Below are 137,976 nucleotides of genomic sequence, written 5' to 3'. Positions count from 1 at the left end.
TGGAATTTCGATCTTGGTTGTGGCATGCAGGCTTTAGTTCTCTGAGCAGGGATCAAACCTGGGCCCCCTGCACTGTGGCTCAGAGTCTTGGCCACTGGATCACCAGGGAAGTCCCTAAATGGCATCTTAATAGGGAGGGCTTATATAGGCCTCTCAGGGGAGAGTAAATGACTTTTTTTTTTTTTTTGAGTAAATGACTTTTAAGGAAGGTAAACGGGCCCTTACGAGAAGAGATGGGAGATATGACAGTTTGTGACAAAGTTTGTCTGATACAACGTGGACTTCGAGCCTCCTTTTTGAAGAGAAATAAGTCTTCTCTGGTTGATGAAACTCCTGGGAAGGGAATCTATGACAATTCACCTAAAGGAGGATCTGTCTTTAGACAGAAGGGGGGGATTCAGAGAAACCCTTTCCCTGCACTTGCTGTTTTTCAAATGACGACAGCTCAAAATACCAAAGTGTCATATTTTGAAGTGGCACATTCTGCTGCCCTTCTGATGTCAGAGTCTGAAGAAGCCTGTTGAAACAAAGAGAGGAGGTGGGTGGGGAGCAGATCCTGTGAAATGTGGACTGGGGCACAGGGAGGAAGTGGGAGGGGCTTTGAAGCCCACAGCACTGGGGCCATCAGGTAGGAGTCAGAGGAAAGGGAGGGTCTCAAACGCCTGTCTGTTCCCTCCTCTGAGAAGCCTCCTTGGCTCGCCCCCAGACCTGGCTTGAAGCACCTCCTCCGGGACCCCACGGCCCTGCCCTGGCACTTCTCACTTGAGTCATCATCACTGCTTGGCACCTCCTCCTTTGCGTGGAAGCTCCTGGGGATAGAGAGACACTGACTTCCCAGTGTCTCCACCAGGCATCAGCAAAAGAGGAGGCCTGTGTGATGAGCAGAGCGGATCCAGTGGATTTGAAGTGGGGATTCGACATGGTGAAGACAGTGTTTTGTGAAGTGCGGTGATGGGATTGAGCGGGGTGGAACCCAAGGAAGGGCCACTAGCTAAAGCTGGAACATGGAGGATACACCCCGGGCCGTGGCAGTGGGACTGGGAAGGCAGAGATGGGGCGGTGAGGAGCAGAGATGCTCCAGGCGTGGTGCTGACTCAGGGCAGCCATGGGCCTGGGGGCCTCCCACAGACGAAGCTGTGTGCCTGGAGGGCCCTGGGCAGCAGGGAATAGGCATCTCCCATGGACAAAATCCTTCTGGGTCTCCCCCGATAGGCACCGAGGCCGAGAAAAATCCCATAGCATCACACAGTGTGGAAACTGGGTTTCTGATATTGTGATTTATAATAAGAAATACATTTTTGGTTTTTGTCCGTATTCCTGTCACTGAACACCTAAAACCCTTGACATTTCCTAAGTAGTATAAGGGCGATATACTAAGGTGCATTTTTTAAAAGTTGCATTTTGTTATTCATAACAAGGCCCTTTCAGCCACATCTGAGTTTATGTTAATCAGGTGACTTTTGGGAAGCCCCTACAGATGGGGGCAGGTTGCCAGGGGACCCAACCTTGATTGGAGAGTTGGAACTTTCAGCCCCATCCTCCCACTCTGGAGAAGGGGAGAGGGGTTGGAGGTTAAATTAGTCAAGTAGTCGTGTAATGAAGCTTCCATAAGAATTTCTGAGCCGTGAGGTTTGGGAAAGCTTCCTGGTTGGTGACCACCTGCCAGGAGGGTGGCACACCCCAAACTCCACGGGGACAGAAGCTCTTGTGCCCTGGACTTTTCTAGACCTGGCCCCAAGTATCTCTTCATCTGCTTGTTCACTTGAGTCTTTTATTTTTAAATATTTACTTCCTTGGCTGAGCCAGGACTTCTTTGCAGGAGGCGGGATCTTCTACCTTAGCTGCGGCATGTTAATGTTTAGTTGCAGCGTGTGGGATCCAGTTCCCTGACCAGGGATTGAAGCCAGACACCCTGCATTAGGAGTGTGGCATCTTAGCCACTGGACCACCAGGAAAGTCCCCATTTGTATCTTTTAATATCCTTTGTAATAAACTAGGAATCCATTTTTAAAAAATGAATTCTTTTTTAAAAAAGCATCATTTATTGGACTGCCCCAGGTCTTAGTTACTGCATATGGGATCTTTAGGTGAGACGTACGAATCCTTAGTTGTGGCATGCGGAATCTAGTTCCCTGGCCAGGGATTGAACCTGGGCCGCCTGCTTTGGGAGCCTGGTGTCTTAGCCACAGGACCACCACAGAAGTCCCTAAACTAATCTAGTAAGCAAGCTCTTCGCTGAACCATTCTAGCAAATGGATCAAACCAGAGAAAGGGGTTGTTGGAGCTTCTGATCTACAGCTGGTCTGTCAGAAGCATCTGAACTTGTGACTGGCCTTTGAGGTGGGGGTCAGAGTAGTCTTCAGGGGCTCAGCCCTTAACTTGTGGGATGCGATGCTTTCTCCAGGCAGACAAGTGCCAGATTTGAGTTAAACTGTAGGACACACAGCTTTGCCGGGGAAAGAGAAAACAAGGTCAATAAGAGAAGCAGCCACGCCCCCTGACCCTCACCTCATCAAGAGGAGGTGAGCCAGGCTGGCGGTAGCTGGTCCTGCTTTATAGTGCGCACTCCAGCCAAAGGGCTTCATGCCATCAGTCTGCCTTTGTACGGAGCTGGCATGGGAAAGCAGCCTTGTCGATGAAGGAACACCAGGCTGCTTGGCACCACACGCAATCTAGATTCAGGGAGCCAGCCCATTACAGGAATTGTCTGAGGATGCCGGTAACTGGATACCTCTGGCCTGTGAATATTACCATGTCCCTAACCAGCCAAGGAGGGGAGCACAGAATACTCTGATTAGCCCCCAGTCCAGTGGTCAGCTGAGCTTGGGTGTGGCTCCTGTCACTGGCAGAAGGAAGGAGGGGGTTAATTCAAGCCAGCTCCATTGTTCAGGCCAGCCAAGGTCATGTGAAAATAATCTTGTCCGTTACACTACACATCACAACCAGCGGACTCCCCCACCTCACCAGGATTGGATTTGGATTTAGCCTGCACTCAGCCCTTCTCGCACACAGCCTGCTAGCTGTGTTACTTAGGTTCCTGGAAATCTTCTTTTTCAGTAGACATGGGAACCCACCTCCCAGAGCCCAGCCCAGTGCTGCCTGTGCCCGGACTCCCAACATCCACAGTGCAGAGATGCTGGCCATGCCAGATTCAGCTGGTGGGGTCCCCCTGGGGATTAAACACGAAAACGTTCTCACTCCTGAGGAAGCCCAATGGTCTGCTAGAAATGATTTGGAGAAATTGCTCTCCGTAGGGTCAGAGGTCAGGTCAAAGAGGAGTCAAGCCAAAATATGAGAAGGCTGGTGAGCCCAGCTTCCGTGCAGCCAGTCATTACAAAAGCGCTGTGATGGAGCAGAAACCTTTGAAGAACTGTCTTCTTAGCCAGACTGCAGAAAACCTCAAGACACTGGGCACCAGGAATGACTCCAAGACTGCGAAGGAAGAGTTGGTTAAGTGGAGCTGAGTGGTATGTTCATTTCCATGCTGATTTCAACATGGATGCCCACTGCCGTGTTACCCCGCCCCCAAGCGCAGGAGCACACTCACATACTCATAGGCATCCACCGCTGCCTGCTTACATCCATTGCCAAATCCCACCCTCCTGGTGGAGGGGGATTCTGTGGCTTTCGTCTCTTCAGCTACTGACTTTTTCAGAAAAGTCCAATTTCTGCCCATCACTTGATCTTGGTCTTGTGAGGCTGCTCTTCTTTTGATTCATTTATACACTTTGCCAGGGATCTGCTTCCGGTCAGGGGCTCCACAGCCCAGACTGCTTCTTTTTGTTCCTAACACCTGGTGGACTGAACTCCTCATCTTCCCCCATGTTTATACCCCAGTAGTCCGGTGTTCACCTTTCTAATGTGTTTGGCAATTGGTGATCACATCCCATAACCTGGGTTTTGCTGATTTTTTGGTCCTGGACATTTAAAAACCTCCGGCAATCTCGCATAATGCCATTCTCTCTCTCTCTCTCACACACACACACATACACACACACACACAATCTGTTCTGCTTAGATTGAACTAAATCAGATTTACAAGTGTCTTTTATCTGGGCCTCTACATCCTTGGTGTGCACAACTGGAGCAGAATATGGTTGTTTTATTTATTTTAATTAACTAATGAATTAATTTTAATGCCATTCAGATGGTTGGGCTTCTCTGATGGCTCAGAGGGTAAAGAATCCTCCTGCAGTGCAGGAGACCTCAGTTCAGTCAGTTCAGTCACTCAGTCGTGTCCGACTCTTTGCGACCCCATGAAATGCAGCACGCCAGCCCTCCCTGTCCTTCATCAACTCCCGGAGTTTACCCAAACTCATGTCCATCGAGTCAGTCATGTCATCAATGTCCATCCAGCCATCTCATCCTCTGTCGTCCCCTTCTCCTCCTGCCCCCAATTCTCCCCATCATTAGGGTCTTTTCCAGTGAGTCAACTCTTTGCATGAGGTGGCCAAAGTATTGGAGTTTCGGCTTCAGCATCAGTCCTTCCAACGAACACCCAGGACTGATCTCCTTTAAGATGGATTGGTTGGATCTCCTTGCAGTCCAAGGGGCTCTCAAGAGTCTTCTCCAACACCACAGTTCAAAAGCATCAAATTCTTCGGTGCTCAGCTTTCTTCACAATCTAACTCTCACATCCATACATGACTACATCTATTCCTGGGTTGGGAAGATCCCCTGGAGGAGGGCATGGCAACCCACTCCAGTATTCTTGCATGGAGAATTCCATGGACAGAGGAGCCTGGTGGGCTGCAGTCCATGGGGTTGCAAAGAGTCCAACTCGACTGAGCAACTAGGTGCATGCCCGCACACACACACACACAGATGGTTAGGCCATAAAAAGTTGTTCAAACAACGTACCAAGTGATTTGGGCAAAGGAAGGATTTTCTCATTTGGATGGACCGCCAGTGACCTAAAATAAACCTTCTTTATTTAAAAAAAAATAAATTTATTTAATTGGAGGCTAATCACAGTATTGTAGTGGTTTTGCCATACATCGACATGAATCAGCCATTGGTGAAGGTAAATTAGCAAACTCATGAAGGTACGCTCAGGATGGGGGCGGGGTGGCGCTGGTGCAAGGCGGGGCAGGAATTTATCCTGACCCTGCACAACTGGGCAGGTGACAGTTTTTCCTTCCGTGGGCAGGCTCCACTGCCTCATCTCATTGGTACCACAGACCAAGGACTCTAGACCTCTCCGGAGGAGACGAAGCAACAGTTTCAGAAGAACCACAAATCTTGAGAAGAATTTAACTTCCCTTAATACCTACAAAGCCCAGCTGCTCCCTGTACCCCCAGAGCCCCCCTAAGAATGTTATTTATATTTCTTTTTTGGCATTTTCATCTTGAAAGAATATGCGGTGCCGTGGAAGCCTAAACACAGGCCAAATGACCTTTCCGGGCTGCGCTCCAGGCCTTTCAGGAGAGCGTCGAGACCACGCAGCGGCCGCCACCGCCCACCTTTATTCCAACTTTCCGCCGGGATTGGGTAGGCGGTGCGCTCCGAGGCGCCGCCCACTAGAGGGCACGCTTGCGCGCCTGAGGCGGCCGCGGCCATCTTTGATCCCGGCAGTCCGCACGCTTCCCGGAGTTCTCGCAGCGGTCGCGTGGTTCCCGCCTGCGCGGCAGATAAGGCTATCCCTGCCTCCCCAACTCGCCCCGTGGCTGACCTGTGCTCGAGACCAACGGCCCCGGCCCTTACCCCTCCGGGCTCCACGTGAAACCTCGAGGCAGTGTCCTGATGGCCAGTGCCAGCTCCCCGCCCTTTCTACCCGGTGACTCTGGGCAGGTACCTCAGTTTCCTTATCTGTAAAATGGGAGTTTAACAACCCTCCTCGCCATAGCTATACCTGCTGATTGTTGGGCACGTATGATAAATTCTCGGGATAAAGCTCCGCAGAGTGTGTTCCATAAAAACTGTCTACGAGCTTTTCCTGCAGGAAATTGCTAGGGGCCTTTTCGCCACCACGCTTCCAGCCACCACAGCTCGCAAGGGTCCCCTCTCAACGACTGCGGGCAGAACGTGGACTCTTTGAAGACCAAGTCGGAGGGCCCAGGGGATTGGCAAGATGCCCTCGGGGAAGTGAAAGAGAAGCCCGAGTCCTTTAGGACTTGCGTGTGACCACTTTTGGAAAGGTGTCAGAAAACAGACCAGGGTGCCCGGGACTGGAAAGACTTCCTCGGTTTTGGAACATTTAAACGCCTCCGTGCTTGTTACTTTTATCACCCCTGGCTGCCTCCCCATAGGGACTCCCATGCAGCAGAGAACTCCTAGAATGAAAAGCCTTGTGTGTGTGCGAGCTGTGGGGGACAGGCCGAAGAGGGCGCCGGGATGCTGCGTCCCAGCTGGAGCCAAGCGTGGGTGGTGGTCCCTGGAAGGGAGAGTTCAGACGAGGCCTGTGGGGGTCCCCAGGCAAGGGCAGCTGCTCCACCAGCTCTGCAGCCAGAGCCTAGTAGTTTGGGGACCCCTGACTTCTTGTGGGAATGGGAAACTCGCCTGGAACCCCAAGAAATGAGGAAAGTTCCTGGAGAAGGGGGTAGCAAGTGGGAAGGGGCCAAGGCCTTCTAGAGGGCTGGAGAAACACACCCAGCCCTCCACAGGGTTTTGGGGGTTCCAGAGGAGACCCGTCAGTAAAAACCAGGTGAAAGTCACTCATGCCCGGGTTCCCCCAGTCAGCCTGATGAAGAGAGGGGTAGTGGAGAAGACAGAAGGGATCAAGTCTGAGTGGGGGTTGCAGTTTATTTTCAGACACACTCAGAGGGTGGGAGGTGGCCAGGCAGCTCCCTCTGCATCCCCTCCCTGCATTTGGTTTAATCAAGAACTCCTTTCCCCTGACCTCTGAATCCCTCAGCTGTGCAAGATAGACAAGGCACTTGACCCCACCATCAGGAGGGGCTCAGGCAGGTGTGGGGTGCGGAGGGTAGAGGTTGGGGGTGGGGTTCAAGTATTCACAGTTCCCCTGTGCATACCCCCGGATTACACTGTGCCCAGGCCAGAAGGGAGGGCCCCAACCCTGGGGTTCCTAGTGGTGTTTCTAGCCCTTCTCTCACTCAAACTTCAAGATGCGCTCCCTACCCCTCCTTTCCCTGACAATGACAAGCCGCAGTCCTAAACCCTGTAGTCCAGGTGAGGTAGGGGCTGGGGCAGTGTGCTCAGCCGAGACCCCTCCCTTCCTTACCTGGAGTGGGGGTGTGTGGCGAGCTGCGCTTGTAGTGACGAGTGGGAGCAAGTGGTAACGTGGGGGGACAGAGGCCCTCAGGAGCTCTGGCCTGCATCCCACTCCACCCCACCCTGAATCCCTGAGAGTCCACCTGCAAAGTCAGTATGGGCCGGCCGGGGGTGGGGAAGAGGGTAGCAGGGACTGGGCGGGAGCTGAGCAGCACCTTGTCCCCCGCCCCACCACCCCAGTCCTGTTCCCGGGGAATGTGGTACTTAGGAAGGGCCAGGACTGGGCTCCAGGCCCAGCTTTCAAGCTCAACCTCCCAGAACTGCTGAATTCTGGGGAAGGGTAGAGCTACTAACCCCCACAGCCCAGATGTCCTGGCTTTGGGCAGAGTGGTGGGAAGGGGGAGTGCCCTCCTAAGGGTATTATAAAAAGCTAAAATCATTAACGGTGACTTGGGAGAAGTAGTTCCCAGCCTTTTGCTTCCCCAAGTTATCAGTCTCCCCAGCACCGAGCAGACAGGGCTGAGGGGGTCCCAGAGAGCTAAGGGAGAGGCCACTGCCCCCCTCTGAGAGGGGGCCCGTTAGCACCATGCAATGTTAGAGTACCCAACAGTCTGATGGATGCCCCTGGGCAGGGGCCCTCCAAAGCTGGAGTGCCCACTTACTAAAGCTTCTGTGCTCTTAATGGGGGGCAGAGGGACACCCCTGCTGGAGAGGAGGTGAGGGGAGAAGCCGGGGCCAAAGTCCACACAGGGGTCTCAGGACCTCAAAGGGCCCCTCCAGGAGTCATGACTTGAAGAATCTTCGTACCACAAACTGGCCCAACAAAACCACAGCCAGAACTATGGCTACGTTCTTGATGGGGGCGTTCCCCAAGTCCAGGGCTGCCACCTGCCAGGAGAGACGGAAGGGGCATGGGCGGAGGGTGCTGGTGGCTCCCGGGGCCTGGGGTGGGGCTGGGAGGGGCGGCTCCAGCGGCAGGGAGGGTTGACGGATGCTCAGGCACTCACCCAGCCACCCCTCTGCGCGATCCACCGGGCGATGGAGCGACGCAGCATGAAGTCGGCCACGAAGCGGGTCACCTGGCCCAGGAAGCCGGTCAGGCCGCGCTGGTAGACGTGGAGGGCCAGGCGGTAGCCGAAGCCCAGCAGAGCCACCACGCGGCCCCAGTTGATGCCGCTCTCAAACAGGCTGCAGGCAGGGGAGACACTGTTGCTGGAGACCCCTGGGGGGCTCTTTGACTTCCTTCCCCCTCCCATCCCTTTGGACTGCCTCACCCCAGCCCCTCCCTGCTGGAAAGCAAAAATGGCTTAGCTGTAAACTGGTGGGGCAGAGGCTGCCCCAGCCTGGCCTTGATCTGGGAAGAGCCCGCGTCCCTGTGAAAGGAGAAAGCTTGGAGGGCAGATGAGTGGGGCGCTGCTGTTGGGGCACAAAGGCAGAGCGTGGAGGGCAGAGCAGGCGGGTGGAAGCAGCGGGGAGATTACCTGTGGGCGCTGCTGCTGGCCTGGCAGCCCGGGACGGCAGAGAGAAAAGGACAGAAGAGGAGGTTAGGACAGTCTTGGAATCACAGCGGAGTGGGCAGTGGCCTCTAAGGACACAGGCAGGGTGTTCAGCTCTGAGCACTGATTCCATCTCCTGCTCCTGCCTTCACCCTCAGCCTCAAATCTACCCCGAGACTGACTCCCTTAATCCAGATGGTGACAACGGCTAACACCTCTAAGAGTGCACGCAATCCTAAGCATATTTCCCCTAGTTTACGGACCAGGAAACTGAAGGCTAGGATGTGTCACGAAGCCAGTAAATGGCGAAGCTAGGATTCGCCCAGGCTGCTGGTCTCTTGAGGCCAGATCTCAGCATCAGGAAGTCATTTTCAGGACCAGGTCCAACAATCATCTTTGGTGTGAAATGTGGCTCCAAATCAGAATGACAGCTGTGTCCCAGCAATGCTGGGGACGTCTGGGAACAACCCCACTGCGAGCCCCCCGCCCCCCACACAGTCCTGATCTTCCAGCTCATGTTGGTATCAGGGCTCATGAAGGCTGTGCCCTCGTGTACAAAGATGAGGAGCCTGGGCTTAGGAAGAGAAAGACAGGGGCCCAAGGCCACGCGTGAGTTAACAGCAGAGGCAGGGACAGAAAACACATCTCCCAGCACCAGCAGAGAAGCTGTCTCCCGTTTCACGGGGAGGGCCTGGCGTGGTGGGGACAGCGCCATGGAGGGGCGGTGGCCGGGGCTACCTGGACGCGATCTTGGTGAAGTACTCGTAGGCGTTGTCTGCCGTCGGCTGCAGGTGCTGCAGCATGGCCTGGAACTCCGTGTCGTAGCGCCGGTTGATGTCATCCCCGATGACGGCGAGCTGGCGGCCCACCTGCCCCATGGTGCTGGAGGATCAGGAGGCGGCCAGTGAGTTGGGGCTCGGGCTGGCAGCAAAGCGCTCCTGCCCGAGATGCCCTGGCCTCGGGCGCCCCTCCTGGGAAGTCCTGACTGTGTGCTCAGACATGAGGGCTGGGCCCGGGCACAAGGGGCAGGCTGTGCTGAAAAGGGTGCCGGTTCTGGGGTGGGAGCGGGAGAAGCCCCCAGGCTTGCTCAGCTGCCAGGACCAGCACGGTGACCCTGCATGAGTCTCTGCTTCTCTCAGCATGTCTAGGAGGCCGCAGCTCACCTGGTAGGCTCTGGGTGCAAGGTGACCATCTCTGGGTCAGTAGGAGCAGCTGCCCCCTCGGCCTCCTGCTCCTGCTGATGGCGGTAAAAGACGTAGCTGCGGAAGACCTCCTCGGTATCCCGGGCTACCTGCTCCTCTGGGGACCAAAGCCGGGAGTCAGGGAGGAAGTGCTCTGGGGAGGAGGGTTCCCTCTGCTGGGGGACACACCTGTCCCTCCTCTAGCCCTCGGGTGACACCTAGGGCTGTGCTGACTCTGAGTAGAGCTGTCTTCTCACAGCAGCCTCGTGGAGGCGACCACCCCGCTTACAGATGGGGAAACTGAGGCACGGTGTTTGCGTAACCTGTGCAAGGTCACATGGCTGGAGTGAACAGCGTGGCCAGGACAGATTCCCAGGCGTCTGGCTCTCTGGCTTTTTGTGTCCAAGGCACCCGGCCGTACGGCTTGGCTTAGGGAACGTGGGAACAGAGTTTGAAATTGCAGCTCAGGAAAGTCACATTGGGACATGGTGAGTGGCCTGAGACGGAACCCAAAGTCCAGGAAGCAGCCTGTGCTGGGTGGCAGAGCTGCCAGCCTTCCGGGTGGTCCCCTTGGATGAGGGCACTCTCTTCCTTCCTCCCCAGAGTCTAACAGCCCGTCTCCCCGTTGAGCAGCCCTGATCAGGTAATAAGCCGCCTCACTTCCTTATTGCTCCAGCTGGGATAAGACAGCCGCGCCCCATGCCTTCCCTCCTGCTCACCCATCCCGCCTGGCTGCCTGGGGAGGGCAGGGTGTCCTCCGTGGGCTCACCGCCCCCTCCCTCGGCCTCCATGCGTCCTTCCCCACGCTGCTCTTGGGGCTCGGTCTTGCCTGCACCCCAGCTGCTGAGCCGGTGGGCTGCCCGCACTGGGTGGGGAGGTGCTCTCTCCTTTGCGCAAGGCGGGTAAACTACGGTGGGCCCCTGGGGCTGTCCAGGTCTGCTCTCGCCAACCCCCCAGCTGGCCCCGGTGGTCATGAGGTGGGTGAGGGGGCAGACAGACCCTTACCCGATGCGGAAGAGGGGTCAGGCTCATCGCAGCCCTGCCTGGGGGGACCTGGACCTTGTCCCGAAGCCATTCCTCAGGTCCTGGGGAGAAAAGCAGCTTCAGACTGTGTTGGGGGCAGATGGGAAAGCAGAGATGGGGCCAGGGGCTCTGGCGGCCCATGGAGGAGGGGAGGGCCCCCTCCCGAAAGACCCACTGACCCAGGAACTTATCACTTCACTGGCGGCTCTTCAAGAAAGACTGGGGCTGAGAAAGGCCAGGCAGCCAAGACTGCCCCCGCCGGGGACCAGCGCAGGCCCCGGGGTGGGGAGGCCACAGTGGTGCTCAAGCGGCTGTCTAGTCACGTCTTACCCCGTTCCTGGGCCGGGGAGGTGAGTTTCAGAGGCGGAGTTTCCTTCCGCTGCCGCTGGGGCCCTCTGCACCCTATCTGGTCCACATCCACCACAGACTCGCTACCTTCCAGCCAGTGACCCGTGAAGGCCGTCCCCGAAGGCCCCACTTTCCCCCAGCTAGTCAGAGCACACCTGTTTTCCTACTCGGGCCTGTTAGCCGCACACATCCCGAGCGCCTGTGGTGTCCTCCTCACACATGCGGGAGGAGGTGTGGGACGCGGGGGTAGCATGGCAGGGCAGGCACCATCATGCCCACTGCACAGGTGGGGAAACTGAGGCTCAGGGAACGCCCCAGGCCACAGGGCTGGTCAAGCCGTCAGGGTGACTGGATTTCCACACGCGTCCATGCTCTCCTCAGCGCCCATGGCAGGCTTGCTTCCCAGTTGCCGGCGGAGGTCTCTGCCCTTGCCCCACCTGCCTAGCAGGCGGCTGAGGAAACCACGTGCACCCCTCGCCCTCCTGTCTCCGGCCCCCGTTTTCTTCCTTTGCTGGGTTCTGGCCACAACCCCCGGCGGCTCAGTGAGCCCTGGGCAGAGTGAGTATTTCCTGGACGTAAGCTGTTTCACTTTCAGTTTGCACCCTCCTCATTTCCCCGCACCCCAAAGCTGCCTCCATCACCCAGGCGGAAGCCCCTCTCCTCCCCCTCGGGAGGGCCCAGCCTGGGCCCCAACACACACCCAGAGGGCCTGTGTTCCGCCTCCTTCCTGGGAGGGCCTGTATACCCCACCTCTCCCAGGCCTGGGGCCATTTTCCAAAGGGCCTCAGGAGAAGGGTGGGGAGGGCCCACCTGTCTGCCCCACCCCTTCCCTGTCGAGGGGGCAGGGACAGGGAGAAGGGACTCGCCCCTCCTGCAGCCCGTGGTCCCCCGCCTGCTTAAGACAGACCTTAGCCTGGCACCCCGCATCCTAGAAGGTGCTTCCCAAACAAGGCGCCTTTCTCCCTCCCTTGGTACCCAAACGCGGTGCCCCCCAGAACATCAGGGCTGAAGGATGCTAACTGCACCTCAGCTCCCTCTCCCACTACCCCTGGGGCTCACAGCTGGGGATGAGGTGGAGCCTTGGAACCCGCCCCAGAGCCAGAGGCCTGAACTGACCTGGGACTTCCTCTGCCCCCATCCAAGTGGCCTGACTTCCTGGTGGGGAGAGTCCGCTGTGCCCACCTTTTGGGTTTGCCAGGCCCAGGATGCTGCTGGAGTTGGGGAGGGGAGGGGGCCGATCCTGACCTGGTCTTAGGACTCCTGGGGCAGCAGGAAGCACTGTAAATGGTCTCCTGCTGCCCTTGACCTTGACTCTGACCTCCACTCCCATTCCCCAGACTGCTAAAGAACCTGGCTCTTTGGCACGCGATTCTCGGGCAGCCAGGGCCAGGGCAAGAGGGGACGCCGCCTCAGGGGCAGCCTGAGGGAGCCCCGGCTGGATCGGCCCACCATCGAGTGTTGGTGGAGCCGCCCAGGCAAGCTTCGCAGTGGTGTCCCCCTCCCCAGCGGGCTCCCCAGGGGCTCCCTGCCTCACCCTGGGCCTGGGGCTGCCCAGGGAGGGGGGCATGGGCAAGACTCTCCCGGCTTACCTCCCCGGACCCTGGCCCAGGCCCGGGATGGCCCAGCGGGGCGGAGGCCAGAGATCCTGAGGGGTCAGGGGCTGCTCCCAGGGTTGCGTCCCCACGCCTGGCTTCCAGGAAGGGGAGTCAGTGGATCCCTGATGTCTGGAGTGCAGCCTCTGCCGGTCCCAGCGCGGCCCTGGGGGACCCACGGGGCCGCGGCGATCATAGAGGCGCCGGCGGCTCCCGGCTCCCACCAGCTCCCTCTAGAGGAAGTCGCTCGGTGGCCGCCGGATGCGAAGCCGCAGCCCGTGGCCTGAGGCGGGTCTGGGCTCTGCAAGAGAAAGTGGCTTCCCTCCTCCTGCCCCACGGCTTTTCCCCCGCCCTGGTTCCCAGCCCTAATTCTTGATCTGTCCCCTGCTCCCTTCCGTCAGTGCCAGCAAAACAGCCAGGATGGGGCGGTTCCTTGAGCCCCACTCTGTGCCAGGCACTTTAAAAGCCCTTTGGACGGACTTCCTTGGTGGTCCAGTGGCTAAGACTCTGTCCTCCCAACACAGGGAGGTCTGGGTTCGATCCCTGGTCAGGGAACTAGAGCCCACACGTAGCGACTAAGAGTTCACTTGCTGCAACTCAGACACAGTGCAGATAAATAAAAAATATTTAAAAAAATAAGCGCGCTTTGGAACAACCCTGGGAAGTTGGTGCAGTGGGCCACACCCATCTTTCAGGGGATCAAACTGAGACTCAGCTGGTTTAAGGAACCTCTCCCAAGGTCACTGAGATGGGTTTATAATCAGGTCTCCAGGAATAATACTAAATTGAGATTCAGCGTGCACACCAGGCACCTATCTTGGTTGTTTCCACAGAGGAAATGTGACGTCCCCCTGAATCTGCCGGGCAGGTACGCAGAAAGGGGGGCACAGTGGGCCCGTGCCAGCTGGACGCTGAGAAGGGAGGGAAGGGGGAGGGCAGCCGCCGGGGAATGAGTTGCTTCCCAAGGACAGCAGCGGCTGCAGGGGAAGGACAGGCAGGGAGGAGAGAGCCCTGGGCCACCACCCCATCCTCAGAGCTGGGGTTCCTCTGGACTTCGCTGCCTGCCCCCCTACTGTCTCCTGGGGCCTCCCCAAACCCTCAAGCCCTCCCACCCCAGCTGGCTCCCTAGGCCTTGTCAAACCCCTGCCCTCTCTGCGCCCAGCGAATCCCCCCTCCCCCCTTCTGCCTTCTAGAACTCCTGGAAGTTTCCAACTGGAGGTTTTCCTCCTTCTGTTCTTCAGCAGTTGGTCCTGCGGTGGCTGCTGCGGCCCCTCCCTCTGAGTCAGGGACCCTCTCAGGATGGAGGCCCCTGCTTCAAGCCCTCGGCCCCGAATTTTGGGCCGCTCCCCCATGTTCTGCTTTTTCTGGAGCTTGGTAGGCAGCAAGTGCAGCCCGGAGAGCTCAGACAAGGCCTTGCGGAGGGGCTGGTCGTGGCCCCTGAGGGGGCAGGACGCCGTCCCCGTGATGGCCGACCGTCAGGGACAAGCTGGGAGGAGGGAGTCCAGGCCTCCCGCCACGCTGCCCTTCGCCCGCCCTGGGGCCCTGCCGCGGCCCAGCCCCTCGGGGCTGGAGATGGGGGACCCGGGGGCCCAGACTTGCCCCCCCGAGGAGGTCCTGAAGGTCATGGCTCAGGGCGTTAGAGGTGAAGCCAGTCCTGCCCAGAGGAAGCCAGGAGGTGCTGGGCCACTTGTCTGAGCTGGAGGAGAGGGAAGAGGCGGCCACAGGGGAGGCCTCAGGGAATACGGGGACCTCAGAAAGGTGAGGGGCTGGGCCGAGGATGGAGGAGCTGGGGGAAGCCAGGGTGTCAGGAGGGGGACGTGGGCCTGAGCTTTGAGGACCCGAACTGGGGAGGGACCAGGGGCTTCCCTGGTAGCTCAGCTGCTAAAGAACCCACCTGCAAGGCAGGAGACCCCAGTCTGATTCCTGGGTCCGGAAAGATTCGCTGGAGAAGGGATAGGCTACCCACTCCAGTATTCTTGGGCTTCCCTGGTGGCTCAGCCGGTAAAGAATCCACCTGCAGTGCGGGAGACCTGGGTTAGATCCCTGTGTTGGGAAGATCCCCTGGAGAAGGGAACAGCTACCCACTCCGGTATTCTGGCCTGGAGAATTCCATAGACTGTAAAGTCCATGGGGTTGTAAAGAGTCGGACACAACTGAGCGACTTTCACTATCAGGAACGGACTCCTCGGGTGGGCAGAGGACTGGGTGGGCATGGTCGTTCACATCAAGGGTGGAGAGGAACCTGGAGAGGCAGAGGGAGGCAGAGACAGGGCTCCTCCTCAAGTGAGGGGTAGTGCATAGGGGCACCAAAAGGCCAAGGGCACAGGCCAGGGACTAGGAAGGGTGCATGTGGGGTGAGCTGGGCCTCCCATCACTTGCCAGCTCCTTGCTGGGCCCCTCCCCTCCTCACGCCCCTCACCCTACTTTTGGGGGGATCATCCCCCTCTGTGATGCAGACCCCAGAGGGCAGAGCAGGGAGCAATGGGGAGCAGGGGGGGTGGAGGAGCTGAGCAGAGCCTCGGCAGGGGTTTGGGACCTTCACCACCTCTCGGGCCCCACCTGCCGCCCCCATCTGACTGTGCTCTGGGGTCAGGGGCCACTCTGCCCAGGCCTCGGCGGCGGTGGAGCCAGGATGCGCGCGGAGGGCCCTGGGGCCACTGGAGTTCAGCCCCGAGGCCTTCACGAGGGAAGAGGAATGTCTGCTCGATGGTGAGTGCGGTGGCCACAGGCCCCAGGGGACAGCCAGGGCATCGGGCCAGGGATGGGGGGTGGGGGCAGGGGACGAAGGGCAGTCTGAGCAGAGCTGGATCCCAGCTCCACTCGGGGCAGGCGGTGTGAGGGCGGCAAGTCACTCAGCCTTTGTGCATCTCAGTTTCATCATCTGTAGAACGGGAGCATGATAGCATCTCTGTCAGAGGGCATTAGCAAGGATTAAGTGAGACGATCTCTCCACCTTTTGCTGTGGGCTCCCAGTGACCACTGCCCTCCACAGGTGACCCAAGACTGGCCTCCTCCAAGGTGGGGGCAGCTCCCTGGAACCGCCTCCTCGGCTTGTACAAGCGGCTCCAGAAAGGGGCCATGGCCAAGGTCCTGGGGCCCCGGCCGGAGGCGGGCGGAGGCGGGGCGGGGCCCGGGAGAGCGCGCCCGTCTCACCCGCTCCTGCTTTCTGCTCGGGGGCCGGGCTCAGCTGCCCCCTCACCTGCGGGGTGGCTGTCCAGCCTCAGTCCCCTCTCAAGGAAGGCCTGCCCCGAGAAGAGCCAGGCGAGGAAGAGGAGGCGGCAGCGGAGGAAGACAGCGCCCTCAAGCTCTGCGTCCCGGGCATCGTCACCCTCCAGTCCCCGCTGCATAAGGCCTTCAGGTCAACGGACACAGTTGGTGGGTGTGCCGCCCGTACCCCCTCACCCCATCCCCAGCCCCGCTTTGATGGAGCCGCTCTCGGATGCGACACCAGTTAACACCGCCAGGGGGAACCACAGGACCTAAAATGATCGCCCAGGCCGGCTGACCCGCGGGCGCCAGTCCGCAGAAGGAGCTGGGTGTGCGCCTGGGAGGCGGGGGAGGCTTGAGGGGTGGGGGGCGGCTTACGACCGGGACCGTGGCTCCTCGAGCAGCACCCTTTCCCAGCCCAGGATTCTAACTCCTTCAGTGGCGCCCCCCTGCACCCCCAGTTTTCCCGTCAGGTGTGCACTTGCTGTGACGGTGCCCAGAGGACCCCCCTCTCCCATTGCAGCCACCTCACTACGCTGGTGGGGCGAGCAGACGGTAATGAATGACAGCCTCCAGTAAAGTCTCCGTTGACATTTTCCTTACCACGGGCCAAACCCTCTCCTAAGCACTTTTCATGAAATACTGCATTCTGACTCTGGGGTCGGTCCTGTTATACCGTCTCCGCTTCCCTGTGAGATCACTGGGGCCCAGAGGGGTTAAGTAATTTGTCCACGATCACCTCACTGGTCAGTGGCAGAGCTGGGGCTTGAACCCCCATGGTTTGGGTTACTCCGGATTGGAACGCTGGAGTTGATGGCTGGAAGAGGCGGGGCAGGGTGGAGCAGATGTCTGCCCCTGGAATGAACACTGTCCCCCGAGAGGCAGGTAAAGAGATTCACACTCAGGGTGGGAGCAGGGAGCCCAGTGTGAGTCCTGGGACAGGCTGGGCGGTGGAGAGGTGGAGTCTGGCAGGCTCTAGGGGCCCGACTGGGGGTGACCAGGGGCCACGCAGCGCAGGGAGGGGTTTGGAGAGCTGGGGCCACTTCCTCTTCCTCAGATCCCCAGCAGGCTGCAGCTGCCCCCTCCTGACTGTCCCATGCCCTTCTCTCTGTCTGGCTCTCAGGTTTTGTGGAGGCGGAGCTAAAGAAGCTTCTGGTCGTTCAGCGGGAGTCTCGCCTCTGGAAGATGGGCGGCTAAGACAGCCAGGAGCTGCTGACCCAGCCAGAGATCACCCTGGAGGAGGCGGGCGTCGTGGATGGCCAGGTACACCCACCCACCCACCATCCCGCCCCGCCTGCGGGCGCTGGGAGTCTGGGGCTGGAGAACTCCCCTCTCTGTAGGCTGCGGGCCCAGGCACCAGCCACCCCTGCACCCTGCTGCGCAGGAAGGGCGCAAGTCCTTCTCCATGGTGGTCTCTCCGAGAGCAGGACCCCGACCTCCTAAGCACACGCTTCTCCATCTGGCTGGCTCTCACTTAGCCCAGGGCCCGTTGCTAAGGCGTCACTGCCGCGCACTTGCTGTGCGGTTCCGGGCAAGTCCCTCCCCCTCCCTGGAACTCAGTTTCCTCATCTCCAAGAGGAGGGAGTCTGTCTCCCATTCACATCCACACCTCCTCCCACAAACACACACAGGCGGCAGGGGAGTTGCCAGGGGTGACAATGGGGACCACCCCCAGCCCACCCTCTTTGACATTGGCCTTAAAGGTTAGGCCTGTCCAGGCTTCTGGGAGTGCACACTGATAGACCTGTTGATGACAAAAATGTGTCGATTTCCTTTCTGGGTTAATTTCCATTCATTCATCAGCTCACCCTTTCTTTCAGTGGACATCTGCCCCCTGCAGACTGTGCAGTTCACAGAAGGAAGGAGCAAAGTCTGTAGTCGGAGTCTCTGCTGCGGCCTGACTTGTTCTGTGACTTTGAATGTGGGCTTTGGTGTTTTCACCTGGAAAGGGGGCCACTGGAAGATGAGATGAACTGAAGAGTGTGTGGCAGCCAACTGCAAAGGGCACTCCAGTGTCAGGGATCATGCTCACCCCTCGAGGGTCATGAACACCAGGAACCCTTGCCTACCCCTCGTCCTGAGCCTTAGGCCATGCCACAGGTGCCCCTGGGTGCTCTGGGGAGCCTCACCCTACACCACACAAGTCCTGGCTCTGGTAGGGCTCCTGCTTTTTTGCCTTTTCCTGCTGAAGGGACCTCTCCTCCCCTGCGCCCTCCAGGGCCGCCCCATGAGCTGGCCTGCCCTGTCCCGGGCGGCGCAGTCCTACGGTGGCCTGAGCACACCGCAGGCCATCGGGGGGTTTCTGGATGGTGGCCCAGGCCGGCGCCTCACTGGGGGCTGGGCAGCCTGCTGGGGGCGTGTCGAGGGGCCTGTCCTCATCACCACCCCCCTCTCTTTGTCTGCCCTCAGGGACACCAGGCTGAGGGGGAAAGGAAGCCGAGCCCCAGCCCTTGGGGAATGCTGGGGCCCTGGGGGAGGGGTGCCGAGGCCGCAGAAGCAGCGCCCTGGGCTGGAGGGAGGGGTGCTGAGGCCCCTCGGCGTGGTGTCCAGGACAGAGGTGAGGGAGGGTTCGGGCCACCCGGGGCTGCTCCCCACCAGGCCGCAGGGAGGTCGGGCCCCTGGGGGTGGCTTAAGAAATGTGGCCTTGGGGTGCTCGTCTCTGGAGGCGCAGGTGGGACGTTCTGGGGGCACCGAGCAGGGAGAGGAGAGCCCAGAGACGCCAAGGCCTCCGCATTCACCCACTTGCGACCCCCAGCACCTGCTTCTGGAGGAGATGGACGAGATGGGAAACTGGCCTCCAGAGTGAAGCCAGCGCCGCCCGGGGTCCCTGCAGGCGCGGAGGGATGGAGCCCCGCATCTCAGGGCACCTCCAGGAGCCCCTGGGGCCAAGGAGCCTCAAGATAACCTGTGTCTGCACATCTGCAGGGTGGGCCTGCCTGGCAGACTGCTCCCACTCGTCAAAGTCAGGCCTGTCACATTACTAATAAAACTCAGTTTGGCATTGGGCTCCTTGGCTGTCTGTCTGCGGAGCCTGCCCCTCGTCCTGCACCGGGAACAAGCCCAGCATTCCCAGGGTCCCTGGGGTCTGGTCTCGTTCTCGTCGGGCCCCAGAAGCCCAGGCCACCCCAGCTGCAGAGCCCCGGGCCCCATCTGAGCTGGAAGACAGCGAGTCTGGTGCACCTGACCGCGGTAGGGAAGGACCTGGGGCCACAAGGCCTGCAGGCCCTGACCTCCCTTCCTCTTGAGTTCCCAGGCCCAGCGTGGGGCCTCCTGGGAGGATCCGGGAATTCTCCAGCAGGAAGTCCCTGCCCAGCCGGCCCAGGACAAAGCCAGGGAAGCAGACCGTGGGGACCGGCCCCAGGGGCCGGGCTGGGGGCGGGAGAGGGGCCCCTGGGTAAGTGGAGCTGTGCCACAGGGGTGCGGGGCCAGGCCCCACGCTGCTGCCCTGGTCTGGGCCCACTCTGCCAAGCGGAGTACTGGGTACCTCTGGGGACCCTGGGTGCAGGGAGGTCCAGATATCTAGAAGAAGACATTTCTCCAGCTCTACTGAATTCCAGAAGCAAAAGTGGAGTTGAGTTACTCGTGGGAAACACACCTTCATCCCTGGCTTCGTGGGCATCCAATGTGGGGGAGGGCTAGGTGCAGTTTGGACACCAGGAGATGCTGTTTGCCAGGAGGGCTGGCTGGTTGCCTGTGGGATGCTGGTTCATAGTCTCCCGTTGGGGTCCGGGGTCCGGGCTCTCAGCCTCCAGTGTTCACGTGAGAGCTCACACCGCCCCAACGCTTATCAACAACACTGCTATTTACAGACACACGTCTGGCCTTCTCCACGGGGCTCCCACTGGATCCAGCCCAAGGCCTGTGCAGAGCTAAAGACCAGTGTCAGAACACGGCCGCTGCTTGAGTAATTATTGTGATTGCTAACAGCAGCTGTCTGTCAGGTGGGAGTGCAGAGGGGGCCGGTGAGGGGCGGCCAGGAATCCGACCTCCTGCCCTGCCCCGCCCAGCAGCGAAGGTGAGCGCCCTGCCTCCCACCCCCAGCCGGGGCTCAGAGCGGGGCTTGGAGACAAGATGGCTAGTGATTCACAAGTGGGCCGGGGCTTCCCAGGCAGGCTGCCCACCCCCTGGAATCCTTGACTCAGGCCCTGAGCTGGGGCCGGTGGGAGGGGCCATGTGGACTGTCCCCCTGAGTCAGCTGGGAGGTGGCCTTGTGATCAGATGACTCACCTGGGCCCTGATTCCTTCCTCCAGGGTGTTGGCTGGTGGGAAGCGTGGGGCCTTGGAGGGCGGCCCGTGGGCTCCTCGGTGTCTCCTGCATGGACACAGCCCTCCTCACGGACCCCACGAAGAGGGTGCTTCTCTGCCTTCCCCCTTCCTGGGAGGCCCCCAAACCTGGTGCCAGCCATGCCCAGGCTGGAGGGGGACCCCGAGGCGCAGTGGAGTCCAGACGCCCCCGTGCCCCCTTCCCCGGTGTCTTTGGGCAGCAGCAGTGGCCCCTGGGCACAGGCGGGCACCATGGTGGGTCAGGGTAGGCTGGGCCCTGCGGGCAGCTCAGGCTCCTCGGCTGCTCGCCTGAGCCAAGTGGCGCTAAGTTTTGGGGAGCATCTCTGCCTTGGACCCCCGCTCCCTGCTCCTCTGTTTCCCACTCTGTCAAGTGAGGGTCCTGGTACCGTGTGGTCCACCCAGCTCCCTGGGTTCCTGTGAACCCCAGGGAGGAAGGTCAGTGAGGCTGGGAGCAGAAACGGGGTCTGAGTCAACGCAGGCTTGAAGGCCTCTCCCCGGGCCTAGACGGTCCTTGGCCAGCTTCTGTGGACGGGCCTGGCTTGACGCTCATGAGAGGGGAAGGCAGGGGTGACAAGCCCCAGGGACCTGCTGTGGGGGAAGGCCTGGGGTGCGCGTGCAGGGGGCCAGGCACAGGTCCACCCTGCAAGGGGCCAGGGGCCAGGAAGTTGTGTCCGAAAGGCTTTCGGGGAATGCTGCCGATGCATCTGTGGGTCTGACCCGAGGCCTGGGCAGCACTGAAAGCTGTCTTCCCAGGACTTGTGTAGAAGTCCAGTGTTTAGGACACCGCGCTTCCACTGCAGGGGGCACGGGTTTGATCCCTGGTCCGGGGATTAAGACCCAGCCTGCCGTCCCTGGTGTGCAGACAGCGAGGGGAGGGCGGCTGCGCACCACTTGCAGGTTGGGTCCTGTACCAGGGGCTTGGCTCGGGGTGAGGGGCTCTGAAACCCCGCGACCTGCCTCTTTCTCATATGCGCAAAGGGACCAGTCAGGCTGGCGGTGCCCTAGTCAGGTCCACGTCGAGCTGAGCGTCAGAACTTGCAGGCCGCTGCCCAGTGCCGACGTCCGTCTCCTTCACCCCTCATCTTCCGCCACCTCTCACTGCTGGTAGCTGCACATGGGCCTCTGTTTCTCTCTCTCTTACTGTATATCTGGGGGGGGGGCGGGGACAGAGGTGAGAAACAGCCCCTGGATCCATTCTGAGGGCACGTGGCGGGGTCGGGGGTTGGGGGGGCGGCGGTGGGGTGGGAGCCTTGAACAAGACACTCTGAACCTCCATTTTTTGAGCAATTAGGATTGCTAGCTGGATAAACTGAACAGAGACTGGATCCGGGCATGGCAGGTGCTGTAAGGAAGCTGCTGGGCGGCTGTCTCAGACGGTGGGACAGGGAGGACTCTCTCAGGAGGTCCTATGGACGCAGGGGCCACCAGGAAGGGAGGGCAGGGCCGTCAGGGAATGCCCCGGCCGGGAGCAGCAGGGGCAGACGCCCTGAGGCAGGAGCAGGCCTGGGGTGTGTGAGGCACCGGAAGCAGACCTGCGCGGCCAGAGCGGGAGTGAGATCAGAAAGGAAGGAGATCACATCCTTTGTTGATCCGGGTTTTGAGAGTTTATTTTTATTTATCTTAAAAGTTTGTCTTTATCTGTCTGTGGCAGGTCTTAGCTGCAGCAGGCAGGGTCTTTAACGGAAGTTTGCAGCATCTAATTCTCTGATCAGGGATCGAACCCCCGCCCCCTGAATTCGGAGTCTTAGCCACTTCCACCAGGGAAGTCCCTTGAGGGGTTTAAGCTTATCAGAGCGAGTGCCCAGTGGTTAACATTTTAAAAGGCCCCCTTGGCGGCTGCATAGGGACGAGACCGTAGGGGCGAGCGGGGGTGAGGCGGGGGGATGCCGCGCAGGAGGTTGCTGGGGTGGGGGGTGAGTTCCTCGCTGGCGGCTGCTGAGGGGGTGCAGTGGGGCGGCGTTGAAATGGGCCGTGAGGAGTACCGGAGGGGCTCCACCACCAGGGGGCGCCGCCGGTCCTCGGCGGTCAGCCGGCCCTCTCCGCGCGCAGTCTCTCAGCCGCACCCCCGCCGCCGCCTCCGGGTGGGCAGAGTCAGCCTCAGGGTGTGCAGTCGGAGGAGGGCCTGCAGGCCACCGTGGGCGACGGCGCCTCAGCAGGGCCTGTGCGCGCTCAGGCCCCGCCAATGCGTCCTGGCCTCGACGGCCCCTCCATCCGAGGGTGCCCCCGCCCGCGAAGGTATTTCCATGTCCCCCTCACCCCTCACCCCCGGATCCCCGGGTGGCGGAGGGCTGGGGCTGCCTCTGCTGAAGGCAGTTCGATTTCACCTGTCCAGGGACCAAGCAGAAACGACTGCCTCCCTGTACTCGTGAAATTCACAGTGGGCACGTGGGGTCAGGGCAACCTCGTAATGAAAATCAGAGCAAGATGTTGCTATAACACAGGTTTGGAAAGCAGAGGAAGGAGCTAGTGATTCCATCAGGGAGGAACCTAGAAGGCCTCAAAGAGGAGGAGGCACCGACTGTGACTTGGGCTTGCAGGAGCAGGAGGGAATTGACAGGTGAAGTAAGGGGAGAGGGCATGCCTGCCAGGGGGACCCGCCGGGGATGCGGGGAGTGTCCAGCCGGCACCGGGGCCCCGCTGTCTGCCTCTCTGACCCAGACGGAACCGCCCTGGTCTCCCCTCTCCCGGGTCTCCCTGTTCAGTCCGCTGGTGTGTGAACTCAGTCCTTGGCTCCCTGCCTGCCAACCGTCTCTCTGTACACGTGCGATCTCGTGCCTTGGCTGGGCCCGGATCACAGCCACTCGTCCCGAGCCCCTCACAGCCCCAGATCATCCCTGCTCCTTCTCACAGCCCTGCCCATCCTATACAGCCCGACTCTGGCACCTCCTCTTCTAGGGCCTTCACAGCTCCCTGGCTACGGAACTAATGGGATCCATGCATTTCCCTGCTCCCCCCTCCCCTGGACAGACACATCGTGATGGCAGGCCCCCGGGGGCTTTGTCCCCAGGTCTGCGTGCCCAGCACGGTGGCTGGCACAGAGCAGGTTCAGCGCAAGTTACCAGACTGGGTGAGGGAGGGAGGGCAGCAGCACGAGGGCCTCGGGGACAGAGCTGCAGCTGTAGGGGCGGGTTACACAGGGCCACGGTGCCAACCTCAGCAGCTTGCTGTGCATCCTCAGGGCGGTGGGAGCCGTCGAGGGCCATAGAGCGGGGAGCGGCTCTGTCGTGGCATCCAGGATGAGGCTTGCGGTGGAGGAGGCAGGGGCAGGTAGGGGCTGTTACACTTGTAGGGAGAGGTGCGGGGCTGAGCTGGGACAGAGGCAGGCGGGGCGGCCGGGAGACCCTCAGGCAGTGCTTCTCACCCGGGGCCATTCCGTCTGCCCAGGGACATTCGACATTCCCCGCCCCCCCCCCCCCCCCCCCCGTCTGTCACAGCATGGGGTGAGGCGCTGCCAGCATCTCGTGGTGGAGACCTCCCTGGTGTCAGTGTGTGCCCGTCTTTAATGAAGATTATTGGGAAGAGTAAATGGGCTAATACATGTTCACTGTTTTGAAGAGTGGCTGGTATGTATTAAGCACTAGGTAACATGAATTACTGTTGCTTTTTCCTTGTTAGCCACACTGTGCGGCTTGCAGAGTCTTATTTCCCGGATCAGGTCAGAGATTGAACCTGGGCCCCGGCAGTGAAAAGCGCTGAGTCCTAACTGCTGGACTTCCGGTGAATTCCTGAGCTACTGTTATTTTAAAACATAAATGCTTAAAAAAGACTTTAAAAAAATAAAGAGTTAAAAAGACAGCTAAACAGTTAATATTAATAATAAATAATTCCTCTGTTGAAAGCCCTACATTGCATCTCCATCTCCCAAGTGAGAGCCAAGTCCTCCCACGGCCGCTTGCCGCCTGGGCCCTGTCTCCAGCCTCACACGTCCCTCACCCGTCCGCCCTCCTGCTGTCTCTTGTGCTCAGGCCAGGCCGGCCCCTGCTGTCTCCTACACTCGCTCAGCCCACTCCTGCCTCAGGGCCTTTGCACTTGCTGTTCCCGCTGTGTTCCCCGGCTTTGCTCCTAGGAATTTACAGGACTCACTTCTTTACCTACTTGACGTCTTTCCTTTGCTGTCATCTCTCGCCTTCTTAATCACCCCGTGTAAAGAAAAAACATCTCTGTCCTCCAGCCCACTCCCTCTCTGTGCCCCTCCCCTGCTTCATTTTTCTTCAGAGCACTTCCATCATCTGACACATATATTTAGTTTGTTTATGTGCTTATGGCCTCTCAACTGGAACCTGAGCTTTACGAGGGCAGGCACTGTGGCCTGTTTCGTTTGCTGTTCTGTGCCCAGGGTCTAGAGCCTTACTAGTACCGTCCAAGTACCCTTACACATTGCTTAAATGAATGAATGGAGTGCATGCCAAGCCCCTGCAGAACTCAGAGAGGTGGGACGGGAATGGAGAGAAGGCAGGACTGTGAAGGGGAAGGGGCGCCCGAACGCGTTTCTGGAAGGGCCAAGGTCCTGGCACCGCCTGGAGTGTGGAGCCGGTGCATCCGCCCTCCCTAGACCTCCCGCCCCAGCCCGCTGGCTGGGACCCTCCCGCTGGCAGTGTGCTGCCCTACCCGCCAGGCCCCGAACACGCCACCCCCAGTCTGGGCGAGTGACCAGGCCTGAACAAAGTGTCCTTTCCCCTTTGATAAGCTGACTCCTTCCAGGGGCACTCAGGCCAGGATACGTCCTGCTGCTCAGGAAGTGCCTGAGGCCTGGGTGGGCCCCTGGAGTGGGCACTGGCTGCTGCAGCAGCCACCCTGCCCAGAGGCCCAGCAGAGGAGCGAGGGCAGTGGGCGGGGGGACCCCTGCCCACAGCCAGCCCCAGCACGCACCTGCGCCTCGTTCCTTCAGTGGAAGTCTCTTGAGAGCCTGTCGGGTGCACACCTGTGAGCAGGGGCCCTGGTGGGGATGGGCGAGGGAGGGCAGAGGCTGGTGACAGGCTGTCACACCTGGGGTGCTGGCCTGCCTGGGGCACTTTGCCCTGGGGACTGTGGGGCAGGTGGGGTGCTGGGGGGCATTTTACTTCTTGGCTCAGGGAGGAGCTGGAGATGATGTGTTTATCTGGCTTCCCTGGCCCCCCACGCCCCCTCCCCCTGTCTCTGCAGGTGTTTCCATGGTTGACTGTGCCGCCAGGAAGCTGTCCATGGTTTCTGATGATTGTCACCCTCCTCTTGAGAGCCCTGAACCCCAAGACCCCAGGATCTGACTCTCAGCCCCTCCCCCTGAAGCCCTGTCCTCCCGGTGGTGCTGCCTTGACTTCCCATCACCCCCCGCAGAGCCCGGGTCCTCAGGGAGGGATGGAGCAGTTTCTTCCAGGGAGGGGAGTGACCCTCCCCGCTCCAGCCTCGTGCACGTGTCCTTGCTGGCACACACACTCGCACTCAAACACCGCCGGGAACGTGCTCCACCACCCACACACACCCCTCCAGGTTGCTCACCCATCCTGGGGCTCAGGGCCCAAGGGCTCCTTGGCCTTCACCGACGCAGACGGGCCGGATGGAGCTGAGGCAGGGGCCCAGGCTCCACAATCTCAGAGCCCCAGTCTTTGAATCTGTGGGAGGGATGCTGCCTCGAGGTCTCCTGGTGTCCCCCGGGCCTGTGACCTGTGAGATCCCAGGGAGCACGGGGAGAGGGACCTGTTCTGAGACGTCACCTGAGCTCAGTCTAAAACATGGCCCCTTTGGCTCTCTTCCCAGGGAGAGGGGAACTGTGTCCTTCTCCCCTTGGTTCTGGAAGGGCCGTGACTGCCTCCCTCATCAGGTACGGTAGGAGTGATGCTCTGTGACTGCTGAGGCTGAGTTAGAGAAGACCACCCAGGTTCCACGTCTTCCCTCTGGATCAAGCAGCCCCCCTGTAAGAAGTCAGGAGCCACGTGGACGGGGTCCCATCTGCAGCTCAGGGGCGCCCCCTGCTGGCCGTGCCAGGAGCAGCCGTCGTGCACCACCAGCCCAGGAGCCTTGCGATGACTCCAGCCCCAGCTGGCATCTGACAGCAATCACAGGGCAGACCCCCAGCAAGACCCACCTTCGGGAAGCCAGGCACTTCCTGAATCCCTGACTCACAGAACTTTGAGCAAAAGGAAATGGCCATTGTGTCACACGACCAAGTTTTGGAGAATTTGTTAGGTAGCAGTCATTAGAATGTTGTCCCCAAATATTTCTCGATTCTCCCCTGAGTCCTCTCCCCAGTTTGTCTCTTAGGCTGAACCCGCCTGGACTGGGCTTAGAGCCCTCAGAGATGGCGGCCTGGGGTCTGAGAATGCAGGGGGAGCTGGGTCAGGCTGCCCACCCTCCGCCCCCTGCCCCGGGAGCGCTTCCTGTGCCAGATGGCAGTGACCTGCCAAGCTCTGATTGCGAGCCTCCGAGCGGCACCTCCACTGGGTCCCTCCTGTTTGGCCAGGACAAGGGCTTCCCTCGTGGCTCAGACGTAAAGAATCCGCCTGCAATGAGGGAGGCATGGGTTTGATCCCTGGATTGGGAAGATCCCCCAAAGGAGGGCATGGCAACCCACTCCAGTATTCTTGCCTGGAGAATCCCCATGGACCGAGGGGGCTTCAGAGCCCCCATGGAATCTGTGGGCTACAGTCCACGGGGTCACAAAGAGTCGGACACGACTGAGCGACTGAGCACGTTCACATACACAGAGTGTTCTTGATGCCTATCTCTGTGCCCAGCTGGCTCTCACCCAGGCTCAGCCCTCAGTCTCTGGCACCCCTGCCTCCAAGGCCTGGCCTCCTGTCCCCGTCTGTTAGCTGAACAAGGCAGGAGCCCAGGATGGTCCGTCAGCAGGGCTCAGAGCTGCAGGAAACGGGCCTGGCGCGTGGCTGGGGCTTGAGGCCAGCGGGGGTGAGAAGGGCACATCAGAGCCTGACCCGGCTACCCGAGCTCCCCAGCGGGGCTGGGCTTCACAGCGGGAGCTGGTCGGCACCACCGCCGTGCCTGCCTCTGTCCCTCCCTGCCTTGCCTCTCCCGTCCTCTGTTGGGGTTCACTCTGGTCACCCCAATGTATGTGTGTGCCCTTGAATCTCTGTGTCTGGGGAACCCAAACCAAGGCTGAGATGTCCAGCGAGGCCTCGCTGAACTTACAGAGTTAAGACAATGAGGAACCAATAAGAGAGCATATGAAATAAAATCAGCAATGACAGCCTGCCTCTGTTAAGCGCCCTCTCTGTGCCAGGGACTGGTTGCAGGGTCCTATGTCTGTTACCTCACTGAACGCTCACCACCATCCTCTGTTGTTTGGTGCTTCATCATTTCCCTTGGCAGGTAAGCAAACAGATTTAGGGAAGTCATTTGTTCCAGGTCAAGAGCTAGGAAATGGCAGGCTGGCCTGGAGAGCCGGGGCTCTGATTAGCGGTGGTCCCTGTGGGCAGCCCCGCAGAGGGCAGAGGTCCTGGGCAAGAAGTGGGGCGTTTAAACTTAACCTTGAAGGACGAACAGATCTTGGGAAGATGGGGAATCCCGGAAAAGGCCTGGAGCCTCGGTTTCCTTGCTGTCAAGTGGACAAGAGGACCATAGCTTTCTTAGGGGCATCTGAAGGTGACATGAGCTGACAGAGACAGAGAGGGACCGTAGTACGTGTTCAGCGAGTGCTCATTCTTTCTGCTGCTGAACGGGACCAGCGTTTGCTGCAGGTACGGGCCTGGCTGCAGGTCTGAACAGGTTCTGGAGGCAAGCTTCCAGCTCCCACTCCAGCACTCGGGCCCAGAGGGGAGGAAGCTGGAGGAGCCAGAGGAAGCGGATTAGTCCGGAACCCCTGAATTTGGATTCTCACTCAGGCAGCCTAGCATATTCCTTTTTTAAAGGACCCCACCTCCTCTGGCTCCCAGTTCTCGAATCTCTCATTCCTTACAACCTGGAAGTCCTCCCTGCTGTCTGACCTCTTTCCCTCCTGCTGTGCATTTTGTCTGCTGGGACAAGAGGAAGCTAATGAATCATGGTGGTTGGCGCTGGAATCTGCTGGAATCAGGGCAGGTGCAGCCTGTGTGTGGCCCGTGGATGGTGGTGCCCAGAGGCAACCTGGCCCTGGTGCAGAGGCCTGGCTGGCCCAGGATGGAGGGAGCCAGGCCGGGCCCCTCGAAGGTGGAGTCGGAGGAAAGAACTAGGTGGCAGCCGGAGGTGGAGGCTGGAGGCACAGGCCTTGGTGGAGTCCCTGTCCCAGCTGCAAGGGTCCCCCGGCTACCACTGAGGAGGGGTTTGGGGCAAGGTCTATGAGGGCAGAGGAGCCGCCCTCTGCCAGGAATCTTCGAGAACAGAATCCTTCCAGGCTCCCTCTCTGGGGCCCTCTGCAGCCTGAAGACGGAGCCGTGGGCTCCGGGGCCAGGCCGGCCTGAGTGCAAGCCCCACTTCTGGCACTTGCTAGCTGTGTGACTTTCGGTGGATCTCTTCACCTCCCTGAACTTTCTTCATCTGAAAAACGGAGACACCTTAGTGGCTGTGCAACCTTTAACGACGGGTTCAGTAGCGGAGTTTCCCCTCCCCGTCCATCAGCTAATTGTCTCCTTAGCTACGGTGAGCCGCAGACTCCTCACCTACAAAAGGAGGATGGCAGGCTAAGAAGGGAATGGCAACCCACTCCAGTCTTCTTGCTTGGAGAATCCCATGGACAGAGAAGCCTGAAGGTCTACAGTTCGTGGGGTCGCAGAGTCGGAATCCACCGAGCGGCTAACGTGCACGCGCAAGCCAAGTGCTCTAGTGCACCCAGAGCGCCACCTAGGGGTGGACGCGAGGGGTCAGCGGTGGGTGGTGGTTTTCGTTTCTTTTTCTGCCCGGCGCACCCCCCACCGCCGCCCCTGCTCCTCCTGCTCCAAGAGCCTGGCCTTGGGGGGCCTTCCTCACTGCGCCCCAAGCCAACCCTGGACGAGGGCTGAGGGCTGGCTAAGGTGCTGGGGACACTCCTGGGAGTGGCTACGTTTACAAAGAGGGTGTAGAACAACAGCAGTGTCAGACCGAGAGGGAGCTGCTGGGCTTGGTTCTGCCAGGCCCAGCCCTTTGTGTGCTGGGGGTCAGGGGCTGGGCGGGAGCCAGGTGCCCGGTGACCAGGCTTCTCAGGCCCTCAGGGGGCTCTCACTCTCCTGCCCTGTGCAGGGCCCTGCACGCAGCACAGATTTCATCAGTGTTTGTCGGGTCCCGGACTCAACCCTCCTCACCGGAAAGCTGCTCCGAAGGCCCGAGGCTGGGTTTATTCACTGCCAACCAGGAGACTGGCTGCCAACGCAGGAGATGCAGGTTTGATCCCTGGGTCAGGGAGATCCCCTGGAGGAGGGCGTTTCAACCCCCTCCAGTATTCTTGCCTGGAGAATCCCGTGCACAGAGGAGCCTGGGGGGCTACAGTCCGTGGGGTCGAAAGGAGTCGGACACGACTGAGTGTGCTTGGGCACAGACCAGGAGAGCCTCTCCAGGGAGAAGCCTGCCCAGCGTCAACGGCCCAAACGCAGGGGGTTTCTGCAGCGTTGAGGCCTCAGCCCCAGGACTGCCTGTGGAGGTCCTGTATCTGGGTGGGAGTGGGGGCTGCCCTTCCTTGGGTCTCGGGCAGGCCTGGGAGCTGGCTGGGGGCTGGGAGGAAGAGGCTGATGGCTGGGCCTGGAATCCCTCCTCTCCCCCGCCCCAGCCCCCGGCCGCTCGCTCTCCATCTGGCCAGCAGCTCCCCCGCTGCCCCAGGACAAGGGCCCCAGTGTCTGTTGCCTTCCTGGGCAAACAGCAAGCCTTTCTCTCCCTCTCCCCCTAGAGCGGAGTGCCTCGACCATGACCTCTCCCCGCCCCCTCCAGAGGGCATGGCACCCACCTCGCTGCGCGACTTCTTCTGAATGCTCCAGAGACAAAGGGTGGCAAGCACGGTGCAGGAGGGGGTCCTATCTGCCAGGTTCAGCCCTCGGCCATTTGGCCATTTGGAGCCGTGGATCCCCGGCCCCCAGGCCTCCGTCCTGCCGAGGTGGGTGTGGGGCGCAGCTGGAGGCAGGGCCCAGCCCAGGTGGACTTGACATCACCCCACTGTCACCCTCCTGTCTGGGGCTGGTCCCAGGAGGGTTTTAAGCTCCTTTCTCAACAGGCTCACAGTGTTGACGTGAGCTCACCTCTCCAGACCTGCTTCCCTTGCTGGCAGGTGGAGCGTAGGGGCCTGGACAGTTTCCCCTCACAGGGCAGGGCCCTCTTTCCCCGAGCCTGGAAAGATGCAGAACGGCCAGAGGCCTCCCTCTTCTCCGGGGCTCCTGCCAAGGTCCTGACCCGGGCACCAAGATAGGGTAACCTCAGAGGGTAATGGGGAGCTGTAATCAGCCTCCCCTGGTGCCTCCACCACCCCCCAGTTCTGACTCAGAATGGGTAGGGGGCGAGTGCAGCCCAGCCCTGCACCCATTACTTCCTCCTTCTGGCCAGTGGCTACTCAACAGCTGATTATTCTATTGGGGAGGGGACACGGATGTCTGCTTTGTGGATAAAATCTTCTGTCTCATAAACGTCTCTCCTCCTAAAAATTCATGTCGATATGGCGTGTGTGCGTGCTCAGTCGCTTCAGATGTGTCTGACTGTGCGACCCGTGGACTGTGGCCCACCAGACCCCTCTGTCCGTGGGATTCTCCACGCAAGAATACTGGACTGGGTTGCCATGCCCTCCTCCAGGGGATCTTCCTGACCCAGGGATCGAACCCGCGTCTATTATATCTCCTGCGTTGGCAGGCGTGTTCTTCACCACTAGTGCCTCCGGGAAGCCCTGATGCATGGCAGAAACCACCGATTAAAAATAAATACATTTTTTAAGAAAAAGTCCCTTCTTTGGTCATCCTATTAAACGAAATTCCACTATTAGGTTGTCATTTCTTTAGATTTATTGGTATTTCTCTTTATTGAGAACCCTGAAGACTATGCCAACAAGGGAAATTATAGAGATATCTGCTGCTTGAGCTAAATGTTTCACAAAGTAGTTACTTATGTTGTCAACAGATACTCTCCATTCATCGCCCCGCTCTGGATCCATGGTCCACTGTTCCATGCTTGCTCCGTGTACTGAGAGGCTGGCCTCTGTGGCTTGAGTTACCCAGGCTCCCTTGTCCTCGGAGCCAGCGGGAGGCACTGGAAAGAGACCAGAGCACGGGAAGAGGGAGAGGGTCAATGATTGATCCACTGGCTGCTTTCCAGGCCTGGACTCTCCCCGGTCACTAGCTCCCGGGAGCCGCACCACCTCTGGCTGGGCCCTGAACCCTGTCCACACCGCTCTCTGCAAGTCCGTCCACTCACTAACCTCTCTTTAATCACCCACTGGGGACGTGGGGCCAGTTTCCTGCCAGGATCTCACGAACACAGCTCTCTATTCTTACTCCACACACAGAGACACTGAAGTCCAGAGAGGAGGGCCAGCGTCTCTGCAGAGCGCTGCCTGGGGCCAGGACTTTGCTTCAGGACTTCTGCTTTTCACAGTCTGTCCAGGGAGGGGTCGCCTTATCTGCTCGCGACCCCTCAGGGCAGAGGAGGAGGAAAGATCAGGCCCCGGGATTCAGGACTTCAGAACCAGGGGCTTGGCTCTCAAGAGGCAGTTGAGCGGAAGGAGGGGGTGACTCTCTCTTGTGGGACCGGGGGACGGGCAGCCACAGCCTCTTTGATCTCCTTCTTCCCCAGGCGGGGACCGCGCGTTCGGGTTAGCTGGCTGCATTCCTCTGTCCGTTTCCTCTCCTTGCCTGTGGTCAGTGGTCAGCGAATGTCTGAAATGAATGGGAGGTGGGGGTGGAGGATGACCAACAGAACAAGTTCTGTCTCCTTCCAGGCGCCCTGGGAGGTTGAGCGTGTGAGTGTATGTGTGTGTGTGTGCGCGCGAAGTCTGGCCGAGCGGGCAGCCCTGGCTGTGGCTGAGTGGTTGCTGAGGGCTGGGGTGCCCGCCCAGGGCAGCTTATGGCATGGGGAAGGAATTCTCTGGGAACCCCGGCAGGCGGTGGGTGGGGTGCCCGGCTGACCCGGCAGGGTGGCTGCTGCACTGAGTCAGCCCTTCTGGCCCAACTCTGCCTCCCCTCCCGGCCCGGCTGCTACGTCAGGGGCGAGGGCCAAGGAAGCCCTGCAGACGGCCTCTTATCAGCCCCAAACCCTGAGATGGCACTGCCAGCATGGGGGTGGCTGTCCTGCACCTCGCAGGCCCCGTCAGGGAGGACCAGTGAAAGCTGCAAGAACAGTCAACACCAGGGGTGAAGTCTGGGAAGGTGGTGTGAACTCTGGCTACAAGAAGGAACCCGAGACTCACAGAGGTCTGGACTCTCTGCAGAGTCACATGGCAGAGCTGGGGAGAAGCCTAGAAAGGCAGGTGTGGTGGCAGGGAGGCGGGGAGCACACTGGTGACAGGGCCTAGGAGTCAGACCTAGTGGCCCCTTCCCTCAGCACATGCCCGGAGTTCCTTCTGAGTCCGGGGGAGGGTCTGAGCACCACCCCCTGTCTTCCCTGGACTCCTCAGGTCTGGATTGGATGGAGGATGGAGGTGGGTTCCTGGAGGTCTTTCTGAGGGGACTTGGAGCTTGCAACTAAAGGGGTAAGAATTTGAGCATCTTTAGTTTTGGTTATAGGTTAAACATCCACATGGTCCAAAATTCAAAAGGTAAAAAAAATATGCTAACAAGGAATTCCCCACCCCCCTCAATCTAGGCTCAGTGCCTCAGTTTCCCCTCCAGGAGGCGCCTACAGTCACTGGCTCCCTGCGAATCCTGAGTTTGGGCTTTCTGACCCGAGTGTCCCGTCCTCTCTGTTTTTCTTCCAGAAGAGGATCCCTTGGGAGGTGGTGCTGGAGGAACCCAGCCATGGAGGTTAGGGCCTGAACCAGGCAAACCAGTTGCCCAGAGGATGGAGGCAGCCTCCTTCCTGGGCTTGATCTTTGTCCCAGCTTCAGGTCATCCCACTGAAGCCTCTCAGGAGGGGTCAGGCCCATCAGTTCTCCTTTCCAACCACTTACAGCATCCCTGGAAGCTCCCACCTCCTGCCTGGGGACCCGGGGGTCTGATACCTTGAGCCAGGGCTCCCACAGTCTCCTGTTATTTCTCAGGATTATTTATTTTATTTATTTATGTAAACGTTTATATTTATTCTGGCTGCCCTGGGTCTTCTTTGCTGTGAGCAGGCTTTCTCTGGCTGCGGAGAGGAGGGGCTCCTCTTCCTTGCGGTGCTTGGGCTTCTCACTGCGGTGGCAGCTGTTGCACAGCTTCTAGGGTGTGCGGGCTTTAATCGCTGTGATGCATGGGCTCAGGAGTTGCAGTTCCCGGGCCCTAGAGCGCAGGCTCACTAATTGTGGCACACGGGCTTCGTTGCTCCATGACATGTAGGGTCTTCCTGGACCAGGGATCAAATCCGTGTCTCCTGCAGCGGCCGGCAGATTCTTTACCACTGAGCCACTGGAGAAGCCCGCCTGCAATAATTTTTATACTCTCCCCATCCTCCTAGTCTTTGAGAGTTCAAATCTGAGTAGATTTTGTGAACACTTGCTACATGCCAGGCCTGGTGGGGACACAAATTAACTCAGACACAGCCTCATCTATCTGGGAACTCATGGTCTAAGGGGGAAGGCCAAAAAGGAGAGAGAGGATTACAATTCAAGATGGCCCCAATCTGGTCTCCGAGAGTGGGGAAACAAAGAAATTTCAGGCTAAGAAGCCTGACAACAGCAAGTGTTGGTGGGGCCATGGCTCAGCAGACATACTTCTAGTGACCCATGAGAAGGTGACCCAGAAAGGACACTTCGGAGTGTAATTCATCAACTCCTAGGAGGTCGAACTGCACCTTCCCTGAGATCCAGCAAGTTCATCTTCTGAGTTCTCACTCCGGAGTAGAGTTTTTAGGTCACTTTTGAACAGGTATCCTCAGGAGACCCACGCTGGGATCCAGAATCTGCATGCCACTCACAACACAGAACTGTCGCTGTAATGGTGACCCTGAAGACATGTGATGCCGGTTATTTCCTAATCAATTCTGAGTTCTAGAAAGTGCTGATCTTTACCTTTTCAGCGGATTTCAGGACTCACGAGTATGCGTGAGCCCATAGTGTGACCCACACTGCCCTAGAGACACTCAAGCACTTGCACAAGGAGACAGGAATGTCCACTGCAACACGGCTGTAGCAGCCCAGACGGAGACACGGCTCTCGTGGCCACCGACCAACAGACAGACAAATCGCGACGTGGGCAGGAAGTGGGCTGTCACCCTGCTCCATGTGCCAGAGGATACACGTGGGGTGACACTATTTATTCAAAGTGTAAAGCCCTGCGGAGAGAGAGCGTACACTGTTTATGGATGCATCTGTACCTTCTCAAGTGTGAAAACTGCAGGAAACAACATTTCCAAATCAGGGTTCTCTCTGGAGGGGGAAGGGAGAGCTGGGGCACGGCCTGGCCCGGGGTAGAGGGGGGAGGTGTATGTAGGGACAGAGGAGCCTGACTACAGTCCACAGGGTTGCAAAGAGCCGGACAGAACTGAAGCAACTCAGCACGCACGCACCCATGTAAGGAACCTCAACTGAATTTTTTTCTTTTTTAATTTTTTAGCTGAATTGTTTAGTTTAAAAAAATATATGTTGGAACTAAATTTTGCAAAATATGAAGATTTGACAAAGTTGGAAGACAGGTATAGGGCACTAACTCTCTTTTCGATCTATTATTTTAAATGTAATCTTATTTCTGAAAATATTTCATAATAAGACTTAAAAGATTGCTGCTCTGGGCATCAAGAAAGGAGAGTTCCTTCTGACCATGGGAATAGCAAGCGGGAAGTGGTGGAGTGGGAGTGGATGTGGTCCTGGGGAAACGAGGTTGAACGCACTCAGTCCTTCTTAACTGGGGGTTGGGGGGTGGGAGGGTGTGGGGTGGGGGTGGGAGGGTGTGGGGTGGGGGGTGGTGCCGTACTGAAGGCTTTATCCCACTGCCCCCACGTGTTGGAAGGTATCCTCCCCCTTTAACGTATGGAAATAGAGCCTGGGAGACCGGCCTCTGGTAAAGTGGCAGAACTGGGCCTCAATCCCAGGCCCATGAAAGTCAGTCTGCGCAGTTCACGGCACCATTCTGGAGCAGCAATGTTTGTGCCTGCCAAGGGCTGGATGGGGAGACAGAGTCTGATGTGCTGAGCTAAGTCCCGTAGATTTGATCATGTGGGTGATGAAGAAACACAAGGGGGGTGTGAACTCACTGCAGCTGTATCATCAGTTTCTTACATTTTATTGTTTTTTAACCAACTGAACCTTTCTTTAAACAAACTCTACTTTAGAACCCAGATGCATAAAAGCGCTTCCGGTGGAGATGATTTTTAAGAGGCAGGTGACAGGGGGTCTGGAGCCCAGGGGTGTCTCCTCTGGGAACACGGGATGGGTGCTGTGGTCCGGAGGAGCACCCAGAGGCAGTGCGTGTGGCAGGAGGCTCCCGGGGCATCGCTCCCAGGGCTTCTCAGCCAGATGGTGGTTGCTCTCCCCACCTCTGAGTGCTCCCGATTGGTGTAGGGACAGAGGCTCAGAGCACTCCTGACCTGGGGGTGAAGGGGGAACCAGTGGCAGGTGCTCTGGGCAAGATAGGCCTGACCTCCACTTCCGGGCTGTCAGACCTTGGCCGTTATGGAACCCTCCGTTTGAATCTTAGGAGAGGAAGGACATGGACCCTTGGATGTGGCTGGGGCAAGGAAGGCACACGTCCAGAGTGAAGCCGCTGGAGGGGGTGTTCCCAGCGCACTCCTTTTCATCATCGCTGTCTGGTGCAGGGGACCTAGGCAACTGGCCCGGCACATAGTGGGCCCTTGATAAATGCTTGTGGAACAAATGCATATGTTTCCTCTCCGTCTGCAGGAAATGCAGTGGAGTCCTGACTTCTGGGAGCAAGTGAAGCTGTTTCAGGGGCTGGCCCTTCCCAGCTGGGCTCGGGGGACAGACAGCTGAGGCTCCAGTGTAGTGCGAGGCCCTGGAGAGAGTACTGAGCAGGCGGTCAGGGGCTGGGGGTCAAGGGCTGGGCTGCTGGTTCCAGTTGCCATGTACGGGGCTGTGTGACCTAGAGATTTGTTTCTGCTTCTCCAGGATTTGCTCATCTCTTTTTGGCAGAGTGGCCAGGGTGAGGTCTTTCCAACTGCAATTTGCAACTCATTTGGTACATTTAACAGAGCAATTTAGTGGTTCACAATCAGTATTAAAAAACAAAATGAAACAAAACAAATAGAACAGAAAATATCAGAGTGCAATCACAGGTCATAAGGGTAAGTATTGTTTTGTGAAACTATTGTTTCGCTTATATACAGATGAAGGTGCCGACAGGTCTGAGGTAAAATTGGTTTGCTATTGTGGGGTCTTGGTGAAAAGATTGGGAAACACTGAACTCAGCAATCCTGGAGGCGTCCTCCTCTCCCACATTCCAGGGGTCTCTGTGAAACAGCCACAGGCCCAGGGGCTCCTCACTCTCTTCCCCTGGGTTAGCAGCTGTCTCTTGGCTCGCCGTAGTTCATCCCTCGGGAGTCTTTCTCTCCACCCCCCACCCCCAGCTTCAATCCTCAGCCCCCTCCTCTCTATCTCCCAGGGATAAGCCTCCCCCTTCCCAGGAAGTCAGGGTGGGGGTGTCGGAAGGGAGTAAACGTGATCGAATGGGGGATACTGGGCCCTCTATCCCAGAAGCTAAAATAAAAGGAAGCAAACACCGCCCGGGGACAGAACAGAAAGCAGGCGAGCTGGGGACGGGCGTTTGAGGGAAGGGCTTCATGAGCAAAATTTTGCACAGCGGCTACACCGTAGCGGGTCACTCCCAGGGGGTGCTGGCCCTGGTCTGGTCCTCGTTGGCGCTTGGGTGCGCAATTAACCAGCGAAGGTAGTTTTCACTCCTGCCCCCCTCCTTTCCCCCTTAAAAGAAAAGAAAGAAGAAGCCAGGAGTTTCGTAGCCAACTCCTGGAGAGGGAGCGGCTGAACTGATTCGGAAGTTGGATCTCTTTGTACACAGGAATGCGGCGAGAAAAAAACAAAACCCACCCCATTGCTTCATTTCCCCTCCAAGCCCTAGCACTTTCTTTTGTGCAATGAAAAGGCTTTTTACGTTAAGAAAAATGAATCCCGATGTGCTCTGCGAAGGAATGAGCGCGCCTCTCCGCGCAAGACGGCTCTCAGCTGGGAGCGGAGACGGCGCGGTGGTGGCAGGGCGGCCGCAGCCAGGGCGCTCCCGGGCACGTCCTCCGGGGCGCGGTTCAAGGGAGCGCCCGCTGGGGCGCCCGGGCTCCCCTTTCCGCGGCCGCCCGCCCAGCCCTCAGCGACTCGAGGGCCGAGTAGACGTTTCGGCGAACCTCGAGGGCGGAGAGCTCCCGCTGGGCCTCCCAGGGATGGCGGCTCCGCGAGGCTGGCCGGGGACTCTCCGGAGCTGGAGACCTGTCCCGGCAGCCGTCGGGATCGCGCGGGGCCGGCGGCCGCCTCGGCGTCCGGGAGGCCGGGCCCGGACGCGCGAGGGGCGCGGGAGGCGGGCCGCCGCACGTGGGTGCCGGCGGGCGGGCCTGGGGGGCGGGGTGTGGCTTCCCCGCCTCCCGGGCGCGATTTGCATGTGTGTGCGGCTGCCGCAGACTTCCTGCTCCTCTGCGCCGCAGGTAGGCGCGGGCCGGGCCGGGCGGGCGGGTGGCGGGTGTGCCGAGACGCGGGCACCTCCTCACCCGGACGCCACCTCCGGCTCCGCGGCCGCGCCGCGCCGCCTTCCGCTCCGGGGGCCGCCAGCCCGCCCCGGCCGCGCCGAGCGCCCGGCTCCGAGGTGGGGGCGCGCCCCGCTCGGCCTCGCGGGTCGTCTCCGCTTTCCGCACCGCGCCTGGCCGCTCGCCCCTAGGCGCCTCCACCGCCCCGGCTCCCCCGAGGGCCGCAGCCATGAGCGAGATGTCCAGCTTCCTCCACATCGGGGACATCGTCTCCCTGTACGCCGAGGGCTCCGTCAATGGCTTCATCAGTACTTTGGGGTGAGCGAGCCGAGTTCGAGGGGGGCGCGGGCGGGCAGGGGGCGCGGTGGCCCCGGTGCCGTTTGCGTGCGTTCTGCTGCCTCCTGCCGTCAGGGGACCTGGTCGTCCCCTAGCTTCAAGGAACCGGGGAGCGGCTCGCCGCCTCCTTTTAGAGAAAGGAAGTGAAATATTTGCCTAGGTAGGAGTCGGGCGCCCCGCCTGTGTTGGCAGGAGGTGCCCCCTTCGCGAAGCTTCCACCCTCGCACGCTTGCTTTCTTCCCCAGAGGAGGGGGGGGGGCTGGGACTTCCTCTGCAGGTGGTCCCTGTGCGGGGGGGCAGGTGGGTGGCCGTGGCGTTAGTCGGGGACAGGCATCCGGGCCTGGACGTGGACGACTCTGGAGCGAGGCGGAATGGTGGTGGTGGTGACGGTGAAGGAGAGGGCCAGGAGCCCGGGGCCGTCTAGTTACAGACCTGCCGCACCTTTGGAGGGTCGCACCTTTTCTTCCGAGTTCTCTCTTGCCCTGTTCCCTGTCTCTAGGAGTCTCTTCCCCGGCCTCTCCTTCCAGGCGTCCCAGGTCCCGCCAGGCGGCCCCTTCTCCCCGCCTCTCCCTGGCAATTTCCTGCGCAGCTCATCTGGCGCCCCTGGGTCCCTGGTCCCAGGATCTCTGGAGCACTTTGCAAACATTAATTAATTCTGGCCGCCACCCCACAGGGTCTGGAAGAGCAAGGAATCCGTTCACGTCCCAGGAGAGGGCCAGGCCCGGAGCTGGCATAGGGCAGGGAAAGAATGAGAGGAAATGGGTTTATCTTCCGAAGGGCAGTTGAGTGAGTCGCTGGGGTGGAGGAGAGAGTGGCTTCTGCGCCTCTCCAGCCCCAGGGTGGGGCCTGTTACCTGTGTCACGTTTTACAGTCTGCGGGCTTGTGTTAAATGGTCTCATCTGCCACACCCAGTGGTTCTTTAGGATGAACCCACCCTCTTCTGCTGACCCAACTCATCTTGACGCCAACTGGCTACAAGGTGCCTTCTTCCCGGGGGTTTTGGAGGACAGCCTTGGCACCCTCAGCCCAGGGCGAGCTGACCCTGAGCTCAGGAGGTGGGAGTCACCTGGCTCCCTTGGTGTCTTGTTGGGAGTTTAGCTTTAGTCGTGTGGGAAAGGGCGAGGGCGGGAGGGCTGAGTCAGCCAAAGGGGGACGAGGATTGGGAATTCTAGCATACCTCACACCTTATCTCACACCTCCAGGCCTTCCCAGCCCCCTCCCCGTTCAGATGCAGACTCCCCAGCCCTTCAGCCTCTCCCCGCTAGTCTGGCTTCTCTTGTTCGGTTTCCCAGAGGATGTGAGTGGGTGAGGGCATGGTGAGCTGACCTCCCCCAGAGAGCAACGACTCTCGGACTGCCCCTCTGGCCAGACTGCCCAGCTGGCACGGAGTCAACACCTCTGATAACACCAAGGGAAGGAGCAGAGGGTGTGGCGGGCACACAGGGGCAGATGGTGGAAGCCTCCTTTCTGCTGTCTGGACAGGCCCAGGGCTTTGGGGAAATGACCATCTTCTCTGTTGCCCAGTGTTAGGGCTAAGCACCCAAGAGGGCTTTTTCAGCACCTGTGACATCTAAGAGAATCAAGGGAAATTTTTGGCGGGGCCGCACTGTCTGGCAGGTGGGATCTTAGTTTCCTGACCAGGAACCCATCCCACGCCCCCTGCAGTGGAAGCGGGGAGTCCCAGGCACTGGACTACCAGGGAAGTCCAAGGGAAACGTCTCTTGCCATTCACACAGGCCTCATCCCCTTGCCAGGGATTCCCTCTATTGCTTCCTAACGCAGCTCCCTCCCGCCCCAGCCCTTCCTGCCCCAGGAAGCGGCCTCCTGCTCGCCAATCTGATTCTGAGGCTGGGCCTGCGGCTGCCAGAGCCCTTCTGCTCCAGGAGCCGGTTCCCAGAGCACCCAACTTGCCCTGACGCCTGCACGCCCGCCCTCCCAGACGGCATTCTAGCACCCGCATGTGCTGGCCCCAAATTAACTGTCTTTTTTTTTTTTCTAACCTCCTCTTCACACCCCCGATGCACCACCTGGATTGAGATTCCTGGAACCTTGTCCTGTCTCTTTACCTTTGTTCCTGTGTTGCCCCCGCCCTTGAGCCAGTCTCCACCTGGGTAAATCTGACCCACCCTCTCAGACCTGGAGCAAAGCGCCTCCTTTGTGAGATCCAGCCCCCGACACCCCCCCCCCCCCACCCCGCCCCGACCAGGGCAGAATTAACCCCTTTTCCCTTGTGCTGCAAACTACTTTGTACAAGTTCTTCTCCGATGTTAATTGTATTGTTTGACACTTTATGATTAGTTGGAGGTTTCTCTGTAGGGCCTTCTAATGCTGGGCACTCTGCCAGGACTGACTGATTAAGTACCCCATTCATCCACTCTGGCACTGTGGTGGGCACATGCTCAGAGCCAGACTCAAGGGAAGAATGATTTCTGAACACCACAAAGCATGGCCACTCAAAGTGTGGTCCTTGGCCCAGCAGCATCAGCATCACGGAGAAGTTTGTTAGAAAATACATAATCTCACACCCGAGCCTGTCCTACTGAATCAGAATCTGCATTTTGAGCCTAAAATTTAGACATTTGGTGTCTAAAAGAGAAGCATTGCTCTCTGTGAGTCCCCCTCTGCTCCATCCTCGCTGGAGTCTTTCTGCCTCCATCCTCAGCTCTCGTCCCCTTTGCCTTCACCCTGGCTGAACCTGACCTTCACCCACATCTGCGAACCCTGGAGGGTGATTTGATTGAGCTTCCAGGCGATCCCAATGCTTGGTGCCCAAGAGGTGCCCAGTGAGGGCTGGAGGAAATGAATTTGGTGAGGACAAGGGCAGCAGTGAGGCTGCTCAGCTGGGAGGTGGGACGTGCAGGCACTGGTGGAGGAGGGAGTCTGGGGCAGCCTTCAGATTCCAGCCGGGCTCTGTGAGCCAAGTGGAGGAGGCCAATTAGAGCCGCCTGGGTAATTAGAGCTCCTGGTGAGGATTGTACATTAACTCTGGGTTGGAAGGATGGGAGGGGTCTGGGGAGTGGATCCCGGAGCAGGCTGAGACTTCGGGCGGGAAGGAAGAGCAGGCCCATGCATGTTTTTGGCAGGAGTGCATGGCCGAGACACTGCCTCGTGCCCCCCCCCGACCCCGCCCCCCGGGTGGGAGGCAGCAGAGGTGGAGGGAGGCCACTGCAAGTAGATTTACTGTGGCTTCTGGCAGTGGCTGTGGGGAACTGGCCCCGAGTGCGGGATGGGCCCCTTGGGTCTCATGTGCAGTTCCCTGAAGGTCTACTTTGAGTGCCCAGAGGAGGGGCCCCCAGACCCTTTCGGTAAGCTGGGAAGTGTGGGTGGACTAGGTCGTGCAGTTGAGCGCCCAGGATGGGTCAGATTGCCTCTGACTGCCTATGGCTGGGCCTTGGAGCACCACTTGGAGCCAGGGCCTCTGGACGTGTGTCACTCAGGGCTCGGTGATCACAGGGGGTGTGATCGGCTTTTCCAGGAGGGTGGGCCTTGGAAGTCCCAGGGAAGGCGGAGGTCAATGTGGAGGAAGCCCCAGGTCTCAGGGTTAGGACTACTTTGTCTCTCACTGGAGGAGTGATTTTGGCAAGGCCCTGCCTCTCAGAGTGTTTCTATCACCTTTGTCCTCTGCGGTGCTCTGTTGCATCTGAGAATCCCTGTGTGTCTTTAAGAAAAAATCCAGTTCCAGCATCCCATGTCAGGCCAACTGTATTAACACTTGTAGGGGTGGGGTCTGAGGCCTGTTCCTTGGTCCAGAAAGCCCATCTCTTAGTTTTCATCAGACCTAAGTCATTCAGCAAACATTGAATGGGCACCTACTATGTGCCAGACACTGTTCTAGTCATTGGGGAGTCAGTGGCAACCAAGACAGAGTCCAGCCTATTCTAGTCTGTGCAGTGGAGAGCTGGGAGAAATGGTCCCTAAGAGCCCGTTGAGTCTAAGTCTCAGACACGGGTAATTCCAGGAGGGGGTGCTGGCCTTCCCGTGCAGACTGAATTCCATGGGCAGGTGTCCGAACTGCCCTTGGCTTTCCTTTAATTGTGATTTCACTGACATGAGACATTGGACTTACCCCTGTCCTGTGCGCTAAGGTAGGGTCTCAGGCTCCTCTAGATCAATCCATACAACTCATTGTTCTTTGGAAAATACATACATATTTTTTCCTTTCTTCATTAAAACTGTTTTGTTTTTGCTGTGCTCCATGGCTTTCAGGATCTTATCTCCCCCACCAGGGATAGAACCCCAGGCCCCGGCAGTGAAAGCGCCAAGTCCTAACCACTGGACCACCAGGGGATTCCCATACTGGTTTTTTCCTGATTAAAAAATGCTCCATGGAGAAAACTTGATTAAAATATGCTCCATGGAGAAAACTTGAAAAACTAAAATAAAAAGTTATCTGTAATACCACTGTGATTATCTTGACAGCCTCTATATGGACTTTCTAGTCTTTTATGCACCCACAAATAAACATGTACAAAATGGTCAAACTGCACATCTGGCTTTGTATGCTGGCTTTTTGGGGAGAATACATTAAGCTGTGTTTTTCCCATGCATGCAGGCCTATGAGTGTTGTGGTCACAGAGGGCCCCACAGTATGATGTACCTCACTTATTTAAGCAACTCTAGTCTTGGGCATTTGGCTTGTCTGTACATTTCTTGCTGTTCTACACAATCTGCACTGAACATCCTAGTCCATACATGCCAGAACACCAACTTGTCCAGTTATCCTCTTGGGACAGGTTCCCTGAAGTGGAAGTCCAGGATCAAAGGGAAGACACACCTTTTTTTTTTTTTTTCCCTGTTCTGAGTGGCTTGTGGGATCTTAGTTCCCTGACCAGGGATTGAACCTCAGGCCCTCAGCAGGGAGAGTGTGGAGTCCTTTCCTCTGGACCACCAGGGAATGCCCAGGCACAACTTTTCCCTTGCTGGCTCTAACTCTGGCGGTGGAGGTGGTGATGGAGGAGGAGGAGGAGGAAGCTGGGACCCAGTGCCCCAGGGATGCTCACTTCACATCACGAGTCTGAGAGGATTGCACTAGGGGTGTGGGGAGTAGGACCAGTCTCTGCCCTCCAGGTTGGGCGTGGTGGCTGTGATGGGGAGGGCTGCAGCGGAGACAAGTCAGTGTGGGGGTGGCCCAAGGACAGAATCAGATCCAAGTTCCCGCTGCCGTGGGGCTCCAGGGACCCAGCTGCCTGCTCCTCCTGGGCCCTAAAAGAATCCTGCTGTAGCCAGCTGCTCCTGCTCTGCCCTGCCCTACATTCCTGACCCACGTCCCCTCCCCTCCCCCTCTTGGCCCCGTGAGGCTGTGGGTGGGTGGGGCAGAGGCTTGGGCTGGGGGTGGGGTGATATGCTGGATTTCAGGGTGGGGTCACGGCAGCTTTCTGCCCTTCCTTTGAGGGGAGGCGTCTGTGTTTCGATTACTCCTGAGCAGATATCTCCTGCAGTCCACCCCCAGGCCTGCTCACCACACTTCACCCCGTGTGGAGCTGGGGGGCTCCTCCCTGCAAGTGGGGGCTGTGAGAGAGGAGGGAGGGAGGCCTGTCGGGGGAGGGGAGGAGAGCAGGGCCCAGATCTCCAGTAAGTTCATCACGGGCCTCAGCTCCGAGCCCCAGCATTTGTACCTGCAGCCTTCTGCATGGCGGACCCCTGGGGAGGTGGGGGGGGGGTGACCCAGCAGGAGTCTGCCAGGCTACTGGAGAAGAGGCTGCAAGATTTTTCACACCAGGGCAGAAATGAGGCTGGGTATTGACAACACAGTGGACCTGGGGTGTGGTGGGACGGGGGCTTGGAGAGGGGGACACATTGCCCTTGGGGAGATAAGACTATGGGGACTCCTGGCTGGGGACTGAGTGGGGGAGTGAAATGATCACAGTGCGTGTAAAGGTTCATATTTGTTTGGCTGGCAGGTGGGCAGAGCCAGAAGAGACGGTGAACATAAATCTTAGCCCAGGGGCAGCTGCAGGTGTTTGAGGCAGACACCTGTGCATATTTGGTTCACAAATCCCTCTCCCATCGCTCAGCCAGCCAGCCAGCCATCACCGCCTTCCTCCAGCCTGCAGGAGAACCAGCTTTCCAGGATCTGAGTCTAGAAATAGGGTGACAGAGGTGACAGGTCGTGAGAGGGAGAGTTCGGCCTGGGTTTCAGAGATGTTGCTGCTGCTGGCAATGGGTGGCCTTTCCCAAGTATTTACAGCTCTGGTCTGTGCTGTCCCTTTGACCCCTTACCACCAACTGGAGGCATATATGAAATTTATAAAAGCAGGGAAAGGGACTTCCCTAGTGGTCCAGTGATTAAGACGCCACATTCCAGTGTAGGGGGCACAGGTTCGATGCCTGGTTGGGGAACTAAGGTCCCGCGTGTCTCACAATGCTGCAAAAAAAAAAAAAAAAAGGAGAGAATTATTTAGAACACATATATCCACCACTAGACCTAGTCATTGTTTACATTTTGCCGTATTTACTGTGCTTAGTTTTTTGTTGAAGTATTTCATGGTAAATTACATGCAGGCATGTTTTCGGCTCTACGTCCTTCATTTTACATTCCTAAGAAATAGGCTGTGTCCCTGTGTAACCGCAGTCCTGTCATCACACCAGTTAGTAATTTCCGAATAACATCCAATGCCGGATCCATAGTCCAATACACTCCATTGTTCTCAGTCTGGCCTCGACCACTGGTGTCTTTAAATTAGGATCTGATCAAGGTCCATGTGTTAATTTGATTCACAATGCCTCCTGAGTCTCTAATCTGAAGCAGCGCCTGCCCCCATTTCTTTGTTCCTCACCCTGATGGGGAGGCTGTAGACAGTCTCTCCCTTTGTGGAGTCATCAGGGTTGCCCCGCAGGGTCTGAAGCTGGGTGTCCTAGGCCTCGGGGCTGCCCTGCGGAGGCCCCTCCAGCCTCAGTTATTAGGCTGGTTGGACGGGCCCAGAGCCCACGCCCTGGATGGAGCGCAGGAGAGAAGCCTGGGGGTGGGCTGGGTGGCCCAGGGTTGCCTGTCTTCTGTGCCTTTTCTCAGCTCTCGTTCCTCCTGCTCCCCGTCCCTCTTCTCCTTGGCCTAATAGAGACCCCAGGACTTGCCAGAGCCCACCTAGCCCTGAGAGCCAGAAACTCAGGCCTGTGGGCAGAGGCAGTGCTCTGAAAGCTTGTGCCCTGGCCAAGGGTCTTTATTTCAGTCTGGTCAGGTTTAATCACATTTGCTGCCTCTGTTCCTTGCTGGGGAGACTCTTAGGATTCCCCAAGAGCCTGAGTAGGTGGCTTGCTGTCCTTTCTAGACATAAGCTCTCTGAAAGGATGAGCCATGCTTATTTTAAAGTCCATATACTCTGGTCCCTTCGGTGGCTCAGGGTGGATCCTTGGTAAAGAAAGACATGTAGAGGTCAGGTTTATGGGTGTTTTTCTGCAAGGATGCAGAACTGGACTGCTTTTCTCTGATGAGCCAGGGATCCCAGCCAGTGAACCTGGGTTACTTGCCCAGCATTCCTCCCCACCCGCACCAGTATTTGGGGAGGGGGAATCCAAGGCCTCCATCCACCACCAGTCGATCCCAGTGTTCTGACAGTGCCTGCTTTGGGAGTGGCCTTCCGTGGGTCTGGCCTAGATCTGTGGGGTGGTGGCCAGTGCCCTGGCTGGGAGTCAGGAGATCTGGGGTCTGGAACTGGCTGTTCCTTTAACCGTGGGGCCTGAGCTCTTTGGTCTCCCCCTGCACCTCTCTTTCCCAGGCTACATCAGGGAGGGGCTGTCTAGGGACCCTTGGGAGTCTCTCCGGTCTGCAGGCCTCTTTCCTCAGCTGCTGCTGATAGTCACTTGCACCACTTCTAGCTCCCTTCTTCCTCCTGCTTATCTAATCTTTCCTGGCAGCACTGACCCGGCCCACTACCTTTTCTGTGCCTTCCACTGGATCTCAAAGTCCACCCCGGGCAGAATGGGGCCAGCTAGGCCCCTGGATGCATCTGCCTTTCTCTCTTCCTTCCCAGGGTCTTGGGGTGCAGGCCCTGGAGCATTTTCAGGGCAGCGCCCTCCACATCCTTCTAGAGCAGAGCTGTTCACCAACTCCTGTTCAGAGGGTCCAGGGCAGGCCTGCCCACCGGCTTGCTGCCGGACCCTCCCTCTCCTCTCACCCCCTCCCCTTGCCCACCCTGCTGATCCCTCCTGGGCCCTGCACGGTGCAGGCTCAGACCCATCTAATGTCTCTCACTGTCCTCAGTTGGCGATAGTGTAGGACGCAGCTCTTGTACTCACAGGACTCAGCATGGTGGACAGGAGCTTCCAGAGTTGGGGAGCACACCCAGCACATCATCCCTTCGCAGTAAAGTTTTGTGGGACCTATGGAGCCCTAGATGGTACAAGTGCCATCAGCTACCAGCTGCGTGGACCAGGTGGTTCCTTGAACTCTGTGAACCCCACCGGACTGGTAAGAATGGGATGAGGTACTGGGTGTAAAAACGAATTATAAAGTAAACGTGTTCTGCACAGTGGAGCGTCGGTTCTTCTAAGGTGATCTTGGCTGAGGCACCCCCCTACCTTTAGTTGGTGGGGACAGACAGGGAACTTGGAGGAGCGGAGTTTCCGGCCGGCCTTGAATGTGGCAGGACGCAGCGGGGGACAGAGATAACAGGGCTGGCTGAGCGCGGGCGGCAGCAGGCCATTCCCCAGCCCTTGGACGGGGATGGAGGCGCTCAGGCGGGGTGGGGACGGGGAAGCTAGGGGCAGCTTCTCCCAGGAGAGCCCGGCTCTGGTTACGGCGCCAGGTGCGCGCCGGAAGCCAGACACCTGTGACCAGGCTAGTGCAATCCGCACAGATGCCCCCACCTTGAGGGAGAATGAGGCGGGTACGGCCGGGATGTGGGTGCCACCATTGGGAAGGGCTCCCCCGGGGCCGTCCCGGGCAGGGGAGGAAAGCGCGGGCGCTGGCGGCTCGTCCCCACCTCTTCGCGCCCGCCTCCTGCCGCCCCCGGGCGAACCTGGCCCGGGCCCAGCGTCCTGGCGGCGGCTTGCAGTGGGAGGCAGGCCGGGGCGAGGCCACGCTCGCATTCCCTCCGCGACGCGGCTGGGGTGACGGCCGCACGCGGGGAGGCGAGTTTCGTTCCGCGGCGGGGGCGGGGCCGGGGCTGGCCGGGAGGGCTCGGCGGCCTCCGCGAGCAGGCGGGGCCTCGCGGGCCGGGGCGGGGCCTCGCGGGCCGGGGCGGGGCCTCGCGGGCCGGGGCGGGGCCTCGCGGGCCGGGCGGGACTTCAGGGGCCCTCGATGGACCGGGGTGGGGCTTCAGGGGTCCTCGGCGGATCGGGGCGGGGCTTTAGGGGGGCCTCGGCGAACCGGGGGCGGGGCTTCAGGGGTCCTCGGCGCGGGGCTCGGCGACCACCTCTCCGCCTCTCGCTCTACTCAGAAGCTCGGAAGTCCCGGCTGCGCCCTCTGAGGCTCCCACTCCGTCGAAACTTAGCCGTCGGAAGTCCCGGCCCTCGTGCCTCCCTCTGGCCTCGGGTCTCCCTCTCCGCAGCCCGTCCGATGAGGGCTTTCCCGCTTATCTGTAAATGGCTTCACCGGACGCCCCTCCCTTCCCCGCCCGCCCGATAGCACCTTCTTGGGATGCCTCAGTCCTGAGGGGGAGCTTCTGAGGGACGGAGGGGAGACTTCCGCGGGCGCGCTGCGGGGCAGTTTGGGACCTCCTAAACACCCTGCCGCTGGCTGCCCTCTTTGCCTACGGGCTTGGTGGAGGGCTGCGCTCCAGATGGGAAATGAAATGATGGGGAGGGCGGGGTGCCATCGCTCAGAGGCTGCAGGGGAAGGGTGCGGAATGTTCCCAGGCCGTGCTGATTTTGCTCATCCAGGACCCGCACTTGGAGGAGGGAGGGAGTGGGATGTTGGATCCCGGAGGAAGTCCTGAAAGTCCCATCTTCCTGAGTCGGTGTTCCTGATGCCTTCCAGAGCCCCCTGCCTTTTTTATTTCATGGTCCACATGGCTTGCTTCTCTGTTCTGGTCGCCCATACAAACCGTTCCTGTCCCCTCTTGGCTGCCGATCTGGGATGTTTTCCTTTCTGACCTTGCTTGCAGTTCTGCTGGAGGCCAAGCTCTGCTCCTGACCAACCCCTCCCCTTCTCTAGGAGCCTTCAGCTTGCACTCCCCAAATGTGCTCTGCTCTGTAAACCACTGGGCACTGGGGAGGGGCTCAGTTGGAGACCGCAGGGCTTCAGAAGCAATGGCAGAGTGGGCGAGGACAGAAGGACATCCAGATGATGGCCAGGCACACTTGTGCCAGGGGGATTAGGAAAAGCACGCCAGGCATCCACACTTGCATGTCCTTTTTTCTGCACATGTGACCCAGACAAAGAGTTCCCAGGGGAGGGATGGAGGGTTTGTGAGGTGAGGATGGATTTTCCTCAGACTGTGAGTCTGGGGAGATGGCCTCTACAGGGCCTTATGCACTGGTCAAGATGGAGGCCGTGGGGGTGCCCAAGCCTCTCTCCGTTGCCCTGACTTCCATAATGCCCTCTGGCTGTCCAGTACCCCCAGCAGTGCAGGTCCCAGCCCTGCCCCGACTTCCTCCCCTCCCCTACCCAAACTTACCCGTCCTGCAACCCCTCCTCTTAGTGCTTTGCCAAGAGACAGCCAGCTAATCTGATTCACTAATGTCTTACAGGAAATTCTATGAATTATTCAAGGTTCTGCACAGCTCTTGCCTCTTCTCTCACACCTTCTCTGATTGGCCAAGCTCTGACCTCTCCCTTTCTTGGACAAAATCCACGGCTGGTACCATCGGTTGGCACCTATGCGTATTCCTTAGATCATGAACTCTTCTGAGTCTGGGACTTGTCTTCCCAGTGAGGTTTTGAACTCCCTGAGGCGGAGACCTTATCTTTTGCTTCCCTCAGTAGCTAGTAAAATGATTAATTCACTCAGTGTGTATTTTAAGTGTGCCACTCCACGCCAGACAGGTGGTCCAGGTGCTGGGGATACAGGAGGAAGCAATACAGGCATCCCTGTCCTCGTGAACCTTCCATCTCAGGTCAGGGAGGAATAGGACCCCAGATAGACTCTGTAGCAGGCCGAGTGGTGATATGGAGAACAGTGAGGCGGGCAGGGGGTTGAGAAGTGTGAGAGAGCAGTCCACAGTTTTTAAAAGGGTAGGGAGGGAGCCTGGCCACAGGAATGGGTCATTTGAGCCGAGATCTGAAGGAGATGAGGGAGGGGTGGAGCTAGGAAGATGTCTAGGGTAGAGAGTGCCAGGCAGAGGGAAGAGCTGGGGTCAAGTCTCCTGGAAGGTTTGAGGAGCCTGGAGGAAGACGGTGGGCTGAAGCAGAGTGGGCCAGGGGCGGGCGAGGGGGGATGGGGAGGAGATGAGGTGTGAGAGGTGAAGGGGTCTTGTGAGTTCTTGCCTTACCCTCTGAGATGGGTGGTTTTGGAGTTTCCCAGCAGAGCACTGCCCTGATTTGACTGACCTTTTCAAGGAATCCCTTTGCTGTTATGTGGAGGACAGGCTGTAGAGGTGAGAGGGGTGTTAGGAGACTGATGGGGAGACAGTGATATCCAGGTGAGAGCCGCTGGGAGCCTGGACCAAGTGGTGTTGGCGTGATGAAAAGTCAGATTCTGTACATATTTTAAAAAATTTTTATTAGAGTTGATTTGCAATGTTGTTGACTTCTGCTGTACAGCAAAGTGACTCATTTATACATATATATTATTTTCCACTATGATTTCATCACATGATATTGAATGTAGTCCCCTGTGCTCTACAGTAGGACCTTGTCATTTGTCCCTTCCTGTATATAATAGTTTGTACCTGCTCCTCCCAAACTCCAGTCTCCCCTTCCCTCCCTGATGTCCGCCCCCCCCCCCGCCCCGCCCCTGCAGCAACCGCAAGTCTCATGTCTGTGTCTGTTCTCTATGTCTGTGAGTCTGTTTCTGTTGCATAGATAGGTTCATTTTTGTCATAGTTTAGATTCAGATTCCATGCATATTTTAATGATAAAGCCCACAGCGTTTCCTCACAGGTTAGCTGTGAGAGGTGAACGAGAGGACCAGGCAATTGCAAGGAGGGATTAGTTGGATGGAGAGAGGGCTTGAAGACGAGCAGGAGCTCCGCGTTGGGAACGTGCTGAGTTTGTGACTCCTGTGGACATCCAAGTGGAGATGCGGAGTGGGTGGTTAGATTAAGAACCTGGAGTTTCGGGGAAGAGGGACAGAGGAGGTGGAGGCGGAAGTTATCAGTGAACTTACAAGAGGTGCTTTGAACCCGTGCATGTGGCCAAGATGACCAAGGGCCTGAGTGCCGGTGGAGGAGAGAGGACGGCGCTGGAGGCTGGGGCTGGGGAGCCGTCTGAGTGGGTCCTCACAGCAGGCCCTTCTCTCCCCTTCCTGAGGCTGCACCGTTGCCTTCAAAGCCCAGCTCTGCTGCTTGCAGGCTGTGTGTCCTCGGCCGGATCATTTGCCCTCTCCATACCTCCTGCAAAATGGAATAACTCGTGCAAAAACAGGGGAGACTTAGAAAATTAAATAGTATATGAAAGCATTAGAAGCAAAATCCTGCTCGCCGTCATTGTTACTGTGGACTGTGTCGTGCTGGTGATTCCAAAGGGGAAACCCCAGGTTCCTGTCCTCAGGGAACTCATGGTCTAGACACCGCAAGGAGCCCCAGAGGAGACATGGCCATGGGAGAGGCCAGGACCAGGTGCTGTGGGAACACAGGGCTGGGTGGGTAGGGGGACGCGGAGGGTGGGAGGGCACTGGCCAAGGAAGGCTTCACCGGGTAGGAGGGACTGAGGATAAAAGAATGAAAGAATGGAGGGGCTTGGAGGGGAGCGGTGGGGCGGCTTCTGGGACCACTCTGTGGAGATGAGAGTTCCAGGGACCTTCAGACCTCCCAACAGCTGGGGCAGGGAGGTTGTGAGGCTGGCTAGGGAGTGGGTGGAGGTCAGATCACAAAAGGCCTTGTTGGCCAATCCAAGGAGGGGAGGAGCAGAAGGAGGCTTTGGAATTAGCTCTGTGCCTTGAGACAAATTAATGTTCAAACCCAGTTTCCTCCTCTATAAAATGATGCTCATGACTAGCCCCCTGCGGGGAGTTGGTGAGAATTCAGAGGCAGAGGTTGTGAAGTGCTGAGACAGAGCTGGCCTCTGAGATGGTGGGTCGTCATCGTCACCATCATTGTGTTAGAGGCTTGTGTGGTGTTGAAGAATGTTAAATGTGGGAATGGATGGATGGGTGGCTGGGTGTCCTCCAGAGACTCAGGATTAACCCCAGCCAGGATGGAGGGGAGGAATTTCAGGCCCAGGGACCACAGCGGAGGGTGTGGAATGGGCCTGACGGAGGCTGGGGACGTGCAAGGTTCCTTGTCTTGTCTTCGAGACCCAGAGGCTGCCCCCTAGTCTCAACAGCGTTTCTCGCAGGTTGCTTCTAGTCTCTCTGCCTCTGCTTTTTCCCCTGTCTGTCTTTCTGACTGTCTTTTCTGTCTCTCTGTGTCTCTCCGAGTCTCTGTCTCTCGGTCCCCTTCTCTTTGCTTCCTCCATCAGGTCTGGGTGGGGTCTCAGGGCCGTGTGTGGCCGCCTAGACCGGCCGTAGACCCCCAGGCCGCAGTTGCAGCTCCAGCGGGGGGAGGGCGGTGGCGGACTGCGTGTGCCTCTGTGCTTTTTGTGGGGCTCCCCCACCCTTACCCGGGGGACCTCGCCTTGTGACAGTGGCGCCCAGAAAGGGGCTGGCTTGCTGGCATGGGATTGTTGGTGATGGGGAGAGGTTTCTTGCTTTTGCTTAAGTGTAGTTGAGTCTGTGTTGTGTTAGTTGCTGCTGTACAGCAAGGCGATTCGGCTTTACAGGCCTGCGTTCTGTTTCACATTCTTTTCCACTCCAGAATGTAGTTCTGTGTGCCGCTCAGTAAGACCCGGTTGCTTACCCATTCCATATATGAAAGTTGACATCTGCTAACCCAGCCTTCCATTCCGTCCCTCGCGCGGTCTCTTTGGAGGCCTTGCTGGTGCCCTGGGCCGCCTGGGCAGGCGGGCGTCTTCTTTGTGCTGACTCGATGCCTCATCCCGCAGGTTGGTGGATGACCGCTGTGTGGTGGAGCCTGCGGCCGGCGACCTGGACAACCCCCCTAAGAAGTTCCGAGGTGAGTCCTCGCGCCCCCCGTCGAGTCCTGGGCGCAGACACAGTCCGGGCCCAGCGGGTGGGCCAGGCCGGGCGCCCGCAGCCCTCGTGTGGTCTGTGGAACCCCCGTCGGCCGAAGGACGCCTTCTTGTCAGGGTGCCTCTGTCTTCACTTCTGTGGGGGCATGCGCTACTTCTCAGGGGTGCACCCACTTCTGGCCGGGGGGGCCTGTCCTCCCCTGACCTCCCTGCCACCTCCCCGCAAAGCTCTCTGCATGACTGGGTGTTTCCTGAGGACCTGCTCGCCCTGCTCTATGGCGCCTGGTGCGGGGACTGGAGCCCCCGCTGCCTGAGTCCCTCCTCCCAGCCCCGGTCGTGACTGTGTCCTCGGCCCCAGGCGGCGTGGGTGACTCCTGCCCGAGGGGGCTTGTGGTGCGGGCTCTGGCTCTGCCGTGTGACTCTGGGCATCCGTCTCCCCGCTCTGTGTGCCCAGCCGTCTGCGTTCTCCTCCGCCTGCCCGCAGGCCTGGGGCTGAAACTCTGCCGCTCCTGCGCCCAGCAGGGGAAGCTGTCATTGTGGTGACTCCCTGTGAAGCTGAGGCAGGCAGACGGATCCTGGGTGTGGTGGCCAGGGTGGGAGCGGGCCGGGACACGCCCGGCGGTGCCGCCTGTCTGCCCATGTGGCTGCTCCTTGGGGAGAGGTCAGCTGGGATTGTCCCGAGAGGGATGCGGTTGACGGAGGGAGCAGGATTCAAGAGGGCTCTGCGGCCTCCTGGGCTGTCTGCCAGGGGGCCTTGCCCATCCATCGGAGTACGGAGGAGACAGGGGGTTCCCCCAGGCCACAGGGGACCCACATCTGCTGTTCTGCTTCCATCGCGTGCCTGAGTGGGCTTTTAGGTCGGGCCACGTGTCCCCTTTGTCCAGCCCCGTCTGGCCACATTCCCTCACATTTTCCCTGACCCTGGTCCCCTCCCTGGTTCCCACCAGCACCGCCGGTGTTCCTCTTCTTTATCAGCCATGCTCTTGATAAAGGTGGAGGTCTCAGGGTGCTCGTGCAGGCCAGCTGCTTGGAGACGCAGCTCAGACTGCCCTGGTCCTGAAGTGGGGTGGAGGGGGCAGTTAGGGCGAGGGTGGGGGCACACCCGGCACTTTCCTGGAGCCAGAAAGAGGAGAGCTTGCACTTTTCTGCTCTGGCTGAGGGCTTCGCGTGAGTTCTTAGGAAGAACTTAGGACTGGAGGGCGTGGTGAGGGTCCCGAGGCTGGGCTGTGTGGGGTGGGGGGTGACTGGGGCCGACAGGAAAAGAGAAGGTGGCGGGGTGGCCGTGTGTGGAGTCAGCTGTGCGGCGAGGTGGGAGCTGGTGACGGACAGTGGGGTGTGGTGGACCAAGGCTTGCCCTGGAGTTCCCAGAGACAGAGTTTGGGGCCAGTTTTTGACAACAAAACCTCTACTTAGCAGAACAAGTGCTCCTTTGACTTCTTGCCCTCCTCCCGCCCCCTCCTTTCTCTTCCTCCTTATTGTCCCAAAGCCCGTGAGCAGGGCCCCCCACCAGCCTCGGGGGCTGCCGCGTGATCCCCGGACACGCCCGGGGGCTCAGCTTCCTGCCTTCTTCCTGCCCCGGCTGCCCTTGGCCTGGGTGTCAGGGTGAGGTGGGCTGAGGCCCCTCTGGAGCCCGTGGGGCCCTGTGTGGACCTGAGAAGAAGCCCACCCTCTGGGACAGGAGTCCGTGCAACCCCCTGGCTGGTGGGTGTTCGCCGGAGTGTGAGAACCTGGGGTGAGAGACGAGGCTGCAGACCTTTCCAGCTTCGAGACCAGGGTCCCCCCAACCCTGGAGCCTGGTCTCTCACTGTTCGGTGTTTCTTCCACAACCAGCCCTGGAGGGAAACCCCCCTCCCCCCGCCCCAGGGTGTGGGGGCCGTGGCAGGCATCTAGAACTTACCCAGAGCTCTCAGGGAGGCCGGCTGTGTCCTGAGGCCGCCTGGGGGGCCTCGCCCTGTCTGGGAGCTGCGTCTCGCCCTCTCTCCCCACGAGGCGGGTTCCCCCTTCCCTGCCGACCCTGGCGGTCCCCAGGAGGGGAGGCCAAGCCCGTGAAGCCCCCACCCAGCCTCCATCGGCCTCTGGTTAGCTCCCTGCTTGTGGTCTCAGCTCCGGTACCTCCCAGGGCCGTCCCAAGCCCCGACATGCTCAGGGAATTCTTTCCGGAGCTGTCAGGGCCCTGGGAGGCCCAGGCTGTGGGCGCCCCAGTGTGTTGGGCACCATGCGCCAGGCCGGCCTCCCTGGCCTCCGGTTCGCTGCGGGGGCCTCGGGTTAGAGCCTCGGGTTATGGCTCCCGCGAGGAGGGAGGGAGGATCCATCCCGCAGGGTCCATCCCACAGCCCTCTCCTCCACGCTAGCGCTGGAGGCCCGGTGCAGAAGGACGCGCCTCCTGTCTCCCTGGGAAGCTCCGGGCTCACCTCCCTGCTAGGCAACCCCATGAAGAGGGTAGGGGTCACCTACCTCATCCAGGAGGGGCAGGTGCTGGGGTGGGGCTGGATAAGGGGACTTCCCTGTACTTCTCCCTGGGTGCCCTCCGCCCCCAGCCTCAGGCCTCTGCTCTCCCTGCCCATCCTCCAAGCCCGGTTCATTGTTAACTTGTATTGTTATTAAGATCCATTTCAACTACTAAAAAGAGCCTGCAAAGAGAAAAATAACACACAGCCGTGTACCCAAGACTGAGCCCTCTCAAATCCTTCTGCCCTGGTTATTTCAGATCCTCTTCATTCTTAGAGACAGCATCTTATGCCGAAGCCCCCTGTGTCTTCCCCGATTTCTCTCCCTTCCCCCTCCCCAGAGGCAGACACTCTCAGAAAATGGGGTACCTCATCCAGGGGCCTGCTTCTATGCTTTTGCCACTAATATATAGAGACATTTGTATGAGTTATATAGGGTCTTCTCTTCCATTTTTCCGACCCCGTATAGTAAAGGTAGCCTTCTGTACAGACCTTTCTGCAGCTTTCTCCTGCTGCACTGTTTTTGGGGATTTATCTGTTTCGATCCCTGTGGCTCTAGTTCATCTGTTTAATTGCTGCGTAATACTCCGCTGGGTGAGCCAACGGCAGTCCTCTATTCGGTTCTGCTGTGTGAAGCTTCACTTCGTTCGCAGTTTTTGACAGTTGCCAGCAATGCTGCAGTGGGCAGCTGGTGCACACATGTCTCCCTGAGCTCGCGTGCAAGGGTTTCTCGGGTGTGTTCCGAGGGCGGCTGACCCCGGTGTGTGGCAGCTCTTCTGTCTCTCTAGGAACGGCCCCTGCTGCCTTCCTTGGGGGCTGTGCGGGCTCACCCCCACTCACCCCTGACACACTGTGGGTGCCCTTGCTGCAGCCCCATCCTGGTTTTGTCCCGCTTAAATGTCTTCCAGCCTGCTGGGTGTGAAATGGCATCTCACTGTGGTTTTAATTTGCATTCCTCTGACTGCTAGTGAGACAGAACATCTTTTCATATGTTTATGGGGGTACTTACCATTTTATTCTTCATCTTTTCTTTTTTTCCTTTCTATGAAAGGGAAACCAATTCAGACTCCAGGATCCAGATGAGGGCACGGGCACCCCCACCGCACCCTCTCCTGTCCCCATTTCCAGGGACTGTCCTGCTGGAGATCCAACTAGGTAATTTACTCATCCAGGTACACGTCAGAACACTGCAGCATCCATCAGGAACTGGCTCTCACGCCCTCTCCCCTCTCCACTGTTGTTCCTCTAGGTAGCCACTGTCTTCAGCTTCTTATGCATCCTCCCTGGCTCTTCTTGCAAATGCAAACGTAAATTTAGACTCCCCTCCTTTTTCACACCGAGGAAGCATTGGTTTCTGGGGCCGTACCCACAAGGCAGTTGTATCCTAGTTCCTCAGCCAGGGGTCAGGGGTCAAAGCCGTGTCCCTTGCAGTCAAACACTGGACCACCCAAGTCCCTGGGGTGGTATTCTAAAGACTCTGTTCTATATCTTTGCTCTTTTTACTCTGTGGGTCTTGCTGTGGATAGATCCTACTGGAGACCTTTCTATATTAGTACATAGGGATCTTGAACTCTCTTTCCCCCCCCTTTTTTTTTTCTTTTAAAAACTCATTTGTATCCGTATTCCTGGACAACTGTGAAAACTGTTCGTACAGATGATCTACTTTTAAGCATTTCAGAAATGTTTATTTTTTAATCGTGGTGAATGGCTGCACAGACTTTACCGTCTTATTCATTGCCAAGTGTATTGTGTATTGTACCGTTCAGTCACTAAGTTGTGTCTGATTCTGTGACCCCATGGACTGCAGCACACCAGACTTCCCTGTCTTTGTCTCCCGGAGTTTGCTCAGTCTCATGTCCATTTAGTTGGTGATGCCATCCAACCATCTCAACCTCTGTCGTCCCCGTCTCCTCCTGCCTTCAGTCTTTCCCAGCATCAGGGTCTTTTCCAGTGAGTCGGTTCTTCACATCAGGTGGCCAAATCATTGGAGCGTTAGCTTCAGCATCAGTCCTTCCAATGAATATTCAGGGTTGATTTCCTTTAGGATTGACTGGTTGGATCTCCTAGCAGTCCAAGAGACTTTTACAAGTCTTTTCCAGCACCACAGTTCAAAAGCATCAGTTCTTTGGCACTCAGCCTTCTTTACGGTCCAACTCACATTTGTACGTGACTATTGAAAAGAGCATAGCTTTGACTGTATGGACCTTTGTTGACAAAGTGTACAGGTCGTGGGAATTCTGTGGTAGTTCAGGGGTTAGGACTCTGTGCTTTTATTGCTGAGGGCCCCTGTTCGATATCTGGTCAGGAAACTAAGATCCTGCAAGCTGCACCACCTGGCCAAAAAAGAAAAAAGTGTATCGGTGTACAGGTTAGTGGCGTTAAGCACTCTCTCATCAGCCGTCACCACCGTCCATCCACAGAACTGCTTTTCCTTTGGTAAAATGAAGCTCTATATCCATTAAGTAATAACTCCCCATTCACACCCCATTCCCCCCACCCCACCATCTGACTTCCTGTCCCTATGAATCTGATCAGTCTAAGTACTTCACATGAGCAGAATCATACAGTATTTGTTCTTTGGGGATTGGCACATCTCACTTAGCCTGATTGCTCCAAGGTTTACCCAGGTTCTGACCCTCCCCTGCCACAGCTCCACAGCTGTCCCTCATGCAGCTCCATTGTAATTGATTTAACCAGTCCGCTTCGATGGGCACATGCCTGTTTCCAGTCTTTATCATTCTCAACAGTGTTGCTGCAAGACCCTTTTATTTATTTTTGGCTGCACTGGATCTTGTTGCTGCGCGTGGGCTTTTCTCCAGTGGCGACACGGGGGCTCTCGTCCTGGTGGCTTCTCTTGTTGGGGAACAGAGGCTCTGGGGAGCCCAGGCTTCGGTGGTTGTGGCACACAGGCTCTGTTGCCCCACGGCGTGTGGAATCTTCCCAGACCAGGGGTCAAACCCATGTCCCCTGCGTTGGCAGGCAGATTCCTAACCTCTGGACCACCAGGGAGGTCCTCTCGTCGCTTTGTACAAACGTGACTGTGCTATAGGAATGAGGGTGGTAATGAAGGACCAGTGGCGGAATTGCTGAGTCCGAGGGAGGGGACGTCTGTGGGTTCTGATCCAGACTGCACATTTGCTCCCTGCTGGGGTGGCCCCGTCCAGTGCCTCCCCCAGCAGTGGAACCAGAGAAGGCAAACCATTCACCCTTTGCATCATTTCTCTGCTTGCTCCCCCAGGTCACCAGATGCTGTGCTTATTCAGGAGAGTTCACCCCTCCACTTTCTCCCCTCCCCCACCCCAGCAGCATCCTGTGGCTGGTGTAGGTTCTCCACTGTCGCCTTTATAAACCCGAGTATCGCGGTCACACCCTTGTTTCTCGTCCCGTCAGCTCCTACAGTGCTCCGCCTGGTATACACCTTCTACCAGCCACGCAGCCTTTAGGTTTCACATCGTTAAGGCTGAATAAGCTTTGCATTCTCTTCTGTGACCACAGTGGGGCCTTCAGTGTTCTGTGAGATGAGTCTAAATGGTAAAGATTAGAAACAGGTGTTTACACGGTTTATACAGAGCTTATGCACAACTGTGGCTGCGTCACTTGGTGCCCTGTGCTCTGTTCTCGCCTTGAGCCCCCTGCTAGTGCTTCTCAACCTCGGTTGAGCAGAAGAACCACTTGGGATTGGGGGTGCGGGTGGGGTGTGGCTTTAAAAATGCATTTCTCTAGGCTTCACCCACTGCCCAGGTCTATGGGGGACCTGAGAGTTTGTGTTTTTTTAAAATCTCCCAACTCCCCTGGATGATTCTACGCAGTGGTTTTTGGAATATTTCATGCCATAGTCAGGAGATGGGGACAACAGCATGGTTGGATGGCATCACCGACTCAATGGACATGAGTTTGAGCCAGCTCTGGGGGACAGAGGACAGTGAAGTCTGGTGTACTGCAGCTCACGGGGTTGCAACAAGTTGGGCACGACCGAGTGACTAAACGACAGCGGTCAGTTCCTGGGGATGTCAGTTGATTTTATTCGATGAATGAATATCCTCATGTCTGCGGCCTCGCCAGCCCTGTGCCTGGCACCCCACACAGTCCTTGCTGTAGGGAAGCCCCCTGCAGCCCAACTTCTCTCTGGTCTTTCATGCTGCTGCTCCTGTGTGGGTCCTATGCTGTCCTTCTCTCCTCCCTCTGCCCCGCAGTCCGGTGAAAAGGAGGGGTCTGGCCCCTCCTGGGTTTGGGCAGGGCCACCTCTGGGCAAAGAGCGAAGCAGAGTGACAGCAAGGAGATGTGTGCAGGGGTGAACCTCAAGCACTAATTTATTGATTCATTTGCCTTTTGCTGTGCAGGGTCTTCGTGGCTGTGCGTGGGCTTTCTCCAGTGGTCACTGGGGGCCACTCTCTAGTTGCAGACCGCAGGCTCTCGGGCACGTGGCTTTATTACCTGCGGCTCGAGGGCTCAGTAGGTGTGGTGCACGGGCTTCGTTGCCCCGTGGCATATGGAATCTTCCCGGACCAGGAATCGAACCCGTGTCCCCTGTGTTGGCAGTCAGATTCTTAACCACTGGACCACCGGGGAAGTCTCCCACAGACGTTTTCCTGGGCTCAAATCATGTATTCATTCAATAAGCATTTTTTTTTTTACTTGCTTTTTCTCCTGTTTTTTAAACCATTTAAAACACTGATGTATAGTTAGTTTACAATGTTGTGACAGTTTCAGATGTATAGCAAAGTGATCCAGTTATATATACATATACATATATCTGTATGTGTATGTATGGGTTTCCCTGGTGGCTCAGACTGCAAAGAATCTGCCTGCAATGCAGAAGACCTGGGTTTGACCCTGTGTGGGGAAGATCCCCTGGAGAAGGGCATGGCAACCCACTCATTTTCTTGCCTGGAGAATTCCATGGACAGAGGAGCTTGATGGGCTAAAGTCCGTAGCATCACAGAGTCGGACACGACTGAGCGACTAACACTATACGCTGTGTACGCTGTGTGTATGTATATATATATTCTTTTTCAGATTCTTTTCCAAGCTATTGAATATAGGTCCCTGTGCTTTTACAGTAGAGCCTTGTTATTTGCCTGTTTTTGTGTATAGTAGTGTGTGTATGTTAATCCCAGTCTCCTAGCTTGTCTCTCCTCCCACCCCAGCCCTCACTATCTTCACTAACCCCTTTTGGTAACTGTACGTTTGTTTTCTGTATCTGTGGATCTCTTCCTGTTTTATAAATAAGTTCATTTATATCACTTTTTTGGATTCAGAGTGTGTGCTATCATATGGTATTTGTATTTCTCTTTCTAACTTAATATGATAATCTCTAAGTCATCTGTGTGGCTGTAAACGGCATTCTTTTACATTGCTGAGTAATATCCCATTGTGTCTATACCACGTCTTCTTTAGCCACTCACGTGTAGGTGGACTTTAGGCTGATTTTCTGTGTCTTGGCTGTTGTCAATAATGCTGCTGTGAACGTTGGGGTGCATATATCTTTTTGAATTAAAGTTTTCTCCTAAATATGCTCAGGAGTGGGGATCAACAAGCATTATATGGTATGTATTGTGGGCAAGGGTCTAAGGGAGGATCTGTGTTAGAGAAAAAGACAAATTTGACAAGTTCTAGTAGCAAGTCTCCAAGAAAGATAAAGAGGAATAGGGAGCAGGGAGGGGTCACTTCGGGAGTCAGGTCTCTGCTGGGATGCTCCAGGGTAGCGTGTGTTCTTCGGATCCAGGTTCTGACCCCTTGTGGGCTGTTAAGTCCCTGTCATGGGGTCAACCATCCTTCAAAGAATGGGATAGAATAGCGTTAGGATGCATCTCTTGCTACATCCAGTGAGTTTTAAATGTGAAGCTTTTTTATTTCTAGAAATTCTATTTGGTTCTTTTTTCTGCTGTGTTACATTTTATCAGTTCAGTTCAGTTCAGTCACTCAGTCGTGTCCGACTCTTTGCGACCCCATGAACTGCAGCACGCCAGGCCTCCCTGTCTATCACCAACTCCCGGAGGCCACCCAAACCCATGCCTATTGAGTTGGTGATGCCATCCAACCATCTTATCCTTTGTTGTCCCCTTCTCCTCCTGCCCCCAATCTTTCCCAGCATCAGGGTCTTTTCCAGTGAGTCAGCTCTTTGCATCAGGTGGCCAAAGTATTGAAGTTTCAGCTTTACCATCAGTCCTTCCAATGAACACCTAGGACTGATCTCCTTTAGGATGGATTGGTTGGATCTCCTTGCAGTCCAAGGGACTCTCAAGAGTCTTCTCCAACACCACAGTTCAAAAGCATTAATTCTTCGGCACTCAGCCTTCTTTATAGTCCAACTCTCACATCCGTACATGACCACTGGAAAAACCATAGCCTTGACTAGACGGACCTTTGTTGACAAAGTAACGTCTCTGCTTTTTAATATGCTGCCTAGGTTGGTCACGTTTTATAGTTTTCTGTGTCTCTACAGAGACCCTCAAGCTTTCCTTTACCGATTTAAGCAGAGCTTTACAGATGGTGGCTGTGTCTGCAGTCTCTTCGTGTCTGTTTCTAGTGTCTTGCTTTGTGGGTTTGTTTTTTCTTGTGGCGTCTGGCTCCCAGGAATTCCTGGGGATCTTTGACTGTATATGGGTCATTGCATTTGAACATCTGGTCTGAGGGGTTGTGGACTAGGATGATGGTATCTTCCTCCAGAGAGGGCGTGGCTGTCCTGTCCCCAGATTCCTGGGGACACTGCCTGTCCAAGACACGAGCCTGAAGCCGGGCTTGAGTTTGGGGTTCCTGGCACCATCCAAGGGACTCCGTGGGGCCCTAGTTCTGGGAAGGAGCTGTTCTCTGGGGTCAAGCCATGCTGGGGGTGTAGCCCTTTGAAGTTCCGGCTTTTAAAGGGAGGGTCTCCTGTTATACTTCCCTCCTTCCCTGGGCCTGGGCTTGAATATCTGCCTTGTCACCTGGCAAAGCCGTCCAGATAAGAGTTCGTGTTCTCTGGACTCAACAAATGCCCAGTAAAGTCGCTTGGGTGTTTACATACCTCCTTGGTTCCCCTTTCGATCTTCTGTTCTGGCTGGATGACCCCTCACTCAGTTCTTGGTGTGTGCTAAGCTGCTTCGGTCATGTCCGACTCTTTGTGACCCTGCAGACCGTAGCCTGCCAGGCTGCTCTGTCCATGGGGTTCTCCGGGCAAGACTACTGGAGTGGGTCGCCACGCCCTCCTCCAGGGATCACTCCACCCAGGGATTGAACTTGCGTCTCTTATGTCTCCTGCGTTGGCAGGCAGCTTCTTTACCACTGAGCCACCAGGGAAGCCCTTCTCAGTTCTTTAAGAAGTCTTAAGATAATACGCGTTTGAGAAATCTGGTTGCTTGTTGTTTTCTGGTGAGGTGGGTCCAGAATGGACTATAATCAGGGTTCTCTGCCCTGTCAGGCCTAGAGCCTGCTCATCACCACCAGGGACAGGAAGTCCTCATTTGTTTCATGAAACGGTGACCCCGCAATCTCTCTCCTCGGTGAGTCAGGTCAGAAGAGTGAGAACTCTGCTTCTGGGCACCCAGGGCAGCGTCCATCTCCCCTCCTTTTCTCCTCTCTGCTTTGGGTGTGGCGGGCGTCAGCTGGGTGGGGAGGGGCGGGTTGCACTCCATCACCAGGGTCGTGGGCTTGCTGCCCTCTCCAGCTCCAGGCTCACTCAGGGCCTGGACTGCCCCCTCCTGTCTAAGTTGACCAGCCAGCCAGACTCAGCGCCTCCGTTTAATATTATAATGTGGAATTAAAAAACAATACAGCCGATTCATATGCATATTTATGTAATATAAAATGGGGGTCTAGGGCCAGGATCTGAGTGAGCCTGGAGCCTGGGGGGGCGGTGTTGTGGGTGGAGGGTTTGTGGGTAGGGAACGGGGACAGTGTAATGCCCCAAGCATGACAAGAGAAAAAGGACAACAGTGATAAGCAAGTAACACACGGATTTTAGAAGGAAGTCTTGGGCACAAGTAGAAGATTCGAGGCGGCAGTCAGAGCTGGCCTCTGAATCACGAGTACCGCGGCCACAAATGTTGCTGGTGGGTGCAGCCATGTGACACCTTCTCTGAAACAGCACAAACCTCCCTGTGAGGTTTGAACAACACAAAGGACAATGCAGATCCCTGTTTGTATCGCAGTTGCCTCCTGGGAAAGTCAGAGTTTGCTAAAAGAATGCAGAAACGACTGTTTCTGCGCACCACGCTGGGCCCAGAGCGCGCCCGCAGCGCCCCCCTGTGAGCAGGTGGGACCCCTTTGTGTTAGGGCACCGGTGCCTAGCGTCCCTGTCCTGCCCACTACAGGCTAGCTGTGACCTCACTGGTTGGGACAACAAAGATCACCCCCCCTCCCATTTCTAAAACACCGCGGTCCCCCAGCTCCTACTGGGAACTATAATGTGGTGACCGGGGGACCAGGAGCCCTGAAAACTCTCATTTAGCCTGGAGAAGCAGGAGGACTTCGTGGAGGGGGTGACCCCCCAGCATCTTGAAGGTTGGGCAGAACCCTGTGAAGACGTACTCTGGGCAAAGAACTGAGCGTTTCCGAAGTGACGCCCTCTCGTGCTGGTGGTGCCAGGGTGGGCGAGCTGGGGCAGCCCTCGGTGGCTCCGTCTGCTTATGCAGCTGTCTTTGCCCCTGCGTTCAAGGAAGTTCTGTGTTCTCGGAACTTGGCCTCACTTGGTTCCCCTTCCTGATGACCAGGGGCCTCTGCCTGCTTGTGGGCTAGGCAGAAACCCCAGTTTTGTTTTTAGTTTCCAGGGGCTGTAGGACTAGCTTTGACCAGAGTGGGGACATAGCCTTCCCTTAGAGGCTAGAGGGAGGGGCCTGACGGTGGGGAGGGGGGGCCCATCTCTGTGATCTGCCTCCCCGGAGGCCCTGTCTGGGTTCCCAGCGCAGCCGTCTTCCTCCCGTATTGCTGCCGATCAGGGAGGCATAGCACCGCAGCCTGAGAGGGGTTTTAGGGGCCGTGAGCTCAGTCCTGTGCTTTCCTGGGCTTCCCTCATGTGACGGAGAGCTCACTGCCTCCCAGCACGGCCTGTGGGATTGTCAGACAGGCCCTGTCCCCATGCCAGCGTTTCACCGCACCCCAAATCCTTCTGTCTCTTCCCACCACACTTCAGGGTTTTCCAACTCACGCCTCCTTTCCATAGGTAGAAAAATCTGAACATTCTTTCTGGAGTTTGGGCTTATGAAAATCGTTGACGTTGTATCTATTTCCAAAATAAAAACCAGCTAATAAAGAACCTATTTCTGGAATTTTAATTGGCTCTGTCTTAGGTTGAATTTGCTAGAATCAGAGCCTAAAAGGGAGAATTATGAAGGAGGGATCCCAGGCGGGAGTCTTGCTCCTACAGGGCAGGGACGAGCCAAGCAAGGAGGTGGTTTCAGGGGAAGAGAGGCCTCAGGTTGATCCCATAGGGACCAACAGACAGTCTCCTCCTCCTGCTGTGGGATGGAGGCCACCTCTCTGGGGTGGGGGATGTATTGCTAACTTCCCAGGGAACTGGGGGCAAGATAGTGGTGGGCCAGAGAGGGCTGCTGCTGTGAACTGTCGGCCGCCAGAGTACAAAACCTGGACCCAGACCGGGTACAGGAGGGGTCCTAAGGGCTTCTGATAAACTTCCTGTGGGGAAGAGGGCACGCATCCACCCCCAGGTGAGGGCCTGTTCTCAGACCTGCTTCTCGGCCCCTCCATCCTACTCAGCACGATCCAGGATGCTTCAAGTTCTCCGGGGGTCTTCTGACACTGCCTCTTCACCCTGGTGGGGCCAGGGGCAGTGGTGAGGGGCAGAGCAGAGGCGGGGTTTGCGGGCAGGGCTGCGGGCTGGGGTCTTCCCGGAGCCCGGTGTGAACCCATCTCCCTCCTTCTGCTCCCCCACTCCCAGACTGCCTCTTCAAGGTGTGTCCCATGAACCGCTACTCGGCCCAGAAGCAGTACTGGAAGGCCAAGCAGACCAAGCAGGACAAGGAGAAGATCGCTGACGTAGTGCTGCTGCAGAAGCTACAGGTCTGGGCATGCGGGTGCCCACCTGCCCGTGTGTCTCTCGAACCCGGGCACACGCACAGGGCTGCTGCTCATCAGAGCCGACAGGGCCCAGTGGCCGAGTCCCGAGGTTTGACCCATTCGGCCAGAGACTGGTGTGTGTCGCTGTGAAGGAGGTGGGGGGTCTGAGCCCGGCCAGAGGCCCACTCATCCGCCGCTCTGTGCCATTAGAGGCAGGCGTCTCCTCCTCCAGGCCGGTGCAGCCCTGTCCCAGGACCCGTGGCGCAGTGAGCTGTGGACTGCCTTCAGCGGGTCTTAGCTAGGCCTTCAGTGGGACATCACAGTGCAGTGAGAAACCCGGGCAACTGTACATGGAGTTACAGGGGTTCCTAGAGAAGTGGTTTCAGTGAACCTGATTTGAGAGCTAGTCTTAGCCTCTCCCCTCATTCTGTAGAGTTGGAGCCTGGGGCCCTTCGTGGGGACTAGGCCGTTGGGGCCATCCTACAGGTTGGCATGGGGCTTATCCCTGGTTCTCTGACAGACGTTGTTGCATGGTGTGAGGGCCCGGTGGTGGCCCTCAGGCCTCTCGGTTCACATCCTGGGTAGTTCTCTCCCGACCAAGCTCAGGGCCCCCAGTCCAGTGGAAGCGAGTGGGAGGCTTAACTGGGGTCAGCAAGGTTGTAGCATGCTGCTGGGGCCTGGGGCCCCACCCGCTCCCACCACCAGGCCGGCCTTGCCTCCAGTATCCCCTTCCCCAGGAGGTGGGTGTGAAATGGGGAAAGAGAGGGCCCGCCCCACAGCTGTGAGCCGTGCTGGAAAGAGGGGGCTGGGTGTGGGCTGCTGAGCTCTGTTTTACCGGAGACCATCTTCACCCCCGCTGGGGGCTGTCGTGAGCTTCTTCCCTGCTGCCGCTGCAGGCCCAGGCTGGGCTGTGGGTCTGGCAGGGGGTGGGGCATTCACGCGTGTGCAGATCCTCAGCGCCACATGTGCTCACACAGCCAGGCGCTGAGGTTTGTGCAAAGTCAGTTTGTGGTGCCTGGCACGGCGCCCCCTCAGCCACCCTCCCAGCAGCTCCAGGCCTGAGGCCCGGATAACGGGACCGAGGAGATGGAGGGGCAGAGGGACCGCTGCTTTAAGGAGAGCTGGTCTGATGGAGGAGCGAGTGCCCCCAACACTAGCAGGACCCCCCAGCCCCCCCCCCAATCTGATGGAGGAGGCACAGCGTATCCTCAGGCAGCTTCCAGGCTAATGGGACAGAAGAGCCTACAAAGGCGTCCTTAATGGGAGGCAAGCAAATCCTGGAGGACCGGAGCTGGATCCTTCAGAGTTGGATCCTTCCCCGCCAGGGAAGGCTCCCTGGAGGCAGTGGGCTGGGCGCGCACGGTGCTGGGGAGGGAGAGTCGCAGAGGAGTGAGGAGGAGGACATGGTGCCCAGCACACCCGCGGGGCTGGGCCAGGGGCTCTGAGTCGGGGCCCCAGGACTCTGGTGTGACGGGGGAGGAGGCCCAGCCTTAGGTTATCTGCTGGGGGTGTTGGGGCTGTCGGGGGCTCAGGGGTCTGTTGGCTGGCCCCCACCAGAGTGAGGTGGTGGGAAGGGGGCAGAGAGGAGGGACCTAGGGCCCCGGGCTGCCTGCTGGGTTCCCAGGCGGCCCCTCTGCACTCTGAGCCTCATTCTCCCATAGCAGTGGGAGGAACAGGGCAGATGGCCCGGGGCGGGCAGGAGGGGGGGTCACTCTGGGTGCACGGGCAGGGCCTGTGGGTGAGGGGGGGTCGTGCCCCTCCAGGTCCTGGGCCCGCCCTCCACCGCGGCGTGTGTCTGTGCAGCACGCGGCCCAGATGGAGCAGAAGCAGAACGACACGGAGAACAAGAAGGTGCACGGGGATGTCGTGAAGTACGGCAGCGTCATCCAGGTGCGGGGCGGGCGGGAGCGGGCTGAGGGCACCGCCTGGCCGGCCCCCCCGCCTCTGCGTGTGCACGGCGCTTGTGAGCCATGTCCACGGGTGTGTGTGTGTTCAGCACGGGGGTCACAGTGCAGGGCCCGGAGCCCTGGGGGCCAGGCTCACGTCGTGCTTCTGTGGCCTGGGCGAGTTGCTTCCCTTCCCTGGACCTCTCTTTTCCCCATCTGACGATCAGGCCAGCGATAGTAAATACTCTTCTCCAGCTGTTACAGGGTTACGGGAGCTAATATGAGTACGCTGTCTAGAGCAGTGCTTTTTTGTGTGATCACCTGGGTGCAAGACTGGGTGCGGTGTGAGTGTGTGTGTGGTCGTGTTTGTGTCTTGTGTGTCCAAGGGTCCTGTGCACCCCCTGCTCTGATGGGCCGGCCTCCTGGGGTGACCTCACTCCCGCCCTGCCCCCCAGCTCCTGCACATGAAGAGTAACAAGTACCTGACCGTCAACAAGCGGCTGCCGGCCCTGCTGGAGAAGAACGCCATGAGGGTGACGCTGGACGCCACGGGCAACGAGGGCTCCTGGCTCTTCATCCAGCCCTTCTGGAAGCTGCGGAGCAACGGGGACAACGTGAGGATGGCCTAGGGGGAGGGACCTGCTGGAGGGCACAGGCCGCAGCTCCCGGGGACATTCTGCAGGGTCCTTGGCGGGGGGGCTGCAGGAACCCAGGCCCGTTTCTCAGGGAGCAGAGTAACCAGAGAGAAGCCTGGGGGCCCCGCCCTCTGCACCCTCACCCTGCTCCGTTGGTCCCCGTAGGTGGTTGTGGGGGACAAGGTGATCCTGAATCCCGTCAACGCCGGGCAGCCTCTGCACGCCAGCAATTACGAGCTCAGCGACAACGCCGGCTGCAAGGAGGTGAGTGGGGAAGGGGAGAGAGAGGTGGGCTGAGGTAGGTGCAGGAGGGCCTGCACCTGGCCAAACGTCTCTTGAGCAACAAAATCCAAAGAAACTATGAGATTAAGCGTAACAGCATGCATTCACAGTGGGGGCAGTTAGAAACAGTAGGATGCAAAAAGGCCAAAAACCAACGGCTATTTCTGAGATACTGGGAGCGAAAGCCAGGTACTGGGCGTGATTGCTGCACAGGGCACCAGTGAGGGGGCGGCAGGCCGCCTAAGCCACGCCTCTGGCCCAGCCCATGGATCCACCCCCACTCTCACCCTTTATAAGACGAGCTAGCAGGGCACCTGGGGCTTGTTTTTGCTCCCTACGGCTGCAGCATGAATCCTGCTAAAGCCTTGTCTGAACTGGTTGTCTGGCCTCTTATTAATTTCTGTAGATTAAAGAGTCCGGGGACCCTAGTTGGTAGTCTCGTTGGGCTGACGCTGCAGTGGAGGAGTGTCTATACATTCCCTCCCCACAGGGTTGCTCCCTCTGGTCCTGTCTACTGCTGGAGGGCCTGGGTGGGCCTCCCTGACCCCCTTCCTGTCTCCCAGCGTCTGCCCACATTCTCCAGCCCACAGGGCGGCCACCCCAGGGCAGCTGGGCTGGGGCCTGGGGGCCCTGGTTGGGGGCAGACACCCCCTCCCTATGCTCATTAATGGGCGCTGGGCTGGTCTCCCCTCACCCGCTCTGGGCCTTAAGCCCCGCCTACTCCGGGGGGCTGGGGGCCTGGGGGCCTGCCCAGCCTCATGGGTCTCTGCGTGCTTCCCCAGGTCAACTCTGTGAACTGCAATACCAGCTGGAAGATCAACCTGTTCATGCAGTTCCGAGACCACCTGGAGGAGGTGCTGAAAGGGGTAAGAACTGGGAACACCCCTTCCCCTGCCGCCCCGCCCACTCCCGGCCCCCCTGCCCCCCTACCCACCTGCCGGGCACCCGGCTCTGCTCCCTGTCCGGCCCCTGCCCCATGCACCCTCTTCTCTGGCTTCACACCCCTCCCAGCCCCCCCGCCCCGCAGGGCCGTCCCCAGCCACCCCGGCTGGCCTCTTCTCCATCCCTGGGCTTGAAACTCCTGCTCCTTCTGCTCCCAGTCTTGGCTGAGCTCACTTTGTTTTCTGGGAAGGGGCCGTGGGCGCAGATCCTCTGAGCGCTCTCTCCCCTCACCCACGCCTCTCCACAGTTCAAGCCAGGCCCCCTACCCTCTGCCCCATGCCCTCTCCGGCAAGGATGCCAGGCTGCCCGGTCAGGGCCTGTGCCTGCCATGGCGGGCGCTTGGACACACCGGGTTTCCCCTGCCCGTGGCCGCCCTCTGCGGGGGTGGGCGGGGGCTCCATGTGCCTGCTGGCTCTGGAAGGCGTCTGAGACGGGGGGCTCGTCTGCCGGGAGGGTCCCCGGCCACCCTGAGCCCACGGCCTGCCTGCAGGGAGACGTGGTGCGGCTGTTCCACGCGGAGCAGGAGAAGTTCCTGACGTGCGACGAGTACAGGGGCAAGCTGCAGGTGTTCCTTCGCACCACGCTGCGCCAGTCCGCCACGTCGGCCACCAGCTCCAACGCCCTCTGGGAGGTGGAGGTCAGAGCCCCGCTTCCGGCCCTGGGCTCCCCACCCCTGCTGGGTAGGAGGTCACCCCCCCACACACGCAAACACAGCATCTGTCTCCTCTGAGCCCCTCCGCAGCCAATAGGCCAGAGAGGATCGCAGAGCTACCCTCTCAGAGCCCTCCGGGCCTGCAGTGTTCCCCCCACGCGTTTCTTCCTGCCCCACCCAGGTGGTCCACCACGACCCGTGCCGTGGAGGAGCTGGCCACTGGAACGGCCTCTACCGCTTCAAGCACCTGGCCACCGGCAACTACCTGGCTGCTGAGGTGGGTGGGGAGGCAGAGGGCATCCTGGGAGCCCCAGCCTGGCAAGCACGAGCATGTGTGCCTGGCACGTGCCTGCACGCAGACTCACATGTCTGTGGACCCTGGTTTATTTGTGCTTATTCATCTATCTAACCGGTATCTGTAGTCATGCTCGGGTGATGATGAGTCTCACGGGTGTGATGATGCTTTGCTCTGTGCTAGCAGCTGTTCTAGGCCCTGGGGCTACAGCGGTGGGCTCGACTCCCAGCCCTGGTGGAACTTAGCACTGCACATCTGTCTTCGTCCATGATGCACCGGCTTGTGTGTGTCGGGATGTGTATGTGTGTGTGGGTGTGTCCGTCCATCCAACTGTGGGTCTGGGGAGGGCAGTGATCTTGTGGGTGTGTCCTCCAGGGCTGGCATGAGTCCTGGGGCTGGGCTGGGCACCCCTGGGAGGGTAGGGGCTGCCTGCCCCAACCCAGGGTCGTTTTGGAGTGGGAATCATGTGGATAGCTCCCCATCTTGAATCTCTGAGCAGGAGAACCCCAGTTACAAGGGTGACGCCTCTGATCCCAAGGCAGCAGGCACGGTGAGGACCGGGGACGGTTTGGGGGCCTGGGAAGGGTGAGCGTGCGCAGCTCCGGGGTGGGGGAGGCCATGAGACCCTGGGAAGCGGGCTGGAGGGAGAAGGCCTCTCGGGTGGGATCCTGAGTGGTTTCGGGGGGCCCGAGAGGAGGGAAGAGCTCCTACCTGAGTCAGGGTGCCCACCCCCAGGGCGTGCAGGGCCGCTCAGGTCGCCGGAATGTTGGGGAGAAGATCAAGTACCGCCTGGTGGCTGTGCCCCACGGCAATGACATCGCTTCCCTCTTCGAGCTGGACCCCACCACGCTGCAGAAGACCGACTCCTTCGTGCCCCGGTGGGTGGGCGCTGTGGGCCTGGGGTTGAGGGGGTTGCCTGGGCTGGTATCCGGACCCCCAGTACCCCCTGCTCCTCTGTCCTTCCTTCCATAACCCATCCCTCTGGAGATCCAGATCTGAGGCACCGCCGAACTTGGCATGTGCTGGGCCGTGGGCCCTGCACCCTGGGTGCCGCCTTCTCTCCAGTGTTCTTTACAGCCAGTTGGCCTGGGGCTCAGGACACACTGGGTGCAGGGGATGGACTCCCTAACCTTTAAGGCCTTCCAACCTGGAGAGTTTAGGATGGAACATCAGGAAGCTTCCTGGGTGCCAGTCAGGCTTTAACATTGATCTCAGGCAGCTGACTCGGTCACTTGGCCCCGACATCCTCACCTGTGTAGTGGGATTATCGAGTTACCCATCAAAGGGCTGATGGGAGGATTACCTAATCCCTTATCTGCATCTTGAGGCCAGATGTACTTGGAGGTTCAGATTGTTTTTCATTTCTGAAAGGTAGTTGTGTTTCACAATGAAAGACATGACTATTTCTGACGTGAGACGCGGGCATGTTGACACTGAACGGGATAAATAGTGTAAATAACCTCATTTGTCCAAATGAATTTGGGTCCCGAGCTTGCATGCACGCCTGGGCTCTCGGAACGCGTGGGTCTGGGGAGAGTGGGCGAGGTGTGAGGGCCTGGGAACTCACAGCAGTTAGCGCAGGGCCTGGGGTTTCTCTCCTCTGGCTCCTCACGGCGGGGGACAGGCACCCCTGGCCCACGGCCGCTGGCTGTGGAGGCAGGAGGAAGATGCAGGGCCGCGGGGGTTAGAGCTGGCAGATGGCCGGGAAGTGCTGCGACGCGCTCTCTGTGCTCGGCCCCAACCCTCCCGCAGGAACTCTTACGTCCGCCTGCGGCACCTCTGCACCAACACGTGGATTCAGAGTACCAACGTGCCCATCGACGTCGAGGAGGAGCGGCCCATCCGACTCATGGTGTGGGCCCTGAGGACTGGGGGCCGGGCTGGGGCCCGGGTTGGTCCCTGGAGGCCCTGCTGACCTGTGTCCCTGCAGCTGGGCACCTGCCCCACCAAGGAGGACAAGGAGGCCTTCGCCATCGTGTCGGTTCCCGTGTCCGAGATCCGAGACCTGGACTTCGCCAACGACGCCAGCTCCATGCTGGCCAGCGCCGTGGAGAAGCTGCACGAGGGCTTCATCAGCCAGAATGACCGCAGGTGGGCCACAGGGGCAGGGTTCCAGGGGCTCCCCGAGAGCCTTTGTCCTCCTGGGGTCGGTGTCTCGTGGACGAAGGTGTCAAAGCAGAAGCCGGACAGGCTGACGGGGTGACAGGTGGGGACTAGTCCCTGCCGGGCCCTGGCTGACTTTGGGCCCCAGGCTCACCGCTCACATACTCCAAGAACCGGCTCTGTGATGGAGTCATCATTACCCCTGTTTCACTCATGATGGGATGGAGGCGCAGAGAGGTTTGGAGACTTGTCCCTGGTCACACAGCTAGTAAGTGGCAGGCAGGATGGAAATGCAGAGAGAGCCCTTCACACCAGACACCCCACATGTGCCCTACTGGTTTTTGTCCAGGTCGGAGTATCCTGGGATTCTCTGTCTAGAGGGCACTTTGGAATCCAGGGTGGATGGGGGCAGGGGTGTACGTGGAGAGCAGCTCAGGGTGAGGCTGGGAGAGAAGTGGAAGGCAGGTGTCAGGCTGTGTGCTGTGACGGCAGGGCTGGCTGTGGGGAAGGGCTGGTTGCCCCCAGGGGCACATGAGGGGGTCCTCGGGGTGCCCAGGGTCAGCCCTTCACACTCCTCACCTGGTGTCCCTTTGTGAAGGTTTGTTATCCAGCTGCTGGAGGACCTGGTGTTTTTCGTCAGTGATGTCCCCAACAATGGGCAGAATGTGCTGGACATCATGGTCACCAAGCCCAACCGCGAGCGGCAGAAGCTGATGCGAGAGCAGAACATCCTCAAACAGGTGGCCGCGCACACCTGGGCTGGGCGGGCCTCGGGGCGGGCCCGCGGCCAGCGAGCAGGACACCTTCTGTTTTTTTTTTTAGTATATATATGTGTTCTCTTTATTTTTGGCTGTGTTGGGTCTTTGTTGCTGTGCCTGGGCTGTCTCTGGCTTCTCCTTGGGGTGGCTCCCCTTGGTGCGGAGCACGGGCTCCAGGGCGTACGAGTTGCCGCCAACGTGGCTCCCGGTGTCTAGAGCATAGGCTCAGTAGCTGTGGCTCACGGGCTTAGATGCCCCATGGCATGTGGGATCTTCCAAATCAGGATCGAACCCGTGTCTCCTCCACTGGCAGACGGATTTTTTATTGCCGAGCCATGAGGGAAAGCTCACCTTTTTGACATGAGCTTGCCTTTTCACCTCTCCAGCTGAGCTGTGATCTCCCTGCTGTTTTCTCATCACTTCTTTAAACATTTTTTAAAAATTATTCTTATTTTTTTAAAAATCTGAGATGCGGTTGGTCTCATCACCTCTTAAAATAAGTACTTCCTGCACTGTTGCCGTGTGCCAGGCTCCGTCCTTAGTGCCCGTCACCTCATTTAATCCTCCCGACCCAGGGGAAGTCTCATTAATTATTATCCTCATTTCACCCTCGAGGCATGCAGAGGTTGGAGTCACTTGACCGAGTCCACAGCTTGGAAGCAGTAGGGCTAGGATTTTCATGCAGATGTCAGAGTGAGAACTTGTGCTTTAAACAATTTTTTTCCCCCAAATTTTCATTATGAAAAATTTCAAATGTTGAGCAAGTATTGAAAGAAGAGTACAGTGAACACGCACTCGTTACCACTTTGCCAGTCTGGCTTCCTATAACTCCATCTCCACATCGCCCCTGTGTCCACGCATCTCAAAGGAGGGTGCACCTCACCTCTAAACGCTTCAGTCTGCATCTCCTAAGGGAAAAAGCATCGTTCTCTGTAAGCAGTCTCCTGACCACACCTAAGGAAACTAGCGACCACACTCCATCCAGACCAGCGTTCTGGGCCTTTCCCCAAATGCCTGCTTAAAGCTCGTTTTTTGGGGGGGAATCAGGATCCAACTAAGGATTTCTCATCCCGTGTGATTCTGGCTCTTTGCTTGCTGTTCTATCACAGTTCTTCACCCACACCCAGTCCCCGAGTTAAACTGGTGTTTGGATAGGGCAGGCCTGCATCTGCCCGTTTAAGCTCTGGCCACTCTGCTTTGGCCTGCCTTTTCCCTTAGCCTCAGACCCCTGAGCTGCAGCCACCCTCAGCTCTCCCCGCAGAGGCTGAGCCAGGCCTGGGACCTGAGTTGAGACTAGGATTCGCGGTGGGGAGGGGCCAGCTGAGGCCAGTGTCCTGAGGACTCCAGCCAGGAGAGGGGAGCGGGTGAGGGGTGGGCTGGGGCCATGTGCAGCGGAGAGCCAGCTGGGAGTTAATGTCAGGGTGGCCTCTGGGCAGGGTCAGCGTGAGGCTGAGGGTAATGAGGGTTGCGGGCAGATGTGGGGCGTCTTCCTGACTCTCCGTGCTCTCCAGATCTTCGGCATTCTGAAGGCCCCCTTCCGTGATAAGGGGGGCGAGGGCCCGCTGGTGCGGCTGGAGGAGCTGTCGGACCAGAAGAACGCGCCCTACCAGCACATGTTTCGCCTGTGCTACCGCGTGCTGCGCCATTCGCAGGAGGACTACCGCAAGAACCAGGTGGGCGCCGCCCGGCCGGCTGCCCCTGCCCGCCGGCCGGCTCCCGCTCTCCTTCACCCCGCCGTGCTCCCCAAGGTGCACCCCACACGTGCTCCCGCTCTCCTTCACCCTGCCGTGCTCCCCAAGGCGCACCCCGCCGTGCTCCCCAAGGCGCACCCCACACGTGCTCCCCAAGGCGCACCCCGCCGTGCTCCCCAAGGCGCACCCCGCCATGCCAGGCGCTGTCTCAAGGGGATCGGACTGCAGGCCGGTCCTCACGGCACACAGCCTGGCTCTGTCCTTTGAGGGACCTCACACTGGGTTTAATGTTCCACGATGGCTGTCTTGAGATTCTTAATGTTTGAATAAGAATCCTGCTATTTCTTTTCTTAAAAAAAAAAAAAAAATTACCTCTAGTTGAATTCACTGAAGTATAGTTGATTTATAATGTTTTTAATTACTGTCATACATCTGTGTTTCAGTTATAGCTATGTTCCTTTTTAAACTATTCTTTTCTACTATGCTTTGTCACAGGATATTGAACGGAGTTCTCTGTGCTGTCCATTAGGATCTTACTGTTAATGCATTCTATGTACGCAAGCTCACACCCGCTAACCCCAGCATCCCGCCCTCCCTCCGCCAGCCCCTGCCCTCCCCCGGCCCCCAGCAGCCTGTTCTCTGTGAGCCTGTTTGTTTCATGGATGAGTTCATTTGTGTCATAGCTTAGATTCCACATATAAGTAATATCATATGGTGTTTGTCTTCCTCCTCTTAATTTCCCTTAGTATGATACTTTCTAGTTGCATTCGTGTTGCTCTAAATGGTGTTATTATTATTATTTTTTTAATGGCCGAGTAGTATTCCACGGTGGGGCTTCCCTGGTGGCTCAGTGGTAAAGAACCTGCCTGCCATTGCAGGACACGTGGGTCTGATCCCTGGGTTTGGAGGAGGCAGTGGCAGCCCACTCCGGTGTTCTTGCCTGGAGAATCCCAGGGACGGGGGAGCCTGGTGGGCTGCTGTCTGTGGGGTCGCACAGAGTCGGACACGACTGAAGCGACTTGGCGGCGGTGGCGGCAGCGTGTCTTGGCTGTTGTGAATAGTGCTGCTGTGAACACAGGGGTGAATGTATCTTTTTTAGTTCTAGTTTTGTCCGAATATGTGCTCAGGAGTAGGATTCTTGGATCATATGGTAATTCTGTTTTAGTTTTCCGAAGAACTTCTGTGCTATTTTCCATAGTGGCTGCACCAACTACATTCCCACTTACAATGTGGCAGAGTCCCCTTTCTCCCATACCCTCTCCAGCATCTGTTGTTTGTAGACTTTTTAATGATGGCCATTCTGACTGGTGTGAGGAGGCACCTCATTGTATTAATAGTTTTGATTTGCGTTTCTCTAATGATTAGTGATATTGGGCACCTTTTCATGTGCCTGTTGGTCATTTGTATTTCTTTAGGGAGTTGTCTGTTTAGGTAGGTCTGTCCATCTTTTGATTGGGTTCGTTTTTTGTTGTTGAGTTGTGTAAGCTATTTGTATATTTTGGAAGTTAAGCCCTTGTCAGGCACATCGTTTACAAATATTTTCTCCCATTCTGTAGGTTGTCTTTTCATTTTGCTTATGATTTCCTTTGCTGTGCAAAAGTTTGTAAGTTTGATTAGGTCCCATTTGTTTATTTTTGTTTTTATTTTTATTGCCTTTGGAGACTGACTTAAGAAAACACTGGTACAGTTTGTCAGAGAATGTTTTGCCTGTGATCTCTTCTAGGAATTTTATGGTGTTGTATCTTAAAGTTTTTAAGCCATTTTAAGCTTATTTTTGGTGAGATGGTGTGTTCTAAGGTCATTGATTTACATACGGCTGTCCAGCTTTCCCAATGGCACTTGCTGAAGAGGCTTTCTCTTGTATATTCTGCCTCCTCTGTTGAATATTAATTGACCATAGGTGTGTGGGTTTATTTCTGGGAAGAGTCTACTATCTCATTTTCACCGGGCCGCACCAGTCATGTAGCTGGTCTGCTAACCAACAGGGTCCCTCCATTGTGGGGGTTTCACTCTGGCACGGAGCTAGATGGGAGCTAAATATCTATGGTACATGAACCCACCCTCGGCCTGGGGCTGGTGTCCTCTCCTGGACCCCTTAGCTTCCTAGGGCCTGGGGGCCCGGGAGGCAGCGTCCTGGAGCAGAGCGGGCTCCCTGTGACGCTTAGCCTGGCTGTCCCTAGGAGCACATCGCCAAGCAGTTCGGGATGATGCAGTCCCAGATTGGCTATGACATCCTGGCTGAAGACACCATCACCGCCCTGCTGCACAACAACCGCAAGCTCCTGGAGAAGCACATCACCAAAACAGAGGTGGAGACCTTTGTCAGCCTGGTGCGGAAGAACCGGGAGCCCAGGTGGGCCCCCTCGCCGTCCCAGCCCACCACCCCTCCCTGCTCCCAGCACTGCCTGGGGAAGGGAGCCGCTGACACTGGCTGTTAAATCTTGACATAAATCCTTTTGCACTTGTTGGTAAACTGCCCCCTCTCTGAGGCCCTGGTCCCCCCAGCCCCTCACTGAGTCCCCTCCCAAATTTGGCCCAGTTTAACAGTAAGAATGTTGACTCCGGTACAGCAGGAGGCCCCCAGAACCTTCTCCAGCAGGCGAGTCAGTGCCCGCAGTGAAGCAGTTAAATATTTTGAATATCGCTCCTCCCTTGGGCGTCCTTTTTTCTGCCCCTCAGCAGTTAGCCCCAGGGTGATGCCCGTGGGCTGTCCCTCTCCCGGGGGAGTCCACAGCCCCAGCTCTGAGCTCTGGGAAGGCAGGAGGAGCAGTAAACTGGAGGCGCTGGGGAGCTGGTGCTGCCAGGGGGGGAGGCGGAGGGAGCCCCGCCTCTGAGCCCCTCCCTGCTGTCACCCCAGGTTCCTGGACTACCTGTCTGACCTGTGTGTGTCCAATCACATCGCCATCCCCGTCACCCAGGAGCTCATCTGCAAGTGTGTGCTGGACCCCAAGAACAGCGACATTCTCATCCAGACCGAGTGAGCTGGCTGCACCATCTCCTGCCCGCAATTCAGTCTTCCCAGGGCTCCCCCTGCCCGGCTCCCCGGCCGCCTTAGAGCTGGGGCACTGGTCGGCTTCAGGCTGGAACAGGCGCCCTGCTCTCTGCAGATAACCCAGAGCCTGCTGTGTGCCCAGCTCAGTGCCTGGCATGGTGTGGGGGAGGGCGGGGCCACAGAGGAGAGGGAGCCAAGGCTCGTGGTCTGTCTGGGGTCCTGAGCTGGAGGTCGTTCCCGCAGGGGAGGCCGCCTGGGAGCTGGCCGGCCCTCAGCCCAGCTCTGGGAGGGGAGGCCGGTGTGGCTGCGGTGCTTGAGCGGGAGGGCTCCGGGCCCCACTCCGATCGATGGTGCTGCGCGTCCACAGGCTTCGGCCCGTGAAGGAGATGGCGCAGTCCCACGAGTACCTGAGCATCGAGTACTCAGAAGAGGAAGTGTGGCTCACGTGGACCGACAAGAACAATGAGCACCACGAGAAGAGCGTCCGGCAGCTGGCTCAGGAGGCGCGGGCCGGCAACGCCCACGACGAGAACGTGCTCAGCTATTACAGGTGCCCGGGGTCCCCCCAGCCGGCTCGGTCGGGCCCTGCCCTGGAGGAGCCCCAGTGGCTTCTGTGGGTGCTCCTGCCGCCTCCTCCACCTGCGAGGCCAAATCAGTGTGACTGGGCGGCCCGAGGAGCACTTGTTGGCCTGAGGACAGGCTCGGCACAGTGGCCTGAAAGAGACCCACACCCCTTTCCCAACATCCATATTTTAAAAATAAGAACACTAGGTAACACTCATCAGATGCTCACTGTGTCCCCAGCACTGGTCAGAACACTTCACCCGATCACTCAGTTCAGCCTCACAACAACCCTGAGAGGCAGGGCCTGTCATTACCCACATTGTAAAGTTAGGGGGACAGGTGTGCATGTGTGCTAAGTCACTTTCAGGCGTGTCTGACTCTGTGACCCTATAGCCTATAGCCCATGAGGCCCCTCTGACCATGGGATTCTCCAGGCAAGAGTACTGGAGTGCGTTGCCATGGCCTTCTCCAGGGGGTTTTCCCGACCCAGGGATTGAACCCTCGTCCCCTTATAACTCTTGCATTGGCAAATGGGTTCTTTACCATTAGTGCCAACTGGGTACCACGCGCGCAGCACGCACCGGTCTTCAGCAGGCCCAGGCGTGTGCTAGAAGCCCTTGAGAGCCCACTTGCCACGTCCTCACCGTCCTCCTTGCCCTGCAGGTACCAGCTGAAGCTCTTCGCCCGCATGTGCCTGGACCGGCAGTACCTGGCCATCGACGAGATCTCCCAGCAGCTGGGCGTCGACCTCATCTTCCTGTGCATGGCGGACGAGATGCTGCCCTTTGATCTGCGCGCCTCCTTCTGCCACCTGATGCTCCACGTGCACGTGGACCGCGACCCCCAGGAGCTGGTGACGCCCGTCAAGTTCGCCCGCCTCTGGACCGAGATCCCCACGGCCATCACCATCAAGGAGTGAGCTGGGTGGAGGAGGGCGGGCAGGGCCCGGCTGGAGTGGGCGGACCCCAGGGACCCTCATGCCTGGCCACCTCCACCTCCTCCAGCTACGATTCCAACCTCAACGCCTCCCGAGACGACAAAAAGAACAAGTTTGCCAGCACCATGGAGTTCGTGGAGGACTACCTCAACAATGTGGTCAGCGAGGCCGTGCCCTTCGCCAACGAGGAGAAGAACAAGCTCACCTTTGAGGTGGGCTGGGGCTCGGCGGGATGCTGGCGTGGTCCCCCCTGGGGTGGGCGATGCGATCCTTAACATGCCTTCCCTCAGCGTCCCTGTCAGGGCGGGGAGACCGTGTAGATCGCTGGGACTCCCCAGGAGGGAGGCTTCTGTCCTGACTCCCTGGAGAGGGCTGCCGCCTCCTGGTCCACGCACCCCATCAGCGCAGGGCCGGGTCGCAGGCAGGAGCCCCTAGCCCCTGCTTCCTGCATTTCTGCCCTGTCCTCCCCAAAGTAACCTCCTCTGCAGGCAGGTCGTCTTCGGTAACTCTCTGGGGTCAGGCGGCGCTGATCTGGAACCCTCGGCTCCGTGTCACCTAGCCCTGACAGGCCCCGCCCCCAGGAGACCACGCCCCTCGCGAGGTCCCACCCATCACTGCTTTGGGCTCACGCGCGGGCCTCGGTCCCGCCCCATCTCCGCAGGTGGTCAGCCTGGCGCACAACCTCATCTACTTCGGCTTCTACAGCTTCAGCGAGCTGCTGCGGCTCACGCGCACTCTGCTGGGCATCATCGACTGCGTGCAGGCCTACGAAGACCCAGGCGGTGAGGCCTCGCTCCCCTGCGCTCAGCGGCCACCCCTGAGCAACGGAAGCCCTCTCCCATTCACCTTCCTGGGCATCCTGCCTCCTGGCTCTGCTGCCAGGGGGCGTCTTGGCTCCCTGTCTCCTCCAGCCTTGGCTGGACCAGAGAGACCCCTCCTCTGAGCAAGCGCTGTGGGGTCTGGGCGAGTTGCCTTCCAACATCCTGGTCTTGAGGGAGATAATGAGGCCCTGCCTGGGGAGCTCCGGGTCAGATGGGGAGACGCACCCTGTTATCCAGGAACAGCCATCTGAGAGGAGACACAGCCTTGCTGTCAGGGGGGCATAAACTCATCTAAACAAAAAGTGCATGGAGACTGAGCCCACACATTGTCCCTTGATCTCTTGTGCTCTGTAAGAGCTCTTGTGATTTTCCACCGGAGGATTCTCACTGATCTCCCCACACGATTCACCTTTGCTCAGCCCTCCTTCCTTTTCGCAGATTTGGGATAGCTCACCTCCTCCAGGAAGTCTTCCTAGGTTACCCCTGCCCCTGCCTTAGGGTGGCTTTGCCCTGCAGATGATGGAGACAGAGGTAGACCAGGTGCCCCTGTCATGCACCCGCCGTGACCCCCTTCCTGCTCCCCGCCCCACAGGCAAGAATGTGCGGCGGTCCATCCAGGGCGTGGGGCACATGATGTCCACCATGGTGCTGAACCGCAAGCAGTCTGTCTTTGGTGGCCCCAGCTTGCCTGCTGGCGCCGGGGCCCCTGAGCCGCTGGACAGGAGCAAGTTCGAGGAGAATGAGGACATTGTGGTGATGGAGACCAAGCTGAAGATCCTGGAAATACTGCAGGTGGCGGGGCCAGGAGTGTGGTGGGGCGTGTTGGGAAGAGGCCAGGGAGCGGGGAGCAGGTCTGGGTGGGTTGGTGAGGTGAGCCCCTCAGAGCACAGCATCTTGTGCTGGGAGCCGTTTAGCCCAGTGATTCTCAAAGTGTGGTCCGCTGGCTGGCAGCATCAGCCTCACCTGGGGACTTAGAAATGCAGGTTCTTGGGCCCTGCCCGAGGTTTATGGCAGAGAGATGCCGGAGGCGGGGCCCGCAGTCTATGTGGTGAGAGGCCCTCCCGGTGGTCCTGGTATGCACCGAGGTCGGGCTGTGTCCCCTCGTCATACAGACGAGGAAAGGGAAGTGGGGAAAGAGCTTTCCTGCAGTCACACAGACTTTGAGGCAGAGCTAGAGGTTTGAGAGCCCATTTCCTGGTGGGGTGGACACAGTCAGCCTTCTTCTTGGTCTGAGGCCCCCAGCAGCACTTGGGGACCTTTCTTTTGCTGTGCTGCCACCAGGGGGTGGGAAGGGTGATGTGCCCTTCCTGGGGACCCCGTCTGGGCAGGGTCTGCTTAGGAGAGTCAGAAAAGGGGGCCTCTGACTCGTTTCGGGGGCTGGGGGCTATCAGATCTGAGTCCTGGGCATGGCCTGAGGCTCTGTGCCCCTTGACACGGAGGACAGAGGCAGCAGAGGAGCCTGAAACTTGTGTCATCAGCCCACCCTGCAGTGGCCTCCCCTGCTCCCCGACATTCCTTGGCTCCTGGGAAGCCCAGGGTCTGTCTGACACAGTGGGGTGGGAGGACCGCAGTCCTCTGGATCTGGGGAGCGTCCTTCCTATCCCTGTCCACGTCCAGCCTGGGAAGGAGTGCCTGAGTGGGCCGGGATGGGGGTGTCTGCCTTGTTCTGAGAGGAGGTACCACCCCCACCCGTGGGGCAGGAGCCGGGGACTGGCGCCCTGGACCTCCCTGGGAGGAGGAGTCTTTATTTATGTTTTAGTGAAGTATAGTTGATTTATAATGTTATTAATTTCTGCTGTGCAGCAAAATCATTCCGTTATATGTGCATATATACATTTTTATATATTTTTCTACTATGGCTTATCACAAGACAGTAAATGTAGTTCCCTATGCAGTACGGTAGGACCTTGGTGTTCGTCCGTTCTACGCATAACAGTTTGCCATATATTATATACGTATATAATATATTATCTGCGTCTATTATAGCTCATCATGTATTGTTACATGTAATTATATTACATATAATGTAATGTATAATATACATGTAATATGTATTATATAACACAGTATTATATTACATATAATATAATGTGCAACCCCAAACTGCCACTCCCTCCCTCCCCCACTTCCCCTCCCCCTGGCAACCGCAAGTCTGTTCCGTCTGTGAGACTGTTTCTGTCTCATAGGTAGGTTCCTTTGTGTTTTTTAGTTTCCACAGTTAAGTGGTATTATACAGTATTTGTTTGCTTGAGTTTCTTCATTTATTATGATAATCTCTATCTACATCCATCCATGTTGCTGCAAATGGCATCGTTTCATTCTTTTTTATGGCTGAGTCAGTCCCCTGGTGGCTCAGACAGTAAAGCCTCTGTCTATCAGTGTGGGAGACCTGGGTTCGATCCCTGGGTCAGGAAGATTCCCTGGAGAAGGAAATGGCAACCCACTCCAGTACTCTTGCCTAGAAAATCCCATGGACGGAGGAGCCTGGTGCAGGCTACTGTCCATGGGGTCGCAAAGAGTCGGACACGACTGAGCGATTTCACTTCAGTACTCCATCACACACACAGACACACAGACACACACACACAGACACACAGACACACACACAGACGCAGATACACATACAGACACAGACACACACACACACAGACACACACACACAGACACACACACACACAGACACACACACACACACAGACACACACACCCCCACCTTCTTTATCCATCCCTCTGTTGATCGGCCTTCAGGTTGCCTCCTTGTCTTGGCTGCTGTGAATAGTGCCGCTGTGAACACAGAGGCGCCTGCGTCTTTCTGAATTGCAGTTGTGTCCGGGTGCATCCCCAGGAGTGCGATTGCTGTACCGTATGGCAGCTCTCTTTGTAGCTTTCTGAGGACCCTCCAGACAGTCCTCCATGCGCCTGCGCCGGCTTGCATTCCCAGGGGAGAGGGGTCTCGCTGCCCTGGTTGTGATGGCCCACGGAGTCCCGTGCTTCCGTGCGGGGCCTCCCCAGCGCCAGGGCTTGTCCGGGGTGGCCCCTCACTCCTGCCACGAGCTTGGTCTCAGACCTGTCCTCACCCCATCCTCCCCCCTTCTCCAGTTCATCCTCAACGTCCGCCTGGATTACCGCATCTCCTACCTGCTGTCTGTCTTCAAGAAGGAGTTTGTGGAGGTGTTTCCCATGCAGGACAGCGGGGCTGATGGCACGGCCCCTGCCTTCGACTCCACCAGTGAGCCCCCGCCCCTCCCTTCACCCCAGCTTCCGGCCGAGGCTGCGTGACTTGATGCACCACGAGGGGCTGCGGTCTGGGGCCACCTCTGGCCAGCGCCCCTACCCTGCCCTCGTTTCCCAGGCTGCAAGGGCCCTTCCTCCCCGTTGTCCCACTTACCGTCCCAGAGAGGGAGCAGGGCAGGGGTCATCCCCTCCAGTTCCTAAATGGGGAAACTGGGGCCCACGGGAGGCAGGGGCTTGCCCACGACCATCATCAGTGAGAGGCTGAGCCAGGCCTGCTCCCCCAGCCAGGATCCCGCTCACGCCTGCAGGTCTGTGGGCTGCCCCACAGGTCCCTGCCCTGGGCGGTTCCGCCTCCACCCCCAGGAGAGGCAGGCAGAGCGGCGGGCGGCCGCCCGGCCAGTGTGGAGGCACGGGAGGTCTTGGCGTCACCCTGCTCCCTCTCCCCGTGCTCCCCATTGTCCTGCATGCGGACAGCCTCCAGCCTCCATCTGCCCCCTCTTACTCCCTGCAGCCGCCAACATGAACCTGGACCGCATTGGGGAGCAGGCGGAGGCCATGTTTGGAGTGGGGTGAGGCTGGGGGTGAGGCGGGCGGTATGGGTGGGGTTGGGTGGGTGATGAGGATACAGGCTGGAGACCCTTCACTCCTTGGTTAATCTTCCTGCAGACCCTTGCCAGGCCTTGGGGTAGAGGTCCCCCGGCTTTGTGCTCTGACTTTCCCTTGCCTGCCTAAACCCAGGGATGCCGGGGCTCCTTGGGCCCCAGTGTCATTCTGGCCATCCCCCGCCTGCACTCAGGGCAGTGGTGCCTGTCTATTTGTCAGGAGCTGGGCCAGGTAGCCGGAGGTGCCTCCCTGTGTCCACAGCAGGGAGGCCAGGCTGCTCTTCAAGGGGGTGGGCGTCACTCCAGGAGCTGGGGGCTCTTAACTATTTCTGTGCCGTACCCTTGGCGTCTGGTGAAGCCTTTGGCTCCCTTCCCAGGATGGAGTTTTTATTTTTTTAAATTTCTGGCGCGCTGCACAGCTTACAAGATCTTAGTTCTGCCACCAGTGATTGAACTCAGGCCCTCGGCAGTGACAGCACGGAGTCCTAACCACTGGGCCGCCAGGGAGTTCCTGGAGTAGCATTTTAAAATTCAGAATGCAGTGCACATAGGATTATTATTACAGAGGAAATCAGTGGCATTGGGATGCAGTTATCAAAATATTGGAGAAAACAAATTTGAAGTGACAGTTATATACGTGCTTCTTTATTAACACGTGAAATAACAATCCGCACCGGAGGTGTAATTAGTACCATTCCTTTGAGGTCGTGATGAATGTAAATATTTTGCAATTTTTGTAACAACTCTGAAGTGATAGGAAAGCATCTGTGATTTTTTTATTGGTGACAGAGTCACAGGTACTGCTCATTTTTCTCGCCAAAGGAAACACTACATTTTGGTGAGAGGTTGGTGAAAAGAAAGATCAGCTTTCCCCTCACCTCTGTTTGTGGTCTGAGCCTCTTTCCGTGAATCCTTTGGGGGGGGGGTCTGTGGGTCTCCCGTGAGAGTCCTGGGCTTAGCTGCATCCCCACAGGGCATCGTGTGGCCCTCAGGGGACACGGCGATCCCGGAGGTGCTCATGGTGGTGGCTGTTTGCAAAGTCAGCAGGAGGACACGGTGCCCTGGCTATCTGGCAGGTGGCGGGGAGCCTGCGTATCCCCTGACCGTCACACCCTCCCCTCCCCGCAGGAAGACCAGCAGCATGCTGGAGGTGGATGACGAGGGCGGCCGCATGCTGCTGCGCGTGCTCATCCACCTCACCATGCATGACTACGCCCCGCTGGTCTCAGGGGCCCTGCAGCTGCTCTTCAAGCACTTCAGCCAGCGCCAGGAGGTCATGCACACCTTCAAGCAGGTGTGCCCCCCTCCCCCCGATGGAGCATCCAGCCCTCAGGGAGGTGTTCCCTCCGCCATGGAGCATCCAGGCCTCGGGGAGGTGCTCCCCCCTTCCCCGATGGAGCACCCAGCCCTTGGGGAGGTGCTCCCCCCTCCCCTGTTGGAGCACCCAGCCCTTGGGGAGGTGCTCCCTCCTCCCCCGAAGGAGCACCCAGCCCTCGGGAGGTGCACCCCCCTCCCCCAATGGAGCACCCAGCCCTTGGGGAGGTGCTCCCTCCTCCCCCGATGGAGCACTCAGCCCTCGGGGAGGTGCAGAGGTGCTCCCCCCTCCCCCGATGGAGCACCCAGCCCTTGGGGAGGAAGGCCTGAGAAGTCTTCCTGGGGGCCAGAGGGTCACCCGGCCCTGGCCACACACTGAGCGCTGGGTGGGGGAAACGAGGATGGGGCAGCTTAAGATACATCCCCGGGGTCTGGCCTTGCTGAGCTCCTTGCAGGTAACACCGCCTTGAGTCTTGACAACTTTGATCTCCTCTCAGCCTGACTCCAGGCCTGATGTCATGTCTTATGAGGCAAACAGCACATTCTAGTTTGCGAACTCTACCATGGGCACCTTTGCTATTTCGCATCATGCCTGGCACAAAGTCACCTCTTACCAAGGGGATTGGCTTTGTCTCTGTGATGTCACGCAGTCTTGACAGCTCCCAGTGAGAGGGCACTGGTGTTTAACAGGTGTGCTAGGCCCCAGGCGCTGAGCACTGGGTCTGCATTCGTGGAATTCTCCAAGCAGCCTGACAGCGGGATTTTGACTCTCATTCCTGCTTTACAGATGGGGGAAATTGAGGCCCAGGGGAGCTTTCCTCCCTTACCCATGGACCCAGAGCAAGTGAGGTGGTGATGGAGTCAGGGTTCAGGTCCCAGCACTTGGTGATGTCAGTATGCTTTGCTCTGCCCTGTTCTGTTCTGTGTGAACAGGTGACAGGCCACAGCAGCATGTGACATGAGCCACTGAGTAACGGAAGCCAGGTGATGAGATAGCTCATGACCAGGGATGCAGGGAAGTCTGCGGCCAATCAGGGAAAGCTTCCTGGAGGCGGTGGACTTAGAGCAGAGCCATAAACACCAAGTCGGATCTGGCTCGGTGGAGAGGAGCAGGGGTGGAGAGGAGAGGCCTGGACAGGGCAGGTGCTGGGTGTCTCTATGAGGTCATGGACTTGGGAGTGCCCATCTCACCAGGCACGCTTGCGGTTGACCTTCAGGTGCAGCTGCTGATCTCGGCCCAGGACGTGGAGAACTACAAGGTGATCAAGTCTGAGCTGGACCGACTGCGGACCATGGTGGAGAAGTCAGAGCTGTGGGTGGACAAGAAGGGCACCAGCAAGGGCGAGGAGGGGGAGGCCGGCCCCGCTAAAGACAAGAAGCAGGTGTGTGGGGTGTGGGGCCAGGGCGGGGCCCTGGGAGGCCGGGCCTGGCTGACCCTGCTCCCCCGTTCCCCCAGCGGCCCACAGACGAGGAGGGCTTTCTGCACCCGCCTGGGGAGAAGAGCAGCGAGAACTACCAGATCGTCAAGGGCGTGAGTGGCTGTGTTCTGGGGGTGGGTCTGCGGGCCCCCTGCCCCGGAGGCCCCATGCCGCCTCTCCTGCCTCAACTCCAGCTGGCTTGCAGGAAATCCTCCAGCATTCCCCGAGTGTTAGACACATCCCTGCCAAGGTCCAGATGGAATTATCTTAAAGCTGAAGGAGTTCAGTGAAATTCCACTTCACAGTCAAGTTGTTCTGTTGACTTGTGCGAGTGGAATCGGCTTTTCCGTGCTCGCGGCCTTGTGTCGATCGGGTTCAGTGGCTGCGGCCCCCTTCCCTCTTCCTGGCCCCGTGGGAGCTGCGGCTCCGCTGCGGTTGGCCCTGGGGAAGCCTGAGGAAGTGGGCAGGGGCTCCGGGTTCACCCTCCCCCCACCCCGCAGATCCTGGAGCGGCTGAACAAGATGTGTGGCGTGGGGGAGCAGATGAGGAAGAAACAGCAGCGGCTGCTCAAGAACATGGACGCCCACAAGGTCATGCTGGACCTGCTGCAGATCCCCTATGACAAGGTGAGCCCGACCTCTGACCTCTGACTCCCCAGGGCAGCTGCACCCTGAACCCACACCCAACCCAAACCACACACTGACCCCTGATGCCGACCTGACCTGCCTCACCCTGACCTTTTACTTTGGCCTGCCCCACATACCGAGACCCTTGAATCCAATCTTAGTATTCTTGACCTTCGACCTTCCACCCTTCATCTTGATCCACTTGGACCTTGAATTGACTCCCGCCTCACCCTGGTTCATGACCTTGACCCTAGCTTCTATTTCGCTCTCTGCGCTAATCCTCATACTCCAGCTTCATTAAAAATTTTTTTTTTTTTTAATTTGGCTGTGCTGGGTCTCCACTGCTACGTGGCTTTTCTCTGGCTGCCGTGAGTGGGGGCTGCCCGCTGGTAGTGCTGCTCGGCCTTCTTGTTGCGGCGGCTCCTCTAGTTGAGGAGCGCGGGCTGCAGGGCACTCTGACTTCAGGAGCTACAGCGCTGGCTGTCAGTGGCTGCAGCTTCCGGGCGGCAGGGTACAGGCTCAGCAGTTGGGGAGCACGGGCTGGGTTGCTCCTTGGCAGGTGGTTATCTTCCTGATCAGGGATCCAGCCCGTGTCTCCTACATGGGCAGGTGGATTCCTTACCACTGAGTCCCCAGGGAAACCCACCCTCAGCTTCATTTAACCTTTGACCTTCAGCTTCATTACCCTGACCAACATTGACCCCAGCCTTTCCTTGACCCCCGACTTTGAGTTTTCACCCTAGCCTTACCCTGGTTGTCCCCAAGCCCACCCTGGCCCCTGACTCCAAACATAGCTTCATCTCAACCATAGACCCCTTCCTATGACTCATGGTGATCTTGATCCGCCCCCAGGTTTAAGGCTCTGACACCCCCTCAGTGTTCACCTGACCTGACCCCTTAGCCTTGCTCACCGACTCCATCCTCATCTCAGGCTCTGACCCTCAGTTCCTCCCACATCTCTGTCTCCTGACCCACCTTGAACCTGGCCACTTTGGGGTCCCAGTGCTGAGCCCTGACCCACCTCCACACCGGGCCTGGCCTGGGCACCCTCTCCCCTGCTCTCCACATCCAGGGCGACGCCAAGATGATGGAGATCCTGCGCTACACCCACCAGTTCCTGCAGAAGTTCTGCGCGGGGAACCCCGGCAACCAGGCCCTGCTGCACAAGCACCTGCACCTCTTCCTCACGCCGGGGGTGAGGGCACGGGGTCAGGTGGCGGGCGGGGGGCGAGCACCAGACGCCCCCCTCTGACGGCCGCCCCGCCCGCCCGCCCGCAGCTGCTGGAGGCGGAGACTCTGCAGCACATCTTCCTGAACAACTACCAGCTCTGCTCCGAGGTCGGGGAGCCTGTGCTGCAGCACTTCGTGCACCTGCTGGCCACGCACGGGCGCCACGTGCAGTACCTGGACTTCCTGCACACCGTCATCAAGGCCGAGGGCAAGTACGTCAAGAAGTGCCAGGACATGGTCATGACCGAGGTGAGGGTGTGCGGCGGTGCTCCAGCGGCGGGTGGGTCGCAGGGGGGTGCCGGGGGCACACGGGGACAGGACTGAGACGCTGAGGCTGGGGGAGCAGAACTCGGGCTACGGCCTAACAGAGCTGGGCCTGCGGGAGCTCAGGTGCCTGGTGGAATTCAGGTCAGAGGCCTGAGAGAGCCCAGGCGCCCATCCTTCACTTGTCAGTCCTCGTTGTTGATTTACAAGTCACGGAGCACCTGCTGCGTGCCAGGCGCCGTGCACCCCTGGGTGAAACCACTCCAGTATGAGCTCTGCGGGCAGGAGCCTCAGCGGGGCCGGGTCACAGCCTTTGCCAGGGCGTTGTAGAACACGACCACGTGCATGTTGCCAGGGCCCCAGTGTCTGGCGCATAGTAGGTGCTCAGTAAAGAAATGAAGAATGAGGGGCTGAGCCTAAATCTGGAACAGACATGCTGTCTGTCCTGGAGCATCTTGCAGCCTGGGGAGGGGCAGGGAGAGAAAGGAGCAAATGCCAGAGGAAGATGAGGAACTTAATCGGTGAGCCGGGGGGTCCGGGAATGCCGTGCGGGGTTCATTCCTGACTGCTCTCGTTATATTAACTGTGACGAACAGAATTGCTGATACGACAGGGACGCAGCTCCTGGAGGGTTTAAATTACAGCGGTGGAAGCACAGGGGAGGACAGCACGAGTCGGGCTTACAGCAGGCTTCCTGGCGGAGGCGCCTCTGAGACAAGCCCAAGTGGGATTTCTTTCCTTAGAGGAAGGAGGTCCTTCCTGGGTCTGGGGTTCGATGTCCCAGCTGATAGCAGAGGGTCTGAGATACCAGCCTAGGGCCCCGAGGGCCAGGAAACCCCAGACACTCAGGCAGGGGAGAGTTTTCCTGCGTGTTGGGTGCAGGCCGGGCTCAGAGCCCCGGTCTTTCCCTGGGGACGGCAAGTGAGGGCTGGGGCCCCGGGCCTGCTGGACCGAGGGGCCCGACGTGTCTTCTTCCTGCCCACAGCTGACCAACGCAGGTGACGACGTGGTCGTGTTCTACAACGACAAGGCCTCGCTGGCCCACCTGCTGGACATGATGAAGGCTGCCCGCGACGGCGTGGAGGACCACAGCCCCCTCATGTACCACATCTCGCTGGTGGACCTGCTGGCCGCCTGCGCCGAGGGCAAGAACGTCTACACCGAGATCAAGTGCACGTCCCTGCTGCCCCTGGAGGACGTGGTGTCTGTGGTGACACATGAGGACTGCATCACCGAGGTGGGGATGCGAGCGTCGGGGGGCCGGGCTGGGGCAGCCCCTCGGTCCCGCTCGGGGAGGGGCGGGACGGGGCAGGGAGGCGGGGAGGCTGGGCAGAAGCACGAAAGGGAGAGCCGGGCTGGGGCTGGGGCCGGGGCCGGGTGCCGCTGGCGCCCTGACCTCCCAGCCCTGCCTGCGCAGGTGAAAATGGCCTACGTGAATTTCGTGAACCACTGCTACGTGGACACGGAGGTGGAGATGAAGGAGATCTACACCAGCAACCACATCTGGACCCTGTTTGAGAACTTCACCCTGGACATGGCTCGGGTGTGTGCCCGTGGGAGCGTGGGCCCGAGCTGGCCCCTGGAGGGGGACCTGGCTGCCTCCATCATGGGGCGAGAGTGGAGAGGTCCCCAGGCATTGGTCTCTTCTGCTCCAGGTTTGTAGCAAGCGTGAGAGGCGCCTGGCTGACCCCGCCCTGGAGAAGTACGTGCTGACCGTCGTGCTGGACACCATCAGCGCTTTCTTCAGCTCCCCGTTCTCTGAGAACAGCACCTCCCTGCAGGTGGGCGCCTGCTGCGGGCCGCTTCGGGGCGGGGAGAGCCAGAGTGTGCATATTCACGTTTCCTTGCCGTGCATTAGTTGTCAATGCTGTGTCACAAATTGCCCCCAGTCCACAAACATGCATTACCTCACAGTTTCTGTGGGTCGGGAATTACAGTGGGAACTGCCACAGATCAGGAATTCCTAGATTCGCCTGGGTCTTGGGGTGGCCAGGGACACCAAAGGGGGTGGCCATTACCCACCAAAGACAAGGTGTGATGCTTACCACAGTGGCTGGCAGAGCTGAAGCAGGGGAGTCGGATGCGAAGAATCTTCCAAGTTGGCCTTGCTCCTCTGCAGAAGAGCTCTAGGCTGTGAACAGGTGTTGGATTGGATGTCTGAGAGTCATAGGCCCCCAGTCAGTCCTCATACTCGAGCCGGGTAACATCCCCAGAGCCCCTTGAGGAAGGAGCCTGCTACCTAATTCATAAACACCGGAAGGACATGCAGGAAACCAATCAGAGTGCTGCCTGTAGGTAGAGGGGCTGAGGGTGAAGCAGGGATAGTGTATCTTAGAGTAGCAAGAAAGCGCTGGGTCCCACTCTCCCAGCCAGGACGGGCTTGTTTGACACATGGGTTTGGTCCCTCGGACCCCTCTGGGACTTAGTGATATGTATCAATTTTCCCTGTCTCTTATCAGCTACGGGGCAGAGAATGAGAGAGTGGGGTGAGAGGTTCACGGGTGGGGGCAAGACTCCCTGAAGTATTCCTTTTTAATTTTTATTTTATTATTTATTTCGGCTGTGCCATGTGACTTGAGGGATCTTAGTTCCCCAATCAGGGATCAAACCCTGGTCTTGAGCAGTGAAAGCAAGGAGTCCTAACCACTGGACTAACCAGGGAATTCCCGAAGTGTTCCTTTTCATAACTTTTTTGTTTAGAACCATGTAAATAGTTCCCCTTTCCACAGCATTTAATTTATTGGAAACTTTTTTAAAGGAAGAAAAGGGTCAGCAATAGTTACAAGCCCAAGGCCTGGACCATGGGGAGTTCTCACAGGGGTGCCATGTACAGTTGGGCAGGTTGTGCACTGCTGAGAGGAAAGGGGGTGCTTTTTTCCAACTGGCACAAAGGCCCATGGTAGCTATTGGTGGTCCTGTCCCTCTCCCTACACCCAGACTCGGTGAGCCTGGGCCCGGGGTGCGGGGCTGCCCAGGGAGGAGGGCGGGCCAGGCTGTAGCAGCAAGCACGTTGCCTCTTGCAGACGCACCAGACGATCGTGGTACAGCTGCTGCAGTCCACCATGCGGCTGCTCGAGTGTCCGTGGCTGCAGCAGCAGCACAAGGGCTCCGTAGAGGCCTGCATCCGGACCCTCGCCATGGTGGGTGAGTGTCCTGGGGCGCTGGGCAGCCCCCACCACCCCTCCCCTCCCCTGCCTCCGCCCCGGGGATGCCTGCCCTCCCAGTAAATACCTTATCCCCACGTTCGTCCATCAGCTGCTCCTAGGTGGTGCTCAGTAAGTCCTCCCTGGTGTCTAACTGGCATCTGGCAATCCAGAGAAGCTGTTTTCTGCTCTGAGTCAGTTCCCCAGAGGAGAGTGCTGGGGGATATCCTCAAGCACAGTTTTTTGGGCTTACAAATGGTCTCAGGCAGGAAGGAGGCTGTAGGTTGTTAGGGAGGTGGGTAGAGTGGAGGGGAGGGGTCCCCGTGGAGCCAGGATGGAAACAGAGGCAAGAACTCCCTCTTTTTATCCCCAAAAGGGAAGAGGGCACCTCAGTCCAAGTGGGGACCAGTGTGGGGGCCCCAGCACCCTCAGCCCTGCCCCCCTGAGCCTGGCCCTTCTGGCTGAGCCCCCGTCAGCCCTCCAGCACCCCGACCCCTCTCCCCTCAGCCAAGGGCCGGGCCATCTCGCTGCCCATGGACTTGGATGCCCACATCAGCTCACTGCTCAGCAGTGGCGCCAGCTGTGTGGCTGCCGCCCAGCGGAATGCCTCCAATTACAAGACGGCCACGCGGGCCTTCCCCCGAGTCATGCCCACAGCCAACCAGTGGGACTACAAGAACATCATCGAGAAGCTGCAGGTGGACGGGGCGCGGTGGCAGGGCTGCTTCTGGACGGGCCTGTGCTCGGGGTGTCCTTTCTGGACTGTCCATTCCCACCCAGAGGGAGCTGGCTAGCTTGTCCCATCCTGGGGGCCGCCAGGGGCAGGGGCTCCGTTCCAGGGCTGGCTCTCACCAAGGGGGCTGGGACGCCTCTTGCTCGAGATAGCACCTTCGTGTTTCTCTCTCACCCTTACATTGTCTCACTGGCTTCCAGATGGGGCGTGGTGGGTCACTGTCCTCCTGTGGCAGAAGACTGAGGCCCAGAGAGGGCGAGGGGCTTGCCCAGGCCTGCACGGAGCTAGAGGAGGGGCTGGGGGAAAGGCCAGGGTGTGCTGGGGGCTCCGAGCAGCCAGGTGTCCCGCTCTGTGCCTGGCGGCTCTGCGGGCCCAGAGTCCTCAGATGAGGGCGGTCAGTCTGTGGGGCCGTTTGGTGCTGGGGAACGGTGGTCACATCCTGGTCATCTCTTGGGCCTGGGTGGCCTGCAGCTCGCCCAGCGGTGACCCCGCCTTGCCCACCGCAGGACATCATCACTGCCCTGGAGGAGCGGCTGAGGCCCCTGGTGCAGGCCGAGCTGTCCGTGCTGGTGGACGTCCTGCACTGGCCCGAGCTGCTCTTCCTAGAGGGCAGTGAGGCCTACCAGCGCTGCGAGAGCGGGGGCTTCCTGTCCAAGTGAGTGCTGATCCAGGGCCCGGGGGTGCAGGGGCACAACGGCCCAGGGTGGGGAAGGCCTGGGGGGTTGGGGGCGGTGGCCGTGCAGGTGGTAAGGGGCTGCCCCGAGCACGGCCCCCTCCGCTGCGGCCAGGCTGATCCAGCACACCAAGGACCTTATGGAGTCGGAGGAGAAGCTGTGCGTCAAGGTGCTAAGGACGCTGCAGCAGATGCTGCTGAAGAAGACCAAGTACGGGGACCGGGTGAGTGCCTTGGAGGGCTGGGTGCCAGGCGGGCCTGGCCACGGGGGGCTCAGGGCCAGGCCCACCTGGCTGGATGGTAAAGGGGGAGACGGGCTGCCATGGGCCTTGCTCCCTTCCCTGCAGGGCAACCAGCTGCGCAAGATGCTGCTACAAAACTACCTCCAGAACCGGAAGTCCAGCTCGAGGGGGGACCTCCCGGACCCCATGGGCACCGGTCAGTCCTGTGTCCCCCCTGCTAGGCCTCTAGGGAGCCAGTTCACCCCAGGCCTTTCCTTCCCCTCCCTCCACGCTCCTCCCTATGTGACTTTCCTGCCTCCAGGCTTGGACCAAGACTGGTCGGCGATTGCAGCCACCCAGTGCCGGCTGGACAAGGAGGGGGCCACCAAGCTGGTGTGTGACCTCATCACCAGCACCAAGAACGAGAAGATCTTCCAGGAGAGCATCGGCCTGGCCATCCGCCTGCTGGATGGCGGCAACACTGAGATTCAGGTGTGCCAGTCGCTGAGGCCCTGTGGGCGGGCATCTAGCCCCAGGGGGCAGTGCCAGTCCAACTACTCGGCGGCTCTGCCTCCTGTGTCTGCTCTGTGTCACGTGGCCCTTTTCCATCCTACACCCCTGTGCTGCTCCATCCTGGCCTGGGCCTGTTGCCCACCATCTCTGCCCCAATTATGTCCACCGTTCTTGCCTCGCAGCCTCTGCTCAGGCCTCCTCCCTGCCCTCCCACATGCTCCTTAGCCTGGAAACCTGCTTTCTCCAAAAGCCCTCTCTGATGGTCTTACCTCTGTTCACTTATTTGTTCATTCATTCTGATAAGTTCATGCTGAGTGAGTGCCTTCTGTGTGCCTGGCAGTGCTCTAGGCTCTAGGACAAAAGAGCCAGAACCTGTGTTCCCTTAGTTCTTGTACCCTAGTGGGGACAGCAGTCCCTGCCTGCAGTCCCCATGTAATACCGAGAGCATGCGGACGGTGATAATGCAGGAAGGGGCTTTGGGGGTGCTGGGCCAGGGGAGTCTTAGGAGCAGTCATCGGGAAGGCCCCGGGAGGGGAACGTTTGAATGAGGACCTGGAAGTGCGTACGCGGAGAAGTGGGGCAGGGGGCAGAGCAGGCAGCGGAAGCTGTGAAGGGGAAGTGGCTCCTGTGGCCAGAGGGGGTGGGGGAGGGGTGGCAGGTCATCACGTGGCCTCCTGGCCCCCTTGGGCCTGGGCTTGCCTCTGGGGAGATGGGGTGGCTGCAGGGTTTTGAGCAGAGAAGGGATGTGACTTGGACTTCAGAGTGACCCCTCTGGCTGCTGTGTGGGGAACTGATGGGGAGCCAGAGCAGGTGTCAGTGGGCAGGAAGCTCGTGCAGGCCTCCCACATGGCAGTCGCTAGCCCTCCCCCTCGACCTCTGCTGGTCCCAACTGTCCCCACCCTGGCCTCAGGCACAGGGTGCCGGGAAGTCTGTCTCCCCCACCTTGACCCTGCAGCACAGGAGGGAGCCTTCTGGAACTGCACCCAGGCCCAGTGCTGAGGTGCCCTGCCCCTCCATCTCCGCGTTCACCCCAGAAATCCTTCTACAACCTGATGACGAGCGACAAGAAGTCAGAGCGCTTCTTCAAGGTGCTGCACGACCGCATGAAGCGGGCCCAGCAGGAGACCAAGTCCACAGTGGCCGTCAACATGAGCGACCTGGGCAGCCAGCCGCGTGAGGACCGTGAGCAGGCAGACCCCACCTCCAAAGGTCAGGCTCAGGGGTGACTGAGGACTGGGGCGGGAGGCAAGGTGGGTGGGCTGAGTTGTGAGCTTGGGAACGGAGGGTGAGGGCGAAGGTCTGAGCACTCCCAGAAGCCCCAGCCTCACCAGGCCTCACCCCGCAGGCCGCGTGGCCTCCTTCTCGATGCCCAGCTCCTCATCCCGCTATGCGTTGGGCCCCAGCCTGCACCGGGGGCATGAGGTGGGTGAACGCGTACAGAGCAACGAGATGGGCACGTCCGTGCTTATCATGCAGCCCATACTGCGCTTTCTGCAGCTGCTGTGTGAGAACCACAACCGGGACCTGCAGGTGAGGCCCCGCCCCGCCCCTCCCCTCCCCAAGCCCCCCCCCTCGCTGCGCCCCACTCTGCCCCACTCTGCCCCGCCCCAGGGGACCTGGGGACCTGCTCCCCTCCCTGTGCCCTGCCCCTCCCTGTACCCTGCCCCACCTCCCAAAACTTGCACGTACTCTGCGCCCGGCATCAGGCCTGGGCACCATGGCATGTGTGGCTCCGAGGCCGGCGAGGCCCCATCCCTGCTGCCCATGTGATTGTGGTCCCTGGGCAGGCCCTCCCTCCCTGGGCAGGCCCTCCCTCCGTGCTGCAGCGGCGCCATGCGCATCCCTCCCCATCCTCTGCAGAACTTCCTGCGCTGCCAGAACAATAAGACAAACTACAACCTGGTGTGCGAGACACTGCAGTTCCTGGACATCATGTGCGGCAGCACCACAGGCGGCCTGGGGCTGCTGGGGCTCTACATCAACGAGGACAACGTGGGCCTCGTCATCCAGACCCTGGAGACCCTCACCGAGTACTGTCAGGGGCCCTGCCACGAGAACCAGGTGAGCCGTGGCAGCTGCGTGTGGTTACGCGGACCCGGGGGAGGGCGGAGCAGGCTGGGCAGGGGGCAGGCCCAAGCCCCTGGAGCTCCCACGGGTTCTGAGAGGCCCAGGGCCCCGTGTCATCCCCACCCCTGTCTCCCGCCAGACCTGCATCGTGACGCACGAGTCCAATGGCATAGACATCATCACCGCGCTGATTCTCAATGACATCAGCCCCCTATGCAAGTACCGAATGGACCTGGTGCTGCAACTCAAGGTGCGGCCCGGGGCGGCCCCTGTGAGCGTGCGTGGGTGTGCACGCTGGTGTGTGTGTTGGCTTGCTGTGTCTGTGCCGTGTGGGGATCGTGTGTGAGCATGGGTGGCGTGCAGGGGTGTGATGTGTGCATGCTTGTTGTGCACACGGGTGCATGTGTGAACAAGTGTGCTGGCTGTACACTTGCTCTAGAAGCGGGCATGCTCTGGGTTTATCCGAGGGCCTCATGTCCATGCCTGCTGTGTGGGCGTGGGTGTGCTTGCCACAGAGTGGGGGAAGGCGGCCTGGATACACAGCTCCCTTCTCAGCAAGCCCTGGGGTCAGTGGGGAACAAGAAGCCCATGAGACTTGTGGGCAGAGGCTGTTACGGAACAGTCAGTGAAGGGGTTGGGGGCCCTCAGACTGTGGCCTGTCTCCCACCCCAGGACAATGCCTCCAAGCTGCTCCTGGCTCTGATGGAGAGCCGGCACGACAGTGAAAACGCTGAGCGCATCCTCATCAGCCTACGGCCCCAGGAGCTGGTGAGGCTGGGCTGGTAGTCAGGTGGGGCGGTGGCCCAGGTGGGTGTGCTGGGCTGGCAGTCAGGGCCCAGTCCTCTCTGCGCCCCAAGAAGAGGGCACTCAGCAGGCTCTGCCCCGCCAGGTGGATGTCATCAAGAAGGCCTACCTGCAGGAAGAGGAGCGTGAGAACTCAGACGTGAGCCCTCGTGAAGTGGGCCACAACATCTACATCCTGGCGCTGCAGGTACCAGCCCCACCCCACGACCCCTGGCAGGTGGACCCACCCCTCGGCCACTCCCCATGACTCTGCTGCCCTCCCAGCTCTCCAGGCACAACAAGCAGCTGCAGCACCTCCTGAAGCCTGTGAAGCGCATCCAAGAGGAGGAGGCCGAGGGCATCTCTTCCATGGTGGGGGCCCAGAGGACAGGGGTGGGTGGGGGCGTGGCTAATGCTGAGCTGGGGTGGGACTTATATTTAGGGGCGGGGTTAGGCGGCAGATTGGATGGGATAGTATCTGGGGGTGAGGCTAGAAATTGAGAGCGGGGCTATGACCTAGGGGCAGGGCTGAGGACTGAGCGAGACCTCAGAGCCCGGCTGGAATCTGGGATGAAGGCGGGGTGGGGTGGGGTGGGGTGGAGATGCTGGCTGAGAACCCGTGGGAGCAGCCCTGGTGATCTCGATGTAACCGGAACAGCGGAGTGGGGACAAGGCTGCGGCCTGGTTCTGGGGCGGGTCTGGAAGCCTGGAGGAGGACCTCAGGATGCACCTAGGCAGGGTTGTGAAGGGCCCTGACTGCCCCGCAGGACTGTCTCCCCTTTGGGGCTGGGTCAGGTCTAGCTGGGTGTCACTCACTGCGGTGTAGCTCAGGGCAGGGCTCAGTCCCGGAGGCGGGGTCTGCCAGGCCTGACCCGGGCACCCCTACCCCAGCTCAGCCTCAACAACAAGCAGCTGTCGCAGATGCTCAAGTCCTCAGCCCCGGTGCAGGAGCAGGAGGAGGACCCGCTGGCCTACTATGAGAACCACACCTCCCAGATAGAGGTGGGGCCCGGGAGCGTGATGGGGCGGGGCCATCAGTGGGGGAGGGGCCTCAGCGGGGCGGGGCCGAGGCTCGGGTCAGACCAGGCACCGTGTCTGTCCAGATCGTGCGGCAGGACCGCAGCATGGAGCAGATCGTGTTCCCCGTGCCCGGCATCTGCCAGTTCCTGACGGAGGAGACCAAGCACCGGCTCTTCACCACCACCGAGCAGGATGAGCAGGGCAGCAAAGTGAGCGACTTCTTCGACCAGTCCTCCTTCCTGCACAACGAGATGGAGTGGCAGCGCAAGCTCCGCAGTGAGGACCGCGGGCGGGGGGGGCGGGTGGGCACGATGAACCGGCTGGAGCTGCTCGCTGACGCCCCTGGCGCCCCCTCGCGCCCCCTTGCGCCCCCCTCGCGCCCCCCTCGCGCCCCCCTCGCGCCCCCCTTGCGCCCCTCTCGCGCCCCTCTCGCGCCCCCGTCCCGCCCCCCTCGCGCCCCTGACGCCTCCCTGATGCCCCTGACGCCTGCCTCGCGCCTCCCTCGCGCCCCTGACGCCTCCCTCGCGCCCCTGACGCCTCCCTCGCCCCCCCTCGCGCCCCTGATGCCCCCCTCGTGCCCCTGACGCCTCCCTCGCGCCTCCCTCGCGCCCCTGACGCCTCCCTCGCGCCCCTGACGCCTCCCTCACCTGCTGGTGAGGGCCCCATCACCACTCCAAGGAGGGACCCAAATCATGTTTTGCTCCTGAATTGTGGCCTGAGGCTGGTGGGCCCCGCGTGGGGTGGGCAGATGATATTAACCAAGGACCCCCCTTGCCTGCCCCCGCCTCTCCCAGGCATGCCACTCATCTACTGGTTCTCCCGCCGCATGACTCTCTGGGGCAGCATCTCCTTCAACCTGGCAGTTTTTATCAACATCATCATTGCCTTTTTCTACCCCTATGTGGAGGGCGCGTCCACAGGTGAGGACACCTCAGGGCAGGCGGAGGGCCCTGAGCCTTCCATGCCCCCTCCTCTGATGTGAGCAGGGCCTTGGGGCCAGCCAGGCCCCGAGGGGACTGGGTGCAGCATGGGGAGCAGTGCCCTCTGCCCTCTGGGTTCTGCACCTTATCACCAGGGCAGTGCCCTCTGCCCTCTGGGTTCTGCACCTTATCACCAGGGCAGATAGGGCCCGTGCGCTCTGGAGTCAGCGTGCACACACACACATGTAAGGCAGAGAGCAGTTTGGTAGCAGCAGCTGGAGGCGGTAGCACCACCTCCTCAAGAGGCAGGGGTGATGGGCGGAGCCCTGCAGCCGGGTGGCCAACTTACAGGGAAGGCTCCCGCGAAGGGGGAGGCTTCCTGGGGTCTGTGGGGTGGGTGGGTGTGAGTGAGCCGCCCTGTCTCTGCTCCCGGGCCCCCAGGCGTGCTGGGCTCCCCGCTCATCTCGCTGCTCTTCTGGATCCTCATCTGCTTCTCCATCGCGGCCCTGTTCACCAAGCGCTACAGCATCCGCCCCCTCATCGTGGCGCTCATCTTGCGCTCCATCTACTACCTGGGCATTGGGCCCACGCTCAACATCCTGGGTGCCCTCAACGTGAGTGCCAGAGGACCCCAGCCCCCACCCCTCAGGGTTCATCACGTAGTCGGACCTGAAGCGGGCCTGCTGCCTCCCACTGGCCACTGCTCTGCCCCATCCCTCGGGCCCTGCGCTGGGATCATTACAGACCCGAGGTTGGGACCACTCTGTCTTCTCCATCCTCCTGGACAACTGAGGGCAGCAGACAGTCAGAGCCAGCCAGCCAGGAGCCACTTTGGGGCACCAGCTTCAGGGCTGCTGGGTACCCAGAGTTGTGAACTGCCTGAAGGCACGTTGAGGACATCAAAGATTTATGTGTTATGACAGTTTCCTGACAGAAATAAAGTGCCTCGAGCAAGTGGGGGGTACCTTTTTGTAACTTAATTATCATAAAGGCCAAGGGTGTTCTTCTCTGACCTGTTCTTTTCTTGCATCTTACTTTCTTTCTGGTGGCTCAAACGATGAATCTGCAGGAGACCTGGGTTCGATCTCTGGGTCAGGAAACTCCCCTGGAGAAGGGAATGGCAACCCACTCCAATATTCTTGCCTGGAGAATCCCACGGACAGCGGAGCTGGTGGTGGTCTAAGTCCATGGGGTCGCAAAGAGTTGGACACGACTGAGTGACTAACACTCACTTTTCACTTCTTCCTGAAGCTGGGGTCCCCCAGGGGCCTTCTTCTATTCTAGTTCCAAAAGCATTTCAGGGAGCATTTTTATTAATGCCATGTCTCCCATGCTGAGCAAGACCAGCTCACATGCACTCTCCTGAAGACCTGGCCTCTGCTCTGGGCCTGGGCCCAGGAGTGGGGGGTTCAGGGTGGGAGGTAGGCCACCAACCCCCATGCCCTGCACTTGCCCACAGCTGACGAACAAGATCGTGTTCGTGGTGAGCTTTGTGGGCAACCGTGGCACCTTCATCCGGGGCTATAAGGCCATGGTCATGGACATGGAGTTCCTGTACCACGTGGGCTACATCCTGACGAGTGTCTTGGGCCTCTTCGCCCACGAGCTCTTCTACAGCATTCTGGTGAGGCCCCGGTGGGGATGGGGCTGTGCAGGGAGGACGGGCGGCTGGGGCTTCCTGCCTGTTGCTGGCAGTTCCCCAGCACCAAGCCTCTTGCTGCTGGGCTGGGAGGAGAGGATTTCCAGTGTCCTCATCTACTGGACCCAGCCTGGCCTTCAAAACCTGGTGGCTCCTCATGGTCCCATCTCCCCTGTACAGTGGGGATTCAAGCCTGGACCCTGGAGCCAGACCATCGGGGTTTGCATCCAAGTGTGGCCCCTCCTAGCTGTGTAACCTTGGGCAGGTTTCTTAACTGCCTGTGCCTCAGTTTCCCCTTCTGTAACGTGGATCATTAACAGCACCTGTCCTCCAGAATAGCTGTGAGGATGAAGTGAGCTGCTGCACGACAGTCCTGTAGAGCGTCCTTGCAGGTAGCGAGCGTGCCGTCAGAGCTGGCCGTCTTCCTCGGCCGCGCTTGGTGCTCATTCCGCCCTCATGCTTTCCCTGGGGCCCCTCCTTCTGGGGCTTTAGGACTCTGGGCTCCTCGGAGATGTTGCCCCCGATGGACCTGTGGGCCTGGTTCCACCCGCCTAAGCGCAGACCTCTTTGGGGGAGACGTGGGACCCAGTGGGAAGCAGGCAGCCTGTGGGTCCAGCCGTGTCTTTTCTGCCGCGCAGCTCTTTGACCTCATCTACCGTGAAGAGACGCTGTTCAACGTCATCAAGAGCGTGACCCGCAACGGCCGCTCCATCCTGCTGACCGCCCTGCTGGCCCTCATCCTGGTCTACCTCTTCTCCATCGTTGGCTTCCTCTTCCTCAAGGACGACTTCATCCTTGAGGTGGACCGGCTGCCCGGCAACCACTCCAGAGGTCTGTGGCGCCTCTCCTGGGTGGGGGTGGGGATGAGAGGCCTGCGCAAGTGGAGCACTTATCCCGCCAGGCCCCGCTGTTTCTCTCCTTGGGTTCTGGGTGGAGTCTTAACTCACACCAGCCTGCCTCCCTCTTCCCTGGGACAGACTGTGGGGGGTGGGAGAGGCTTGAGTCACTCTGGTTTGCAGACCCTGTGGTTCAGGTTAAACTCGGTACTTGTGGGAGCTGCCCGTGTGCCAGGGCTGGGGGTGCAGAGCCTCTCCCCTGTCCTTGGAGCGCAACCCTGCAGGGGCAGGTACACGTAGACCCTTCACTGTAGCCTGACAGTGGGGAGCTGGTAGCATCGGGGCAGGCTTCCTGGAGGAGGTGATGCTGGAGTCAGAACTAGGGACATGATGAGGCCAGGTCCTTGGACCTCCTGACCTTGACCCTGTCCCCTCCAGCCAACCCCCTGGGGATGCCACACGGAGCTGCCACGTTTGTGAACACGTGCAGTGGGGACAACGTGGACTGTGACTCAGGAGTCTCTGTGCCTGAGGTCCTGGCAGGTGAGGGCAGTGTGTCTCAGGAGTGGGGTGCAGTGGGGGTGGATGCAGACTCCTGGCCGGGGCTGAGCACGTGCTCCACTTGTAGAGGACGAGGAGCCGGACAGCACGGAGCGGGCCTGTGACACCCTGCTCATGTGCATCGTCACCGTCATGAACCACGGGCTGCGCAACGGCGGTGGCGTGGGGGACATCCTCCGCAAGCCCTCCAAAGACGTGAGTGCCCCGGCCCCGCCCCCAGGTCCCGGCCAGCAGGGCAGCCCAGTCTCCCCCATGTTTAGGGGAGCGAGTCGCCCCCCTTCACGTCCCCACCCCGCCGTGTGCCCCCTGCTCCCGGGCAGTTACGGGGTAGCTGTGCTGCGTCGCGGCCCCACCAGCCCAGACCAGCCCTCTAGCTTGCGGTGGGAGCCCTCTAGCTTGCAGTGGATGCTCTGAGGGAAGGCCTTGACGCCCGGCTTTCTCAGGCTGGGAAAGCCGTGAGTCAGACCGTGGGCGGGCCTGCAGCCGGGGCGACCGGGTGGGGAAGAGGCCTCGGGGTTTGGTGCAGCGTGTGCAGGCAGCCACGCGTTCCCAGGATGAGTCTGTCCCCAGTGGCACGAGGGTGAGAAGCTGCTCCTTGGCCAGGGGTCCCCTAGAATGAGTGAGATCATGTGTCCTGAGGGCAGCAGAGGAGTTGAGAGCCACTCGTCCCCTCCCCAGCGGTCAGGGGTGGGCACAGCGGAGGCCTGGCCCCCCACGCCAGACTCCTCCTTGAGGGCCTCTTCGCAGCCGCTGAGTCCCTGTCCCCGCACGTGCTCTGGCGGCGATTCTGACTCTAGTGAGGCGGGTCCTCTCCACCGTCTTCAGGGCCTTCACTCCTTCTGGGAGCTGCTGGGCCCAGCCTCCCTGCCTCCCTCCCACAGGAGTCTCTCTTCCCCGCCCGAGTGGTCTACGACCTCCTGTTCTTCTTCATCGTCATCATCATCGTGCTGAACCTCATCTTTGGGGTGATCATTGACACCTTTGCCGACTTGCGCAGCGAGAAGCAGAAGAAGGAAGAGATTCTCAAGACCACGTGCTTCATCTGCGGTGAGGCTGGGCTCCCGCCAGGAGGCCGTGGCCGTCAGCAGCCTCAGTCCGCCCTTCCTCGGTCCTGTGGCCCCAGGGAGCCCTGCCCCGGGCCGGCAGCTTGGTGACTGTTCGCTTATCCCAGAATTGGGGAGAACAGAGCCCTGCCCAAGTGCGGAGTCGTCGAGGGAGCAGGGAGGGGCCTCGAAACCCTTCCTTTACATTCTGGGTCTCAGATGAGGAAACCAGCCTGGCCTTTCTACCCCCACCAACCCATCCTCTCCCGGCCTCTGTGGGTGAAGGAGCAGGGTCCCCTGTGGGAACTGGCCCCTCGCCAAGCCCTTCCCATGCCCCCAGCCCTGGGCTCCTGGCGTCTGTATGGTCCCCACGGCGCTGTGGCAGGGCAGGGGCTGCTGCTTTAAATGGAAGCGACCTCAGTAGCTCAGAGCAGGCTGTCACCTGCCCTCATCAGTACTTGCAGCCCGAGAACAGTGCCCTCGCGGCGTCAGGAGGCCCTGCCCGCCCACCGGGGCTCTCGGATGGGGTGTCTCTCGGAGGCGGGAAGCCCGCCTTCACTGCCACGCCCTGCTTCCCCAGGTCTGGAGAGGGACAAGTTTGACAACAAGACCGTGTCGTTCGAGGAGCACATCAAGTTCGAGCACAACATGTGGAACTATCTGTACTTCATCGTGCTGGTCCGCGTGAAGAACAAGACGGACTACACGGGGCCGGAGAGCTACGTGGCCCAGATGATCAAGGTGAGGGCCTGGGGGGCGAGGGGCACGGGGGGACGGCTATGGACCCTTGTTCAGAGGCAGCAGGGGGCGGGTAGCAGCTGGAGCTGGATCCTCCGGAGCCCCCCAACCCTGCTGTGCTGCAGCGGGGGGGCCTCTGGAATAAGCCTCCAGAGGGTGCAGGTGGTGTCTGGGGCCCGTGGATGCCTGGTGCCAGGCGACCCTGCTTGTGGCGACTGCTCTGTGGCCCTTTCTGAGGGGCCTTTTCTGTTGGGGGCGAGAGGGAGGGCCGCTTCCTGAAGCCTGGGTGGTCGCAGGCCAAGAGGGCGCCTGGATGAGCTTCATACTGTCAGACTCAGGAGACATCAGCCATCACTGCCGTCCAGTGCAGTGGCGAGTGAGAAGGAGAGGTCTGGAGGGTGAAGGGAGTCCACCTTCAGATTGCTGCATAGCAGTGTGCGTGCTCGTCGCTCAGTCGTGTCCGAGTCTTTGTGACCCCATGGACTGCAGCCCCCCAGGCTCCTCTGTCCATGGGATTCTCCAGGCAAGAATACTGGAGTGGGTTGCTATGCTCTCCTCCAGGGGATCTTCCCAACCCAGGGATCAAACCCACGTCTCTTAATGTCTCCTACGTTGGCAGGTGGGTTCTTTACCACTGGTGCCACCTGGGGTTGTGCAGCCTCTAAAAGGAAAGAAAACGACTCGGAAGGGGGTTCTGTATGTGTTTTGAGTCTCTGTTTGGACTGGTCTTGAGTGCAGGCTTGTCTGTTGGTCTGAGAATTCAGCTTGCAACAGGTGCCCCCGCCCCGCCACCACCTCTTAGTCTTGGGAAGCGTGGTTTCGCCTGAGTGTCAGATGCCACTGCCCCTGGCAGAGCTCGCCCCCTCAACATGCCATCTGCCTGACTCGCGCCTTCCTGGGGTGTGGGGCCCGCTGGCAGGGCGGGGCGGGAGGAAGGAAGGAAGGAGAGACGGGTCTGAGTGCAGAGGCCCGTCCTCCGCCTCGCAGGGTGTGAGGAGTAAACGTGATCCCAGCGCCACAGCAGGAGGAGACATGGGCTGGAGGAAGTCCGCCTATCTCCGCTCCGTGCTTCCCGCCCGCACAGGGTCACTCAGGCCCCGCGGGCAGGACCCGGGTCAATTCAGATTTTCCCATGACACGTCCCTGGGGAGTAATTTGGCCGTGGGTGTGGCAGCAGGCTTCCCCCACATGACTGCTTTTCTAGAGGCCTTCCTGGGCTGGGCCTGAGTGTGTTCACCCCACGGGGGATGTTTTTCAGAACAAGAACCTGGACTGGTTCCCCCGGATGCGGGCCATGTCCCTGGTGAGCAGCGAGGGGGAGGGGGAGCAGAACGAGATCCGCATCCTCCAGGACAAGCTCAGCGCCACCATGAAGCTGGTGTCCCACCTCACCGCCCAGCTCAGCGAGCTCAAGGAGCAGGTGCGCCCCCTACGGCGTGGCCCCCGCTGGCAGCCCTGGCTGTGGCCAAGGTCCCAGCCCGCCTGCCTGGGGGCGGGGAGGGTGGTGGGGCCTTTCTGCTTCCTCTGCCCCCTTCCTGCTGGTCTTCCTCTTGGGTCTGGGGTGGAAGACGGGGTCCCTTGGAGAGCTGGATGGAGGGGAGACGAGGCGGCCCCTACCCCCATGCTCCTGAAGGGCAGACAGGCAGGGCTGAGCGCGACCTCGTACAGGTGGGGCCTCCCTCGCGCGCCCCCTCACCCCCACCCTGCAGCTGCTAGACTCTGGCCCAGGCGCTGACGGGTTAGGGTGATGGGGAAGTTAGGCCTCCTTCCGCTTCTCAACACCCGCTCTTGCCCAGTGTCCTCTGTGCCATCTGGCAGTGACTAAATACGGTCAGGCAGCCCCTTTTAGGTGGGGCACTCTCCCAGCTGCACCAAATCAGTGTTTGCGAAACGCTAATTGAGGACCAGGGTTTGGGGCTGACGGCCCTGCTGCACCCTGGGGGTCCTTGGCCAGCTGCCAGGGCCAGCGGGGAGGGTGGGCTCTGGGCGGCCTGATCCGACCGCTGGCGTCTGTTTAAACCCAGATGACGGAGCAGAGGAAACGCAGGCAGCGCCTGGGCTTCGTGGATGTGCAGAACTGCATGAGCCGCTGAGCTGCCACGGCAGGCCCGCTGGCCGCAGGGACAGTGGAGTGCTGAGGCTGGGGAGACTGGCCACCCCTTCAGGCTGGGCGCCCGCCCAACCGCCGGAACCCACTCGGCCAGACCCCCCAGGCCAGCCTGGAGGGGAAGCTACAGAGCGGACAGCCCTGCCCAGACCGAGCCCCTGGAAGACTCCGAAACTCGCTGGGCCTCGCTCGCCGTAGTGCCTTAGGCGGAGTCCGTCCTCACAGCACCGCTGCTTGGTCCCTCACAGCAGGAGCTGACATCGCTTCGCGTTCCTCCTGGTGGGTGACCAGGAGTGGGGTCTCCTCTGTACTCCAAGCACTACATTTTGGTCGCTGCCACCTCTGGCGGGACACAGTGACGCTGTTGCTAGTGATTTTAGGGCTTTATTTAACTTATTCATGGTGCCGGCTCGGCCCTTCCCAGGGCTGCGCCCCTCCCCCGGGCCCCAGACCTGCTGTAGACCCTGTAGACCTCAGTGTCCGGGGCCCGGCCAGCCTCGCGGGCACAGCGCCGGGAGGACGGGAGACCGCAGCGTGGAGCCTTGCTCCTCCTGGGCCTCCTGGGGACGGGCCCACGCCCAGGGGACTGGGCTGGGGCGTGTCAGGAGGGGCTGGTTTTCACTGCCTGTTTTCTCCTTTTGGTGTAATGTTTTACAAATCCTTTGGCCCGAGAACTAATATGTTAATTGCCTTAAATAAATGAATAAATCTAGTCCATTAGAAAAGGATGCTGGCTCCTTGGGGGCTGGAGCTGCTGGCAGAGGGCAGTCTGACCCCACCTGCTGGCCTGGCCTCACCGTGCATTCTTGGGAGATGCTGAGTGCCGTCCTGTCTCAGCGATTGCGGGACAGAATGCATTGCAATTAACTGGTTTCTGTCGTCATCCTGTGTGTTTTATTTTCTGTAAACACAGTGAGGAGTCCAGGTACAGAGGAGGTTGAGAACCCACTTCCACTTCCCAACAAGGGGTGCTGTCAGCCCTGCTAACCCCTGCTCTCAGCTCTGTTCTTGACAAGAAAGCTCAGGTGGGATCGTGGCGGTCCATGGGCGAGCACTAAGGCTCTGTGGAGTCACGCAGTTACCCTGCGGTGTCCCTGCCGGGACCTGCCGTGTGGCTGCCCCCAGAACCTGCTGCCAGCGTTGGGCCGACTAGAGCCAAGGCCCCAGGCGGCCCGCCGGCCACCGCCCTGCCCCTCGGGCCGACCTGGGACGTGGCTGTTCCATGAGGTTGGGGCAGAGGGCCGAGCAGGCTTTCCGCAGCCCTCTGCCATGCAGCGCTGCCGCTTTCTGTTGGCGGCGGGACAGGATGGCTTCTTCGGTGCTTGCCACTATGTTTGGCTCTCCCCCAGGAGCGCCTACAACAAAAGGGAGCCCGAGACCTTGCCAAGAGCCAGGCAGACCCCTGCTGGCAGGTGGGGGCCCCGTAGCCGCGCAGGAAGCACCTTGCCCAGAGGCCCTGTCCCCTTCCCCTCTCAGGCCCAGACGCAGACCCGTGCTTCCTCTCCCAGGGACGCCGAGCCTGACCGGAGGGTGGGCGGATGCTCAACCTGCATCCCTTCTCAGGCCGCAGCTCTCTCTAGAGAAACAAAGGCTTCCTTTCTGTGAAGGGCCGACGAGACTCCCGAGCCGTGAGGATGGGGAAATCAGGGCGCTTTATTGACGGTGGCAACATACACGGCCCCACGCTTAGGTGCGCGGGCGCGGCAGGGCCCGCGCCCAGGCTGTGTGCTTCCCCTCGGGGCTCCTGGGGGCGAACTTCTCCTGCAGCTTCTTCCACGTGCCTTTATTCATCTCCTTAAACTCATCCAACGTATCTGCAAAAGGAGAAGACAACAAAAAACAGGTGAAGTGCAAAATCATTCCACAGGCTGGCCTCAAGGGCTTTCGCCACACACGCATGCCTCTCTTCACAGAAAAAAGGGTGTGCACAGCCCCAACTTCTGAGAAGCGAGCCAAGCAGGGTAACAGACAAATATCGCGAGTGTGGATGAGCACTGGTGTGCCGAGACCGCGTCCTGACAGCGGCCTCTGCTCACGTGGTCCCCATGCAGCATCCAAGCAGGGCCCGCTCTGCCCAACCTGAGCCAGGACACGGCGCTGCTGTGTCAGCTTTGCAACCCACGCATCCTGAGGCTCGACACAAAACTCGACCTGAGCCACAGGGGCTGTCTCCGTTGTACAGATGTGGGGACTTCAGGCAGAGTCGGGTAAGGGAACCTGAGCAGGCTCCACAGCAGGAAGTGGCAGAGCTGGGGTCTGAACCCAGGCACTTACGTCCACCCACGCCACGGGGATGAGCAGACACCCTCGACTCCAGGAGGGAGCTGGGCCTGAGCCCCCGTCCCCACCCACCATTTCCACACTGGGTCCCCTCAAGCAATCAGCTTCCTCATCTGTGAGCCTCAGGTTCCTCATCTGTGAAGTGGAGACATAAACACCTTCCTCAAAAGTTGGGAGCTGTATTTTGGAGTAATTTCACTGATTTCTGACTGTGCTGGGTCTTCGCTGCTGTGTGGCCTTTTCTCTAGTTGCAGTGTGCAGGCTTCCCACTGGGGGCGCTTCTCTTGTAGCAGAGCACGGGCTCACGGGCTCTGGAGCACAGGCCCAACAGTTGTGGCTCGTGGGCTTACTTGCTCTGAGGCACGGGGGATTTTCCAAGATCAGGGATTGAACCCGTGTCTCCTGCATTGCTTCTGCATTGACAGGAGGATTCTTTACCATTGAGCTTCCAGTGAAAAGTGAAAAGTTGCTCAGTCGGGTCTGACTCTTTGTGACCCCATATACAGTCCCTGGAATTCTCCAGGCCAGAATGCTGGAGTGGGTAGCTGTTCCCTTCTTCAGGGGATCCTCTCAACCCAGGGATCAAGCCCAGGTCTCCTGCATTGCAGGCGGATTCTTTACCAGCTGAGCCACCAGGGAAGCCCCACAGGTTGTGACCTTTAAAGGAAATAATGGAGGTGATGTGCTTGGCACCTGGCCCACATTCAAGAAAAGGTGGCCATCTTCATAGATGTGAAGGCAGCAGGAGGCAGAGGGGCCTTCATTTAGAAACACACATCTACCCCTCCTCCCCACCCCTCAGCGACCAGGGCAGGGCTTCTCAGTCTCAGCACCAGCGAGGTTTAGGGCCAGGGAGCTCTCTGTTGCAGGGCAGACCCGGCACTGTGGCAGCATCTCAGCCTTGACCCACCGGACGGCAGTAGCAAACTGCCCCTTCCTGCCAAGCCTGACAACTAACACAGTCTCCAGGCGCTGGCAGTTTCCCTTCGAGGCAAAATCGCGTCCTAGTTGAGAACCACTGGTCTAAAGTCTCTTCAGGGCTGAAGTTCTATGATACCTAATTTTACTTGTATTTTAAATTTAGATTTTCACATTAATATTCATAGCCTGGATTTCCATTTCTTAATGAAATTTATGGAGAAAAAAGAATAGCTGTTCTGAACAAAAAGGTAACTTACATTATTACAATTATTGTCAGTGGACTCCCGACTAAATTAGGACCTGCACTGTACCCCAGCCACGAGCCCAGCATCCTACCCCGACTTTTCCAGAAGTCCAGACTGCCTCATGGGGCACAAAACGGGATGCCGTGGGCTCCCTGTCCCGACAAGCCCTGATGCTTCTTCAGAGACTCCGGGGACCCCACCCCAGGGTGGACACACTCGGGACGGACACGCGGTCACATGTCAGCGTTTCCAGGCCCTCAGACCCTCACTACAGACAGCGCAAGGTGCTCTCCGGGCCTGCCAGAGGAGACAGTCGGTAACCTGATTCCAGAGTCACAACAGAAGTGTGAGGCTTGCTGTGAAAGCTCATCAGCCAATTTCCCAAGGCTGAGCTCCCCGCCGCCCCAGAACAGGCTGCAGCACAGGCCAGTTGGGGAGGTCTTGCGTCTCCCCTCTTGGCGTCCCTGTTCTCCCCCAACCCAGCGTCCCGAGGGTTAACAAAGAGGCTGAGCTTCTAGAATTCCTTTCTATTCTGATTTCAAGTTCAAACTTTGCTCAAACTCTTTGGGGCCCTCACAATAACACTGTGCATCAAAGCCTGTAACTACATGGGCCTGGGGCCAGGGGGATATACTCACTTGGATATACATGAAATTGCCAGTTAGGTGATTTTGCCTGGCCAAAGTGTCTTTACCCTAGTTTTTCAGAGAGTACTGTAATAAAAATAGGATCAGGGTCAACACACAATGGCAGATGACACCACTAGGTTTTAATCTGTTCAGATGGCTAAGAGTTTTCTGGAAGCCTAAATCCTCAAACCTTAGTGGCTGAAGGGTACCAGAGAAATAGGAAACAGAAATTTCTAGAGTACCAGAAGGCAAATGTTTCAGGGCCATGGCCTCCCAGAAAAGGTTAGCCTATTTTTAAATGCAGTGTCCTTGGCAATAAAAATAGTAATTTTCCAGAACCTGCCTGTTTCAACCCAGGCTCCCCCTGCCACCACCCGCCACGTGCCCCTCCAGTGACAATGGAGATGGGGAAGAAGGAGGGGCTGGGCGAGGCAGGGTATTTCCTTTCTTGTTAATCAGGGTCTGTCAAGGACTCCAAAACAAACCTAGTTAAACCCGTATCTAACCCGCAGTCCATGTCCCCATACACGTCCACTGAATGGCTTTTTGTTTTAATTAAAACCCTCATTGTTTATAAAGCCCTCTTAGGACCATAAAAATAAAATTATTTTCCTTCCATCCTGATTTCAACTACTTCCATTTGGCAAATGCATATTCCCCTGTTCCCTGCTGCCCAGTCTTGAATTTAAAAGCTCTGAAGATAAATTTGCTTTTTTTAAATAACGCCTTTGACCTTCTCCATATTCTATGACCAAAAAACATGAGCCCTGTAGCTTCAGAATTTCCTGTGGGCTATTCCACAAGACTTTTCATCAAGCAAAGCTGTCTTATTAGATGATTCCCTGTGGCCACTCAAAAACCCATTTGCAAACCCACCAGAAACAGCAGCAGCCGCGCCTCCCATACCTGTGGACAGGATCAGCTTGTACTCTTCCAGGGACAGGCCGCTGAAGCTTGTGTCTCTGGGGCGAGGGTACTGGTCACAGGGGCAGAGAGGAAGGGGGGAGAGGTTAGTTTCATGGCATACCCAGGGCCCACATCGTGGAGAGAGGCGAGCTCTCAAGGGCAGGCCCTGGGTGTCCAGAGGCCAGAGGGAGGGGAGCAGCGCCACCTGGAGGCCACACCAGCGCCATCCCGGCTCCGAGGCGAGCGCGTGGCTTGGAAGCAAGCCGGCGCCTGAGCCTCTGGAGACCCAGGCTGGGTCGGGAGGGGCCCCCGGGCAGTGCCATGCTGCTGCTCCCAGACCATACTTTGGGTCACGAGGATTTGGGAGAAATCCCCTTTTCATGCAGACTAGGCCTTCGGCCATGTGTATTTGTGGAGTTACTGAGCACATTTTTCAAGACTGGGGAAGAAACACAGTGGAATTTGACAGCAGACACATCAGGGCTGAGGAGAGGCCCAGCGTTTTCTGACAGGACTTCCTGGTCACCTCAACTTTGTCACCAGTGTGGTAGGAGGGTGGGCAAATCTGTGCGAGACCCAACAGCTGTCAGACATGCCCAGAAGCACCCCCTGGCATACAAAACGTGGCTTTTCTTCAAAACTGCCAACAGCTTTCATTTAGGTGACCTAAAAGCCTCTACCAAGTGCCTTAGTTGGCTTGAAATTACTGGTTACATTTGAAAGTAGCAAAACCACAATTCTACACAAAACATCATATAATCAGATTTCCCTCACTCTTACTGGCTGTCTCCAGTCAGAGGGCTGGGGACAGAAAAGCCTGTGGCCCACTCACCTTGTGTTTGTAGTAGTTTGAATGGAGGCGTGCCAAGCTCTCGTACATCTGATCACAGGCTTCAGGCTCTACAATCTGAAAAACAAAGAACCCTGAGAGAGTGAGCAAACGTGCCCTGCCCGCACCGGCCTGCACTGCGTACCTTAAGGAAGGACCCCACCTAAGCCAGGCCTTCCCAGGAAGCAGGCCTGCAGCGCGTACCTTGAGGAAGGGCCCCACCTAAGCCAGGCCTTCCCAGGAAGCAGGCCTGCAGCGCGTACCTTGAGGAAGGGCCCCACCTAAGCCAGGCCTTCCCAGGAAGCAGGCCTGCAGCTCTGTGCTGGCTTCTCCGACCACAGGTCCTGCTGTCAGAAATCTCCTTTTTGGAATAACGATTCCACCTCAGCAACCCCCCAACCTGCAGAAAAACTCAACCGGCAAATCAACATTTGTGGGGCACCCGTGATGTGTGAATCAGCCAGCCACCGAGGCGGGAGGCGTGCAGTGAAAATCCAACATTGGCAGGAGCGCCGGGGGCAGTGCAGGCTGCGAGAAGGCAGAGCAGGTGCGTTCCCGCGTGCCCCAGTGGTCGGCAGGTGACGGACGTGGGGCTAAGCGGGGCTCTGCAGAAGGCACAGGAGTTGGGGAGGGTGGAGCGAGCCTTCCCGGTGGAGGGGCCGCCTATGCCTCAGAGTGGGCCGCCTGGCTGCGGGCCTGAGCATGCACGGGAACAAAAAAGAGAGCTTTTTGAGTTAAACCTTCACAATACAGATTCTCTTATGAAAGGCCAAAAAAAAAAAAAAATCATCTGAACTTTCACCTGTGGTGAGTAGGGAGCTGCTGAATTTGTTTTAGGACGAGACAGGTGAACTGAGGAGAACCGAGAGCGAGCGCCAGTCAGGCGCTGTGAGGAAGGGCGGGGCAGAAGGACGCCCTGCACACAGAGGAGGAAGGTGGCCCCCTGGGAGTTCCAGGGAGGAAGGGCGACACTCGGAGGGGACACGGGCTTTCCCCTTTCATGCCTCTTCCTAGTTTTCCCTTCCTTCTGCCTTTGCCAGTATTCAGCTACAGTTCCTTAGGTCATTCTGCCAAGAATTCTGAAAGCTCCCCAGAATGAAACTTTCTCTTCAATATTTTCTCCCAGAATTTCCAACTTAAATCCTCTCTTGAAGAAGAAAGAACATGAATAAGTCTGCAGGTAAGTGTTAAAAAGGGAGCTCTGCTCTGCCTCCACGTGCGCGCCAGACAGCGTCCCCACTTTACGGCGGACAAAGAAGACAACCCGTCACCGAGTCCTCCTCGCCCCACCCCCAGGTCAGGCCACCTGTCAGCGGGACGCCCGGGCAGCCACGTCAGAAGAGAAGAGGTGAGGGGCTGAGGAGGCAGCCAGGGTTTGCTGAATAATAACCAAAGGCACTATTTGGATGGATCAGGGTTAAAGGGCTGAAAAGAAAGAACGGATGGAAAAACAGGAGGCCAGTGACTGAGTTCTGATTCCCCAAGGCAGCGCTTTCAGACAAAGTCCAGCTAGAAAAGAACCTAGCGCGCACGTTGCGGGAAGAGCATTTTGAACGTTCTGTCTTTGGCAGGGCGTGCAAAACCAAGAGCTAACCAGACGGCAGATGAACAGAAGGCGCAAGGCGCAAAAGGAAAAAGAGTAACACCAGCCAGACTTCTAGCGACGGCTGTGTAGACTGTCACAAGGCATTGGATGGATGTGTTCACTTCTAAACTGACGAGAACTCCGGTACGCCCCGCCCATGCTGGAGCAGGTGTCCGTGGCTGTGGGCAGCAGCAGGGTCAAGCCACCGTGTCTGGATCCCGTCACTTATGAGCTCTGGGGTATCGGGCAAATCATCCTCTCTCCTGACACTTAATCTCCTGAGAATGACGACATTCTCTCATATAACCACAGAACCATGAGCAAATTCAGGACATTCAACATTGACACAACACTTCTACCTACCCCAGCGTCCATATTCCAACTCTGTCAACTGTCTCAGTGAAAATCCTTGCAGGGAAACAGTACTCTAGGCCCAGGCTTGCCTCCAGCGCTACCGGCCACATTTATTTCTCTTGCAGCCAGGACACCTCAGCCTTTCTTTGTCTTTCCTATATTGACATTTTTGAAGCATACTGGCCAAATTAACCCTTCTTTTAAAAGAAAAGATAACGATATTCCCTATTTCTGAGGGTGATGTGAGGGTAAGTGAGGTAACGCCTGAACTGCTCTGAATTCAGGGCCTGGGACGCTAGCGAAGGTGGTTACTATTAGTAGTCAACAGTTACAGGAGACACAGGCCTTCACTGCACTACCAGGTGAAAGAGAAGACTTCAGGATGAGCCCCGCGACAGCGGAGTGAGGGTGTGGGGAGGGCACCCCGACGCCACTGGCGGAGCCAGGAAGACCCACCTGGGATCCTGGCGGGGGCGGGTAGTAGCCCCCACGGGTCGGGTGCCCTCCAGGCACGGGGCCGGCTCGTGCCCATGCGGAGGGGACATCAGTGGATCAGTGCTGCTGGTACGGCTGAGGCGGAAGTGACTGCCGAAGCTCCGCTCCAGCCTTGGTCAAACCTCCAGTCTTGACCCTGATGGCTCTCAGTGGGCCCCAAGTGCTCCACGGTCACCCCAGCAGAGATCACACACCGACCTGTCTCTGCCAGGCTAGCGGCCGCCTGCAGCACCTGTTCCCCGCCTGTAGGCCCCGCGTCCTGACCTTCCCCTCCTGCACCACTGACCACTGTCCCAACCCAGCTCTCACAGTGTGACTCTGGCCAGCACCCCGCCTGGCTACCCCGGGCACAGACCGCCGGCGTGCTGCATCCTCCCCAGTCCGAGCTCCCACCAGACCCTCGCCCTCAGGGTCCCGCCAGCAGGAGTCCCCGCCTGCCCCTCCTCTGAGTGCGATGGTGACTGCGAGCTGGAGGCCTGCTCAGCCACCTCCTCTGTACCCTGGGGGGAGGGCAGGGGGTCCCCTTGCTGCCCAGCGCTTCCCACCTCTGGCAGAGCAGGAGAGCAGAGGGGAGGGACAGGGAGGGGAAGGGGTCACCCTGCAGTGCACCGTTCAAACAGCAAGGCGACCCTCTGGGTTCCCTCGACCTTTCAAAAGTCTTTCAGTGTTAAAAAGACAGTCTCCCAGACACTTTCCGTAATGTCTGGAGCTCACTGAATAATCTGACAATCACCTCTAAATGACCAACCACCAAAAAATGAACTTGTCATTCAATTTCCCATTTGAGGTCAGAAGGTGTCTATACAAGGCCGTAAAGGTAGCTCAGTGGAGGTGATGGGAGCTGAGGTATGGCAGTTTCTGGCCAGTTATTACCGCCTTAGCAGAGATGGAGCCACGGCCAATTCTGGGGTTCTAGTCACACCCAACCCAAGCTCGGCAATTACAAAATAGTCTTATTTACTACTTAAAAGTACATCAATAGAAACAATTCTCTAATTCCAGAAGCCTTACCACACGCCCACATCCTACACTTTACTCACAGATTTCAGCACAAACACTGAATTCTGAAACACTTTCCCCTGATGAGGTGTACTGTGCACTTTAGGAAGCATTCTCACAGACAATCTTTAAATTACCTGATTCTGATTCGCGCCTAATGAGATTACGGACATTTCGGGACTAACAGCAGCACTGGGTTTGAAGAAGGCAGCAAGGGATATTGTGGGAAATCCAGCTCTGCCCCCTAAATGTGAATGAAATAGATGTTCAGCTGACAAAGTGTCCTCGATGGCTCTATTTTCGCTGCCTTTGCATTTCCCCTGCTCAGTCGTCAGTAAATTTCTCGTTACCATATTAAACTTCTACACACATGAATCTACACGGCTGCCGCAGGCACCGACTCCGATTTTCAGCACCGAGTTTCGGGTGGCGACAGCAGCTGCCGCAGCGGCCCCTGTCCTCGGCGCACAGAGGGATGCATGAGCACTCTTGGGAGAGGGCGCTGCAGACTGCTTTGCCAATTACGGTAGGGCTGGATCCAGTCCAGGAGGATCGATGGAGAAAGGCTTCCATGACTTGGTAATGAACTTCCGAAATGAGTTCATCCCGTTATGGGAGTCGATTCCCTTGAGTTCAACTGAAAATCTTTCTTGAGCACCTACTATGTAGAGTGCTCTGCTAGGCGGCTGCCAGGGGACATAAGACCCAGCCTCAGCTCCAGAGAAGTTGACGATCAAGCTGAGACAAGATACACACACAATAAAAATCAAAAATGACCAGGACAGACTGTAACTGAGTGCCAGAGTTACAGGAGATCAGAGGCAGAAGCTGGAGAAGAGGCCTGGTTCCCACGGCAGGTGTGGCAGGGAAGGTTTGGGTTTCACTGCAGTGACAGCTGAGTGATAGAGTCAGAGGCGCTCACTTTGAGGAGTACAGACTTCAGAGCTGGACTCAGTGGAATGGGGATCAGAGGCACTGGGAAGAAGAGGCATGAAAAGCCAGGGGACAAGCACGGTCCAGGGTCGTAAGTGGCTCCAAGGAGTGCTTCAAGGCCTGGGAAGCCACCAGATTCCTGACAAGCCCTGTGTCTGTGCCTTCAGCCACAGGGCACGAGGTTCTCAAAGGGTAAGAACCACCGAGGGGCTTCCCTGCTGGCTCCACCTGCCGATGCCAGAGACACGGGTGTGAGCTCTGATCTGGGAGGGCCCCACATGCCGCAGAGAGACTGAGCCTGGGCGCCACACTGTGAGCCTCTGCTCCACAGCCTGAGAGTCGCACCCCCGAGCCCACGCGCCACAACCCCCGAGCCCACGCGCCACAACCCCCAAAGATCGATCACGTGCCAGAACACCCGAAGACCACGCGCCACAACCCCCGAGTCCACGCGCCACAACCCCAGAGACGACATGCCACAACCCCCAAAGATCACATGCCACAACCCCCGAGCCCACGCGCCACAACCCCTGAAGATCACGTGCCACAACCCCCGAGCCCACCTGCCACATCCCCAGAAAATCACGTGCCACAACCCCCGAGCCCAGGCGCCAGAACCCCCAAGCCCAGGCGCCACATCCCCCGAGGCCACGCGCCACAACCCCGCAGATCACGCGCCACAACCCCCGAGCCCACGCACCACATCCCCCGAGGCCACGCGCCACAACCCCTGAAGATCACGTGCCACAACCCCCGAGCCCACCTGCCACATCCCCAGAAAATCACGTGCCACAACCCCCGAGCCCAGGCGCCACCATCTCTGAGCTCATGTGCCACCACCCTGGATCCCAGGTGCCACCACCTCCGAGCTCACACGCCACCACCCCCGATCCCAGGCACCACCACCCCCGAGCCCAGGCGCCACCACCTCGAGCCCAGGCGCCTCCAGCTTGAGCCCACGCGCCAGAACTCCACGTGCCCTAGAGCCCATGCTCGGCATAGAGAGAAGACACTGCAACGAGGAGGCCGTGTGCTGCAACCAGAGACAATCCTGAGTGGCAACAAAGACTTGGCACAGCTGAAAAAAAAAAAAACCACTGGGGGCAGAGATCAAGATGGCGGAATAGGAGGAAGTTGAGCTCATCTCCTCCCACAAATACATCAAAATATCTCCATGTGGAACAAGTTCACAGAATACCCACTGAACACTGGCAGAAGATCTCATATAACCAAAGCTGTAAGAACAATCACCATATAACTGAATAGGATGAAAAAATAAAAATAAAAGGAATCAGGACAGGAGGAAGCTTTCATTTCAAAGGGAAAAGGTTCCCTTACCCTGGGAAGCCCCTTCACTGACTGGGAGGCCCATTGGAAGACAGGGAGCCTCAGAGGAGAGTGCAGTGCCGGCCCGTGGAAGGCAGGAAGAGGGAGACAAGCAAGACAGCGTGGCAACCTTGCTGCACTTCCCAGCCCCCCAGGACACAGGCCTGCTGGCGTGGAGAATGGCTGCGGCAGGCACTGGGCCTTCAGAGGGCTCCCCTGGGCTGTGCAGAGGCAGCCCACAGGGCCTGCAGTGTGGTCTGAGCTGCAATGGCAGGGGGGTGGTGCCCCAGAAGCCACCCCTTCAACGTGGGGGTGGGGACGGCACGAGCCCGCCACAGCAACCTTGCTCTCAGGGTGTCACAGCGGGCACGGCTCTGCCCCGAGCTCTGGGGCTGTGCAAGTGCCAGTGGCTTGCCCACAGGTGGGGGCGGGGCTGCAGTCTGAGCTGACTCCTGGCGGGTGAGTGACCAGCAAATTTATGCCGGCAGCAGCATCTAGGGGCCATCTGAGCCGATTAATGGCGCTCCCCCAGCGGAGGCAAGGCTGGAGCACACATACAGGGGAGCGGGGCTGACATCTGAGCTGATTCCTGGTACTCCCACAGCAGAGGTGGGGCCAAGGGCAGTGCCAACAACAGTGTGCTCTCAGAGCATGCACAACAGGTGACAGGAAATGCCCCGGGGCACACGTCCCGGGAGACAACTCCTGCGGAGGAACACACAGCAGCTCCTTTTCCAGTGGAGCACGCCAGTCCCACCGACCTCACGCCACAGCCTGCAACTGGGTTTGGGGCTTCTACTCCAACAGCTGGGGACTAGACCCTGCCCCTAAGAGGGCTGTGACAAGCACAAAGCACAGAGGAGGCCCTGCCCAGCACCCAGCGCAGGCTGTGGTCACCACAACAGCAGCCACACTGCCGTCAAGGGGGCACGGGCCAGCACACGTGAGGAAAGACACGGCAGGCATCCGTAACAAAGCAGCCCTCACGCCAAAAATACTCGACTCACACAGGCCACACAGGGATGGTCCCATTTAAAACCAGCTGCTCATGATCACAGTAGATGATCGTTTTCTCTAGATTCAGAGTCACAGTAATCTAAGTAAAATAAAAAAGCAGAGGAACCATTCTCAACGTAAGAACAAGAGAAATCCCCTAAAAGACCAAACAATGAAACACACCTCTCCAGTCTACCAGGTCCTGGGTTCAAAAGAAAGGTAAAGAAATGGTCAAGGAATTAAGAAAGGCGATGGACAGAAATGCAGGTAACTGTCACAAGGAGCTAACCTCAGATAAAATGGCAACCCACTCTAGTACTCCTGCCTGAGAACTACTCGGACACAGGAGCCTGGCAGGCTACGGCCCATGGGGTCACAAAGAGTCAGACATGACTGAGCGACCAACACACAGTGTTAGATATGCAGGTGATACCACTCTAATGGCAGAAAGTGAAGAGGAACTAAAAGGCCTCATGATGAGCGGGAAAGAGGAGAGTGAAAAAGCTGGTTTAAAGCTCAACCTTCAAAAAACTAAGATTAGGGCATCCAGTCTTCATGGCAAACAGGTGGGGAAAAAGCAGAAATGTTAGGGAAAGCACACTGACTCAAGCTGCCCACCCTGGCCAGCCACCACAGTTTTACGACAGGAGGCCCTGGTGAGGAACACGGAACTAATGAGCCACCACCAACAGGGAAAGTTTGGGAAAGGTCAAAAAGGGACACCACGTGCCCAGCCACCTTCCAGAATCCTTCTCTCTGGCATCCATCTTGGCTGAACAAGGCGTGCACCACCAGGAAGGACTCTGAGTCAGAACAACTGGCTAAAGACAACCCGGAAGCTAATCCCATCACCATAAAACCAGAGACTGTGAGCCACGTGGCAGAGCTGTTCTCCTGGGTCCCCTCACCCCACTGCTCTCCGCCCGGGCGCCCCTTCCCAATAAAGCCTCTTGCTTTGTCAGCTAGTGTGTCTCCTCAGATAATTCATTTCCGAGTGTTAGACAAGAGCCCACTTCGGGCCCTGGAAGGGGTCCCCCTTCCTGCAACAGAGACAGTGGCAGACTTTATTTTGGGGGGGCTCCAAAATCACTGTGGATGGGGACTGCAGCCACAAAATTAAAAGACACTTGCTCCTTGGAAGAAAAGCTATGACAAACCTTGACAGCGTATTAAAAAGCAGAGACATAACTTTGCCAACAAAGGTCCGTCTAATCAAATCCATGGTATTTCCAATAGTCACGTACAGATGTTAGAGTTGGACTATAAAGAAAGTTGAGCGCCGAAGAGTTGATGCTTTTGAACTGTGGTGCTGAAGAAGACTCCAAGAGTCCCATGGACAGGAAGGAGATCAAACCAGTCAGTCCTAAAGGAGATCAACCCTGAATATTTATTGGAAGGATTTATGCTGAAGCTGAAGTTGCAATACTCTGGCCACCTGATGAGAAGAGCCGACTCACTGGAAAAGACCCTGATGCTGGGAAAGACTGAAGGCAGGAGGAGAAGGGGATGACAGAGGATGAGATGGTTGGATGGCATCACTGACTCAATGGACATGAGTCTGAGCAAGCTCTGGGAGATGGTGAAGGACAGGGGAGCCTGGCGTGCTGCAGCCCATGGGCTCACAAAGAGTCAGACACGACTGAGGGACTGAACAACGATGATCATAAAGAAGAGGCAATCAGAATCAGAGAACTCAGCTGCCGAGATGGGAACGAAGCTGAAGGCAGCAGCAGCAAACTAAGTGATGCAGAAGGATGAGTGAGTGATCTGGAGACTGCCAACCACGAACCGGCACTCGCCAAGGGCATACCACCTGAGCACCACCCCGGCCTCTGCCGTCGGCCTCTGTGGAGACGGGACCCCGAGCTGCTGCAGCTGCTGACCTTCCACACGCCCTGAGGGGAGCTCAGGGTGGAGAGGGGGCACTCTGTGCTCCAGGGCAGCTGGTGGAGCAGGTCTTTAGACAGTAAGGTGTTTGCAGGAACTGATTTCACAATCCCAGCCCTTGCATCTCTTCATATCTAGAAAAGCACCAAGTCCCTTCATGGTGACATCAGCTCCTCCTGACGAGCAGAAATCCTTTGGTAAAGTAAGCACTTAATTGCATTGAACTCCCCCTTCACCAAAATCTTATATATTGACCTAACCCACTGCCTCTTTGCAGCAGTCTCTCAGAGCTATCTGAGAGAGCTATCTGAGAGAGCTATCTGAGAGATAGTTATCAGAGCAATCTGTCAGCAGTCCTCATTTTGCCCCAAATAAAACACAACTGGCAACTCTCTCATTATACATCTTTTTAGTCAACAAGGCAAAATAACAGAAATCAGCTAGAATGGCAGAAAGACAAATGGAAAAAAAAAAAGAAAGCAACACATAAGGCTTATGGGATACAAAGCGTGCCAATCTATGCATAAGGATTTGAGAAGAAGAACGTTAAAGAAATTATGGCTGAAAACTTGCCAAACGGGAAGAAGGAAGCAGATATCGAAGTACAGGAAGAGCAGAGGGCTCCAAGTAAGATGAACCTGCCAAGACGCATCATAATTAAAACGGCAAATTTAAAGATACAGAGAGAACTCTTCAAGGCAGCAAGAGAAAAACAAGAGAGTAAGTTACAAGGGAACCCCCATGAGTATCAGCTGATTTCTCTGTAGAAATTCTGCAGGCCAGAGGGAGCAGCAAGATATATTCAAAGTCCTGAAAGGCAGAAACCTGCAACCTAGGGTACTCTACCCAGCAAGATCATTATTTGCAATAGAAGGAGAGAGAATGGATCTCTCAGACAAGCACAAACTAAAAGAATACAGCAATACTTGGACCTATCCTGAAGAGAGTATTGAAAGGTCTTCTCTGAATAGAAGAGAAGCAAGAACCTTTAGGAAAGGGAAAATCACTATAGAAAAAGCAAAATATATGAAAGGATTGTAGATCACTTCAATAAACCAAAACATACATTAAAAAAAACCAGAGAAAAAATTTGTGAAAGCAATTATAACCACAGTGAACAACAAAAGGATGAACATGAAAATGTAAAATAGGACATCAAAGTCACAGCATTCTTATTTGGGAGAGCGGAATAAGAAAGTGCGGATTCTTTTGGTTTTGATGCATTTGAGCTTATACGACTACTGGTCTAAAGCAAACAGGTACCATCGAACCATAAAAGGAAAAACAAAAAGACAGGAACAAAGCAGCAACATAAAGTCAGCTGGAAAACCAGGTTTAGAACGGCAGTGAACACACACCTACAGACAATTACCTTAAATGTCAGTGGACTAAGTGCTCTGATCAAAAGACACAGAATGGCAGACTGGGTAATAAAACAAGAGCCTACAGCATGCCGAACAGCCACTTTAGGGCGAAGGATAAGCACAGGCTGAAAGTGAGAGGATGGAGAAACTATTTCATGCAAACAGAAACGACAAGAGTGGGGGGTCACAGCATCGTAAGACAAAACAGACTTTAGAACAAAGGCCATAAAGAAAGATGCCCAGGGACACTATATAATGATAAAAGGGTCGATACAAGAAGAAGATATACTTAGTAATACATATGAACCCAATATAGGAGCACCTAAATAAATAAAACAAATTCTAGCAGACATAAAGGGAGAAACTGATGGGAATACAATACTAACGAGATTTTAACGCCCCTCTGACATCTACCAGTAATGCTGAAGAAGTTGAAGTTAAACACTTCTATAAGACCTACAAGACCTTCTAGAACTAACACCCCAAAACGATGTCCTTTTCATTATAGGGGACTGGAATGCAAAAGTAGGAAGTCAAGAGATACCTGGAGTAACAGGCAAATTTGGCCTTGGAGTAAAAAACAAAGCAGGGCAAAGGCTAACAGAGTTTCGCCAAGAGAACGCATTGGTCATAGCAAACCCTCACAAGAGAAGACTCTACACATGGACATCACCAGATGGTCAATACTGAAGTCAGACTGATTATATTCTTTGCAGCCAAAGACGGAAAAGCTCTATACAGTCAGCAAAAACAAGGCCAGGAGCTGACTGCGGCTCAGATCATGAACTTCTTATTGCAAAATTCAGACTTAAATTGAAGAAAGTAGGGAAAACCAGTAGATCACTCAGGTACGACCTAAATCAAATCCCTCACGATCACACAGAAGTGAGAACTAGATTCAAGGGATCAGATCTGATAGTCAGAGGCCTGGAGAACTAGGGACAGAGGTTTGTGACACTGCACAGGAGGCAGTGATCAAGACCATTCCCAAGAAAAAGAAATGCAGAAAGGCGAACCAGTTGTCTGAGGAGGTCTTACAAATAGCTAAGAAAAGAAGAGAAGCGAAAGGCAAAGGAGAAAAGGAAAGATACACCCATTTGAATGCAGAGTTCCAAAGAACAGCACAGAGAGATAAGAAAGCCTTCCTCAGTGATCAGTGCAAAGAAATAGAGGAAAACAACAAAATAAGAAAGCCTAGAGATCTCTTCAAGAAAATTAGAGATACCAAGGGAACATTTCATGCAAAGATGGGTACAATAAAGGACAGAAATGGTCTGGACCTAACAGAAGCAGAAGATATTAAGAAAAGGTGGCAAGAATACACAGAAGAACTGTACAAAAAAGATCTTCATGACCCAGATAACCACGATGGTGTGATCATTCACCCAGAGCCAGACATCCTGGAATGTGAAGTCAAGTGGGCCTGAGGAAGCATCACTACGAACAAAGCTAGTGGAGGTGATGGAATTCCAGTTGAGCTATTTCAAATCCTAAAAGATGATGCTGTGAAAGTGCTGCACTCAATATGCCAGCAAATTTGGAAAACTCAGCAGTGGCCACAGGACTGGAAAAGGTCGGTTTTTATTCCAAACCCAAAGAAAGGCAATGCCAAAGAAAGTTCATACTACTGCACAATGGCACTCATCTCACATGGTAGAAAAGTAATGCTCAAAATTCTCCAAGTCAGGCTTCAACAGTACATGAACTGTGAACTTCCAGATGTTCAAGCTGGATTTAGAAAAGGCAGAGGAACCACAGATCAAATTGCCAATATCTGTTGGATCATCGAAAGAGCAAGAGAGTTCCAGAAAAAATCTACTTCTGCCTTATTGGCTACGCCACAGCCTTTGACTGTGTGGATCACAACAAACTGTAGAAAATTCTTCAACAGATGGGAATACCCGACTACCTGACCTGCCTCCTAGAAATCTGTATGCAGGTCAAGAAGCAACAGTTAGAACTGGACATGGAACAACAGACTGGTTCCAAATTGGGAAAGGAGTACATCAAGGGTGATACTGTCACCCTGCTTCTTTAACTTATATGCAGAGTATATTATTCGATATGCCAGGCTAGATGAAGCACAAGCTGGAATCAAGATTGCTGGGAGAAATATCAATAACCTCAGATATGCAGATGACACCACCCTTGTGCCAGAAAGTGAAGAAGAACTGAAGAGCCCCTCGATGAAAGTGAAACAGGAGAGTGAAAAAGTTGGTTTAAAACTCAACATTCAGAAAATGAAGATCATGGCATCTGTTCCCATCAATTCATGGCAAATAGATGAGGAAATAATGGAGACAGTGAGAGCCTTTATGTTTTGGGGCTCCAAAATCACTGCAGATGGTAACTGAAGCCAAAGACGCTTGCTCCTTGGAAGAAAAGCTATGATCAACTGAGACAGCGTATTAAAAAGCAGAGACATTACTCTGCCAACAAAGGTCCATCTAGTCAAAGCTATGGTTTTTCCAGTAGTCATGCATGGATGTGAGAGTTGGACTCTAAAGAGAGCTGAGTACCAAAGAACTGATGCTTTTGAACTGTGGTGTTGGAGAAGACTCTTGAAAGTCCCTTGGAGATCCAACCAGTCAGTCCTAGAGGAAATCGACTCTGAATACTCACTGGAAGGACTGATGCTGAAGCTGAAGCTCCAATACTTTGGCCACCTGATGCGAAGAACTGACTCACTGGAAAAGACCCTGATGCTGGGAAGGATTGAGGACAGGAGGAGAAGGGGACGACAGAGGAGGAGATGGTTAGATGGCATCACCAACTTGATGGACATGAGTCTGAGCAAGCGCTGTGAGTTGGTGATGGACAGGGAGGCCTGGCGTCCATGGAGTTGCAAAGAGTCGGACACTACTGAGCAACTGAACTAACTGACATCAACGGACAGATCTCCCAAACGGAAAACCAAGAAGGCAACAGAGATCCTAAATGACGCAACAGAACAGTCAGACTTAACTGATATTTTCAGGACAGTACATCCAGAAAATCAGAATACACGTTCAAGTGCATGTGGAGCATTTTTAGGATCGATGACTTACTAGGACGTGAAACAATCTCCACAAATTTAAGGGGACAGAAATTATTCCAAGCATCTTTTCTGACAATAACAGCATGAAACAAGAAATCAACCAAAGAAAGAGAAACGGGAGGGAAAAAAAAGATTACACTGAGACTAAACAAGAGGATACTGAACAACCGGTGGGCCAATGACAAAGTCATAGCGGAAATTAAAACAAACCTTAAGACAAATGACGATGGAGGTGCAACCAGACAAAATCTACGGGACACAGCAAAAGCCATTCTTGGTGGAAAGGTCACAGTGATGAAGGCATTCCTCAAAAAACCAAGAAAAATATCAAATTATCCAACATGCCACTTAAAAGAATTAGAAAAAGAAGAACAAGCAAACGTAAAGTCAGAAGAAAAGAGACTGAAAACCTCTGGCTAGGCTCACCAAGAAGAAAAGAGAGGGGACCCAAACAAAGAAAACAAGAAATGAAAGAGGAGAAACGACAACTGACGTCACAGAGATGTAAGAAGCCGAGAGAGGACACCATGAACAGTTTATCTGCCAACAAACTGGATAATCTAGAAGAGATGGATGTTTCTAGAAACACACAGCCCACCAAAGCTGCATCAAGGAACAGGTCATTTGTTTTGTTTTTTGGTTGCACCGTGTGGCTTCTGGCATCTTAGTTCCCTGACCAGGGACTGGACCTGGGTCACGGCAGTGAAAGCTCCGAGTCCTAACCACTGACCACCAGGGGGTCCCCAAGAGGAAATAGGTAATTTGAACAGACTGATCACTAGAAGTGAAACAGAAGCTGTAATATAAAAAAACTCCCTGCAAACAGAAGCCCAGGGCCAGACGGCTTCACTAGGGAATACGACCAAACATACACAGAAGAACTAATACTGGTCCTTCTCGAATTCTTCCAGGAGACTGAAGAGGAGGGAACATCCCCGAAGCCATTCCATGAGGCGACCATCACCCTGACACTAAAACCAAAGGCCCCACCAAAAGAGAAAGCCTCAGGCCCACATCTCTGATGAATACAGATGTGGAAAGTCTCAGCAGAATACCAGCGGCACTTCCCTGGGGGTCTCGTGGTTGAGCATCTGCCTGCCAATGCAGGGGACACAGGTTCGACCCCTGGTCTGGGAAGATTCCACATGCTGTGGGACGGCTAACCTTATGTGCCACACCTACTGAAGCCCGCAGGCTTTAGAGTCCGTGTACCGCAAGTACTGAGCCCGTGTGCCACAAACACGTAAGCTCATGTGCTCTAGAGCCTGTGCTTCACAAGACAAGCCGCTGCGATGAGAAGCCCGCACACTACACCCAGAGAGCGCTCTCTGCTCACCAAAGCCAGAGAAAGCCCATGCACGGCAACGAACACCCAGCGCCGCCAAAAATAAATAAATGTTAATTAAAAAAAAAATACTAGCAAACCAAATCCAGTAACACGTAAAAAGGATCGTACACCATCATCAGGTTGTATTCATCCAAAGTTAATAAGAATGGCTCAACATATGCAAATCAGCGTGCTGCTGCTGCTGCTAAGTCACTTCAGTCGTGTCCGACTCCGCGCGACCCCGTAGACGGAAGCCCACTAGGCTCGCCCGTCCCTGGGATTCTCCAGGCAAGAACACTGGAGTGGGTTGCCATTTCCTTCTCCAGTGCATGAAAGTGAAAAGTGAAAGGGAAGTTGCTCAGTCGTGTCCGACTCTTCGAGACCCCATGGACTGCAGTCCACCAGGCTCCTCCGTCCATGGGATTTTCCAGGCAAGAGTACTGGAGTGGGGTGCCATTGATACACCCCATAAACAAAAGACAAAAATCACATGATCATCTCAATAGGTGCAGAAAAAACATTTGATAAAATTCAATGTCCACTCATGATTAAAAACTCCTATCAAAGCAGGTATAGAGGGAACATATCTCAACATAATCAAAGTTTACTTATGACAAACCCACAACCAATGTAATACTCAACAGTGAAAAGCTGAAAGTGTTCCCACTAAAACCTGGAACAAGACAAGGATGTCCACTCTTACCACTTCTATTCAACATAATATTGGAAGTCCTAGATACAGCAATCAGACAAGAAAAATAAAAGGCATCCAAATTGGAAGGGAAGAGGTGAACTGTCATTGTATGAAGAAGATATGATCCCCCATACAGAAAACCATAAGACTCAACACAAAAACTTCCAGAGCAGATAAATGAAATTAGCAAGGTAGGGCTTCCCAGGTAGCTCAGTGCTAAAGACCCCGTCTGCCTATGCAGGAGCCATGGGTTTGATCCCTGGGTTGCAAAGATCCCCTGAAGAAGGAAATGGCAACCCATTCCATTATTTTTGCCTGGGAAATCCCATGGAAGGGTAGCCTGGCAGGCTAGTCCATGGGGTTGCAAAAGAGTCAGACACGATTTTGTGACTAAATGAAAAAAACAAAGCAGGATGGAAGATTCAATGTACAGAAACCAACTGCGCTTCTCTACACTAACAATGAAACATCAGAAAGTAAAAAAAAAAAATCCTGTTAAAATCTCTTCAAAAAAACAAAACACATCCTAGGAATAAACCTGACCAAGGAAGTGAAAGACATATACGCTGAGAACTATAAACACTGTGAGAGGAAACTGAAGATGATTCAAAGAAACGGAACTATATCCCATGCTCTTGCACTGGAAGAATTAAAATTGTTAAAATGGCCATGTTATCCAAAGCAATCTACAGATTTAATGCGGTCCCCATCAAATTACTCATGATATTTTTCACAAAACTGAAATAATCCTAAAATTTATCTTTAACCATAAAAGGCCCAGAATTTCCAAAGCAATCCTGGGGAAAAAGAACAAAGCTAGAGGCATAACCTTCCCTGCCTTCAGACAATAATACCACAAAGCTACAGTAATCAAAATAGTATGGTACTGGCACAAAATCTGACATGTACATCAGTGGAACAAAGTAGAGAGCCCAGAAATAAACCCATACACGGGTCAATTAATCTTCTACAAAGGAGGCAACAATATACAATGGAGAAAAGACATTCTCTCTTTAGCAAGTGGTGTTGGGAAAGCTGCACACCCTCCTGTAAATCAATGACGTTAGATTACTTCCCTATACCACACACAAGAAGCTCAAGATGGCTTACAAAGTTAAACCTAAGACATGATACTATAAAACTCCTAGAAGAGACATAGACAAAAGAAGAAATAAACAAGCAGGACCTAATCAAACTTACAAGCTTTTGCAAAGCAAAGGAAACTATAACAAAATGAAAAGACAGCCTCTGGACTGGGAGAAAATCCGCCCAAACGATGCAACCGACAAGCACTTAATTTCTAAAATATACAGAACAGCTCATACAACTCAACAATAAAAAACACACAATCCAACTGAGAAATGGGCGAAAGACTAAACAGACATTTCTCCAAAGAAGTAATACAGACAGCCAACAGGCACATGAAAAGATGCTCAGCATCGTTGATTATTAAGAGAAATGCAAATCAAAACTAAAATAACGGATTATCTCACACGCGTCAGAATGGCAGTCATCAAAAAGCCTACAAACAACAAATGCCGGAGAGGGTGTGGAGAAAAGGGAGCCCTCCTTCGCTGCTGGTGGGATCAGCCCCCATGGAGAACAGTATAGAGTTTCTAAAAAACTAAAGAGCTGCCACACGATTCAGCAATCCCACTCCCAGAATGTATCTGGAAAAGACTAGAACTCTACTTAGACAAGATGCTCGCACGCCATGTTCCCGTCAGCCAAGACGCGGGAGCAGCCTGAGCGCCCATCCGCAGAGGAGTGGGCAGGGAAGACGCAGTGCAGCCGCGCACTGGGGTGCTGCCAAAAGAGAATGGAATAAGGCCACCTGCAGCATCATGGGTGGGCTCAGAGATTACCACCCCAAGTGAAGCCAGCCACAGAGAGACAAGCGTCTCTTACCTGTGGAGTCTAAAAAATGATGCGAATGCACCTATTTATAAACAAAAACAGACTTACTGCATAGAATACAATCTTAAGGTTCCCAAAGGGGAAGCAGGGGAGGGACAAATTAGTTTGGGATGAACAGATATACAGTGCTATACCTACAACAGATAAACAAGGATGACTACACAGCACAGGGAACCATATCCCGTATCTTGTAGTGACTCCTAAGGGAAAGGAATCTGGAAAGAACATACATAGGTATGACCGAGTCACTTTGCTATATACCTGAAACAAACAGACTGTAAATCAACTATACTTGACGAAAAGAACTGACTACATCTCGGCCAGCTTAGGAGGCAGTGGGGAGAGGCCCTCGCTGGGCCGGAGCAGGTGCTGGGGTCCGGTGCCGGGGGGACACAGGCGATCAGAGAAGAGCGAAGGCCTCACCAAGCTGCGCTAGTGCAGGAGGCAAGAGGCAGACCCTCAGATCTCTAGGGGGGCCCACTGACAGCGGTGGGCAGTCTAGCTCTCCAGTGGGCGCACCTACATCTCTGAACACGCCTAGGAAACTGCCAAGCCTCGGTCTAAACACCACCTTAACCCCCCCCAGCTCCATCAGAACCAGGGGAGAAAAAGAGACGGAGATACCCGCATCCCCTCTCAGGCCTGATTCCATCATGGCCGCTTTGCAGTGGGCTCAATATCACAACTAAAAAATTGTACAATCCGCCCTCAGGTCATGCCTCAGTCACCAGAGGAGCCACACGGTGGGCGACGCTGGATGGCGGCCCCTGCCAGCAGACGCCACACTGAGCCACAGACCCAGGCCTTGACTGGATGACTGAGGAAACAGGAGAGAAAACCTTTCAGTTCCCGTCTGAGGAGTTGGATGTATCACCTACATTACCGCCACCCCCCAAAAAGTTCAACTCCTTTCAAACGGGGCTGCTATTATTTCAACTTGGGTATTTAACTGAACTCCCTGGTGGGTGAGCCCCTTCCTGGGTGGCTCCTCCGAGCTGAGCCCCATTCTAGTTAAGTGGGCGCTGCCAGGAAGCCGCCTGTGCGCCTAATGAACTCAGAAGGGCTGGCGCCTTCCCCTGTACTTAAGTCAACAATTACTCTTGTTGTGCCACCTTCTCCCGTGTTGTGATTCTTTTATTAATCTCTTGGTGCTACAGGAACATGCCCGCTCTTAAGGAAACTGGATTGAAAGGAGGCAAAATCCATAAACATTAACTTTAAAAAACTGCACAATAGAACAGAGGATGAAAGAGGTGTTAAGCAGTGTTCTCTCTTCCCACCAACCCCTCCCTCTTGGTGGGCTGAGGGTGGAGCGGACCATGAGATTCCCTAGAGGGCAAGCTGCAGGGGGACAGATGGAGGCGGCTATTTTTGTGCTCTGGCTTCGGGTCTGAAGGATTAATTTGCTTTCTAGGGGTTCTGGCTTTTCTGTGCTCCTATCCCACCTGAGGACAGTCTTTCCCCATGTGCACTGGGGAGGGAGGGGTTGGGCCAAAGAAAAGCAGGTGGGCAAACTGAGAGGTGTTTCATTCTTTGCCCAAACTGCCCACGGGCCAAAGAGGTTCTGAGCAGGAAACGAGGGGAAGGGAGGGCTTGAAGTTCAGGGAACAGGACCCCTTTCTAACAAGAAGAAATAACTTGGGAGGAATGGGAGCTGAGGAAAGATCAGGCACAAAGGAAACCACGCTCCCTGTCCTGCCGCTTAACTCCCAGGGACTCCAAATAAGTCACTTTTCTGATTTCATTTGTTTGCAAAGTGACAATAGCAGTGGTGACCTCACCTCAGCCGCACTAAGGATTAGACTAGATGAGCTCTCGCACACAAGTGTGCCATGCATGTGTTCAGCGTTCCCGTTCAGATGCAGGGAGCCACGAGGCCGAGCGCAGGACTGCCTGTCCCTCCCCTCTACGGGAACAAACACGCTGCAGAGGAGAGCCTCCCACTCTGGTCCTGTCTTTCCGGCAACTGGCAAAACCAAGGGGGAGATCCACACCGATCAGCTGACTGGGTCGAATGTCTGCCCCTGGCTGCCAGTTTAATGAACCACCTTTCTTTCTCAAGGTCTTTATAAATGATTCGGGGGTGTCAGTGGGAGTGACTCAACGCTGCTCTCAATTCCAGCAAGGGACTACTTCTAAAAATTACCGCAAAGATTTACAAAGCCTGGGAGCATTCTCAGGCGACAGAAGGATGAGGGACCACGACAGTGGTCCTGAGTAATGTGCCTGCTGCCATCGTGATGCACTGGTTCACTCTACCAGGGACACGTTCATCAGCAGCTCGGGAACCATCAACCAAGCCATGAGTCACATCTGCAGCCATGACTCAAATCTGTGGGCCTTCTACTCTTCAGAACCGTCTCCCTAAGTGATGACAAGGGATGACAACCCCACAAGAGAAAGCTCAGTCCTCTTTTTCTGGCTCCTCTTACTCTAACAGTCAAATGGTGACTGTCAGACTCTCACCTTCCCAGGGTCTAACCTCTGGCAGCTTCTCTGCTGGCTGGTTTCACCACTCGAATTTTATCAGCGTTAAGTCACGTGCCTGCCCAACCGTAACCTCCCCGGTGATAAGGACCAGGTTCTGTCCCTCTTCTGCCATTCCTGCAGTTCCCCACAGAGTGAGCGCTCAAATTAATTCTCACCCTCAGGACACAAACATTCCCCCGCTCTTCACTACCTCTCTCCACCTACATCTGCTTCATCTGCAGCTGCATTCCAGCGATGTTCCTCTCATGAGCCATAATCGTAATTTATTTACCCATTCATTCATTTACTGAGTGTCTTTTATGTGCCAGGAACTATGCTAGACGCTCTGGGGAGAAAGATAAAAATAGCACCATCTCTATTCTCAGGAAGCTCACACTGAAAACACAGGGGGTGCAGAGCCCTAGAAAGACTACAGGATTTGCAGAGTTGGAATAGTTATGACTCCTGCCTTCAAGATCTTTATACTCTGGGCCAGTGAAGACCCCTGGAATGAGCGTGAAGGCCCTCATTGTTGTGAGACCCTCACCCCATTCCCGAAGCCCTGAACCAGACATCCCGTCCACGCCCACCACCCAGTCAACACTTGGTTCCTGTGATGCCACTGGGCATGTTGTCCTTGTTCCATCAGGGTGGCTGGCTTGACTCTGGGCTGGACTAAGTTCAAAAAAGGCAATGTTCCTGCTTTGACAGGTTGTGGCCAAATTTTTAAAAAGTCATTTCTTCAGAATGTGTGTGTCCGTACATATCACATCTCATGCATCTGACCTCTTGCCTGAGCCCCAGGCTCAAATATCCCACTGTCAACTTGATATTTGCACTTGGAAGTAAATCCACTTCGCATCTCACGTTAAACATGTCTAACACCAAATTCAGGATGCTCTTCCCACACCCACCTGCTCCTTATCTTGCTTCTTCCTCAGCTCAATAAACAGCACCACCCTGCACCCAGTAGCTCAGGCCAAAACAATCTATCCTTGGTTCCTCTTCCCCTTTACCCTACATCTAATAGATCAAAAAGCCCTGCTGATACAACCTTCACATTGCAGCCCAAGTCTGGCCACTTCCATCTCCTGTGCTGTTATCTTATATCCAAGCCCCCACCATTTCCTGTCTGGGCTACTAGAGGAGCCTCCTCTCCAGCTGTTCCTATTCTTGCCTCCCTATAATCCATCACTGATACAACCAGCATGGTCTTAAAAAAAAAAAAAAAGAGTACATTAGGTTACATCAGCCGGCTGACTAAGCTTCCAGAATAGCTTCTCTCTGGTATTTATGATAAAATCCAACTCCTAACCAGAGCCTGCCTAGAAGATCCTATGATGCCTGGCTCTTGTCTTCTTCTGACTCACACCTCTTAGCAAATGCCATTTCACTCACTACCCTTCAGCCACTTGGGCTTTCTTTTTGCTTCCTGCCTCAGGACCTTTGCACCGCCTGAAAGAACACCAGGTGTCTTCACTGTTGGCTCACCGTCTTCCCTTAGGCCTCATCTATGTCTCACCTCCTCAGTAAGGCTTATCTATCATACCTAATATTTCCCTTTTACCAGGGTACTCTATCTCATACCCATCACAGTACTCATCTAGACTGTCCTAGGTATGTCTACTTGCTTACTGTGTCCTGAACTAGGACGTAAGCAAATTTCAAGTGGGCGGGACCTCATCTAATTAACTGCTGTCTCCCCAGCACCTGGCACAGTTCCTGGCACATAACGGGTGCTCCATAAGCACGTGCTATGTGAATGAACAAATCCCAGAGCCGCAGCCCTGACCTGGAGTTGAGAGCAAGAACACAGGTCCACTACTCACACCCAGGGGCTGAGCGTGGGGACTCAAACCTGCCGCATGGGTTACGGGGGCCCAGGAGACACACCAAGACTTAGCGGGCATCCTGCGGAGGTCCTTAGACAACAGCTCAGTCACTGAGCAACACTCCGAGGTACTGGCATCGTGTCAGGGGAGCAACAAGCCTATGATTGTCATCACCTAAGGCCGGTGCCGCGGGGCAACCTGGCTGCGCCCTGAGTCATCGAGAGCGTTTAAAAACAGAAGCCCTAGAGATTTTGATTCAGTAAGGTCGAACGGTCCCAGGCTACAGGTTTAAAAAGTTTCTTTATGAGCCTGCAAAGTGCAGCCGTGAAAGCGCCCAGCAGCAGCCAGGGTCCCCGCTCTCCGCGGGGCCTCGGGCGTTAGGGGGCTCCCGCGCACGTGCGCCCGGGCAGCAAAAGCGCGCGCATGCGCACGCCAGCCGCCGGCCGCTCGTGGCCCCGCCCCGCTTCGGCTTCCTCTCCCCTCGCCCCGACCGCCTCCCCGCCGCAGGCGGGCCCCACAGCCTGATCACCTGGGTGTTCTCTCCCTCCCGAAAGGCCTGCGCTACCCGCTGCCGCAGATAAGCGCCCAAGTCCCGGCCCCGTTTGGTCTCGTCCACTGGCCATTCCTCACACAGCTTAAGAAACCGCCGGTAGCGGCTAGCCGCCATGTTAGGCCCCGCTTGACTCCGCCCCTGAGGGAGGAGTCGGCGCGGACAGACGGCGCTTGCGCACTAGGCGTCGCCAGCTTTCCCGAAGAGGCGGGCCGGGAGGGACGAGCGAGCATGCGCCGCTGGGCGGCGCGCTTGCTGCTCTGTGGGAAGGGCGGCCGCTCGCTTGCCTCTGCAAGTTAATTCAGTGTTTCTCCTCCAGGAACTAGCCCAGCTCCCAGGGGCTAATCAGTCGCGTAGTATCCTAGGGATAGCTTTGCTCTTTTGCAATGACTGCACAAGCTCCAGACTAAAATAACCTTCCTCTGAGACCTCTGATAATTTGCATAACGGATTATTTTTGCATGTAAATACAGGTTCGAAGAAGATGCGTTTGAACTTAACCACGTGGCATGCACAGGTGGCTCGCACATCACTCCCCCTCCCCGCCCTTCTCTCAGCCCCTGTACTTGTCGCTACCACGTGGTTCTCTGCCACGACTCCCTGAGTGCTCCTCAGCCCTCGTCCCTTTTCCCCCAGCTCCTATTGGTATCCTTCCGATGGTCCCCTCCCCTAGCCTGCCACTTCTCCCTGCTTGAGCAGTATCTGCTGGGTTGATTCAGTTCGAAAAACTTGTTCTACCAAGCCGTCTCCTCTACATCTCCAGATGCATGTAATGTCCAGATTTTTTTTTTCCCTAAAGATACCTCCCCTCTTCCAGATTTTCCTTAAGGAAAACTGAACCTTCTTTTGCGTTTTTACTGTCCTGCATTTGGGCGTCCCAGGTGGCTCAGTGATAATATATGCCTGCCAGTTAAGGAGATGCTGAAGAGGTGAGTTCAATCCCTGGGTGGAGAGGATCCCCAGGAAGAGGAAATGGCCAGCCGCTCCAGTATTCTTACCTGGGGAATCTCATGGACAGAGGAGCCTGGCGGGCTACAGTCCATAGCGTCGCAGAAGAGTTAGGCACGACTGAGGGACTGAGCATGCACGCGTGTGCATGACACTTGGCTTCCCCTAAATCTCTTCCTCCTCACCTTGCCTAATTTTAGAGGTGAGTCCAGGAGACTCCTGCCCTGAGTCAGGAAGTGAATACATAACCAAAGTGAGGGAAGTCGCTGTGTGTCGGACTCTTTGCGACTCCATGTACTGTTGCCTACCAGGCTCCTCAGGTGACGGTCCATGGAGTTTTTCAAGGCAAGAGTACTGGAGTGGGTTGCCATTTCCTTCTCCAGGGGATCTTCCTGACCCAGAGATTGAACCTGGGTCTCCCGCATTGCAGGCAGGCGCTTTACCATCTGAGCCACAGGGAAGCCCAAGTGAAGTCGCTCAGTCATGTCCGACTCTTTGTGACCCCATGGACTGTCGCCTACCAGGCTCCTCAGTCCATGGAATTTCCCAGGCAAGAGCACTGGAGTGGGTTGCCATTTCCTTCTCCAGAGGATCTTCCCAACCCAGGGATCAAACCTGGGTCTCCTGCACTGCAGGCAGTTGCTTTATCATCTGAGCCACCAGGGAAGCCCCATATAACCAAAACACAAAGTTAAAAATGACAAGGGCTTTAATTGAAATGTTAGAGAATATTAGGAGCATGTAGAAAGAAATGGTATTTCTAGTTCAGGAGATTAATGGGAGAAAGATCAAGCATTGATTCTGAAGGGATATAGTGTTTGGACTGGCCCTTGAGGATGGTTAGGATTTGGATACCTGGGAATGGAGGGACATTCCCTCCATAGCAAGAGCCAGGCCTGGGCAGGGATGAGAGAGAAATGAAGAGGGAGAAGGAAATAGCAATGGGTGGTTTTAACCGGGAACATCTCTGAGCTGTCTGAAGTCATTAGGGGTAAAGACCTGTGAATGAGAACCTTTGGGGACCCAGGGTGTATGATGCCTGCTTGAGATGAGTTCAGTGGGAGTGGAAGATGAGGCATCAAAGGCATTCCCAACACATTTCCAGCCCAACATTACCTCCTGGCTCATCCTCACCATCAGCTGTATTTGTAATAGGGAAGAACAAGTCTGACTCTGTAGTGAATCTATTTCTGTTACTTTAACCTTTGTAGCTACAGTAAGTCTCCTACAGATGAATGCATTCCATTCTGAGAGTGCATTTATAAGTCCAACAAAATAGCCCAGGTACCCAACTAACACAGTAAGCTATGTAGCACTGTACTATAATAGGTTTATAATAATTTTCACACAAATAATATGTTAAAAAAAACACAAAGAAAGCATTTTAAATCTTACAGTACAGTACCTTGAAAAGTACAGTAGTACAGTACAACAGCTGGCATACAGGGCCTGGCAGGAAGGGTTACTGAGTCCCCTTCTCCTCCCATCTTCAATCTTGCCCAGCATCAGTGTTTTTCCAGTGACTCAGCTTTTCGCATCAGGTGGCCAAAATATTGGAGCTTCAGCTTCAGCATCAGTCCTTCCAATGAATATTCAGGGTTGATTTCCTTTAGGATTAACTGGTTTGATCTCCTTGCACTCCAAGGGACTCTCAAGAGTCTTTCCAACACCACAGTTTGAAAGCATCAGTTCTTCGGTGCTCAGCCTTCTTTATGGTCCAACTCTCACATCCATATGTGACTACTGGACTCTTGTCAGCACAGTAACGTCTCTGCTTTTTAACCCACTGTCTAGGTTTGTCATAGCTTTTCTTCCAAGGAGCAAGCGTCTTTTAGTTTCATGGAAGGACAAGCTGCAATTTCAGTCACCACATCCTGGCCTTGAAATAAAGATCCTGAACTACTGTAGTCTGTACACTGCTGTACTATAAGGCTCACAAAAACACAACCACTTGTAGAGGGTGCACGCATGTGACAATGTGTGCCAGACAAATGAAATAACTTACGTGATTGGACATGTGAACGGGTATTCACAACTTGAACATTTGTATGTGGGGGACTTACCATATTATTTTTGCTACGAGTTGAGTATTGCCTATAGCCTGAAATATATAGGATAGTCCATTATCAAAGCTATCTTTAAAGGTATAACACTTTTTCATTCATATAGAGATTAAAAAGTTGCAGAACAGAGAATAACATTTGTTTTGTTGGAGGAGGTTTCTAGGAACATTGTGACAAGACCCGTGTGGACAGCTGCAAGAACAAAGGATTCTGGCACCAAGAAGTTTGCAGCAACCAACCACATCCCATCCCATTGTGGCATAAAGAAGCCTGGACTCTAACTCGGGCAAGATGATTTATTTGGGACACTAGTTCACCATCTTCTTGGTCTGCTGGTTTTCCAAATAAAGTCACTGTTCCTTCCCCCAACAACTCATCTCTCGATTTGTTGGCTCGTTGTGCAGTGAGCTTGGACAAATGTAACATAACCGCATAGTTTTGATAGCTGCCCCGAGGTTCAAAGAGTGGGGTTATATCTATTTACTAACAATATCAAGCTCCAGGTACATAAGGCTGTGTTGGGTGCCCTGAGACCTCTTTCTGCCTGAGGCCCTACACAGCTGTGGCTTTTGAAGAACACTTGGCCAGCCAACAGCTGTCCTGGGAGGCAGGGACTGAGTTCCCTCTGAAAGAGTAACAAGGTTTTCACCCAACTTGAGGCACTAAGATCATGGCATCCGGTCCCATCACTTCATGGCATATAGATGGGAAAACAGTGGAAAAGAGAGAGAGTTTAAATTTTGGGGTGCCAAAATCAGTGCAGATGGTGACTGCAGCCATGAAATTAAAAGATGCTTGCTCTTTGGAAGAAAAGCTATGACCAACCTAGACAGCATATTAAAAAGCAGAGACATTACTCTGCCAATGAATGTCTGTTGAGTCAAAGCTATGGTTTTTCCAGTAGTCATGTATGGGTGTGAGAGTTGGACTATAAAGAAAGCTGAGTGCCAAAGAGTTGATGCTTTTGAACTGTGGTGTTGGAGAAGACTCTTGAGAGTCCCTTGAACTGCAAGGAGATCCAACCAGTCCATCCTAAAGGAGATCAGTCCTGAATATTCCTTGGAAGGACTGATGGTGAAGCTGAAACTCCAATACTTTGGCCACCTGATGTGAAGAACTGACTCACTGGAGAAGACTCTGATGCTGGGAAAGATTGAAGGCAGGAGGAGAAGAGGATGACAGAGGATAAGATGGTTGGATGGCATCACTGACTCAATGGACACGAGTTTGAGCAACAACTCTAGGAGTTGGTGATGGACAGGGAGTCCTGGTGTGCTGCAGTCCATGGGGTTGCAGAGAGTCAGACACGACTGAGCAACTGAACTGAACTCAACTGACGATGAGAGGTTGAGAAGGACAAGTAGAGCAGGAGAAACCTGAATCAGTGCCTCCTTCTAAGGATCTCCCTTCCCCAGCATAGCATCTTCTGGATCAGCTCGTGGTCGTCCTGGGTCAGTACCCACCTCTCCTCCCCAAACCCCTGCAGACTTGTGTGTCTTGGGGTTCAGTAGTGAGGCTGTGGAGGCTGACAGACATGGGTTGGAATGTGGACTCTCTCATTCATTCATTTGTTCATCTAGGACTATGAGTACAATTTTCGGGGGGTCCAATGAAAATGAAAATGTTATTAAAAAATTATGATGAATTTCAAGACAGTAACAGCAGAGCATTAACCCAAGTATGGGGCATGTCAGATCACACAAAACCAGCCCTGAGCGCCTCTCCTGTGGTGGACAAAGACAGATGAGGGCCCAGATCCTGGAACAGAGCAGGACCCTACGGTCCACGAGCCCCCATGTCCTCTGCTTGCATTTTGCTGTGGAAAAGCTTTAGCCAAAGAAAAAGTTTAATCAGAGAAGCGAGAAAAGGCAGAAACAAAGGAGATCAAATGACAATAATGTGTGTGCCTCGTTATCAGTCGTGTCTGACTCTTTGTGACCCCATGGACTGCAGCCAGCCAGGCTCCCCTGTCCATGGGATTCTCCAGGCCAACAGTTCTGGAGTGGGGTGCCATGCCCTCCTCCAGGGATCTCGCTGATCCAGGGATCTCGCTGATCCAGGGATCACATCTGCACCTCCTGTGTCTCCTGCATTGGCAGGCAGATTCTTTACCACTAGCGCCGCCTGGGAAGCCAGCAATTATGCAGTCATTAAGCAAAGTCAAGGACCTTTAGCTCCTCTTCAAGAGCGACAGATCGTATTTTGAGCTATATCCTATGAGCTGCCTTAGAGACACTGAAGCCCCTGCCAGGTGGAGGAAGTTAACTACACGATGACAGACTGTAGCCACGACTTCAGTGGCCACAGTTCTGAGAACTGGCCTCAAGGAGCTGGGAACAA

General features: G+C 56.9%; 4 protein-coding genes and 2 long non-coding RNA genes across 7 annotated transcripts; 4 read left to right on the top strand and 2 right to left on the bottom strand.

Annotated features, from left to right (window-relative positions):
• On the top strand, window positions 4,880–6,864 carry LOC106503484. The gene is made up of 2 exons (XR_001297178.2): window positions 4,880–5,791; window positions 5,943–6,864. It is a non-coding gene; the product is annotated as an uncharacterized LOC106503484 (long non-coding RNA).
• On the bottom strand, window positions 6,725–13,055 carry BAK1 (BCL2 antagonist/killer 1). The gene is made up of 6 exons (XM_018039207.1): window positions 12,809–13,055; window positions 10,854–10,933; window positions 9,831–9,966; window positions 9,406–9,549; window positions 8,179–8,359; window positions 6,725–8,059 (listed from the first exon to the last, which is right to left on the bottom strand). Exons 2-6 carry the CDS (start codon window positions 10,921–10,923, stop codon window positions 7,955–7,957), a joined length of 636 nt encoding a protein of 211 aa, XP_017894696.1. The 5' UTR covers window positions 10,924–10,933; window positions 12,809–13,055; the 3' UTR covers window positions 6,725–7,954.
• On the top strand, window positions 14,111–18,979 carry LOC102184483 (gametogenetin-binding protein 1-like). Its single transcript, XM_018038695.1, is given in 7 exon segments — window positions 14,111–14,449; window positions 14,451–14,569; window positions 15,405–15,520; window positions 15,804–15,898; window positions 16,036–16,186; window positions 17,142–17,281; window positions 18,774–18,979. Coding segments are annotated over 7 exon segments (1,011 nt in total). The 3' UTR covers window positions 18,825–18,979.
• Window positions 22,543–24,061, top strand: LOC108633444. Its single transcript, XR_001917072.1, has 3 exons — window positions 22,543–22,859; window positions 23,481–23,569; window positions 23,918–24,061. It is a non-coding gene; the product is annotated as an uncharacterized LOC108633444 (long non-coding RNA).
• On the top strand, window positions 37,925–105,933 carry ITPR3 (inositol 1,4,5-trisphosphate receptor type 3). The gene is made up of 58 exons (XM_018038897.1): window positions 37,925–38,245; window positions 52,281–52,351; window positions 64,689–64,810; window positions 66,611–66,697; window positions 67,149–67,307; window positions 67,494–67,592; window positions 68,393–68,476; window positions 69,043–69,189; window positions 69,386–69,481; window positions 69,999–70,049; window positions 70,235–70,377; window positions 71,252–71,351; window positions 71,430–71,590; window positions 72,201–72,342; window positions 73,872–74,033; window positions 76,232–76,404; window positions 76,909–77,028; window positions 77,411–77,593; window positions 78,271–78,522; window positions 78,612–78,756; window positions 79,206–79,326; window positions 79,958–80,157; window positions 82,465–82,594; window positions 83,111–83,168; window positions 84,330–84,495; window positions 85,733–85,897; window positions 85,972–86,046; window positions 86,434–86,559; window positions 87,632–87,754; window positions 87,838–88,038; window positions 89,039–89,290; window positions 89,471–89,596; window positions 89,709–89,834; window positions 91,077–91,197; window positions 91,704–91,894; window positions 92,436–92,584; window positions 92,718–92,826; window positions 92,950–93,040; window positions 93,146–93,315; window positions 94,371–94,545; window positions 94,682–94,866; window positions 95,197–95,397; window positions 95,543–95,653; window positions 96,076–96,171; window positions 96,293–96,394; window positions 96,472–96,558; window positions 97,078–97,188; window positions 97,290–97,482; window positions 98,001–98,126; window positions 98,568–98,740; window positions 99,586–99,750; window positions 100,404–100,596; window positions 101,040–101,144; window positions 101,230–101,357; window positions 102,044–102,209; window positions 102,786–102,946; window positions 104,202–104,363; window positions 104,968–105,933. Exons 1-58 carry the CDS (start codon window positions 38,157–38,159, stop codon window positions 105,034–105,036), a joined length of 7,995 nt encoding a protein of 2,664 aa, XP_017894386.1. The 5' UTR covers window positions 37,925–38,156; the 3' UTR covers window positions 105,037–105,933.
• Window positions 106,684–132,787, bottom strand: LOC102170832 (ubiquinol-cytochrome-c reductase complex assembly factor 2). Of its 2 annotated transcripts, none has more exons than XM_013973846.2 (4): window positions 132,605–132,787; window positions 110,864–110,938; window positions 110,002–110,101; window positions 106,684–106,864 (listed from the first exon to the last, which is right to left on the bottom strand). In XM_013973846.2, exons 1-4 carry the CDS (start codon window positions 132,740–132,742, stop codon window positions 106,737–106,739), a joined length of 441 nt encoding a protein of 146 aa, XP_013829300.2. In that variant the 5' UTR covers window positions 132,743–132,787; the 3' UTR covers window positions 106,684–106,736. The 2 variants fall into 2 exon arrangements, with proteins under 2 accessions (XP_013829300.2, XP_013829301.2); XM_013973847.2 differs by having other exon boundaries at window positions 110,032–110,101; window positions 132,605–132,784.

Source organism: Capra hircus, chromosome 23 (genome assembly GCF_001704415.2).
Source record: "Capra hircus breed San Clemente chromosome 23, ASM170441v1, whole genome shotgun sequence".
In the NCBI taxonomy this organism is placed as follows: domain Eukaryota; kingdom Metazoa; phylum Chordata; class Mammalia; order Artiodactyla; family Bovidae; genus Capra; species Capra hircus.
The sequence above is the reverse complement of the archived record's forward strand: the minus strand, read 5'-3'. Positions and strand labels throughout refer to the sequence as shown.

What these genes read in the sequence shown, in the direction of transcription:
- BAK1 (XM_018039207.1), bottom strand. Translation starts at nt 10,923, where the DNA reads ATGGCTTCGGGACAAGGTCCAGGTCCCCCCAGGCAGGGCTGCGATGAG. An exon ending in TGACCCCTCTTCCGCATCGG is followed by an intron (nt 9,967 to 10,853) that starts GTAAGGGTCTGT and finishes TTTGGTCCCCAG; the next exon opens with AGGAGCAGGTAGCCCGGGAT. An exon ending in TCGCGCAGAGGGGTGGCTGG is followed by an intron (nt 8,060 to 8,178) that starts GTGAGTGCCTGA and finishes CTCTCCTGGCAG; the next exon opens with GTGGCAGCCCTGGACTTGGG.
- LOC102170832 (XM_013973846.2), bottom strand. Translation starts at nt 132,742, where the DNA reads ATGGCGGCTAGCCGCTACCGGCGGTTTCTTAAGCTGTGTGAGGAATGG. An exon ending in GGGAGGGAGAGAACACCCAG is followed by an intron (nt 110,939 to 132,604) that starts GTGATCAGGCTG and finishes TTTGTTTTTCAG; the next exon opens with ATTGTAGAGCCTGAAGCCTG. An exon ending in CAAACTACTACAAACACAAG is followed by an intron (nt 110,102 to 110,863) that starts GTGAGTGGGCCA and finishes CCCTGTGACCAG; the next exon opens with TACCCTCGCCCCAGAGACAC.
- ITPR3 (XM_018038897.1), top strand. Translation starts at nt 38,157, where the DNA reads ATGAGCGAGATGTCCAGCTTCCTCCACATCGGGGACATCGTCTCCCTG. An exon ending in AGTACGGCAGCGTCATCCAG is followed by an intron (nt 66,698 to 67,148) that starts GTGCGGGGCGGG and finishes CCTGCCCCCCAG; the next exon opens with CTCCTGCACATGAAGAGTAA. An exon ending in TCAGCGAGCTCAAGGAGCAG is followed by an intron (nt 104,364 to 104,967) that starts GTGCGCCCCCTA and finishes GTTTAAACCCAG; the next exon opens with ATGACGGAGCAGAGGAAACG.